A 121,896-nucleotide genomic window follows, 5' to 3' on the forward strand; every position below is an offset into this window, starting at 1 on the left:
GGACCCCTAGGGAAATTTTAGAGTCTTTCTTATGGGTTGAAGGGATTTACAGGGTGACCCATGACCCCCTTTGACCCATTAAATAATGAAATTTGTCCCTAGGTGTCCTAAGGCCCCTAGGGACATATTAGAATCGTTCTTATGGGTCGAAGGAGGTCATATATTAACCTATGACCCCCTTCGACACATTACATAATGACATATGTGCTTAGGGGTCCTAAGGCCCTTAGAGACATATAAAAATTATTCTTATGAATCAAAGGGGGTCATAGGTCGACCCATTACATGATGACATGTGTCCTTAGGAGTCTTAGGAACCCTAAGGACATATTAGAATTGTTCTTATGGGTCAGAGGGGGTCATATGTTGACCTATGACCCCCTTCGACCCATTACATGACGACATATGTTCCTAGGGGTTCTAGGACCCCTAGGGACATTAGAAGCATTTTTATGGGTTGAAAGCTATCATAAGTTGACCTTTGACCCCCTTCAATGCATTAAATGATGACATATGTCCCTAGGGGTCATTAGAATCATTCTTATGAGACGAATGGAGTCATAGGTTGACCTATGACCTCCTTCGACCCATTACATGATGAAATATCTCCCTATGGGTCCTAGGAACCCTACAGCCATATTATAATCATTCTTATTGGTTGAAGAGAGTCATAGGGTGACCTATGACCCCCTTCGACCCATTACATGATGACATTTTCCACTAGGGTTCCTAAGACCACTAGGGACATATTATAATCATTCTTATGGTTCGAAGGGGGTCATAGGTTGACCTATGATCCCCTTCGACCCATTAAATGATGACATATGTCATTACATGTCCTATGACGGCTAGCGACATATTAGAATCATTCTTTTGGGTCAAATGGGGTCATAGGTTGACTTATGACCCCCTTCGACACCATTACATGATGATATGTCCCTTGGGATTCTAGGACCCCTAGGGATATATTATAATCATTCTTATGAGTCGAAGGGGGTTATAGGTTGACCTATGACCCCCTTCGACCCATTATATGATGACATATATGCCTAGGGGTCGTAGGATCGCTAGGCACATATTAGAATTGTTCGTATGGGTCAAAGGGGGTCATAGGTTGACCTATGACCTCCTTCGACTCTTTACATGATGACATATGTCCCTAGGGGTCCTAAGACCCCTAGGGACATATTCTAATCATTCCTATGGGTCAAAGAGGGTCATAGGTTGACCGATGACCCCCTTCATCCCCTTACATGATGACATATGTCCCTAGGGGTCTGAGGACCCCTAGGGACATATTCAAATTATTTTTGTGGGTCGAAGGGGGTCATAGGTTGACCTATGACCCCCTTCAACCTATTACATGATGATATTTGTCCCTACGGGTCCTACGGCCCATAACAACATATTAGAATCATTCTTATGGGTCGAAGGGGGTCATTGGTTGACCTATGACCCCCTTCGAACCTTTTCATGATGACATATGTCGCTATGGGTCGTAGGGCTCTTAGAGACATATTAGAATCATTCTGATGGGTCAAAGGGTGTCATAGGTTGACCTATGACCCCCTTCGACCCATTACATGATGACATATGTCCCTAGGGGTCTTAGGACCTCTAGAGACATATTAGAATTATTTTTATGGGTCCCCCTTTAACCCATCAAATGATGACATATATCCTTAAGGGTCTTAGGACCCCTAGGGACATATTAGAATCTTTTTTATGAGTCAAAAGGGGTCATAGGTCGACCTATGACTCCCTTCAACCCATTGAATGATGACATGTTTCCCTGTTGGTCCTAGGACCCCTAAGGACATGTTAGAATCTTTCTTATGGGTTGAAGCGGGTCATAGGTTGACCTTTGACCTCCTTCGACCCATTACATGATGACATACTAGGACCCTTAACGACATATTAGAATCTTTCTTGTGTGTTGAAGGGGGTCATAGTTTGACTTATGACCGCCTTCCACCCATTACATGATGACATATGTCCCTAGGTTTTCTAGGAGCCCTAGGGACATATGAGAATCATTCTTCTAGGTCGAAGGGGGTCATAGGTTTACCTATGACCCCCATTGACCCATTGCATGATGACATATGTCCCCAACGTTGCTACGACTCCTAGGGACATTATAATTGTTCTTTTGGGTCCAAGGGGGTCATAGGTTGACCTATGACCTCCTTCGACCCATTACATGATGACATATGTCCCTAGGGGTCTTAGGGCCCCTAGAGACATATTAGAATTTTTCTTATGGGTCAAAGGGGCTCATAGGTTGACCTATGACCCCCTTTGACCCATTACATGATGACATATGTCCCTAGGGGTCCTCAACCTATGATATTCTTCAACCCATAAGAACGATTCTAATGTGTTCCGAGGGGTCCTAGGACCCCTAGGGACATATTAGAATTGTTCCTATGGGTTGAAGAATATCATAGGTTGACCTATGATGGCCTTTGACCCATTACATGATGACATATGTCCCTAGGGATCTTAGGACCCTTAAAAAAAATTTAGAATTGTTCTTATGGGTGGAAGGGGGTCATAGGGTTACCTATGACCCCCTTTGACCCATTACATGATGACATTTGTCCCTAGGGGTCCTAAGGTCCCTAGGGACATATTAGAATCATTCTTATGGGTCGAAGGGCATCATAGGTTAACCTATGATCCCCTTTGACCCATTACATAATGACATATGTGCCTAGGGGTGCTAAGGCCCTTAGAGACATATTAGAATTATTCTTATGGGTCAAATAAGGTCATAGGTTGACCCATTACATGATGACGTATGTCCCTAAGGGTCTTAGGACACCGAGGGACATATTAGAATTGTTCTTATGGGTCATAAGGGGTCATAGGTTGAGCTATGACCCCCTTCAACCGATTACATGATGACATATGTCCCTAGGGGTCCTCAGACCCCTAGGGACATTAGAAGCATACTTATGGGTTGAAGGTTGTCATAGGTTGACCTAAGACCCCCTTGGACACATTAAATGATGACATATGTCCCTAGGGGTCCTAAGACCCCTAGGGACATTAGAATCGTTCTTATGGGTCGAACCGGGTCATAGGTTCACCTATGATCCTTTTAGACCTATTACATGACGACATATGTCCCTATGGGTCCTAGGACCCCTACAGACATGTTAGAATCATTCCTATGGGTCGAAGGGAGTCATAGGGTGACCTATGACCCCCCTTAGACCTAGTACATGATGACATTTTCCACTAGGGTTCCTAGGACCCGTAGGGACATGTTATAATCATTCTTATGGGTCGAAGGGTGTTATAGGTTGACCTATGACCCCCTTCGACCCATTATACGATGACATATGTCCCTATGCATTGGAAGACCCCTAAGGACATATTATAATCATTCTTATAGGTCAAAGGGGGTCATAGGTTGACCTATGACCCCGTTTGACCCTTTACATGATAACATATGTCCCTAGTGATCCTAGGACCCCTAGGGACATAGTAGAATCATTCTTATGGGTTGAAGGGGGTCATAGGTTGACCTATGACCCCATTCAACCCATTACATGATGACATATTTGAATCAGTTTTATCGATCGAAGAGGGTCATAGGATGACCTATGACCCCCTTTGACCCATTACATGATAAAATTTATCCCTAGGGGTCCTATGGCCCATAATGACATATTAGAATCATTCTTATGTGTCAAAGGTGGTCATAGGTTGACCTATGACCCCCTTTAATCCATTAAATGATGATATATGTCCCTAGGGGTCCTAAGGCCCCTAGAAACATATTATAATCATTCATATGAGTCAAAGGGGGTCATAGGTTGACCTATGACTCCCTTCGACCCATTACATAATGACATATGTCCCTAGTGGTCCTAGGACCCCTAGGGACATATTAGAATCATTATTATGAGTTCAAGGGGGTGATAGGTTGACCTATGACCCCTTTCAACCCATTAAATGATAACATATGTAGAATCATTCTTATGGGTCAAAGGGGGTAATAGGTTGACCTATGACTCCCTTTGACCCATTAAATGATGAAATATTTTTTTAGGGGTCCTAGGACCCCTAAGGTCATGTTAGAATCTTTCTTATGGGTCGAAAGGGTTCATAGGGTGACCTATGACCCCCTTCAACCCATTACATGATGCCATTTGTCCCTAGGGGTACTAAGGCCCTTAGGGACATATTAAAATCATTATTATTGGTCAAAGGGGGTTATAGGTTTTCTTATGACTCCTTTTGACCTATTACATGATGACATATATCCCTTGGGGTCTTGGGGCCGTTAGTGACATCTTAGAATTATTTTTATGGGTCGAAGGGGGTCATAGGTTGACTTATGATCCCCTTCAACCCATTATATGAGGACATATGTCCCTAGGGGTCTTAGGACCCCTAGGGACATATTGGAAATTTTCTTATGGGTCAAAAGGGGTCATAGGTTGACCTATGACCCCCTTTGACCCATTACATTATGACATATGTCCCTTGGGGTCTTAGGACCCCTAGGGATATGAGAATCATTCTTATGGGTTGAAGGGGGCCGTAGTTTGACCTTTGACCCCCTTCATCCCATTACATAATGAAATATGTCCCTAGGGGTCCTAGGACTCCTATGAACATATTAGAATCATTCTTATGGGTCGAAGGGGGTCATAGGGTGACCTATGACCACCTTCAATGCATTACATGGCGACATTTATCCTTAGGGGTCCTAGGACCCCTAGGGACATATTAGAATTGTTCTTATGGTTCAAAGGGGGTCCTTCAACCCATTACATGATGACATATGTCCCTAGGGGTCGTAGGACCCCTAGGGATATATTAGAATTGTTCTTATGGTTCAAAGGGGGTCATAGGTTGACCTATGACTCCCTACGACCCATTACATGATGACATATGTCCTTAGGGGTCCTAGGACCCCTAAGGACATATTAGAATCATTCTTATGATTCAAAGGTGGTCATAGGGTGACCTATGACCCCCTTCGATGCATTACATGATGACATTTGTCCCTAGGCTTTCTAGGACCCCTAGGGACATATTAGAATTGTACTTATGGTTCAAAGGGGGTCATAGGTTGACCTATGACCTCCTTCAACCCATTACATGATGCCATATATCCGTAGGGGTCCTAGGACCCCTTGGGACATGTTAAAATCATTCTTATGAGTCCAAGGGGTCATAGGTTGACTTATGACCCCCTTCGACCCATTACATGATGACATATGTCCCTAGGGGTCCTAAGGCCACTAGGGACATATTAGAATCATTTGTATGGGTCTAAGAGGGTCATAGGTTTACCTATGACCCCCTTCAACCCATTACATAATGACATATGTCCCTAGGGGTCCTAGTTCCCCTAGGGACATATTAGAATTGTTCTTATGGGTCGAAGGGGGTCATAGTTTGACCTATGACCTCCTTTGACCCATTACATGATGACATATGTCTCTAGGGGTCCTATGACCCTTAGGGACATATTAGAATCATTCTTAGTGGTCTAAGGGGGTCATAGGTTGATGTATGACCCTCTTCGACCCATTACATGATGACATATGTCTGTAGCCATTCTAGGACCCCTAGGGACATATTAGAATCATTTTTATAGGTTGAAGGGGGTCATAGGGTGACCTATGACCCCCTTCAACCTATTACATGATGACATATGTGCTTAGGGGTCCTAGGACTCCTAGGGACATAGTAGAATCATTCTTACAAGTTGAAGGGGGTCATATGGTGATCTATGACCCCTTTCGACCCATTACATGATGACATATACATATTAGAATCTTTCTTACGGGTTGAAGGGGTTCAGAGGGTTATCTATGACCCCTTTCGACCCATTACGTAATGAAATTTGTCCGTAGGGGTCCTAAGGCCCCTAGGGACATATTAGAATTATTCTTATGGGTCGAAGGTCATCATAGGTTGACCTATGAACCTTTTCAACCCATTACATGATGAGATATGTCCCTAGGGGTCTTAGGGCCCCTAGAGACATATTAGAATAATTCTTATGTGTCAAAGGGTGTCATAGGTAGACCTATGACCCCCTTCAATCCATTACATGATGACATATGTCCCTAGGGGTTGTAGGACCCCTAGGGACATATTAGAATCGTTCTTATGTGTCAAAGGGGGTCATAGGTTGACTTATGACCTCCTTTGACCGATTACATGATGACATATGTCCCAAGGGGTCCTAGGACCCCTAGGGACATGTTAGAATCATTCTTATGGGTCGAAGGGGGTCACTAATACATTTGGCATCAATTTGCGATGGCTAAGTGTCACAATTGTGATGGCAATGTGTCGCCATTGCAACAGTGATAGACGTTGTTATTTTCTAGTCGCAAATTACAACGTCTATCCTCAGCCATTGCAATTTCGACGCCCCTCCATCACAGTTTCACCCTTCTAACCCGACACGACTCCCGTCGCAATGCATGTAGTCCCCATTGCAATTCTGACGTCCTCCCACGCATTGCAATGGGGTGGCGTCGGCATCTGCCTATGAGTTCGCCGTGGCGAGAGCCTTTCTAGTTCTTCCATGGGCATCGCAATTGCGACGTCTTTGGAAAATTGCAACGACGACATGGCAGTGCTAGCGGCACAGTAGTGCTGGCGTCGATGCCACCGGCTATCGTAATTGTGACATAAAGTCAAGAATTGTGATAGCGTCACTATGCATGCGATGCACATTTCTTCACAATGGGTGTGCGAACATCACAATTGCGACATTCGCAGCTAGCAATATGGCAGGGCCACTGTGGCGGCGACGCCAACTGTCGTCGCCACCACAGTGTGTTAGGATAAACCACGGACAGAAATAAAAAACTACATGCAAATATAACCAATAATAGAAAAATAATAGAACACACAGAAATGAACACAAGGCACCAAGATTTAACGTGGTTCACCCAATCCCTGGGCTACGTCCACCAAACAACAAGTCCGATCTTATTACAATCTAGTGATTACAACCTGATTACAATCCATAATCCCTTACAACTCAATATCGCCGCAAGAACCAATTTCATATCACAACATTATGAAAAATACCCAACCCTAAGCCCTTTTATACAAGTATTAAACCGCTTTAGGGTTATAACATGTCGGCCATAATATGTCGGCTACTATGTACAGTACTTTCCTGATCAATCACCACAATCTAACACAACAGCCTCGCCACAAGCATGATGCATCATGGGGCATATGAATTCATTTGCCCCCGAGGTGACAAAAAACATGCATTCTTTCCAAATGAAAACAATCTCTTTTAGTGTTGCAGGTGTAAACAAGACATCCCAATAGGTAGAAAATTTGTCAAATGTCAATTTCATTTTAGAAAGTCTAGAAAAGAACACAAGTTCTGGCCAGTCATGCAGTAAATCTAGATCATCAACAGATCATGATGCATCATGCTTGCGGCGAGGCTGCTGTGGTGGCGACGCGAATGATCTGGATTTACTGCATGAGTGGCGTTGCCACCATAGTGGCCCCACCGCAAGCATGATGCATCATGATCTGTTGATGATCTGGATTTACTGCATGACTGGCGTTGCCACCATAGCGGCCCTACCACAAGCATGATGCATCATGATCTGCTAATGATCTGGATTTACTGCATGACTGGCTAGAACTTGTGTTCTTTTCTAGACTTTCTAAAATGAAATTGACTTTTGACAAATTTTCTACTTGTTGGGATATCTTGTTTACACCTGCAACACTAAAAGAGATTGCTATCATTTGGAAAGAATGCATGTTTTCTATCACCTGGGTGGCATATGAATCTTGTAAGTGGTTTTCCTTTGGATGTGCAATGTTCAATGACACCCTCTTCTTTAGTTTAGAGCCATTATACTGAGATTCAGACCCACTTGTTGTTTGAATGCTAGTTTTCTTATCTCGTATATAGAATAGCATGTAAGCTTTCTGGGAAAGCACACTTTTCTCACTGACTGAATAGACATAGAGTACAAAATGTCATAAGAATAACTTCAATTAGTTTAAGCAACTTTAGTATAATTAGTGTTACCATATAAAGAAAAGGTTCTACATAAAATTGTAGTTCTTTTGTGTATCCTGTTATACACAAATTATAATGAGCTTGCTCCACAAAATTAAACATGTCTTCACAACTGTAGAAAATGTATACCCGATTATCATCTAAAGCATGCCAGATGCCTGTGGATGAACGAATAAATGAAAAATAATGACCAGAATGTGTGCTCTAGCCATCATGAACAAGAACACCATAAAGAGTGTTCTTAAAATTTCCCTGTTGTGATTGATCAATAGATAGAGAAACTAGAATATCATTCAAATGTGCAATATTTATTAAAAAACCAGTAGATATTACAAAAACTATATTATTAGATTCCACTAAAAATGTGATCCACTGGCAAATAATATTGTATGGGCTACTTACATGTGAACTACTAACAAATGGTTTGAGATCCAACGTACAACCAAAGTCTACTTTTTTGTCAATTTTTCCTCCAGATCCAACTACACTGAAGCACTTGAGATGAATTGCAAGAACATGTGGTGCTTTATCAGTTTTGAGTTGTTCTAGAGCCTTCACTTTTACTTTACATCATTCACATTGATCTCTTTTCACACCCCCATCTAACTACTCCAGTTCCATGTAATGGGATAATGTTTTCAACAAGGAATCTGCTCGAATGATATCTAGGCTCAAATCTAAGAAAGGATCAAATTTATTTGAGCAATAAGAACATTGTGTGCACTTCACTACAAGCTAGATTAAAGCAATTGTTAATGAATAAAATACTTTTCTAAGACTATAACCTAGAGTTACCAGCATAAAAATAATTTTGAAAGGTTTAAGTGACTCAAAAAAGAAGAAATAATGACCAGAATGTGTGCTCCCACCATCATGAACAAGAACACTATAATCAATCATTTTATAACATCTTTTTACCCATTGTGTACCCATTGCACATCAATGTAGTATTGCTAGTTTTTTATTCATGTTATGCATGGAAAAAGCATACAGTAAGGGTCACATATAAGTTTTCATTAGTAAGGAGAAACCCAAAAAATTACCCACATATTACATGGGCCTAAGGAAAGCTTTATGCTTGACCAAAGGCAAGGCACCTGCAGCTAAAAGTCAGGATGATCGAACTGGAGTGAACAATGACTTTATAGAAAACACTTTGAAAACTTGTTAAGAAAATCTATCAACCTGCAATAAGATTGTATTAAAACAAGAATTATACAAATCCATATTATTAAAACTTAAAATACTTGTCAGTATTAGGTGTTCAAAAAAGCACACACCAGACACCTCCTGGAATGTTCAGGGCCTCCATAACCTTTGCTACAATAAGAAAGAAATCCAAATAATATTAAATCTTTGCTAAAACTCCAATTCATAAGGATGTATAGTTATGTTCTAATAATCAAATACTAATAGTAAAAAACACAAAGCTGAAATGGATATGTTGCTAGTTTTTCTCCATTCATTCATAAAACAAGCTTGATACTAAAATGTAAGTGTTTTCTCTTTAAATTATATCATGCTGATCACAAATACTAATCACATATTAGTTATCCAAAAGGGTGCAATATTATATTAGACAGAGATCAAATTAATATCCAACGTCTTTACAAACCAAACAGAATCAATCATATCACATTTCAATAAGGCAGATATTAGATACAGTGAATAACTTCAGACCAGTATGGTACATATCACTTTTACATTATGATGTATCTGTAACAGTGATTACTTGGTCTTGCAAATTGCTCTACAGAAATTCTAATGATACTTAATGCAGATCAGTAATCAACATTAGATCATCAGGATCTATGACATTAGGTCATTTTTCTCAAGTTGAATCAATATCATCAACTTCAAGAGCACCCACACAGCCACTAAGAAGTTCTACTCATAGAAGAAATATGTAAAATATTAATTGTAATTGCAATTTTTTATCATATAACACCATGATTGTATTAAGCTTCTTTATTTTTTATGAATGAATGACAAACCATTTAGTTTTATAAAGTTACAAGTTTCTTAATTAGTAACTAAGGAATAAATAATGAATTCATTAGTGATGTCACAGTCACCTTACTGCTCATGAAATGTAACTCTTCTCCATTTTCACTCTTCCATGAGGTCACTTGTCCACCATACAACAATACCTACGCAAATATAACATTAATAATTTATACATATGACCTAAAAGAGAATTGATAAATTGAAAATGACATCAGAACCACAACTCAGATTAATCCATTAATTTTTGTTGACACAATGTTAAAATCAAGGGATAGAGAAAATAAAAAGGAAATAGGAAGTATATCTAATGAGCCATATTAAATATAAGATCAAGGTTACATTAAACCATCCTATGCTCTTAAACTAGTATCAACAACCAGCAACAAATGACACAAAACCAAGTATATGCACGTATGTAAGTATTAATTGTTTTTTCTCAATTTCGCTCTTCCATGACGCCAGTTGCCTATCATATAGAAAAAAGATACACAAATTCCACATATAACCATATAATCAATTAAATGATTAAAAATTTTAAATTTCAGAACCCTGTACCATGAGCAACTCATGAATAACCTGTTTGCGGGAATCACTGACATGAATGAAGCAAGAAGACTAAAAACAAATAAAGCTATCATAATATTGTTTTAGGTATGGCTCCAAAGAACCCTACAATATGCCCTATATGCCCTATGAATGATATCAGCAACAATTGACAATAAATCAGGAATATAAACATATAGAAATATTGATAAACTATATTATTCTTGCTAGGCCAAAAAAATTTGATGATCATGCTGATGGACTACCATCTTGCAGTAAAGATAAATTGGATCAAGCTATTAATGTCTTAAGCTTTGGTGGAAAGAATTTCAGTGGGTTGTGTTTCTTCACTGACAAAAATAATCTAAGCTTGTTAAATTTCTTCAAAGATCATAATAAAATATTTTTAAGTAGGAACAATCAGTATACTATGTAGTGTAGGTAACATTGATGTGCCTAGAAGCCTTTTGTTTTTAGCATAAATAGATTTAACATAAACTATTAGTCTATTAATGAGGAATGTAGACCTGCTTGGACTTGTTACAATCCTAAAAACTAGAACCAATTATTTTTTCCTTTACTCACAAGGTTATAAAAACTACCATAACCAAAGTCCAAAAAATCCAAAATCCTAAAAGGCATGAATCGGAGAGAAAACTCAAAAGCTTGATAGAAAGAACTTAAAACAATAGATCATTTCAAATCTCAGTACAACCTCAATGATGAACACAATTCAAGAACAAAACTTATTTATTGACCAAAAGAATACCTTAGAGCTTCTCTTAGATTGAGATTCCTGTGTAGATTTACTATTATTTGAACCGGACATTGATGTCCAGGCATGGTTCAGCATAACTTGAGTTTCTAAGCCTAACTTTCTAACCTCTGAAAATGGAAGTTCAAATGTCGATCCCAAAAAATTAGTTGAATAATTGACCTACAATAAAAGAAAGTGAGCAAAATTCATATACATATTCTATTAAACATTTGAAGACATGAGATTTCTACATTCCATCACGTGAAAATTGAAAGAGCTTCTAGCAGTAATTGTGTAGACATTTTTCAATCTAACTAAATCAAATTAAAACAAAAATTATGTTAAAACACCACACAATTAGAAGTTACAGACTGCACAACATTTTTGTAGTAATAGAATCTCGACAAAAATGTAAACCATATCTAATACAATGCAATTACATACCTGGGTCTTCCCAGAAAACTAAGTGGTTGGTCATGACTAAAAATCTGAAGTATAGGATCAAACATTGTTGGATAGAAAGGCTTCCCAACTTCAAGCCATCCAATATCATGTTCATTTTTTTCCAGGACTAAATCCGTAGGTTTCTGCTCCTGAAACTCATCCAAGAATTGAACAAATGCCTCAAGTGTTAGATAGCCAACCTATTGGGGGAAACTAAAGCTTTCAGGGTGAAACCAATCATGTTTGTTGAAAAACATTTTAGCACTTCACAAATAGTAAGGACACGATTTCTACTCAATATAAATATCATAGAAAATACTATCATATGTTTACTAGGTTTTATGAGCAATAGAAAATCCTCATTTCTACTAAGCATGCCCGAGTGACAAACCTGTATTAGACCAGTAATGATCTCTAGGATATCAGTAGATCACTACAAATTACTCACCTGAAGGTAGATGCTTGTCCCAAATTGTCTCTTTAGAGCATATGACATTATTCTCATGCTCAAATTACACACCTAGTGATAGCATAACATATATTAATTCAATGAAACTAATTATAAGAAGGGTTCAGTAATCTAGATGCATATTTCACATGTGAGTAATGGTACTCTGCAACAATCATGAGATAATGTAGTTCAGATTTTGGTGAGAATGTTGAAATGTGATAAATAAACTTAAAGTTTCATCTAGAGTTACTTGTTAGTGAATGTACATGTAAGTTCATAAGGATCATTGTGATGAAACTAAGTTACAATCATGATTCCAGGAACAAACTGTCAAATAATAAACAAGTCAGAATATGAATTTTATTAAATTTTAAAAGTTTAGAGATTAGAGATTGGATCTGTGAAATTTTAAAAGGTTATTGTTTCAAGTGGTTCATTTACAAATCTTGTTTCATTTGAGATGGTTAACAAATTGAATCTACCAAGAATAGCACATGTTAGGCCTTACAAAGCACAAGGATTGGATGTTGGATGTTGTGTTGATGTGAAGGAGCAAGCTTATGTTCCCTTCACCATTGGATCATATAATGATGTTGTACTGTGTGACATTGTACCTTTGAGTGGTTGTCATATAATTTTAGGAAGGGCTTGGCAGTTTGAGAAGAGATCCCTACATGATGGTAGAAAGAACACCTACACTTTCAAAAATAATGGAGAGAAGATGGTATTAACACCATTGGAGGAGCACAAGACAACTTGGAAGGTGTCAGCGAGCATTGGCATCTTTGAGAGGGAAAGGTTCCTAAGAAAAGAGGAACATGATGAAGCAATGGAAGATGTTTTGATAAAAAAGGATGATGCTTTGAAGCAAATAGCTAATGAGAATGAGGTTGAGGAAAAGAACCTAGAAAAGGTTGATATGAAGACAAGTTGTCCATTTGAAGGACAAATAACAAATGAGCAACAATCAAGTGTTGAAGAGCAAGGAGAACCTAACACCAAAAAGGTTCAAAAGGTTGTAGCAGAGGTAAAGATAAAGGATGCTGATGAAGACAAAAAAAATTAGGTCTTGAAGGGCTTGAGGGAAAGGAGATGATTGGAACAAAGATGAAAAGTACAAATGCTGATGTAAATAGCAAAGAAACAAGGCTTGGAGAAGCAGATATGATATTGATTGGTTCCATATGGTGTCCATTGAAAGTTGGACAAAGAAAAGTCACAAAGACAATGATGAATGAATCGGATAGAACAACCACCAACTAGGAGTTGGTATACCAAGGCAAATGGCAAGGGTGTGAAGACATGTTGCAGACAGCAGTAGAGGTCTCAAGGTGCAAAGAGACTAAGGATGAGAAGACAATGGATATGAAGAGCCAAGGGAAGGATAAGGTGATTATATTCCAAGCATGGAGAAGCATGAAAATATGAGTTATTTTGGTTTGTTATTCTAATTTTGTTGTAGGCATATGAGAATATGATGGAGATTCCTAGTGTGGGGAAGATAGAAATAATTGGTAAGAGTTATGTTCTAGAAGGAGCTTGTCATTGCTTCTTGTTTCTACCTATTGTTAGTATCTTATTGAGCTTCACTTTGTTTCAAAAATAGTTTAATATTCTCTACTAAATAGGGCCAACCACGTGAAGGTGGAAGCTCATTTGGCCCCACCGCCCTCCCCCTAACATCACTCTACATTCCTCGTTAACATCTAACATTCATTCATTATTTCAACCATTAATAAAATGTAACATTCAATCAAATATCACATGATAACATTCAATCAATATCACATGATAACATTCATTAACACATTAGATTTGTTAACAAGAAACATTCATCAATATTCTGCATTAACACATAATTCATGAACATTCATTAGCACATAATTAAATTCATTGAGACATAAAATTCAGTCATTATCAATTAAGGTATGTAGATGACAATCATTTCTTTTTTTTCTTTCTATTTCTTTTTTCTATGTAAGCTCTAAGAGGAGCATCAGTGTCATCATCAATTCCCCCCTCATCAGTTGTTCTGTTCTCTGTTCTTGATGATCTCAAATTCCTATGCTGTTGAAAAGGGGGGTCCTCTGCAATAACAAATAAAAGAGTTAAATTAAAAATAATTTATTATAATTGTTACAAGTATTTAATTATTTTAAATAACATAACTGTAGCACTCTTTACTTGATTTGACCACATCATTTTTTCTGGACTCAACGTCAACACGGTCATGAACATCAACCCCTCGATCCTCTATAGCTGCTATACAAAATATTACATTAATCCAAAGACCAATTGCAATTACATATAAAAAATTTAATAGAAAATGTATACCTCCACCACTGGGATGCACATCATGCAAACCTTCGGCATCCACAGATTGTGTAGAAGGATTGTTAGGCTACATTCCAACATCCTACGCATTGTTATCATTGCTTGCTTAAAACATATATACTCACTTTATATTGGAACTTAATATCAAATAGACTAATTGGTAAAGTATTAAATTTGAAATAAATTTCATTTAGCTTATTTACTTGTGGCTTAGATGCATCATTATTAGAACCTTCCACACTGATTTCAGTTCGTAGCCATTCAGCCATGGCTCTATAGCCTTGTTGGAAGCAAATTCTCTTATCCTCTTCTATGAGGCATCTCTTGAACTCTAAGCCCTGCATTTTTGTGTGGTATGGTGAATTTTACTTGCATTGTTTCATCAACCAATGGAGGGTAGTTAAAATATCAAAAGGAAATGGTAAATAGTTAGCAGGGTTTCCAACCCTTGTTACACCTTATTTTGGTCATGTTGGAGTTTTTCTAATTTGTCTTTGGTCTTTGGGAGTCCTAGAGGATCCAATTTCACTCCATCACGACCGCAATTATTTCTATTCTTAAAAAAATTAAAACTTTAAAGTCTAATGTAATGGGCAGTGCTGAAAACATTTAATACTCAACTTGTATTTTTCTTTTGTTAACAATGTGAAGTCTACCTGACAATCAACAACAAATCATATATATCCATCACAATATAATAGGAGAAAAATTGAGCAGTTTTGATGGAGCAATCTACTATATAAATGTTGAGTGTTTGTATGCTTTTCTTGTACCAACATATTTTCTCCAAATTCTTAAGTTGGGTAAGAGTTAGTTCAGCTCTTTGTAAATAAAAATGGCTGCAAGTGCTGCTGCATTCCCTCATTCTTTCAATCACTGCCTTTATTCTCAACTATTGGAGGAAAATTCAGTCTCAACCATGGCCTCCATTTGTGAGATTTCTTCATATGAGGATTTTGTGAATGAAGAGAAAAATAAAATATTAGTGATTGGAGCCACTAGTTATATTGGTCGCTTTGTTGCTCTTGCAGGTGTAAATGCAGGCCATTCTACCTATGCTCTCATTAGACCCATCACTGCCCATGATTCTGCCAAAGAAAAGTGCCTCCATGAATTGAAAGATTCTGGTGTTAACATTGTCTATGTATGTCACTAGCTCTGTTCATAACTAAGATTTTGTGGTAGATATGTATGGCACAATTGTAAAGTGTGTGTACTTGTTTAAAATATTGATTTTACAGACTGTAGATTGTTTTGATTGGTTATATAGGTTTAGAAAATATGATTAAGCTTTGCTTGTTTGTTCATGGTAACTACTATTGCAACTGTTTGCTAAATTGTTAGATAGCGGTCATCTCACAAATAATCATGTTTGACTGTCTTGTTGTGAAGTTGGGTATTTAGACATTATGTTAAGAAGGGGTGTTCGATCAGTGATCTCCTTATCAATGAGTCTAATTTGGTTGGGATCATGAGCTATATTATAGTTGTAAAAATTTGTGTTGTAATGGGTTTTATTAATGTCTACATGTTCTGTAATGGGTCTTATTAATGTGCATGTATATTATAATGGGTGTTCTACAGGGAGATTTAAGTGATCATAATTCAATGGTAAAGGCCATGCAAGGCATTGATATTGTTATTTCAATTGTGGGCGGTGGTCAACTTATAGATCAGCTTAATATTGTAGATGCCATTAAAGAAATTGGCACTATTAAGGTCAGAACATAGGACCCTAACATTATTACCATGAATGCTTGTTAACTGTAATAGACTTAAGAATTGTTGAACTTTGATGCAGAGGTTTCTTCCTTCAGAATTTGGGCATGATATAGACAGAGCCAATCCAATAGAACCAAAGCTAGGCTTTTACAAAGAAAAGAGAGTTGTTAGGAGGGCAATTGAGGCATCCAACATTCCATACACTTGCATCTGCTACAATTCTATTGCTGGGTGGCCTTACTTTTATCATACCCATCCCTCTAAGCTTGCTCCTCCCCAAGATCAGTTTGAAATCTATGGAGATGGAAACATCAAGGGTGAGATTTTAAATAATTTCATATTAGTAAATGAAGGAATCTTCACTAATCTAGATTGCAGAGTTTGACTTCAATTATTGAATTGTTTATATTGAATATGAAAATCCACTACTATTGTTATATTCTATTGACCTATTTATAATCGATGAGCTAAATAAGGGAGTCATAGCATTTCCCATCACATTATATAAAAAATTTGATACAATTTTTCATTTACTAATACTTACAACTCTTGCTTGAAGTTTCAAAAAACCACTAGAGCCGAGCTTGTGTGTCCTGTGCTTTTCTAGTCTTGCCTTTGTTGCCTTTGATGTGTCAGGCAATCTATGAAAAGTTTGAAATATGTTAGATAGTATAAATATAGAGGTTAATTAGTACATAATTAGATGCTCAATAGTATCACATACCTTGTTGTACTCTCCACTAGTGTAATATTATTTTTCTTGTCAGCTTTATACTTTCCATCCAAAATCAGAGCCTGCCACTCAGCCTCAGGAACATAGGGTGGACGCTCGTACCTGGGGTTATCCTGTAAATTTTTTCTGTTTTGGTCCCTAATATACTTCAAACATAAACCAACTTTTTCAAGGAGCTTGTTTCTCTCGAATGCACAAGGTCCAAAGAGTTGGGTCATGCTCTCTATAAGATCATCCTTCAATGGTTTGTGTTGGTTATTCCACCTTTTAAGTAAAAAAAAAACATGTTAGATTCATAAATGAAGTGAAGCTACCTTTAATATAGTTCAAGAAATGGATGAAAAGGAAAACTATTATAGCAATGATATGAAATCAAAATAGTGGTTTGGGGTTTTAGTTAGAATATGATGTTCCACTAGGTATGCATGGTGGGCCCGAATATTCGTAAACACTCATCACCAAGTTTTCTCCAAAAAAGATCATTCCTTACAAAACAATCATGGGATCATTAGTCAATGAAGAGTGATCAAAAATTAAATTACTATTATATCACTATAGAATAATAATAACTTAAAAAGTACCTGGAACTTTGGCTACTTTTAATGGAATGCCTTCATCGTCGCTAATGATCAATATGACATCCTTCACTGTTCCTGTACTAGGAACATCCAGGAAATGATGCTGCAGCTCCTATTGCAAAAAGTTTCATAAGTTGCATAAGTCTTTGTCACGAAGTATAAAAAAAAAAATGATAATTGATGTTAAAAAGTTGTAAAAAAAAAACTGTTTGTTGCTGTCATAAGAGAGAAAAAGAGGGATTTGTGTACCAGAAAATGGTGCAATAGTCGATGCCTGTAAGCTGTGTGTTGCTGACTCAGCAGTCAAAAAGAGATTTGTGGTTGTCCTGGATGGAGGTGGCATCATCATAGGATTCAATAGATGTGAAGCTGAAGAATAAAATTGTTAGAGCATGCATAAATATAGAATGCGTAGACTAGCATGGACAAGATTGTTAGAGCATTAAAAAAAAGGACTGTTCAAGCATGTATTGTCAATGATTATGATCATTCCTATATATATTCAGTGGAAAACAGAAGTGGGGAATGGAACATGCGATCTACTTGAACCACCTGCAACACCCTCATCATGGGAACGAGACTCGAAATCACACAAAAAAATCTATAAAGACAACGCATCCATATTTTAATTAATGCCATAAAGAGCATAACATAAAAACCATTATTGAACTCTTGTTATAATTAAAAATTTCATTAATACTTACTTTTAAGGTTTCAGAGGTGTGCACCAATTCAGCTCCCCTTTCTCTTATTTCCTGAGTAGTAGGCTTTATGGTTGCCAAACGTAAAATTTTTCTGCCAATTTTCTTTAGCAACTTTTTAGTCGAACCGATCAGGTCATCGGTGTCTGCTAAATCAATATAAAAAGGGTCCTCCTCAAGGGGGGGGCTGTTGATCAGGGACTGCAGGTTCCTTTCCCTCCCTCCGACCACTAGCCCTCTGTGACAACAATAGTATTAGTATTATCAAAATTACTCCAAAACAATGAAGAAAACAACATTAAAAAAATAACATTTTGCTTCTATCTAGTTTGCACAATTACAATCAGTTTTACTTGCTCGTGTGTAGATGAGTTGGGAACATTGCCAGCATCCCCTCTAGGTGGTTGCTCCATATTGTGCCCCTGTGTCAAAGATCAAGTATAAAAATGTTAGCCAAAAATTATTGACTAAATGGTATGTTGGAGTCATTGATTAGAAGTTGGTTTAATAGTATGTACCACCCCCATGATAGTAGCCTCGTTTGTATCTATGCGGTTCAAATTGTAATCAATAAGAAGCTCTTCCCCTGCATGTATTGATTTTATCACATAATGAATACACGATTTCCCTCGCGCGCCTCAAATATGCAATTGGGTTGCTTTATAGTTGACCCAGGTCATGTACTATTTATAAAACCCACAATATTCCTTGTTTCTTTTGGCCTTCCATCAATGTATATAGCCACACTTTTACTTTGATTATTGTCTTGTTGTTGTATATAATTTTTCGAGAGGGCATACCTGCACATACTTTTTTTATATTGAACAATATGCATCCAACTTTTGTAATCGTAACATGGTCCAACATACTCCATCAATTCAGAAACTTTTTTGTAAGACACCTTTATGCCGCCCATAGAAAATAGGCCCAAACCATGTAGTGATTATGGTGCTATGCAATATATCCTCTCGTTAACACAAAAATTAGTGTTTATTGGAGGAAGTTCCTTGGGTACCCAATGTTTCTGTAGATGTTGGTACCTCAAGGGCACCTTGATGTCACCTTTTGTGTCATCATCATAAGAACATGACCCCTCTTGAGCAAGGAAAAATTTCATGCATTTATTGAATTTCCTTCTAGTCCTTTGACCTCTAGTTAATCTCCTTGTTCTAGATAAACTGCATGTCTCACTTTCTTCTTCTATACCTATATTTCCCTCACTCGAGGAAGACACTTCTGACAAATACCTATTCGCTGGTACCTGCAAATGGGAGAGATCTTAGAAGACATCAATCTTACTATTGATAAGTGTATTAATTAGACTATCTATAAGGAGTATTGACTTATACCTGTCGATCCATGAGACTGTGCGGGATGCTCCTGAAAGGGGTTTAGTTTCCTGCAAATGTAATTCAATTATCGTGAGCATAATCACATCATAATCATAATCAAATCCATCATTAGCATCACATAAAAATTAAAAAGATTAAAAGGTACACAATAAAACACTTAAATCAGGCTCACATTATAAGCCTACTAGGGAAGTAGGCCTAGTGAAGGGCTAAAACTAAGTTTTTGTATCAACTGATGTGTTGAGGGCTTAGTCACCTTGGGGACATGCTATTTGAAGTTTTTTGATGTGTGTGGAGGTGGGGGAAACACCTAGTTAAGGTGAAGTCAAGTTTGGCGCCTATTGAGTCATTGTGAGCATTTGATAGTTTGTTGATTAGATTGCTTGGATGAATCTATTGGATGGATTGAGGGACATTCATAGGATTATTCCAAAGATGTAGAACCTAAGGTGGCAAAAGGATTTGGTGTGCACTCTGATAGGTTATGGAGTTGGAGGGATCTTATGAAGATGCTTGGCTGGTGTTGTGAGAACACTATGGAAGTCCCTCTTGTTATGAATGATTGCAAGTCCACCTAGGGTGTTTGCATCACCTACTGAGGTAGAATTATTAACCAAAAAATTGGGTAAGCACTTATATTATGTTTTTCCTATGAATTTTATTCTAGGTACAACTCCCTTTTATAGATATTTAATGAATTCCCTTTTCTAAACTAAACACTTACAAATGCTTTTGACCTAAAAGAAAATAAGGCTCAATACATTCATGCATCAATATGTGTTTTAAATAGTTTTATTTAATTAATTTAGATTAATAGCTAATTTAGATTAGTAGTATTCTATTTGTAGTTGAAACTAGTAGCTTTTAAATAGATAATGAATAAACTATGTAACCATATATATAAGACAAATATATTTCTATCAAGAAATGAATATTAAATAGATTAAGGATTGATGGCATACCTCTATATTCCATCATCATCATCCTCGTCATTATCATCATCATCATCATCATTGTCCTCATCATCATCATCATTGTCCTCATCATCATCATCATCGTCCTCATCATCATCATCCTCGCCATCATTGTCGTCATCGTTGTCGTCGTCGTCATCATCGTCATCATCAACATCATCATCAACATCAACATCATCTTCATCATCATCATCAGTAGCATCATCATCATCATCATCTTCTTCTTCTTCTTCATGAAAATTTGTGTCAGGAACATCATCAAATAACTGTCGATCGTGATCACCATCTACATCATCTTCTACTTCTTCGGCATCTTCTTCTTCCATCACATTATACTTTATTGGTCATCCTCTCAGTTCATGTCTAACAACAAATGACCAACCTGGTTTATGTGGAACCTCTGAGTAAAATACCTGCTCACATTGGCTTGGAAGAACATAAGGCTCATCCTCGACTGGCTCAAACGACCTTGTATTAACCATTGTAAATCCATTATCATGTTCAATAACAATTCTATTAAGATCATTTGGATTAAGTCGTAGCCTGTACCATTTGACAACAAAGAGTACTAATTTGAAGGAACTAAAGTGACACTCAAGTATCTCATCCAAAATGCCATAGTATCGATTTTTAGACTCTTGAGGATGTAAGTCATTTCTAGATGAAATATTAGTCACTTGAAAGACTGCAGTTATTCCTGAATCACAAGTTTTCTTTGTGTCATCCAACACTTTGATGCAAAATTTTTGACCATTACAGAACATAGCCTTGTGGTGTTTAACCTATAATAATATGTGAAACATATCAAAATTATTGCATCGTGAGTTGATAAACATACGGGTGATTAATAAATTTGTACGTACCTAGAAATCTCTTAAACCACGTGCTAAATCTATTTCCCTTTGCGTAACATTGGAATCTCCATTACGATGAGCTTCTTTAACCAATGAAGATACACCTTCCCATGTTAATGTGTGACCAGAATGTTGACATCGTTCAATCCATATCGTCATCCAATCAAGATTGTTTGCAATATAAAAATGTAGTGCATCCCACTCTCAAGCACCTGTACCAAAAAAAAAATAGACAACTTACAACCAATTTATTTTGAAGATTAAGAAATAATTTATTACAATAACATCTTATAATTGATTACCTCTCAATTTCCTCAATGTACCTTTCCCTATCAAGTACTCCCCTTCTAATTTTTTAAAAGGCTCGAGATCCCAAATGTGATCTATATGGATATTTGATGCAAACTTAGGAAGATATTCAGTAATGTACACCATAGTTTGGTATACCATATATCCCTCTACCATAGAACCCTCAGGATGTGCTCTTTGTTGAACCAAAGCCTTCAAAGATTTCAAATGCCTCTCAACCATCCACATTGAACTAGTGTGTACAGGTCCACACAATTCAATCTCCTCAACTAGGTGTATGAGGTAGTGTTCCTATGCATTGAAAAAAGTTGGAGGTAGACACTTTTGCATTTCACACAGTAAATGAGGAATTCTTGTCTTCCAATAGTTTATATCTTCTTTATGGATTTCTTTAGATGAAAACCACCTACATTAAGAGATTTAAGTCACAACAAATATATAGATATGAGACTTTACAAAATAATATACAATAGATTACATAGCAAGAAAAATAAATCGCGAATATAACAAATATATAGAACAAATTGAACAAATATTACTGCTTACCTCATATATTTTCCAAGATTGTATATCACTTGTTTGATGTTATTGTTGAAGTGCACTGGGAGAGATAGAGGAAGCACATGCTGCAGTAATTATAAACCAATCATTTCATTGTTTTCTAACATAACATAACAAACAGTACATGTAGTTTATGAATATGTTGTAAATACAGAAGAACATAACTTACCTTGACAAAAGTATGCCAATCATGCATTTTGAGCCCTGGCCCAAATTCACTTTTTTTTGATATGAGATTGTTTATGTTCGCAACAAATCCTGTGGGAAATCAAATTTTTTGTATGACTTCTTTTATGGCATCACTTTGCTGCTTTGTTAATAACCATGGAAGGGCACTTATATTAATCTAATCTCTGTTGCTATTTGAGTGAATGAAATTCTTCAATGCATGATTGGATTCATGTATCTCATTACAAATTTTGACAATTTTTTCTTTGTCACGCCTTCCATCCAATATTTTCCACAATGTTCCACAATGTCTCTGTTATATTCTTTCCAATATGCATAGTATCAAAAAAATGCACAATTTGTAAGTGCTCGTAGTAGGGCAACCTACTAAATTGTCTGGGATAGCTTTTTAGTCCCTTTGGAAGGTTGTCAGTATTGCCTTGGTGACCTTCATGATTATCAATTACACAATTAGTCAACAAAAATCACAATAGAAATATATAAATTACAAACATAAACCATTAGGTGGAACGGCATTACCTCGACGATTAATTCTATTATATTCCAACTTCCATAAGCGAGGTGTCATTCTTTGTGGCTTTGATGTAGTCTCTTCTTTCCCATTGAAAAGATGTTTTTCTGTGCTTCGATACTTATGATTCCTATGGAGGAAGTGTCTACACTCATCAAACACCTGCTTTCCTAAACTTTTTGAATGACAAGATTTCATCTTCGGACCATAAAATGGACATGCAAATTTTCCCTTTGTTTGAAGACCTACAAGATAATGATATAATTGGATTATTAAATATGTTGATTTTTATAATTAGAATTATTGTGCACAACTTGAATTCACTATAACATACCAAAAAAATGTGTTAGCCCTGGGGCATCATGTATTGTCCATGCAAGTATTGCATGGAATTGAAATTGTCTTTGTCCTATTGGTCTAGAGACGTCATACGTAGTGACACTGTTCCATAACTTCACCAAATCGTCGATAAGAGGCTCAATATATACATTCATATCTTTTACTTGATATTTACCTACTTGAATGAATGGTAACATTACATAATTATTGTGACCGTTTTACTGCAAGATTTGTAAGTACATGTAAATTAATAACTATCAAATGATAAGATACTTGGAAAAATAATTGCCAACATAATGTGCTCCCTCTTTATTGACATCCACGAAGGAATGTTATTGTTGATAACAAAAATAGGCCACACTGAGTAAACAGATCTCATCTCTCCAAATGGATTGACACCGTCCGCTGCCAATGAAAGCTTAAGATTACGAGGTTCTTCTTTGAAGTGTTGCCACTTTTCATCTATGTGCATAAATGTCGAACCATCTGCAGGGATTCGAATAATGTCATCTTGACTTCTATTGCATGCATGATAATCCATAAATTGAGCCAAGCTACTACACCTGAATAATTGTCACATTCGTGGAATAATGGGGATGTAACGAAGAACCTTTTGAGGCACCTTTTTTGTTAGTCGATCTGTTCAATATCTACTCATATGACATACAGGGCATTGTGTTGAAAATTCATGTTCTTTATAATATATAATATGATCATTGGGACAAGCATGTATTGCTTCATACTCCATTCCAATATCTTTCATAACAGCAATTAATTCTCGATATGAGTGAGGTAGAATATTTGATGATGGTAACAGCAACTCACCTATCAATCTACAACAAAAAATATAAGTTGTTAATATAAACAATATTAGTGGTACATTATTCACCCTTTGTTAACTATAAAGACATATATGACATACCTTAACATACGTGACATTGTTATGTTGGATAAACCATTCATAACCTTCAAGTTCAACAACAACAATACAACAGAGAGAAGAGTTGTTTGGGAGTCTTTGTATAGGGGCTCGTATGCCTTCTGAAGTAGAGGTACATCGAGGCTATCATCATCATCATGATCAGATACACTTGGACTAGATGTGTCATGGATCAATGTATTTATACCATCCTCTTCAATTGTGTTTTCTAGCGCATGATCGTCATCTTCCATGGGATCATTATCTTCACCTTGGATATTTGCACCTCCATGTTCCTCCACTTCAAAAACCATATTCTTCAGATTGTTGTGGTTCATATCATGTACTTCCCTGGGAAGATCAACCTATATAAAATTGATTAACATAAATAAACCATGATCATCAACTCATCATCAAGTGATTTCATATGTATATAAATTGTTAAAATGATATAATGAACGATTTACCAGTGGATGATAGTCATGCCCCCCTTCAATGTGACCATTCTCCCTACAATGTCTCTTAACTATTTTGATTAGTAGTCTTCTACGATTTAAGCCCTTACAAATATTGCAAGGACAATAACATTTTCCATCACCTTTTCTTTTCAAGTTAGACCACAATCTAGTGATTGTCTCCCTATTTTTTTCTTCACTTATATTATCTAACATGATCGTTCTTTGTAGGAAGCAAAAATTAGACTATGAAAACTTCGGTCTACAACTTTCACAAACTAAGAAAAACTGTCGAAAGTACACAAATCTTCTTAGACCTAGCTAAATACTTTAATATTTTAAAAATACTTTCTTTGACTTTATTCCTAAGATTATTTGTAAAAATTTGACCAACCGCTTGAAGGTCTTATTTCAAGAGACCTTACAACATTAAGCCACTAAAAGCAATTTCAAAACATATAAGCTAAAAGTCTAGTTAAAATATACATTAGAATTAAAAAAAAAAAAATTCATACCCGAGCGCACGGCTATAACTCGTGCAACAACCTTCTTGCTTAGTTGTAGAAGCTCTCCAACAATCAAATTATACAAACTACAAGGCCTAACAAAAATTTCAAAACATATAAGCTACAAGTCTAGTTAAAGTATACATTAGATTAGATTCAACAATAGCAAGCAATGTTATTCAGAATTAGATTCAACAAACCTTAGTAGTGTAAATAGCCATCTCCTCTAAACTGGACTCCAGACACGAGAGGGCATTCACATACTCTTCCCCTAAAGGTATCCTGAAGAACAAAAGCCACTATTCTTGAGTTTGTGAATTGCACCTCGAGATGAATGAAGCTTAAAAGGAATTAAGAAAAATTTCATACATTTAAATCAGGATGTAATATTTATTCATAAGTATATACCTTGTAAGCACTTAAAATTGTTGTTATATGTGTTGCAGGAAAAGAAGAAGTTTATACTTATGTGTATAGATGCACTTCTTGTATGCGATCCAAAGCTTGAATGTTATCAAGTGTGTCCAATGATGGGGAGAGACCTCCGTGCAAGCAGAAGATCTACAATGAAACAAAAGAAAAGAAAATTTTCTTATAGTAAGAACAAGTTTGTTGTGTTGCATAGGGTACCAACAAGATAGTGTATAATATCTTTTTCTTTACCTAGCTTTCAATTCAGCATGAGAGCCTTTAATAGAAAAGTCAAGTTGATAACATATTTAACAAGAGCTGCAGGGTAGCATAGTTCCTGCGTAAGTCCAAGAAAATGTGTTAGGATTGACATAGATTTGCGTAAGTCCAAGAAGATGTGTGAGCATTGACATAGATTTTGTGAACATTTTCTATGTAATGAAGATTTTAATACAAATGGAATGAACCTAGGGGTCGATTGGTAAACTGATTATTTGTATCAAATGGTGTAAAATTGAAACTAAAACCATGTCAATTGGCAACGCCACTCATGGATTGTTCCTCCATATGTTATAATACTTTCATCATATATCACAAATACGAAATAGAATATGTAGCACACTGAAATAAAGCATTAAAAGATAGAGTCTAAATGTAATTAAATATATGGAACTGGTTATAAGAATCTATACAAATCAATCAGAATGGGTTGAAATCAGTGCATCTTACTTCAGCATTTCATGTAACACAGCCAAATCCAAAAGAAATCTCGTAGACAAACTACCTGAGATTTATAACCTTTATCTTCCAATATCCAATGGCTCCTTATAGGTGTTAATACAAAGAAGCCAACTATCAAAAACTGTGGCAATGATAAACATTTTGAAAAATAAAATTGTATTAGGTATAAATAAAAAATAGTGAAGAATGGTGTAGACTTGTAGCTAGAAGATAACACAGTGAAAATTGATGAGCTCTTTGTTATCACCCACTTCAAAGAAACGTGCATATCAACTCCAAGTGTCAAATGTCAGCTGTAAGTGCAACAATGCAAGTTTTCATCTGTGTAACTTGTTTTTCTGCTACAGTCAATGCTGATACATCCTGCTATAACATAAATAGATTCAAAAGGAAGCATCGTCAACTTAAGAAAAATAGTAAATATAGATGGATAAATGATGCATTTTTTTGGTATATTGTTAACTAGTTGAGCAATAACAGAAGCTACATTGAGTACTTGAAACTTTTTGTATGGCTTTTCCCACCCCTATGAAGAAGATGAAAAAATGCCATAGATAGTAATCGAAAGGAATTAAGCCTACTAACAACAGCATGATTTGCATTGACAGAAAAAACCACAAATCCTTCCATTTAAAGAATGACTTGAGTGATCTTTCAAACAATTTGAAAATGAGCTCTGAAAAAATACTTTTAACCATATTTCCTTTTATTATGCTATGTCTCCCTGCAAGAAAAATAAATAGATCTACAAGAAAAATATTACACATGCTCATCTGCATGCCAAACTAAACATGCAATTAAACAAGTGTTACACCATTTGTAGAAATGGGAAGCTCAGGAGCACCCTCTGTGAGAATGATAGGCCCAACACTTTGGTACTTGCTCCCTCATGCCAAAATGTGCCAGCAAGCACAGCAACCTAAACACTAATTTTTTAATTTTTGCCTCTTCTCTTTCATGGCCAAATGCTACTCAACAAGTGTTATTGAAACTAAATCTATGCAGAACATCATAAAAATTTATAGATACTCTTTTGTTGCAGACATTAGAGAGGACGAAAATGAGGTGACTTGAAATCTCTCACCATCTTGGGCACAAAATTGCCAAGGCATATGGTATTGATTTCATAGCTGGCAGCCTTCCTCTCTTAAAGTGATACGTTTATTAACCTAGCTCTAATACCATGTTAAATAATGAAGGATCTTTGTAAATATAATGGATCTCTCTAGGTGATAATCAATATAGAATGGATATCAATTAATTCAATATTGAAAAATGTTTGCCAGGTCTGAATATATAATTAGATCACTTATTAGAATTCCCAATCTGAAGAGATAGAATCATTTATGAATCTCGATAATCCATCTCTTGTGATCAGTCATCTTATTTAGTGCAATCAAGAGGCATATGAGGGGCGGTTGTAACTGTTCAACTACATGTCTCCTTGAGGAGACACATAGGCATAAACTTAATTAGCCAACAAATTCAAAGGTTATCGATTATGATTAGTCACCAAACAAATTATCAAGAGACCCTATGGTCATCATCATGATTATTTGCTAAGCCAATTTCAACATCAAAGCCTCTAATATGAATATAGAGGATCATAACTAGATCCCATATGATTGTCATTCAATCCATCTTGATTAGGGATATACTACCCGATCCAAGAGATAGATATAATGTGATTGTTCATATTTTCATACTTAGTTTAATAATGACAATATCAACTCAATACAAGGATGCCAATCAACTCACTGCCATCACTGCTAATGCTTCTAAATTAGCACAAGTGCTCTATATTATGTTTTTGGTACTGAGTTAAATGAGAAAGAGAAAAGAGCATGATTAGTTGTCACATATTATTTGGCCAACTCAGTGCCAAAAATACAACCTTTAATGTGAAGTGAGGAGCTGCAATAGAGTGCAAGGATTAGAACCTCTCCCCAAGTTTTTAGTAGACTAGGGAAGATGAAGATTTAAAATGTTGTAATGTAGTTTATGAATCATGATGATGATTTTTAAAGATAATCACTATAAAGACAATCCTAATTTTGGTTGAGTCCTAAGTATGCCAACCATGCAAGGAACTTTGTATGATGCTGCAAGGAATGCATTGATGCATTTTTGGATTTAGTCTTCTCAATTAAATTCAAATGAGTCAACCTTGATAGAAAACACTTTTGTACTCATTGGATATATTTTATCACTTAATTTTGTAAAAAATATATTTTTCTATCCCTTCTGCTCTCTAACATCTAGATGATAGATCATAGAGTGAGATTTGAAACATTGTGATTCAAAAAACATATACAATCTCTTCTAGAAACAACATCAAGTAAAATCTTGGATAGCAAAAAAATTGTTATGTATAACAGAAATTTGTTTTTAAATAAACTTAAGCAATTTTTAATTTACCAAAGTTTTTGCTAAGCCCACATTTGCCAACTATGTAAGGAACTTCATATGATGCTGCGAGGAATGTGTTGATGAAGCCAAAAAATGTGATTTTTTGATTAATCACTAATTGCCAACATTCATGATTATGTAATTGTGAAGGACATGTCTGAATTGTATCTACTCTGATTTACAATCAATTTTCATCCTATCACTGTGAAAAATGGTAGTGTGATGTTGCTTGTATTACAAAAGGGATGTTGCTTGTCAATCTTGCTAAGGGTACTAACCCCAAATCCCTATAAGGGACATTGCCTCTTGACCCTTTTAGGTGCTCCATCCCTAAACCTGTGCAAATGATTGTCCCCAAATCAACCCTTGCTAACCACCATCCCCAAATCAAGATCCTAGGTCCCACCCTTCCCAAGACTCTAAAGGAACATAGAATTTTTTGCAACTTTGTACTTAGTTTTTAGGTTGACTTCATACAAAGGAAATTGTAATTGAAAACTATCAACAATTAGTTATCATTTATGCAATGTGTAGTATTTATTGTGCAATACAATTTAATCAAATACAATATGAACATAAATAAGAAAAAATGTATCTCATAGTTTATGGAATAAGCTTTCATTTTATTTTATTTTTGTATCTCTATTCTATAAAACCATGTTTTGTTAATATTTTCATCTTTATTTTACATGTGTTGAAAATATGATTTTTTCTTGATTGATTCATGATAGTTTGATAATTTTTTAATCTTTTGGTTTGCCTTTTTTTTACTAAGAAGATTTTTACTACTATGGTAGATACTATAGACCTTGGCAATGAGGGCCATACTTTCATAACTATTCCAGATATATAATACCACTGCATTTCTGTGTAAGATACATGCAACCAAATGTACTTTTTATTACTGGCCATTTTGTGGACTTAGGGCCTTTCATTTCCAATGAAAATAATGTTCTATTATTACTTTTATACTTAAATTAATGAATATTGAGCAAGGATTTTTGAATTTTATTCATTATATGAACGTTTAAACTTGAATCTTGATCTCATGTAATGGGATACTTGTAACAATTTTCCAACTTGTATCCCAAATTTTTAATATATAGTCATAAATCTGTTGCTACCATCCTACCATAATGGGCTTCGGAAGTGAGATCTTACCACCCAAGGCTATGCAAAATAAAATAAGCTTTGATGCATTGGATTATGAGGAACAACAAATTTTCATGGATTTCACATGTCTTTTTGTTGACAAATCCAAGCACACTGCCATGGAAGTACGGGAGGCATCAGCATGGAGCTCTCGGCATGCAATGGAAACACTTAAAAACAAGTGTCTTGTTCAAGAAATGAAAGGGCATTCATGAGAAACATTAACAGTTATAATGAGAATGCATGACCATTTGTGGGACATGGGAAGATAAATTGCAAATAGCTTGAGCCTAGTGAACTAGAATACAATTACCAAAATGAATTTATCTCATAAAGGTTGATATTTTGCAATTTTCTTTGGTCAAATGTAGATTGCCATATTGTTGTCAAGACCATAATGTCTTATGACATTTAAACTGGAACCTGATGTTACTATAATCTATATTCATAGATATATGCCATATCTTAATAGAACAATTGTTTACCCTAAATGTCTACTGAAAGGCCTCTTGTTTGCCTCTTTTGCTCTGCAGTCATTAAAAGACTTGAAGGAGCTCAAACATTTGGACACTGAAATGAATGGGCATGATTTTGATCTTGAAAAGCATGTCAATTAATTACTTCCAGTTAGAGTCAAAGAACAATGGATGAACAATTTGATGTAGTCCATTCTTGTGGTTGCTTGTGTTGGTGTCACATGTACATCAGACTACTACGATTGTGTTGTTCAATGCAAATGGTTTTCAAAAACACAAAATGCCCGGCGATGGTCAAATGTACATCTGGGTCTATGGTCATATATATAATAACAATAATGATTGGAGAACAAAGGAGTAATGGGTTTGTTTGTCTTACACCTTGCCGATGTGGGTCTCTGCCCAACCCTCTGAATGCCTCGAGTTTGCCTCAACGCCCCTCTCAATGCTGCTGAAGTGATCTCCCGCACGTGTGCCTTTCCTTTCAGAAGAACCTTGTGTCACGCTATTTCTTTCAAATGAGGGTTTTTGGCTTTTTTTTTTATCTGCTAAAATTGAAAAAAAAAAGCCAAAAACACATTACCTTTTCCTACCGTCGCAAATTAACGTCGCAAATTGACCCCTAATGTATTAGTGGGTCATAGGTTGACCTCTAACCTCCTTTGACCTATTACATAATGAGGTATGTCCCTAGGGGTCCTAGGACCCCTAATGACATTAGAATCATTTTTATGGGTTGAAGGGGGTCATAGGGTGACCTATGACCCCCTTCAACCCATTGCATGACGACATTTGTCCCTAAGGGTCCTAGGACCCCTAGGGACATATTAGAATCATTCTTATGGGTCGAAGGGGATCATAGGTTGACTTGTGAGCCATTCAACCCATTGCATGACAACATATGTCCCTAGGGGTTCTAGGGCCCCTACAGACATATTAGAATCATTCTTATGGGTCAAAGGGTGTCGTAGTTTGACTTATGACCACCTTCAACACATTACATGATGACATATGTCCCTAGGGGTCCTAGGGCCCCTACAGACATATTAGGATCATTCTTATGGGTCAAAGGGGGTCATAGGTTGACCTATGACTTGCTTCAACCCATTAGATGATGACATATGTCCCTAGGGGTCCTAGGACCCCTAGGGACATATTAAAATCATTCTTATGGGTCAAAAGGGGTCTTAGGTTTACCTATGACCCCCTTCAACCCATTACATGATGACATATGTCCCTAGGGGTCCTAGGACCCCTAGGGACATATTAGAATCATTCTTATGGGTCGAAGTGGGTCATAGGTTTACCTATGACCCCATTTGACCCATTACATGATGACATATGTCCCTAGGGGTCCTAGGACCCTTAGGGACATATTAGAATCGTTCTTATGGGTCGAAGGGGGTCATAGGGTGACCTATGACCCCTTTCAATCCATTACATGATGATATATGTCCCTAGGTGTCCTAGGACCCCTAGGGACATATTAGAATCATTCTTATGGATCGAAGGCCATCATAGGTTCAACCCATTACATGACAACATATGTCCGTAGGGGTCCTAGGACCCCTAGGGACATATTAGAAACGTTCTTATGGGTCGAAGGGGGTCACAGGGTGACCTATGATTGCCTTTGACCCATTACATGATGACACATATTAGAATCGTTCTTATGGGTCGAAGGGGGTCATAGGGTGACTTATGACCTCCTTCATCCCATTACATCTCAATATTATATTTAATAATTATATTATATTTTATATTTTAATATAATAATAATATATTATTAGATTATATAACAATAATAATAATATATTTTACTAGATTATAGATTTAATAATAATAATCATACATATTAGTATAATGTAATAATAATTATAATATTAATGTTCACACATTCACAAAATATATATTTTCTTCTAAAATTGTTTAAAGTTATTGTTTTATGTTTATTTCCCTTTAAATTTTTCTCCCTCCAAATTTAAAATTTAAAAAAGCTTGCATTTTGAAATTTCCCTCCAAAAATGAATGGGAGCTCACCTAGCCATATCGGATATCCAACTTCAAATTGGATATCCAATTTGAGATCGGATATCCGATTAGGCCTGGTATTTACCAAGCCTACCCGATTAACCCAAAAAATGTGTTTGAGGAGGGTTTTAGTGACACTCAGACTTCAAGTAGCCATCTGATAATGTTTTTTTTTATCAAAATTGAATGAAACAAGGTTTTTTAATATTAGTCTCGAGATTCCATCGATATAATTGCTATAAAATTTTGAGTGTAATAAGTATTTATTAGTTAATTATCAATGAAGATTATTGTAAAGTACTAATCGACATACTGATTGAAAAATAGCTATAACTTTCAAACGGTATAACATTTTTTAAATCTAAAAGTTGCATCACATTCTATGCTTTGCCTAGTATAAGATAAATTTTTAAAAAAAAAAATTGGTAAAATTTTCTATTAGTTTAGGTGGTTAGACATGGGATTTTTTTTTTGGAAAAAGTTTTGGTAGAAAATTCATATTTAATTATTTATTTGGAATAAAAATACCGAAAATAATGCATCACATTCGAGCATGAGTTTACTTTTTATATCTATAATTATATTAAAAAAATATTATCATTTTATTTTGATTAAGGTTGTCAGACATACACCTACTTTTTATTTTCGCCCTGAAATTTTCGTAGTACTGCATTAAAATCCAAACTTTTGACCAATCAATTATTTTTTTCTCCTGATAAGGCCTAGTAGTTTAGAAACTGCATTCAATTTCCTACAGATTATTTTCTTACAACTTTTTGATATAAGGTCCATAACCACTTTAAAATTATGTGTCAAGTTGAGATAACCCTGATTTGTTGATTTTTCATTGCCACTTAAGGCCATAGTTTGGTACACTATGATCTTGCACATACCCTTCTATGTTTACTTATCTTGACCAGATTATAAAAGTTCACATGACACAACCTTTTGTGCCATAACTAGCTTTACTCTACTTGAGCAATAAAACATGAACAATCACTGAGATCAAGATAAAATAGATTACCTTTTGTTTGCTTGCCATATCCAACCAAATTTCCTTTCCCATCCAGCAGTTTGACCTGACCATTCATGTAATCTACTTTGAATCTAATGTTATTTAGCTATTCCACACTTAGTAGATTATGCTTTAGTCCTTCAACCCAATAAGAATTGTCACATACAAGTTCTTTAGTCAATAAGATACATCCTTTGTCTTTTATGTTACAAGGTTCATTGTTTCCAAATCTTACACTACCTCCATCATAGTATTCCATATGCTCAAATTTTTTTTTGTCACCAGTCATATGAAATTTATTATTTTTACTAACATGAGAGATAAGTACCATTTTATCTCCTTCATCATCAGATTCATGTTTCACAACAATATATACCATTTCATCTTCACTATTATCATAATCTTTAACTATAAAACAATATTTCTTACCTTTGTCTTTGTAGTTTTTGTAGTTCTTGGAGTCCTTCTTGCCTTTATGCTTGTTTCTTTTCTTCTCATCCTTGTTTTCCTTGCTTGGACACCTAGCAACAATGTGACCAATTTCTTCACAAGAAAAGTGGATCAGAGGAACTTTACCTTTGTACTTTCCTCTACCTTTGGAATACTTCCTTGCAAGTAGTGCCTCAATAGCCTCAAGATCATTGTCTAAACTTTCTTTTGATGTTCCATCTTCTTCACTTCCTGATTGATTGGATTTTGACTTTTTGCCTTTTTCTTTGAGTGTGAGTTTGGCTTTAAATGTAGATTCAATATTCTTTGAAGCAGAAATATAGTTATCATAGTTATCTAATTCAAAAGCTATCAATCTTCCAACTAGAGCATCCAAGCATAATTTTTTTATTTGGATCAGATATTATTTCTCAAATAACAGATACTTTGATTGCATAAATATGAAGAAGAGTTCTGAGTACTTTACTTACAATAGTTTTCTCCTTAATATCTCCTTTAGATGCTTTGATTGCACTTACACTGGCCATGATCCTTTCTACATATTTTGCAATGTTTTCATCTTCTCTCATTCTCATTTGATCAAATTTTCCTCTAAGGCTTTCTTCTTTGGTTCTTTTTACATTGTCATCTCCTTTATAGATATGTTTTAGCTTGTTCCACATTTCAAAAGAAGTTGTGTAATCCTTTACCTCATCAAATTTAGCATAATTTAGAGTAGATGCAATATCAATCATCATGATATTATGATTTTTATTTTCAGCAATGTCTTAACTGATAAAGTTCCACTGGGAGTCTTGTATTTAGAATCAACATACTTGCAACCTGAATCAGTTACTACAAAAAAAAATCCCATATCCTTTAGATGTTAGTACAAAATGAAAATAGATAACTGAATACTACTGAAGCTTGGTAAATACATACCGAATACTATAACTCAATAATAAATGGATTAGCTCATTAAATGATTAACAAATAAGCCTTTAGATGTTATTTGTGATTACCATTACTTTAACTTAGTTGCAAAAAGATTAAAAAAAATAGCATGAACACATTTGACATAAGAATTTAACGTGAAACCCAATTTGAGAAAAACCACCAATTATAACTAGTTACTATTTTTCACTCTTCTGAAGTGAGGCTTGTTAGGAGCCAACCATATTAAAGGTTACAAAAACACACTATTAGGTGTGACCTTTTTAAAGGATTTAATCACCTTGTTAGGAGTGGCCTTGTTAGAGGTCTTGAGAACAATTCAATAGGATTGCCAACTTGTTAGAGGATTTGCAAATAGTTGTTAAGCCACCTCTGTTAGGAGATTTAGATCATTGCTACAATGGTTAAAGAGTAATAATGAGATGAACTGATTTGAATGCAACTGAATTGCTAATTACAAATATCTTTTGTGGCTTGTACTTGATCCTTTTTGATCGAATATATCTTTGTTGGCCCACAAGGATATTCTACTCATCCTTGAAATTTGCTTAGTCTTCTAATCATTAGATCTTCAATCACATCATCATCTCTTGCACTTTCACACTTTGAAATCATAACTTGACCTTATACTTATACCTTCCACTTTTTCAAGTTGGCTCAAATATAACTTAGAATAGTCAATATTCATTACCATAGTTGTCTAGAATCAATAGATAAATCAATTAAGCTTAGTACAACAAAATAAGAAAAACCTTTTTTAACCAAAAAAAGCTTATTTAACATTACAAACTTACGAAAATCCTTTGGCAAATGAGTGAGCTTGATTAGCACTGGTTCCATCCAACTTTCCTTTGTTACCTGAGTGAACTTGGTTAACACTCACTTTCTGCAATTTTTCTTTTGATGTCAAAGTGAACTCAGTAGACACTGCCTTCTAAACTAGGCAAACACAGGAACACTCGGTAGACATTGACAACTGTCTTCACTCCCCAAGTGAGCTTGGCATATACTAATTGATAATGATATGATATTTGTTTAACATCAAAGACTACACACAATTAATCAATTGTATCCAACAACAATATCATCTTTCAAAGATACACCAAGCAGGAATAAAGATTCAATCATCAATCCCCCATAAAGAGGAGGAAAAAGAATCTTTGGAATGAGGAAAACATCTCTAACACCAAAGCAAGGGTAAGAGTTTATAAAAAACATAATTTGCATCATAGAGAAGAGGTGATGAGCTAGGACAATAACCTCTTGTCTAAAAAGGTTATCCATAGTCAAAACATCTGTCAGTATGATAAAATAGTATTGCAATATAAATAAGTACCACTAAGCCAAGGAAAGTAGTTCCCTAGAAAAAGAGAATGAAGGAAGAACCTTGCCCCCCCAGGGATGAAGACAAGGGATACTTTTGCAAAAAAAATGTCTTAGAAAAGATATCTTGAGTAGATTCTATGAATTAGTATAAACATAATAGAAAATCATAGAGAAAAGAAAAAAATGAAGAAAGAATACCAATTAAGCCCAATAAAAGGCCTAATAGATCCTAGGGGACTGGATGAAAATACACCTCTTGCTCCCTAGTCTAGAAAAAAGAGGAGAAGAGATCTATATTATATCAAAATGAGAGGAATCCCTTATTTCAAAATTATGAAGAAATTGTAAAACTGTATGAGAGAAAGATATAATTCCTAAAGCAGCTCTTTCTTGAACATATAATTTGAAATGTTTACAATCAACAAGTAAATGTGTATTATTATAATGAAAATGATATTTGTTTTTGTTTAGAGCATCTATTAACATAGGTTTAAATATTTCTTTCTTGGAATTCATTAACTCAACACACGCCTTTTTAACCACCTCTTGACAAATATTAGGGTTATCTAAGGTAGTTGTAGGGAGAATATCATGAAGAGGATGATGATTAACATCAAGCCCCTTGGATTGATATTGCAAAAAACCTACACCATGCAAATCCTATTTAGGGGGTATATGAACTGAATATTTGATACCATGCTCATTAACTCTAAGCCCTAGACCTCTATAACCTTGTTGAGTTATCATATTATATCCTATAGTGTACATATCATGTAAATATTTTATAGGAGGTGATTGTTTGTCATTTTCATAAGTAAAGGTTGTATAAGGTGGTATAATAGATTTTGAAGAAGTTTCGTTGTCCTTTCCTTTAATATTATCATGGATCAAGGGAGAAGGTAAATTAAAGAAGTCTTGCACATCTGTATCTTGAACTATAACTTGAATGCCATCATAAGTATGGGAAGACTGAGGATTTAAAAATGTGGAATTAGACATTGGATTAGGAATAGTAGGATTAGGGTTAGGAAGATTAGGAGATGGTGTATCATCTACCAAATTCTTCACATATTGCAAAAGGATAATAAATCTACCACATTAATCTTTAATGAAAGTTTTCAATGTAGGAAGACTAGTATTGGTCAAATTCACAAAAGCATAAGCAAGAATAAGATGAAAGATCATCCACATAATAAAGTGAATGATACTCTCATAAACATCATAGGTATGGTAAAGAGATGCTAAAAGAAGCTTAATAAAGAACATGACCACACACCAAAGCATCTTAATAATCTTCATACTAAATGAAATTAAAGAAATGTTGTTGTATTTGATTGAATATATAGATTTTTTAATGTATTTTTGAATTTAAAATGCAAGAGCATAAAAGGAAACAAAATATCTAACACCAAAAAGAAAGAGTTGTCTATCGTGGGTTCACAAAATGAACAGTGAAGGAATACACAAGATAATATGAAGGAAATGTAACACCACAAAACATAATAGGGAATCTAATTCCACAAAAGAAAAGAGGGTAAGTGTGTTACGTTCACCAAAATGAATAAGATAACAAGAGAGGAGTGTTTACCAAGATGAATAGGAAGGAAAGATCCAAATGGATAACTCACAAAGAAGTGATCAATGCACCAGTGAATCAAGCAATGGAGAATATGACGAAAAGAGGAAACCATATAATCCATTATAGAAAGTATATAATTGAAATCTAGAAGGAATAGAAGATAAATAATAACCTCAAAGTAGAACAAAAATGGAAAATGATGATTTTTAATGTTTGTGTATAGTTTTGGGAGATTCTACAACCTACTTTGGATTGGAAATGTCGAGACAAAGAAAACCCAAAAAAATTTTGTCCTTTCGAGGGTAGTTTGACCTTGACCTGGATAGAGGGGCACAATCTTACCCCAAAAATTTGATCTTGACCTACACTTCTCCAATGAAAATTCTATTTGTGGATCTCAGAAGTTAACCAAAAGGGGTATCCAAATCTGAACTTCAATTTGCTATCCTGTAGCTGTACCTGCAAGAAAATGGTTTTATTGTTTGGATGAGGGGTTTGCCTTGGTCCAAACCTAGTTTGGAATCAAGCTTAAAAATGGAATTGAAATAAAGAATGCTAGCAAGTAATAGAAGTAAATATAACAATGAAGCTATGATAGTCAATAGATATGCAATTATATTTGAAATGTAAACAAGTATGTTGATATAAAAGCTTGAACATAACATTAGTAAATGTAAATAAAAAACTCCATGATTTTATGCTTAGAATCCACCTCAAGAGATAAATGAATGGATCTTGAAGGAAGACCACACCACCATAATGGTTAGGTCTAGGGTTTTGAATAATGAATCTTGAATGCTTGAACCAAATCCCTTCAAAGGCTTGAATTCTTAAATACTTGATCTTCAACTTGAATGGAGACAATGACTTGGATACTTCTTTGAAAATTCTTGATGGAATGCTCGCTTGGAAATAATGGATTGTCTGATATCTTCTTGTTTGTTAGGTTGTTCTTATGGTTGGAGAAAATTAGAGGAGGCTTCCTTATATAGTGATCTAGGGCACAAACTTCTAGAGAGGCTAAAATTGAGAATTAAATCCCAATTAACCTTAACCCCTAGAAATGGACTTATATTAAATGAAATTTAAGATTTTACCATTTGAAAAATTGAAATGGTCAACCCAAAAGTGGGAAAATGAAACTTTTTGAAGCCTAATATCCTAAGACCTCTGAACCTTGAAATTTGGACCTAGGATTAGGGTTGAGGTTGACTCTACCCTCAGTTAGGGTCAAGGTCATCTTTGACCTAGGTTACTGTTGAGGTTGACCTTGACCCTTCAAATCATAAATCACCCAGAAATTCAAAATCTTCAACTTCTCAAAGAAAATTATCAATTAAATACTGGAAATAGGAGGGAGACAAGCATAATAGAGGGGAAATAACCAAATCCATAAAAAGATCTATTTAAGGTGCTTGACATGACTAAACACCACTTACTTGGAGGGCTAAATGCTCTTATCATGGAAGTGCTTCCATTTTAAGATGATACATTTACAACATGGGGCCCATATACACAGTTTTTTGATAGCATCATACAAATACTACCAAAATAAAATGAGTTACCTAAGGGAATAATTATCCTTACTAGAAAATTGATTAATAGAGTTAAAGAATTAAATGGTTATTTCTCGAGTAAATTACAATTGGTGCAATAGGGACCCCAAATTTTGTACCAAGAATCATTGATGAAATTTTAAATGTAAAGGAATGACAAGAGTGGCCTTCCTATTTTGATGGCATTTTGAGACATGCAAGGTTTGTTGCATATTGCAATAATGAGACAATATCATGGTAGTGTATGAGATGATTGATCTGTTATACAAAATTGAAACTGAAATGGGAAAGATTATTGCAGAGGTAAAAGAAATAATAGATCCAAAATAGAGAAAGTTCATTGATGAGCTTAATACAATTAGAGGTGCCACTTGCTTGAATATTATTCTGACATTACCTTTTGGGAGGTCAATAGCTAGAATTAAAGCCTTACCATCTAGAGATAATGATTGAGCATGCATAAAAGTCACAGAACTTGAAAATGAAGGATAATTGTATGATAGAGACACCTTATCTTTGTGGTTCACTTGTTGTGGGTGTACTCCTATAAAAAATTATAGAGTTGATTCTAAACATTAGAACTAGCTATCTCCAATATTCTATTTGTAACTATTCTGTCTCATGTGCAAAAGTTTTTGTAACTAGATTTTGAACACATGTCCTCCCATCTGAAGCTTGTTGCAATCCTTATTTCTATAAAAGTCTTTTCAAGATGTGGAGTGAGGATCTAAATTTTGTTTTCATTTTGATGATAATGCCATTTTTGTAGTTGGTTTAATTTCTTGTGTTAATTTTATGTTGTTTCAAATTTTTATTTCAAGAACATGGTGAATGAATGAATAAGGAAATACTTGTCAAATTTATAGCTATATTTTGATTCTTGTATCGGATATAAGTATCATTCTCAAGAAGCTTAATACAAAAAGGAAGTTATGAATATTTGTGTCTTGAATTTTAGTCTCTGTTTTCATATACTTGTCATTTTGAGATTAAATGAACAATATTCATTTCATATGATGTAGCTTGGATAGGTTGTATACTAGTTCATTATTTGTTTTAATTTAAGTAATTAAGTAAACACTTATGTGAGTTGATAGGGTTTCTAAATATGTGGAAGGGATATCATAAGAATGAGATTTAGGGTTAACAATTGATATATTTGGTTGGAAGTAAATTAAATAGATCAAAGTTTAATGATATGAATATGTGTAACAATGGATAAGGCACTGGTTATCAATTACGGTATAAATTGAAGTGCAGTCACATAGTAACAAAAATCATTTAAAATCAAATCAATATCTAAAGTTTATGACATAAAATTATATGTTGGTCATTCACTTACTATAATAGCTTTTTAGTTTACAGCTAGTTGCTATAATTCAATAGCTGATTTTAATTCCAAGAAGAATAAGAGACCAAATCTACTTTAAGGGATGTGTAGTGTGAAGATATGCAAAAATGTCACCATCCCTAGGTAAACACACCTTGGTTAGCAGAGTTTAAAGTATAGGAAACATTTTTTCTTTGTTAGTTGGTCTAGATCCAATTAGGTGTTTCTACAAATGGGAAGGAGCTAATCCCTAGGTATACCCTTTTGTTATATTCTACTACGGTTTTAAATCTTTAGATTAAAACATCAAAAAAATGGTGACTTTGTTGGGGACTACGTAAAGAAATTCATTGTTTAAAATAGTGGAGTCTTTGGTATAAACTATACTTCCATAGTCATATTTTTAGTTGTGTCTTTCTTGTGCTTATATTGGTCTCTTTTAATTGACAAACCTTGAGAATCTAAAAAAATCAAATACAATAGGAAGTACATGGTGTGGGTTGTTATTGAACAGTTTCTTATCTATAAGATAGAGTTTACATTTTCCAAAGTGCATCATATTTGAAGTTATTCTGTATTGGGCCCTTGTGTCAGATATGTTTCCAAGTATTCTTTTCCCATGATATTTTCTTATCTTCTAGCCATATTAATTCTTTTACCTTCATTAGATGGCAGCTTGGTTAGAGATTTTGTAGCTAGTTCTATATATTTTAAGTTTTTTTTTAATGGTAGACAGAAGGAAAAATGCAAGAGCATATGCAAAGGCCAATCTAGAAGTGCCTCTTTACATAGAGTTACCTCAAGTGGGTAGGAAGAACTAGAAAAAGAGAAAGGGAGATCCTAACCACACATGGAAGCCTAGAGATAGTGTTTTTGGACATCCACTAGATCAACCAATAATATAAAGAGTATCTTCATCTCTAAACTCTAAGTCTAAGAACACTACGCTCTTACATGAAATGTTTAATACCCCATTACCTACAGAGAAAATATACCAGGACAAAACTGTCTCTTCTTTAGGAGACATCTCTTTCAAACCCAATGTTTCAAAAAAAGTGAACCAAAGGTGGGGATATAAAAATACTCTGAATACTAGACAAAATCCTTGAAAAATCCCATACATTGAGAGAAACCTTGTAGATTTAGATGATATAGTAGATTTAGAGACCACTTCTATAGATTGTGAAGAATTGTTGCCAGAAATTGAAACCCTTAGGAAGAAGGTTGTTGAGGAAGATGCCAAAGCATTCATTTAGAAAAAGAAGAAGAAGCAATTACCATGAATTATCTCATAGAGAAAGAGGCTTTTCTTAGAAGGATAGAAGCTCTAAAAGAGTAGAATAGAAAGTTGGAAGAAAAATCTTCCACTCTATATTTAGATGAATTTGGAGATGTTGGAGAGATAAGGTCAAAAATCCAAGAACAAGAACACTTTCTAAGATAGAAGGAAGGATCTGTTATTTCCCAAATCTAGCCCTACAAACATATTGAAGAAAATGGCATAGATTTGACCATTAAGAACACTAATAAAGGAAAGAAAAAGGTTGTATAGATATAGATTAGTGAGCCCAAATTTTCCTTTAACAACTCTCATGTAAAAAATTAACTTAGAGTTGGAAAGAGTAAAGAAAGAAAGGGAAGATTTGGCTTAAAGCTAGAGAAAGTTAAAAATGAGGCTGAAGCTATAGAGACAAGGAGGAAGATACATTTTTTCAAATCCACCTTTGGTTTAACATCTTGGCCAAACCATCCTTCACATTCCATGCTTTCTATTCCAATTTCTGCACCTGTAGTAAATAGCCAATTTTTTTCCCAATCAATACTAACTCCCACTTCCATAACTACTAGCCAAATAAAAGTAACTCAACAAGTTCAAATCCCTGCATAGACATAACAATTTAAATGTTTTAGGTTTCCAAAGGATACCTATTTACATGGAAAGATACAAGAAAATAACCTTTATAGGTATCTCAATTTTTCCCCTCCAATTTCTAATGACCTGAGAGATAAGGTCACTAAATTATAAGGAAATAATACTATAACTAGTGAGGAGAATCTTAGAAAATTCACTGATATGCTAAATGACTATGAAGTAGAGCATGATGAATTGGTCATGAAATTTTTTATGCACTCACTTACTGAGGATGCAAGGGATTGGTTTAGAAGATTCTTTGATGATAGTATTGGTTCTTGAGATTGTTGAATTTGATGAAAGCATAACCCCATGGCTCTGAAGAATCACTTGCATGCAAACACCTATCACAAAAAGAGAGAAGCAAAATCTATGTAGGATGGAATTCCCAGATCCATAGATGATACATTCTTGATGAGAAAAAAGAGAAAATTCTATTATCAAAAGTGAACTGGATAATAATTAAAAAGATAGATCATCTTTATAAATGAGTTTGAAACCCTAAAAAGGTCTAACCTACGTTGCATAAAAATAATAAATAAAATAATAAATTATTATATTCCTAAATTTTAGCTTAAGTAAACTAAAGTTGATTAGAAAATATAACACCCACCAAAGATAAACTTAGGGAGTAGCTAAAAACCTAGAAAGTACTACTGAAAGTAAATTGGGGTCCCAACAACAAGGCCCGATGAGGTGCCCAAGCACAACCAAATCTCTAAAAAGAGGAGAAATAGAGAAAACCACATGGGACAAACCCTACTCTAGAAAGAGATGGAAATAATGCTGAAAAGACTAGTGAAGGACTGAAGAAGCCTCTAAACTAGGGAATGTCCTAGAAGATAGGAATAGAAGATGATCATGAAGAACATCACTGAAGCATGTAGAAGTTTCAAAGATATTTCAAAAGAAACTACTAATCTGAAGAACCTCCACTAAAATAGAACTTGACCAGGTAGAGAATATTGTAATATGCATCAGATTTGGAGGTACACAAAGGAAAACAACTAAACTCAAAAATATAGATGGCATGAAACATCAAAGCATGAAGAATTGATTAATTGAACCAAGGAAGCATGATAAACAATAGAAGAACCCCCCTAATGCAGACAAGGGTGAGGTGACAGGTAATTGGAAAAGTGGGCCAAAAGAACTGCATGTCAAGGAACCACGATCAAGATGCACAAAAGAGTACATATGTGTGTAATGAGGTGATGAATCTTAGACATGTCAAGAGGCTAATGTCATAGGAGGGAAAATCATTGGACAAAGGAAAATGGAAAAAAAAACATCAACCCCTCATGGCACTTTAATCATGAGTAGTGCATGTACAATAAGGAAAAAGACATAATGAATCCAAAGAATACAATAATCTGAATGAGTGCTTAGATGACACTGCTTGAATCAGAAGACACAATAAGGTAAAACAACTTAAACAAAAATACAAATTCAATATGACACTTTATCTCAATGAATTTTCAAGAATGCATACAAACGACATATAAATAGACTAAAAGAGACATAAGACTAAAACAATAGATAATACAAGTCATGACGAATCATTTGAAGCAATGAAAATGATCCTTAGACTTGAAATAACCAAGATATCTACCAGAATGAAAAAATGAAAAAGATTGTATAGAATGCGTCTGGAGCATAATCTAGAAAACAACCAACATCACTGGAAAGATCTTAGAAAGACATTTCCAACGATATAAATAATTCCCAAATTGGACATTAGATGCTTAAGATATGCCTCCTAGAGTTCAAAATTGTAGCCTTGACTTTGATAGAAGAAAAATGCATAAAAATGTATCAAAACTAATAATTAACTATACCACTATGATAGGCTTGGAACTAGCTTTCTGGTAATATCTTGTTTTTAGAAAATGGAGTCTGTATGATCGAGATATGAGCAAAAATATGAAGGTAGATCAAAACAGAGCCTAAGGAAGTGATGATATATGCTAATGCAGTGCTGACATGGCACTGATGTTAGCAAGTGACAAGTCCAAATTTGATGGGAAAATGGTTGTTTAGGCAAAAAAATGCCAGAAAAAGAACACTGCTAGACAAAATGTCCAACTTCTAGAAATAAGATAGGATGATGAAAAGGTCACTATCATTGGTTAAAAGAGCTAGTATAGGAATACAAATTTGGTGGCCAAAATTAAACTTTCACATGTTTTAAAAAAATGCCAAAAATAAAGCAAAAAAACATGTCTTTTGATCATATCACGCAAGAAAGTGCTAAGCCACCAATGAAAATTTGGAAAAACACCCATAAAAGCTACCAAAAAGGAAACTTCTATAGGGAGTCAGAGAAGTACATGTGACCATACAATCAAGCCAAGGCAAGGTCTTCAAATGAGCATTGTCTACTAACTTTGGAGGCTTACAACAATCTTGTGCCCAATCAAAAGAAGAGTCTAAGAATGACAGTTACCCAAATACAGGCTACTCTAATTTGGATGACTGCAGTTGATGGATCCCAAGCCAAACAATAACCCATCTGGAAAAGCATTTGAAAAATGCCATGTGGCTGTTTACTACAAGAAACCTTGCAAAAGTCACACTTAAGAATATAGAGTAGTGGGAGTACATGTGAAGAGACTAAAATCCATGTCAAAATCCTTAAACTTCCCACCTTCACAAGGTAACACCAAATAGCACCAAAATTGAGATCATCTCTCAAACTACACAAATTATCCAATATCCTAATAATAGGCTAGCATAGCCTAAGGTGATTGATTGGTAGAAAAATGGGTCACAAAAATCATGCCAAAGAGGGAAAAAACTTGTAAATTTTTTTGTCCATGCAGTAAAATTGGAAAGAGTACTATCAATATCTCTCTAAACCTCTCCTCTGATCTCATGAGTGGTGGGCCTTCACCAACCCTTTTCAAGGAATAGTCAAACATTGAAAAAGGCATTGGTGGGAGAAGCTACAACACTTCTTAGAATGACAACAATCACAATGACAACATTCCTGAGGAACTTGGAAACTATTCTATGCTATGAAAGATGGATCTTTCACAAAATCAGCTCACTGAAACCCTTGCTATGATAATTGGAAAGATCTCATGCCTTGTGCACATCTCTTTGGATAAAATATATCTCACCAAATCCTTGCCACCTTGTCTCTTCAACCTTACAGCCCTGTGGAATAACACCAAAATAAAATTACTCCATCGAAGATGCAAAAGAAGTTTCATTTGGGAGAAGCACCAATCATACACTTGGAGGAGTGTTGATGAGAGGAGGGTGTTGGAGTTGGAACCAAATTTCCACACTCTTGGTACCAAGGAAATCCATAAATTCTCCAAAAAAACCTTGCCGAAGGTGTGCTTCAAACACAAATTCATGCCAAACACATAGATTCCCAAAAGATCTACAAAGTTACTCTCCAAAAAATAATGCCTCCACCATAGCACTAGATGATAATCTCCAAATTAAATACAATCTCCACTACAAAAGATGCTAATCAGAAGGAGCTGTAAAAACTGCTGAGAGTAGCATGAGGAGAGGCCCAAAATTCTTGGTGGGAGACCCAATGAAGGAAACAACTATAGGGGCCCAAGATAGAGGTGACATGTGGAGGCCAAAACAAGGCTACATCTAGTCCAAATTTACTCCAAATATAGGATGATGTAGGTGGTTAGCCTTTGTTACAAAAAAAGTTATGCAATTTCTGGAGAAGCATGATGCACAGGGATCCGAGGCTTGTATAGGTGCATTTATCATTCCAATGGCATGCATGTGGATACATGCATGGATCACTATATCTCAAGTGTCCCTTCCTTTAATCTGCCTCTCACATGATCTTTTTCAAACCAATAAAATATTTTGATAAAAAAAATCAAAATATCGATGCCTCAATTTGTGTGCCCAGGTCAATATGGCTTAGGTGCAAACATTTTTTGCCTCATATTTCAACAACATCCAAACTAGATGTATTTTATATGGAAATGGGGTATTTTTTGTACTTTGAGCCCATCAGTGATGTTTGTTTTTCCCAAAAAATATACCTTCCCTAGATCCAATACAAAACATTTCTGAAAACTAAAACTCTCTAAAAGAGAAAACTCAAATATGAAAATCAATGCCAAATCTCTCACGAATAAAATAGGGCATGAAGATCTAGAGCTTTGATACCATTTTAAATTTTATGAAATATTAACCCCACAACTCCTAAGAATTACATGCATGCAAACACCTATCACAGAAATAGAGAAGCAAAAGCTATGGAGGCTAGAATTTCTAGATCCATATATGAGACATTCTTGATGAGCAAAAAGATAAATTTCTATTATCAAAAGTGACTTAGATAATAAAAAAGACGGTTCATCCTTATAAAAGAGATTGAAACCCTAAAATGTTCTAACCTAGGTTGCATAATAATAATTAATTATTATTTGCCTAAAGTTTAGCTTAAATAGACTAGAGTTAACTAGAAAATATCTAATTACTCTAATAGGGATGGTTTAGAAAAAAAATTCAAGGAGAAATATGGTGATAACACTAATGCAAGTTTCATGTTGAATGAGTTCAGTAATATTAAGAAATTAGAATGAGTTAATGTTTGATTTTAATGTAAGATTCGAGAAGGGACTGTATAAATTATTTCAAGTTATGAGACTGTGAGAATGTGTGTCTCACTACTTATTTCAATGATAGTAAGATGGCTTACATTCTAAGAGAAAAAGATCCCAAAACATTAAGGGATTCTTTCAAGATAGTTGTTAACATTGAAAACAATAGAAAAGAAAATGGTAAGCTTGGAAGGAGAGATGATCCAAAATTGTTCAATCCTAGGGGAAACATGAAAGAAGGTGATGACCCTATTAAAACTAAGAAGCCTAATGATGACAAGATGGATCAAGTCCTAGATCTGATTAAGAATTTAAATCCCTCACCAAACCATACAAATAGGCCTAATCATAGTGAGAAGTTACAACTAAATAATAACTTTAATAAGAAGACCAAATTGCAGAACTACCCCTATAACACACAATGGAAGGATGGGAAGCCCATTCCTAACCTTTCCCAAAGCCCAAAGGATAAAGATACACAAAATCCACTACAAAGAAATTATATAAATTTGATGGAAGACATGCCTTGGTGCATTATTTTCCAATCCCTTCACTCTCCTGACTATTGTGTTGTTGCCCAATCATTTTCTGCAAATAGGCAAACACGACCTAAAGAAGGAGACAAAGAGAAGGACCATAAAGATATAGTATATAATATGATTAATTTTTGTGACAATGGTGAAGGATATGATCTAGAAGAATCTAATATTGATGTCATTAATCAGAGAAGAAACTATCAATTGCATCATCAACAAGTATTTTAGATGATGAAGATTAAAATGATGATACGATGTAAAACATGATATTAGATGTTGAACATATGAATTTGAGGAAACAATCCAAAGAAGAAATTGATAGAATAACTGAAGAGATTGTGGCCCAAGTTCATAGTACATATAACCTTAGAAATATGATAGTAAACAATAATGTTGGAAAAGCCTTTGGTATTTTTATCAAGGATATAACTCATAAGATGCATGATGAAAATAAACTAGAAGAGAACCCAGTAATAGTCAAGATCAAAGGCAATAAGGCATAAAAATGGGAACCTAAGAAGAAGGTACAATTTCAAGGTACAGAGATAGTCAAGATGAACATAGAAGAAAATAAATCAAGTCTTGATACTATTAGACAATTGGAGGAGCCTGCAGCTCAAACACAAGCAACAAAAGGTACTCCATGTAAAACTTTGTTTATGATCCTATCAACATGATTTCTATGTTATCACAAATTAGTGTTAAATTTCCTTTATCAAAAATATTATTTAGGATAGAGGCACACAAGAGTAAATACCTTTCATGGTTAGGAGGGATTGGAAATAGCAATATTACTGATAGAGAGTCATTAGTAGGGAAAGAGGTACCACTTGTACTAAAAGAGATGGAAGATAAAGGAGTCATATCTCAAATACCTCAGATGTATTTGGATAATTCTTCTACAACCTATATAGAAAACATAGATCCTTTCTTCCTTAGCCTAAGTATAAATGGAAAAACCTTGAAGAATTGCATGATTGATTCAGAAGCCTCAAATACTATTATGCCATTAAAAATAATGGAAGCTCTTGGTTTGAAAGTGGATACAAAGCAAGGTAGAAGTAGAGTTGTGGATGCTAGAGAAGTACCTATCATAGGTACAGTTAATGCCTTGCCATTGAGACTAGTTGTCTATCCTGATGTTGACCTAACTATGAATGTCTTAGTAATTGGTATTCCTCTACAATATGAAATGTTGCTCTCAATAAAATAGAGTGTTGTAATGGCAGGTGAAGGTTTCCATAATAGGTCAAGATAATCACACCACTATTCCTCTCTCAAAGATACTATATCCAATTTAAGAACTATCTATTCCATTATGAAAATACATTTGAATTGTCAACCTAGGGATGTAGGACTTGAAATGGATCGGCACAATATGTGCACTAAGTTCCTTTAAGAGTCTTAACACCTATGCTATAGGAAAGTAAAATGCTTGAAATGAATCTATACCACTAACATAGAATCGTAAACACACCTAGTCTATCAATAAGGAACTATAGAAAACTTCGGAAAAGGAATTCTAAGCTAGTTAACAATTTAAACATCCACTATGATCATTTTCCACAAGTGCTATAGGAACTTTCACAATAACTATGCTATAGGAATAGTACAATAAATCTATCTTAAAACAAGAAACTGCAAGAAATAAATCGACTTTATCGAAATCTATTCCACTTCCCAAGTGGCCCCCCTTGGTTGGCTTCAACTAACTAAGAACAAAATAGGTATTCCAAAATCACTTTCTCATTATAATCCTTCTTTTGTTGCATGACTAAATAATTCATAAAAAACAAAAAAGAGAAACTTCAAAATCCTTCTAACTAGTTCCAACCTTTTCCTTTTCTTCCATATATATAGAGGATTGGAATTTATTACATAAAAACCATGAGCAAACATTGTCAGAAGAAAAAAGGTGGGATGTCAACCATGACTTTTAAAACATTGATTGAGCAACTGAATAATGGTTTGCAGATAGTGTAACAAGTCGGGTCTCCTGAAATAATTCCTCTCACAAATGTAGCTTATCACTCAGAACTAATCTATACTTCTCATGCTATGACTGGTCTTCATTAGTTCTTCTTTAATACAGTGCTCACCACTCTTTGTGCCACTTTTCCATTTCCCAAAAATTAGAAACATTCAAACATATATGCACAAAAACATTCCTAATCTAATTCAAATATTAGAACATAGCTTAAAATGTTTATATGAAATACTACACTTTATATATAATATTAAGCAAGGTATGTCATATCAACTATCCATAGATTTGATAGGTTCTAGTTGCATTCAATCATAAGTTCACAAGATATTTAAAATAGATATATTGGAACTATTTTTCACAAGGCTCAAAGAGTAAGTTTAGACTATATAAAAACTATATCAAATTTGAGACATTAATATGCCTCATCATCTATCCCCGACTATGAAAATGCTTGTCCTCAAGGATTGTACTTCTTTTCCATTGCTCTAAAATCTCCCATTGTTTTCTTCCTCTATTTCCCACTTCTAAAGGTGTAGAAATATCTTTTGGATCATCTCCAATGCTCACCTAAGTGTTCTTCAACTAATGGATCTAACTTGGTAGCATTGATTTCATATAGGGGCCATAGAAGGGTAGGAGGTTGAAAAGTTAGTGGAATCCATAACTCTTTCCTGATTTTCCTTCTCAATTGCATATATTTAGCCACTCTATTAACTGTTGCCTCAAAATTAATAGGGCTATGTAGTTCAGCCTTCTTGAAAGATTCTGGTAGTTGACTCCATCTATTTCTTAGCCCTATAATTGCTCTTTGTTGTGTGAAATTATGAAGTGTATGATATTCTCTATAAACTTTTTCCCTTTCTTCAAATACTTTCTTTCTAATTTCTAGTTTTAGCCTTCCACAAGTTAATTTGAACCAATCTCTCAAGTGGTCATAAGGCTTATGGGATTCAGCCTGAAGTGGCAGTGGTTCAGACTTTTCAAGGACTTTATAGGTATCCAACTATCTATCATAATTTTTTTCATTGTGTATCCATGACATTAGAAATCTTAAGTGAACATACCCTATGTAAATCAGGGGATTCCACTCTGTTTCTTGTGGAATTATGAAATTATGAAAATAGAGCTCACACAACAAGTTCTTTTTCTATGAAGGAAAAGTTTGATACATATTCTAAAAATCTCATGCATTCTTAAATTCACAATCAATATTACTCATTTTCATCATCAACTGGAATAATAGAAACTGTTCTTTCAAACACATAGTATACACCCTTGGGGGTGGTCTATAGGCCATAGCTTCATCAGCTAGCTTCAAAGCCTTATTCATTTGTTGCTTCTATTTTTCTAGTTGATCCTTTAATGATTCAATTTCCTCATCTCTGTCAAATATTACTTTTTACACTTGGTCTCTCTCTTGCTTCCACAAGGATTTCTAAAAAATAAATTGATTGTATAGACCAAACAATATTGACTGAATTGTTGATGACAAAAATTCTTGAGTTTCAGATTTCATCTTTTGTTGTTTGGAAACTTGTTGGAAATGTTGGATGTACCAGGAAGATTTATAAGGTATAAGAGAAACATTGGAATATTCAAGGACTAATAGCATAGTAGGTTGATCATTGCTAGGTGTTTTTTCTAGAACAACAATAGAATTTTATTTGCACATTTCCTAATTCTCTTGCAATGTCTCCTTGACAGGCTCATTTTCATGTGTTTGTACATTTTGGAGCTCCAATTGCACAGGAAAATCTTCTGGGAAATTTTCAACTACTCACTCTATATGAGACTTTGAAACTAAGGTATTTGGTTTTTTAACAAAAGTCAGGGATGACTAGCCTTGCATAGGAGGGCTTCTACATATAGGAATCCCTTTAGCTTTGACCATTTTACAGGTTTTTTTTGGTTTAGGCATGGTTGGAGTAGATGCTACAAGATTAGTTGTTGTAGGAACAAACCTCTTTCTTTTTGTTACCTTAATAGAGGGGTTTTGCACTTCCTTTTCAAGGTTAGGGCTAACCTTATGCTTGCCTTTATCCCTAGAAGAGCTTGGTATATGTTCCTCTAAATTAGGCTTAGCAAGCTTATCAAGAGAGGGTTCTTTTTCCATCTCAACAAGATTTTGAATTGGCTCTGTGGTTTCTTCCTTATTTCCTAAGTTTTGAGGAACATGGTTGTATTGAGGCTGTAAGGTCTTGGATTCAACAAATTTTGCGCATGAAATAGGGGAGGAATCCCTAAGAGATCTTTCAACAAGAATTTTAATGAGGGCATGATGGGAAAAAAAAAATTCTTTCCTTTTTTGATTTTCCTCAGTACTTATACACAACATGTTATAGAGAAAGTTAGGGGCATTAATTTGCATGTTATGCCTTATGCAACTAAGCAATTTAAAATGATGAGAATACAAGTTCAAAAACCTACCTTCACAAGTTAAATACCTAATAATGCGGGTTGCTAACTCTAGATATGGAGGTGGAAGAGAAAGTCTATTACATCCTTGTTTTTTAATGTCCAATAGAGGGTCACCTTGCTGATTGAACTGTGCCCTTGAAGACCTGACATCATGTTCATTTGGGTAATGTTTCCCAATTTCTGGTAATCCTATTACCTCTGCTATCGTTTCCTCAGTAGAAACCACTCTTTATCTCCAAATTGAAGCTTCCCCTTCATCAAATATCATCATGAACTCCATTGCCACTTCTTCATTGAATTCTATTAGTTGTAAGAAGTAACCTAGCCATCCACGAGCATGAAATTGCCAAACTTCTTCAATGCCCATGAGTAAAAGATTATGAACAACTAGATCATACCTCTTTAGCTGTCCCCCCATCTTCAAAATGTCTATCTTCCACTCTCACCACTGCAATAAATTTTTGCCCCTTTTATCTTTGCAAATTCCTTCTTTCTTTGAATTTCAAAACCAATCTTTATGAAAAATGTTGTATGTTACCACTCTCTTAAAAAGACCCCTTTGTTTCCAACATGTAAAATAATGATACATTAATAATTAAGGACATTAAGATTTTAACTAAAGGTGTTCTTGTAATAGCTCTTAGTCCTTTCAATCATGCCAAGTATAGGAGGTCTTTTCCCAAAAAATGCAATAAAAAGGTACAACAAATACAAAAAGATTTTTAAAAATTAATGAAAGAAAACTATTAGACTATCACCAAATTATATCCTTTAATGTAGACATGACTAGGATAACAAGGAGATGACATTTGGAAATTACTACACTTTCCTGACCTCCCACTAAAATTTGACAAGTACCATCACTTAAAATTTTTTGGCATGGGAAGAAGAAATTGGTGTAAGTCATATATGATATATATAATGTAGTATTAGATATAGATATTGAAACCTATATTCTTAAAATGAATAAAGAGTAAAAGAAATTTTTATACCTAAAAATTTGATAGTATACACCCATATGCAAGTTGATGAGGTGGTGAAGTCTGATGACCATAAAAAAGGTGCTGATGGATTTGTTTATTGAACGTAGGAAAAATAGAATGTATGGGTGACGTGGATTGTGGGTGGATGGTAGATAGAGAAATAAGATGGGTTGATATGAAGAAAGAGAAAAGTGAATGGAATAATAGACCTCATATTAAATGAGATTTTATTATGAAGGCTCCTAAAATTCTATCATGGTATGGCTACAGGAAGAAGGTTTTCGCCTTTTGCTGCAGGAGCTGTGTTCATAAGAGCCGGTTAACTAGTTAGTTGGAATTGCTATAGGAACTATGCTTTAGTTTGTAGCTTATGATAGAGATGCAACCTATGGCCATTCACAAGTAACTTAAACTAGACAGGATCAATTGTTTTCAGTTGCATTACGCCATGGTCAAATACATGCTAAATTTCATAAGGCACTAACCGTCGAGTTTGCAATTTCTTTAGATTCTCTTTGAAGCAAGAATCATAGAGGAGAGTCCAGTCTCCTGGTTGGAATTGTCTATTCCTGATGTGTGCATCATGCCACTACTTTCGTTGCTATTGAATAATTTATTTCCTTTCCAAATCTCTCTTTCATATTTCATTTAGAGAATTCAAGTGGAGTCTCTCTTATTGTGCTATAGGAAGATTGATGTTCAACTCTACGATAGTGCACAGTGTTTTATGTTCAAATTCAATGGGCAACATTACTTCTTTACCATAGACAAGCTCAAATGGAGTGAATCTAGTTTTTTCTTTCCATGTGGTCCTGTATGCCCAAACAACTTCAGTTAATCTACTGGTCCAATCCTTCTTATGTATGTGCACTATCTTAGTCAGAATGGCTTCATGTTCTCTATTGGTAACCTCTACTTGCCCATTTTCTTAAGGGTGATAAAGACTAGATTTATGATGCCTTATCTTGTACTCTTTCATAACCTTAGTGATCAAGTTTGATGTAAACTGAGCTCCTTGATCTATGAATGGTTCTCTAGGCACTCCATAATGGAAGAATATTTCTTCATATAGGAACTTAGCTACTTTCTCATCTTTGGCATTTTTCATTGCTCTAACTTCCACCCATCTAGTTACATAATCCATACATACTAAGATGTAGGATTTTCCACTCGATGGTGGATCAATTGAACCTATGAAGTCCATACCCCACTTATCAAAAGGCGTGACTACAATCTGCGGAGTGAGTGGCATCTCATTAGTTTTGGTTGGTCGGCCCATCCTCTAGCATTTTTCACAATTAGTTGTATAAGTCATTGTATCCTTCTATAGGGTAGGCCAATAATATCTAGTTGTAATTATCTTCAATGCTATTCTTTTACCTACAAAATGGCCTCCACATGGTTCATCATGACAAGTAGGTAGTATATATCAGAGCCCATGTTTCAACGCTAGGAACCTAAAACCATTATGCTTCTGAACTTATACTAAAATGTTAAATTGTGTAGGATGCCTCCTGTTACTCAAAGAAACCAACAAGGTAGAGGTCATAGGGTGAGAGGTGGTAGAGTAGGATAGGAGGATAAACCACCACCACCGAACCCAAACCAGGACATTTTAGATGCCCTTTAGACATTGATTGGTGTAGTTCAACAAAGGGTACTACCTGTAGTTCAGCCAAGACAATAGATTCTCATAGTGGAAGTAGAGGGACCCAGAGGAGGCAGGCCTGGAGGCAGAGACAAGACTAGGAGTCCCCCATTGAAGCAAATAGAGGGACAAGGTGAGCATGAGGGTGAGTCAATAAACTAGAGAGGACCCCCACTTGATAGACCTCCTAGGCATATAGGAGATGATATCAGGGAGTTGATACGACTTAGACCACCATTATTTATCGGTTTCACTAAGGGGACAGTAGTAGGGGCCTGGTTACAGAGCCTACAACAGTGCTTCGGATTACATCCTTATGCGAGTAATCTAAAGGCATGTCTAGTAGTCCATCAACTAAGAGAAGATGCCTCCAATTGGTGCATCAGGAGGAGACTATAGGAGAAGTGAGGATGGATACCCTCACTTGGGAATCATTCTTGGAGAGATTTCGAGAGAGGTACCTATTAGAGTACTTCAGGTAGAAGCAGATAGAGGAATTTCATTCTCTATATTAGAGGGGTCTTATAGTAGCACAGTATGAGAGTAGGTTTCTTGAGCTCCTTCCTTATGTTGAATACATGAAGGATGAGAAACTACAAGTACATCACTTTATCATGGGTCTGAATTTCTCACTTTAGGGTTCAGTCTGTATGGCTTTCCCCACCACCTTTAGAAAAGTAGTGGAGATAACATTAGTTGCTGAGGATACTCGAGGTGGACAGGAGTCACAGGATTGGTCTCAGAACCAAAACTCTACCCAGTAGAAACCCCCTTTGAAAGGGAATCAGAACTATACAACAGGGTAGGGTCCTCTAAGGGCCAACAAACTTAGTAGCAAAAACCACAATAGTAGAAAACATTCACTAAGGGTCTTGACTTTTAAACACCCCACCCTCTGTCTTGGTGCACCCACCTTAGACTGTCATGTGCAGTGATTGAAGGGAGCCACATCTGCCACAAGGTATGCCCAGTCAGCACTTGGACTGTGTGCTGCACACTTGGGTAGTATTTGATGTGACTTTAGGGTAGTTGGTGGTAATGTTAGGCTAGTTAGTATTTTTAGTTTAGTTTGTTATTTTTTTAAAAGTTATTTTTTGTTAGTTGTAATTTATGATTAGTTTAAATTTATGATAGTTAGTTTTATTAATTGGTTTAGGTTAGTGTAAAGTTTTAGTTAGTTCAGTTTATTGTATAGTTTTAGTAATTGTTTAAGTATGTTTTTTTTTAGTTAGTATTTTCTTGTGTAAAGATTAATTAATAAGAATTAGTTAATTTAAATTAGTTTTAATGTTAAGTTATTTAGTTAGTATGTTTTTAAAAAAAAATATGTTAGCTAGTTTAATGTTTAATTATTAAGTTTTATTTAATTTAGGCTTTAGGTAATTGTAATTTTATTGTTATTACAATTATGACTTTTATTTTTATAGATCATTAATTCTATCAAAATTAGTATTAGAATAAAGATTAAATAAAGTTTACTCAATTATGTAAGAGACATTGTTTTAGTTAAGTGAGTCCTTTTAATTAAATGTTTCAAATAATTTAGTCTATATTATTTAATGGGACTTTCAAATCAATCGGTTATATTGTCAATTGATGTTCGTCTAAGAGGTTAATAATTGATCAAAGTTAAATAAAGTATATTTATGTGTATGATTAGATGTGATATTTCATTTAATTAGTTCTTGATTAAATATTTCAAATTAATTAGACTCGTATTCATTTAAATTGTTATTCAAATAATTTTCATACATTGTTGTAAAATTAATGTAATAACGTAACTAATGTCGATATCAATTTAATAACGAGAGTATAATTTTAATGATTTATTCCTTCTCATGATTATAAACTTAAGATGAATGTAGTGAACCTATACTTTAACTGTGAAACAAACCTATCAAACTTAGTGAATTTAATTATTACACCTTAAAAAGAGAAAAAAAAAATTGGTGTGTTTTTGCCCCTTGTATTTTTGGGCATGACATTTTAAACTAAGAATGTAATTAGAATAAAGTGTAATTATGAATGAAATGTTAAAATTAATTAGTTCTTTTATTTCCAATTGTTTCGTAGTAAGTAGATCTATAATCATTTAAATTATTAATCAGATAATTTGAATATATTGTTCCTTAATATCTTAAAATGAAATAAAACAAATGTTGAAATCATTTTAATAACGAATGTTCAAATTTAATGATTTCTTTTCGACCCATTGATTGTCAACCTTAATGAAGAGTCAAGTCTTTGATAGGATTACCTGTCGTTGCCATGCAAGATATATCTATGCATCAACTAGGTTAACTTATCAACTTAGTGGGTTTAAGTACTAATAATTTTTAAAAATAAAATAAAATTTATGTGTGTTTTTGCCCCTGTATTTTGGGCATGATAGTAAATCATATATCTCATCTTCCTTGACACATCTCCTCGTGACTTGATCTGGTCCTACATAGAAGAGATTGTTATCTATCTAGGAATATTGAAAACTTTTCTCTGCTAGCTTTCTCCTTTCTTTATAATAGAAGTGTGGGGGCATTTTATTTGTAGCTAGATAATTTGTGATGTTTGCATACCATGGTGTGTGAGTTGCTATATGGAACAAGTGTTTATCTGGAAAGGTGTCTTCAATTGGAGTTGGATCTTCATCAGCAATGGTCAATCTAGACAAATAATCTACAAGTATGTTGTATTTTCCTGGCTTATCAATAATAGTAATATCAAACTCTTGTAACAAAAAGAGCCATCTTGCCAGTCTACTACTGACAGCTAGTTTGTTTATTAGGTATCTTATAGCTGAGTGATCAATATGAACAAAAATAGGATATCTAGTCACATAATGTCTAAATTTGTTCAATGCATAGACTATAGCTAAAAGTTCTTTTTTAGTTACACTATAATTCAGCTCGGGTCCATGAAGGCTTTTACTAATATAGTAGATGACATTCTCAAGATTAGCATGTGTATAATCAATTATAGTAGCTTCAGAGATTGGACTTGTATCTAATTCACATGGTAAGAGTTGATGAATAATGTCAGGCTCCTTGAGCAGAATACAACTCTCATTACATTCCTCATATGTGGTTAATTCTAAAATAGAACTATCAGATACATCTTTTTCTACCACACAAGTGTTATTAAGAATACTTTGAATTACTAAATCCTCTTCTTGTAGCTTTAGAAAAGATTGTCTACGTAACATCATAAGCTATGCTATTGAGTTTAATTCTTCTTCTCCATCTCCTAAATCTGGCCATACATATGTGCTCAAATTTAGTTGTGGTTGTGTTGGAGGATATAAATCAATTTTTTTGTTTCTTGACCATTAGATATGGTCATATTCCCTGACGTAAAACTTATATTTGCATCAACTATAGCTAACCATGGTCATCCTAGAATAATAGGGTAACTAGATAAATTGACTTTGGGAGACAGAATCATGAAATTGGTAGGGTATTCTAAAGAGTCTAGGGTTACAACTATGTCTTCTATCATCCCATTAGGAGTAACAGTATAACTATCTACAAGTTCCAAAATTGTTGGGGTAGCCCTCAATCCTTCTATTTTCAATTTCTTCATAGTATCCTTAGTCATGATATTTATAGCAACACCAAAATCAATTAAAGCATTTTTAACAGATTGACCATTTATAATCACATTCACAACTGGGCTCCCTAGATTAGAATATTTAGGAATGATCAATTTTCCTAACATAATGTCAGCCAATTGTCCTACAACATGGACTGTAGTTGGGTCCTTTTTCTTCCTACTAGGCTTTTTCAAGTAGGCTTCTCTGATGACTTTTCCATAGATAGGAACATCTTTAATAGCTTGGAATAGGGGTATTTGGACATGCATGTTCTTTAACTTAACAATAATATCAAAAGACTATTCTTCTATTTGCACAGGTTTATTTTATATGAGCTTCTCTAGAAAAGGAGGTCCAACTACTGGTTGGGCTTGAGATGAGCTAGTAACATTAGTTGGGTCAACCTCTTTAGAAATTGTGGGTTTTGATGCTACAGGAGTATCTAATATTTCAGTTATAAGAGGCAGTTTAGGCATTGGTAGTGCTATACCATATCTCAAATCTATATTTGCAACATTCAGAGCATAAGTAGGATATTATTGAGCATCAGCAGAGTATATGGGTTGTTTGACTACTGGTTATTTGGATTTGGCTGAGGTTGTGTAAGTAACTAGGTCTATTTTTGAGGTCCAGGACTTGTAGGTGGTGGCATTAGTGCAGGTTGTTGGACTGGAGGTGGTGATTGTGGATTACTAGTATTTTGGTTGGGTCATTGTTGAGGTCCTTTCCATTGATTTGTAGACTACCAATTCCCCTGAGGTGGTTTCCATTGGTTCTACTGATTCTACCATTGATTATTCTATTGGTTTAGCTGGGAAGGTTGGGAATTTTGAGGCCACTGAGGCTATTGTGGATTATTTTTCCAAGCATTATTCCACTTAGGTTGACTATATTGTGGAGGACCTTGAGTATGAAAATTTTACCATTGATTACAATATAGATTTGAATTTTGTAAAGGGTCCTAAGGCATACCTTGACATTAGCCCCATGGCTGGCATTGAGAAAAAAAGAATACTTGTTCATCATCTCCATCTATCTTGATGTACTCAGCTGAAAGATGCTAGTTTTCCATGCTAGCGACCAATTTGCATTGGCAATCTTTCTTTTTCTTCCAACAATGTGGGCAGTACTCAACTAATTGTACCTCAACTTTTGCATGCTTCTTCTTTGTAGTCATTGTGTCAAGATGTGTAGTGACATCATTTATAATGTCCTACTTAAAATATGAGAGTAGATTAGATATCTTGAGCTTTGAAATACCCTGATTGATTCCTTTAATAGATGTAGTCTGGTATCCTTTTCCTTTCTTCATTGTAAGATATATTTTCTTGATGTCATCCCAAGAAGATTGATATACATCTCCTCCAGCCATCAAGTCTAATTCTTCTAGACAACTATCATTCATGCCTCTAAAAAAGAATAGTTTTTGTGAATCCTCTGACAACACATGTTGAGGGTTCTTCTGCAATGTATACAAGAAACATGAAACATAGTCTTCCAATGTTTCTTCCTCCTTTTGTGATATTCTAAAGATATCATCTCCTCTTGAATCATTTACTTTGCAACACTCTTTATATTTGTTTAGAAATAGAGTTTGCATTTCATCCCAAGTACCTATTGCATTGGCTTGTAAGTCCATGAACCATCATAAAGCTGACTCTTTTAATGTTGCTGGAAAGAACTTAAGCTTATGGTCATCAATGTTGTAGTCAAATCTATGATAGAGTATGTCAAACTCAAAAAAGAAAGTATTAGGATCTTCAGTTGCAAGGCCATAAAACTTTGGAAGAGTGTTTGGAGGTATATTTTTGAGATTAGCATTGGTTACAAGGCTTGGGAGAGGAAATGGAAAAGTAGGTTGTCCCATTACTATAAGTATTTGATTATAAGGTTGCTACTGAAAATGAACATTGGGTACCGGTGGATATGGAGCAGTAGTATCAAGGAAACTGGCCAAAATTTTGGCAAAAGGTTGAAGACCACTTGTATCTAGAGGTTCTGCTCTGGAGGATGATTCTGTATGAAAGATAGGGCTTGCATCCTCAAAAGGAAACTCTTCTTCTTCTTCAATTTCTTCATTCAGATTAACAGGCTCCCATGGAAGAAATATTCCATTTTCATCTCATTTTCTTCCTCTTCGATGCATGCAATTGAATTGGTGACTTGTGAATCAAGCACTCAATCTTGTGGTTTCTAACTAATAGACTAATCTAAAAAATATAGAACTCATGAAGGTTCCTAGTTTGACACCATCCTTGACAATGGTGCCAAAAATGAAGATTTCCATAACAGGTCAAGATAATCACACCACAATTCCTCTCTTAAAGATACTATATCCAATTTAAGAACTATCTATTCCATTATGAAAATAGATTTGAATTGTCAACCTAGGGACATAGGACTCAAAATGGGTTAGTACAATATTTACACTAAGTTCCTTTAAGAGTCCTAACACCTATGCTATAGGAAAGTAAAATTCATGAAAGGAATCTATACTACTAACACAAAATAATAAACACACCTATACTATCAATAGGGAACTGTAGAAAACTTCAGAAAAGGAATTCTAAGCTATTTAACAATTCAAAAATTCACTATGTATCATTTTCCACAAGTGCTTACGAACTTTCATAGTAACTATGCTAGAAGAATAGTACATTAAATCTATCTTAAAATAGGAAACTACAAGAAACAAATAGGAAACTGTAGAAAACTTCATAAAAGGAATTCTAAGCTAGTTAACAATTCAAAAATTCACTATGATCATTTTCCACAAGTTCTTAGGAACTTTCACAGTAACTCTGCTGCAAGACTAGTACAATAAATCTATCTTAAAATAGGAAACTGTAGAAAACTTCAAAAAAGGAATTCTAAGCTAGTTAACAATTCAAAAATTCACTATGATCATTTTCCACAAGTTCTTAGGAACTTTCATAGTAACTATGTTGCAAGACTAGTACAATAAATCTATCTTAAAATAGGAAACTGCAAGAAATAAATCTACTCTACCTAAATCTATGTCACCTCCCAAGTGGCCCCCTTGGTTGGCTTCAACTAACTAAGAACACAATAGGTATTTCAAAATCAGTTTCTCATTACAATTCTTCTTTTGTTACATGAATGAATAATTCATAGAGAATAGAAAAGAGAAACTTTAGAATCATTCTAACTAATTACAACTTTTTCCTTTTCTTCCATATATATAGAGGATCAAAATTTTTTACATAAAAATTGTGAGCAAACATTGTCAGAAGAAAAAGGCAGAATGTCAACCATGAATTTTAAAACATTGATTGAGCAACAGAATAATGGTCCACAGATAATGTAACAAGTTGGGTCTCCTTAAATAACTCCTCTTGTAGACATGGCTTATCACTTGGAACTAACGTGTGCTTCTCATGCTATGACTAGTCTTCACTACTCCTTCTTTAATACAGTGCTCACCACTCTTTGTGCCACTTTTCCATTTCCTAAATATTAGAAAGATTGGAACACATATGCACAACAACATTCCTACTCTCATTCAAATATTAGAACATAGCCTAAAATATTTATATGAAATACTACACTTTATATATAATATTAAGCAAGGTATGTCATATCAAGTATCAGTAGATTTAATAGGTTCTAGCTGCATTCAATCATAAGTTCACAAGACATTTAAAATATATATATTGGAAATGTTTTTCACAAGGCTCAAATAGTAAGTTTAGACTATATAAAAACTATATCAAATTTGAGACATTAATATGCCTCATCAGGAGGTAGCCTATAATGTGATTTGTCTTTTTCCACATTTCACATAGGAGATAAAGCTACCAAGGTTGATAGAGAGCCAAGGGTTATCCATATGCTTGAGGATAACATTGATACAAATTTCACTTATTTTGTAGACACATAAGTTAATGCTTTTAGAGCTGAAATCACCATTTAGGAAGTTGAAGAGATAGTCCCATTAATTTCATAGGAACTTGTAAAATGCCTATGTTCTCAAAAAAATTGGACTATATATTTTGATGGGGCTAGTTCTAAAGATGGGTTACACGTTGGAGTATTTTTCATATCTCTAGAGAAGAATACATTTAGATACTAATTTACCTTGAACTTTACTTTTACTAATAACATAATAGAGTATGAAGCACTTTTACTTGGATACATGGTATAAAGAAATTGCATGTTATTGTTGATTCATAAATAGTTGTATCTCAAATTAAGGCATAAGCATCCAAGAATAAGAGGCTAAAACATTACAAGAATGTTGTTTGGGATCAGATTGAAGCATTTGATACTTTTGGAATCTCTTGAATGGATAGGAATACAGACAAAATGATCGATCTATTGGCTAATGTAACCACTAAGCCTAATGATATATCATTTCCCAATTTTTCTAATATTGAAATACAAAACATACCATCCATTCCTGAAAACATAGAGAACTGACAAGTATTTCAAGATGATAAAGACATTTTGAACTTTCTCTTACATGAAGATAAATACCATGGCTAGGAAATGGATTGCAGCACTTTGATTGAGAATGTAGATGGGAAGGATACCATCTTTGGTCAAGAAATTCTACAACTAAAAACAAAGAAAGTGCCCAAAGGACTAGTGGTTTTAGAGATTGTTTTTGACAATCAGGACATAGTTCACTTAGATTTCATGGACAAAAAACCACAAGAACTGGAAGAAATCAATCTAGGGACTAGTAAGTCTCCCAATAAGTTGTATATAGCTAAGACCCTCTCCTTCAATAAGAAAGTCCCTAGTTGACCTATTAAGGAAATTTAGGCATGCCTTTGCATGGTCATATGAGGACTTGAAGACCTCTTCTCATATGTACTTATTTAAATATGAATTTCTCTATTAAATCCTTTATAGGAGATTTGAATAGATATATGAGCACAACAAGGCAATGGTATGGGAAAATGGTGTTGTTCTTGCTAGAAACCATATAGAGGACATCATGATAAATTATGGCTATCTTATGTATAATAATTATGATGAAGGATATGAATTAACATTTTATGGTTTAGGTGTCCTAATGTGAATGGAGATCAGTTGATATGTTCATGTTTTGATACTCTTTGATTCGAGACTTACTACATTGTTCGATTGTTGTTGGTGAACAAATTGTCTTTTCCTACTATAAAAAAATTCCAATCTATCCCCAAGGCTGGAAAATTTAATAAATTTCACAATAGTTGGGTAAACATTGTATTATTTATTTCCCTCTACTTACAAGTATAACTCCCTTTATAAATAATTTATCAATGAATTTAAAAAGATCAAAATAACTGAATGCACACTTTTGCCAAAAAGTGCTTAAGGGACACTCATGTACTCATGGGTACTGAGGTGATAGATCACATATTCAAAAAATCAATAAATGAAAAGCTCACAGTCTTTCCACAAGTAAGCAAGATTTAACTATGAACTTAGACTTTACAAAAACTCAAACCAAACTTGGGGAATGATAAACATAAATAAACAACAAAATAAATAGTAGTAGATATCATACAAAGTTAACCATCATTGCCCACAAAGTAACCATGACTGATTTTGCTTCAAACACTAAGTTTTAAAGCATGAAAAAATATGAGACATAGACACATACACACATTCAAAAAGACTTCTCTAACACAAAGTCATTAAGAGAGGATCTTCATATATATATATATATATATATATATATATATATATATATATATATATATATATATATATATATATATATATATATATATATATATATATATATATATATATATATATATATATATATATATATATATATGTGTGTGTATATATATATGTATATATATATATATATATGTATATATATATGTATATATATATGTATATATATATATATGTATATATATATGTATATACATATGTATATATATATATATGTATATACATATGTATATATATACATATCTATATAAATACATATCTATATATATATATATACATATATATGTATATATATATGTATATGTATATATGTATATACATATGTATATATATATATATATGTGTGTATATACATATGTATATATATACATATACATATGTATATACATATATATGTATATACACATATATATATATAGATATATATACATATACATATATATATACATATATATGTATATACATATGTATATGTATATATATATATATACACATATGTATATACATACATACATATATATATATATATATACACATATGTATATACATACATACATACATACATACATATATATATATATATACATATATATATATATATATATATACATATATATATATATATATATATATATATATATATATATTACTATCTACCTATTTCTGTTTCTACGTAATCAACTTAAAATAGTACTAACTTTATCAAAGTATTCTTAGGCTACTAAAAATCTAACCACGTTCTAAGTAAATTCTCTAACATTTATAGTTTTTTACAAATCCAAGAATGTCTCCATTAAAGCTCGACCTTTCGGTTGGAAATAGTTATGAGAAAAAGAAAAAGTTTTAAAATAGTTTGAAAATCAAAATAGAAGTAATTGTCCTCAACTAAACACATTCGCTAGCCTTCTCTCCATCCTCCATGGTCTACTTGACTAGTTTCTAGCTTCTAAAGGTGTTTGTAAATTGTTGCATCACATGCAAGAGGATTTTTTAAGCTGAGTAGCTTTGACCTACAAGCATCCTTTCGCCAATTAAGCTCATTAATCCTAGAATTTTGTCTCGGCATGAGATTCTTATTTAAATAAAACATTGACTCAATGTTGGCTAGGGTAGTGAAGTCTCTGGAAGTAGGTGTATCATTGTCCCTAATTCCTATTGTGACATCATTAAAATTTTTGGTTAAAACCTCAGAGTCCATGTTGTCATCTTCAAACTAAAAGATTCCTATAGGGTTAACAATATGTATATCTTTTAGGAGTTCTTTATGCATCCCAAAAATTTCAACTTCCACTGATCATATTTCTTCAATGGCTCCTTTATAAATCGACTCCTTCCAACCCATATTACTTTTGAGGATGAAAAACATGCACGAGTCTATAGTTTTCATGGGATTCTCATTCAAAAACTTCAACACTATATTTTTCAACTTCATAGAATTTGAACACAATAGCTTGGCATCAATTCTAATTAGCCTCTGACATAGGCACAAGGATTTGAATTTCACCTAACAACACCTCCCCTTCTACATACGTGGTCGTAAAATATAGAATAAATTTATGACCTTCTTTTAATATGGATCCCAACCATTCTTGTACTGCATCTGAGAGGAATTTACCCCTTTGAATTTTCTTTACCAATTGTTGGATGTCTGATGAACTAGGATCAAAATATTGCAGAGTCTAAACCAATGGAAAGGCACCCAAATTCATCAGGGAGTCTTATAATCAGCCATAGTGATTACCAACCCCTTTAGTTCTTTCTTTTCTTTGATATCCATTTCAAACTAAGTTAGCATGTGATCTATAGAAAATTTAAAGAAGTGATTACCAATGTCTTTGGTGATGACCCCCAATTCTACAGTGGTGACTTAAAAACCTTATGCATCAATTTCCCCAGACTCATCTTTCTACTTGTAGGTAGCCACCTTTGTCACTACTTTTCTTGTCACTAAGTCCTTAATCAAACATGCATCACTCTTCATCTTTTTGCTTTTATAACCATAGGCTACATATTTGGTGACAATATTTTTAACTAGTGTAGACACCGGTAGAAGGCTTCATTTCTTGCTAACTAAATTAGAAAATCATGATGCAATGGTAGGAGTAGCTATCATCCCTTGATTTCCTCTAGGAGGAGTCATGAAATTAGGCTAGCTTGATTTAGGAGCCTCTATTAACTACACATCACCATATTGAGTATCTGAGAAGGTGAGCTTTTCTCCTTGACCTTGTCCTTAAGTCATCATTTTCTCCTTTTGAATCTCCTATTGCATGAGTTCCTCAAATTTAGTCTTAGACCTGGTTCTAGGGGTCGTGATTTGTTTAGGAGATGTTGTTCTTTTCTACTTATCGAGAGTCAGAGTGTTACCTACAACATGAGATGAAATTGGGATGTTAAAGGTTAATTTTTTAGAGAAAGAAACCACTTTTAGAGACTTTGCAGTTTTCTTTTCATTTACAACTTTCATATTTCTTCTTCTTAACTAGTTATCTATATGGGTGAGAATAGATCTGGCTCTCAAGTTTATATCAGATTCTTTACCCTAACTCCAGTCCACCTCTAATTTCTTTAGTTTAGTTGCCTCTTCCCATATTGGTTTACCAACATCCAAACCATCCTCAACTACACCTTCCAATTGAAATTTTAATTTGAGAGAATTAATTTTTGAAAATTTTAACCTTGAATGGTACCTCTTTATCACTTCTTTCTCATCATTACAATCTTGCCATAGATCTTCTAAATGAGGAACCATTGGTGATTGACCCTTCAAGACAAGTACTTTAGATGTGAACCCTTTCCTGTCAAAAATCCTCCTTCCCTAGTAGGATTTGAAATTGAAGCTAAGGAAAATGCTTCCAACCACTAAGGCAATTATCATATTGCTACAATTTAAATAACCAAGATTAACAGAGAAAATAGACTCCCACTCCTTTGAAGGTAGATTGTCTTTAATCATCAAAAATAACTATTTAAAAACCTTAGCTAGGATAAAATAATCTAAAGCATATCGAGAAAATTTCACTGATTCTTCTTCAAAACACCCTATTCATAAGTATGTAAACTTAGGAAATTGAATGAAATAGCTCCCATAAGTTTGAATTAGCTTTTGGACCTCTAGGGATATCCTTAGCATTGGTGCTTTTCTGAGGTTCAAATGTACACTTTCTATTAGAACATCATGTGTTTTCCTAAAATCTTCCAACACTCTATCCCTTTGGAGTAGGGGATAGCACTGGTAGACAGTTACATCTTCATTCCAAGTTTCATGAGGAAGAGAAGTAATATTGCTGACACATGCAATGCAATAGTTCAGTTAGGAAGACATATAGAAATCTTCTCTAGATATCTTAGAGTGTTTAAGTTGACTTCTCAATAAATTGGCTATCAATTCCACCCAATCTAACAACTATTCTCCTTTTAGGATGATCTCTATGTAACTATACATCCAATCTTCAAAGAGAAAAACATTTGCAAAACCTTTAACCTGGTGTAACAAAACCATGAGGTCATGAACATGAGGCTTCATATGATCCTTGGTAATTATTTTGGGTAGTCTTAAGCCATCTTTATAATTAGTCTCTGTCCATTTCCTATCCAACATGTTATGATATTTGTTCAGATTTTTTTGATATTCAACTAAAGTTTGGATAGGGAAAAAAGTAGCAAAGGTACACTCAAGCAGATGCAATACTGATGAGATAGTCTCCATAGAGATGGACAACACTAGCTCCCCATCTTTATTCAAAATATTCTTGGTTCTCACATTATAATGATCAATGTACAACTAAAGTATCTTAGGACTCAAAAGGGTAGGGGGAAAAGCTGCAACTTCAATTAAGCCACTTGTTAGAATCTCTAAACAACCATAAACTTCATCATCTTTCTTAAAAAAAAATTCTTGTAGCTTTTCAACCTTGACACTCTCCAAATTAGTATTAGAAATGATAGGCCCCTTACACTCTAAACTAGAAATATTTCCAAAGAAATGTAGAACATACCTCATTCTAAGAAAAGGAAGTAAAAGCCCAATACTGCTTTTGTTCTTGAAAACATGCATAGAAGAAAGAACAATGGATTTCTTGTATTCTCACCTATAATCCGCTAAGAGAAAATTAGACCTCTTTTCTTCAGTTATTGTCGTTCCTCCTTTTGATTCACCTCTTTACATGATAAAACAATTAAGTGGGAAACTTATGATTTAAAAGGGAAGGAGACATATTGGTGGAAGTACCACCTCATGATGAGGTATTCATGGAAATTTTTTTGTGGCCTAACTTGCATGCTTGAAACTGTAACAAGACACCTTCATTAAATGGTCATCTTTTACGAATGTCCATGTAATAATTACAATTTTTTGACAAATAATCTGACTCCCAAATGAAAGATTTTCCTTCTTTGATCATGATGACAACTAATCTTTGATCTCAAACAAAAATAAATTAGACAAGGTCTTCAATAATTATTTTTGACATCTCAATTAATTTCTTAGGAACCGATTGTCCTTTGGGAATCATTAACACCCATGTGCAAAAGCCTTCAGTAATAGAACTACTTTGAACTACTTCTAACCAATGTTCAAAGAGGTTCAAAGAAGTTTGAACAAAAATCTCTAGCATGCTTAGTGGGTGCCACCTGCAGAAAAAGGTTAGTGTCAAAATACTTTTGTTGAACTGCTTTGAACTACTTTAAATCGAAGTTCAAAGAGGTTCAAAGTGGTTCAAGAAATGAGAACTACAAAAAACATCATAGGATGAACCTTTATATGCAAATCATGGTGATACTTATAAGACATGAGACTGAGAAGGGCTTGTTTGATGTATGATTTCAAGTTTCTAAGGAACCAAACAAATTTTAAAATATGGTGACTCAAAACTAAGGCTAATAAGGGCTCTAACTTGGGACTATGTACGCATAGTATATAGAGAACTCAGAATGTTGGGAATATAACTAACTCAAGTAAAAATCAAAACACAAAATAATAGAAGGACAGACAAAGAAAAACCAAAAAGCCAAAAAGGGGAATATACATGAGAAGGACCTTTTTGCGGAATCACATTTTCAACAATTTTAGGTCTTGTCCATTATAGGTAAAGGGTGAACCAATACCATCTGGATAACTCAGGTGAAAAGAATTTAGACCAATATCTTCTATGATAACAAATGGACCTTTCCACAATGAATCAAATTTTCCATGTGCTTCTTTGGGCTCTCTCCTTTTATCCCATAAGAGGACTTCATCTCCTTTCAAGAAGTTGTGAGGCATGGATTTCATGTCAAAAAATTTCTTTACTTTCATCTGGTGTTCAGTAATGTGATCCACAAGTTTATCTCTTTCTTCTTATAGTTTACTCAAATACATCATCCTTTTCTCTAAGGAATCTTAGAAAAATGGACTTCAATTATGGATTGCAACTTCACAGTAGATAATTCCAAGGGTAGGGATACTTGATCACCTATTATGTACACCAATTCAAAAGGGTTCATGTCAATAGCTCTTTTAGGACTGATTTGGTCAGCCCATAATGCTTCATACAAATTTTTATGCAAATTTTGAGCATTATCATTGATCAGTTTCTTCATTATAGCAACCAAGTTCTTGTTACTAGATTCTACCCGCCTATTGCCTTGAGGGAAATAATCTAAAGAATGAGCTAAAGATATGGCATGCTCATAAAAAAATATAGAAATTTCTTTAGATGAGAAGTAGGTTACATTATCAGCCACTATCTTTTGTGGGACCCCAAAACTGACAAATATGTATTCCAACAAAAACTCACACACCACCTGTGAATTAGCTTTCTTAGTTGGGATGGCTTCTACCCATTTGTTGAAGTAATCTATGGCTATGAATATGTACATGTGAGTACCACTAGATGGAGGGTTCAATGACCCTATGAAATCCATACCCCACTAATGGAAAGGTTCTTCAATTGCTACTAGTCTTAGTGGCAATACTGCTAGTTGAGGGTGACCCATAAAAAGTTTGCACTTCTTGCATTTTTTTACAAAAGAATATGCATCTTTAAACATACCTGGCTAGTAGAAGCAATTTCTAAAGATCTTGAAAGTAGTCACAGTAGAGTAAAAGTGCCCACCACAAACATCTAAATGATATAGCTTCAATAATTTTTCTGTTGTTCACTATCTACACATCTTAGAAAGGTTCCATCTATACCTCTTTTATATAGTATGCCTTGAGAGATTACATATATTGTTGCTTTCAATTTGAGATTTCATTTTTCCTAATAACTCAAATTAATGGGGCATTTACCATAAGTCAAGAAGTACACTACATTAGAGAACCAACGATTAGTTGAACTTACCAACAAAATAGAAGGCGTAACTTTAGTGCTTTCTAACGTTGATTCTTTACTTTCAGCTATAAATTTGCATAAACCCTAACCCCTTACCAAAGTAGTAGGTTTAATAGTTAGGTCATATTCTTAAATTCTAGCTACCCACACCACTCTCTTATTTATTCCAATCTATTGTTGAGTTAATATGATCTTTACTATTGTTTTAGGTACATAGATAGTATAATGAGAATGTAAGATATAATACTTGAACTATTTCATTACCTTCACCACTAAAAACACATGTTTCTCCATTTGAGTGTAATTCAACTCATGCATTTTTAGAGGAATGCTCATGAAAGCAATTGGGGCCTCATTATCCTAACCATCTTTCTAGGTTAAGATACTGGATAGAGTGTGTTTTGAAGCATAGAAGTAAATGATAAAATCCCTTTTGAAATCTAGACCTACCAACATAGGAGCATTTGAAATAGTTTCCTTGATATCATCAAAAGCCTTTTTACCTTCCTCTTTCTATCTAAAAGGGTGTTTCTCAATCATCATGCTCAGCATATGCCTTACCTTTTTTGAGAACTCAGGAACAAAACTCCTTACAAAATTGATCTGACCAAAGAAGGATTTTAGATCACTCCTATTAGTAGGTAAGGACAATTGTTATATTACCCTTATTCTATCTGGGTCAATCCTTATACCTTTCTTTGAAACAATATGCCCTAGTAATTTTCCTTCCTCCATAAATAAAATAGACTTTTTAGGATTAAGAGATATCCCATGCTATCTACATCTGCCTAAAACTAATTCAAGATCCCTAATATGATGTTTCCTCCTCTTAGAGTAAACCATCAAATCATCTAAGTAGATCATAATTATTTTGTCTCACAGGTCTTTGAAAGAAGAATTCATTGCTCTTAAAAATGTTACCCCTGTGTTGATCAAACCAAAAGGCATTCAATTATAGGTGTAAGTACCCTAGGGAGTTATAAAAGTTATTTTATGCCAATGTTTTGATGCAACACTGATTTGGTTATATCCTGAGTAGCCATCAAGCATTGACATAACTTCAGACCCAACAACTATTTGAAAAACATGATCCATAGTTGGGAGTGCATAATTATCTTTGAGACTAGCCTAATTTAAATTCTTAAAGTCCACACAGATTCTAGTTTTTTCATTCTTTTTTCTCATTGGGACAATGTTTGCTATCTAAGTTGAATGATGAATTGGAAAAATTATACGAGCTTTGAGCATTTTCTCCACTGCTTTAAAAATCACCTCAGACACCTATGGGTTGTAATTTTGAAGCTTCTATCATAAAGTGGTTGCCTCAATTTTTAGTTGTATGTGATGTTTGAACTCACCATTCCTGAAATTTTTTAATTTTTCATATCCCCAAGTGAAGACATCTTTGTATTTGGTGAGAATTTTCAACAAGTCATTCTTCTCTCTTTCTGAGCATGTGTGGTCGATAGAAATCCATTTATGATATCCTTCGTGTCTGACATTTATCCTATCATGTTCTTTCAAACTTCCATTGTGATCACTTTCATTTCAAGTGGTACTATCATCTTTCTGCCCAAATGAATGCTCCAAAGAAACTAATCCCTTGGGAATTTTATTTCCTTTTGATTGAATCACCTCTCCAGATTCAACTAATTCTTCACTGATTGATTTGCCATCCTTTTTCAACCCTTCAAGGAAAATTTCAGCAAAATTTCTAATACATTCAATAAAATATTTTAATTGTGAATTATTGTCAAAAACTTGCCAATGATTTACATTATCTGGGACATTCGGTCTACAGATCATTTTGATCCTATAGGTATCACTTTTAAAATTTGGGTGTGCCAATAATAAGGAAGTGGAGATAGCTAAGGAGTCAACTTTAGAATTCTCAGAGTGATGTATAAACTCTATGGAGAAAACATCAAAGGATTCAATCTCATCACAAACTAGGTTTCTATAGTGCTTCAATCTACCATTTTCTATAGAGAATTGATTTCTTACCTATTTTACAATGAGTTCAACATCACCCTTTGGTCTCAATTACTTTATCTTTTTCACTTTAGCTTCCTACAACCCTACAAGTAGGGCTTTGTACTCTGTGGTGTTGTTTGTGTTGTGAAAGTCCAATTTAAAAGAGAAAGGGAACAAGTATCTTGAGGGTGAAATTAAAACTACCCCAACCCCTGATCCTAAATTAGATTAGCTTCCATCAAATTCTACAACCCACTAGGCATCGGTGTAAACCTTCCTGTCATCTTCCTTGAGCTTATTGTTAGGAAAAATGACATAGTTCTCAAATTGGTATTCTTTGTACAATATCTAGGCTTTCAGATTGTCCAAAGGTACTACTATGTATTTATTTTTTAGCTCTGGCTCTAGTTTGATCTTCTTCTTACTCACTGGAATAGAAGCCTTAGACCAATCCATTTTAATCTCCCCTACCATGTCCTTACAAGACATTCTACTAAGAAACATTCCATAATTGGTGGGGATGTCAACCACCAGGATAGTTAGTTTCAACCTTTTCTCTGGACAAGCATAACAAATTAGTTGTACATCTTTAACTAAACTAGGGAGGGGAACCTACTTTCCATCCATGGAATAGAAGTGTCTTAAAGTTTTAGTGAGATCTAAACCAAAGGCTTTAGCAACAAAGACACTTAAAAGGGGTTGGATTTCTTTTCTTTAACTTCTCCTTCAACAACATTGACAGTAGGCTCTGCATTAGGACATTATCCTACATTATTTGATACAAAGACTAGTTTTTCATGGGATATTTAATTCTCAACATTATCAGTGAATTGGGCATTAGCTGAAGGTTCCCCTTTCACATACTAGACTAGTTTATCCAACTTCTTAGGGTTCATTCTCAAGTATTCCACCAAGGAGATAGAAATTGGAGAGGATTTACAAAATTCTACAATGTCAAAGATAGAAATACCAGCCATTAACTCTTTTTAGGATAATATCTTCAAATTTGCATTCCTTGCTTAGTCACTATGTGTATGCTCTTTTTCTTTAGGACCCAACATAGCTACATTAGGTGTTGTATAGGACTTCTGATTTCTTTGATTCTTGGTTAAGATCATGCAGGTAGGATATTAGAGTGTCACAAAGGCATCACCTCCTCTCTTAGTGTCAGACCCATATTCAAAAAAATAGTTAACTAAATTTTTAGTTTCTCCTTTCTCACACTCAATTGAATATTCAGTGCCAAGGGAATTTTTTTCCATCTGAACACATCTTAACATAATGTCTAGATAGTCGAAGTCAAATCAGAAACTATGTCCTCCTTGGTATCTTCAAGTCTTAAATTAGGCTATAAAATAGGGAAGATATCATGGTACGGTAGGACCATTGTAATTCATTATCACTTCAAAGGATTTAATCCTATTCGTCTAGGGACTCTCCCCAATAGAGTCACCGAAAATTTTTTGGTGAATAGATTGTCTTTTCCTACTAAAAAAAAATCCAATCTATGCCCAAGGCTAAAAAATTCAATCAAGTTCACAATAGTTGGGTAAATGTTGTATTATTCATTTCCCTCTAAATTTTTATAGGTACAACTCCCTTTACAAATAATTTATCAATGAATTTAAAAAGATCAAAATTAATTGAATGCACACTTTTACTAGAAAGTTCTTAAGGGACACTCATGTGCTCATGGGTGCTAAGGTAATAGATCACATATTCAGGAAATCAATAAATGAAAAACTCACAGTCATTCCACAAGTAAGCAAGATTTAACTATAAACTTAAACTGTACAACAACTCAAACCAAAGTTGGGGAATGATAAATATAAATAAACAAAAAAAAAAGCATTAGATATCATACATAATTAACCATCATAGCCCACAAAGTAACCATGACTAATTTTGCTTCAAACGCTAAGTTTTAATGTACAACAAAATATGATAGATATATGCATATATTCAAAAGACTTCTCCAACACAAAGTCATGAAGAGAGGATCTTCACATATATTACTATCTATCTATTTCTATTTCCACATAATCAACTTAAAATAGTACTAACTTTATCAAAGTATTCTTAGGCTACTAAAAATCTAACCCTATTCTAGCCAAATGCTCCAACATTTATAGTTTTTTACTAACCTTAAAAGGCCTCCATTAAAGCCCAACCTTTTAGTTTGAAATAGTTATAAGAAAAAGAAACAATTTTTAAAAAGTTTGAAAATCAAAATAGAGGGTAATTGTCTTCAACTAAATACCTTCACTAGAATTATCTCCATCTGTCATGGTCTGCTTGACTAGTTTCCATCTTTTGAAGGCATTTATATAAATTCCTACATTGTATGAGAGTGAGGATTTTTCAAGTTGAGTAGCTTTGACCTGCAAGTATCCTTTTTCCACTTAAGCTCCTTAGTCCTATAGCTTTGTCTCGGTATGAAGTTCTTGTTCAAATATAACATTGACTCGATGTTGGCTAGGGTGGTGAAGTCTCTGAAAGTAGGTGTGTCATTGTCCCTGATTTCTATCATGACATTATTGAAATTTTTGGTTAAAACCTTAGATTCCATGTTACCATCTTCATCTGTAGGATTCCTGTAAGGTTGACAGTCTACATATCTTTTAGGAGTTCTGTATGCATCCCAACAACTTTAGGCTTCCACTGATCACATTTATTTAATGGCTCCTTTTTGAATTGACTCCTTCCAACCCATATTACTTTTGAGGATGAACAACATGCATGAGTATATAGTTTTCATGGGATTCTTGTTCAAATACTTCAACACTCTATATTTTCAACTTCATGGAATTGGAACACAATAGCTTGGCATCAATTCTAATTAGCCTCCAACACAAGCAGAAGGGTTTGAATTTCACCTAACAACACCTCCCCTTCCACATACATAGTTGTAAAATCTAGATTAAATTTACTACCTTCTTTTACTATGGATCCCACCCATTCTTGTACTACGTCTAAGAGTAATTTACCCCTTTGAATTTTCTTAACCAATTGTTGGTTGTTTAAAGAATTGGGATCAAAAAATTGTGGAGTCTGAACCAATGGAAGGGTGCCCAAATTCATCAGGGAGTCTATATAAGTAGCATAGTAATTACCAACCCCTTTAGTTCTTTTCTTTGTTATTCCTTTCAAACGGAGTTAGCATGTGATCTACAGAAAATTTAAAGAAGTGATTACCAGTGTCTCTGGTGATGGCCTCCAATTCTACAATGGTGACTTTAAAACCTTCTACATCAATTTCCCTAGAATCATCTTTCTGTTTGTAGGTAGCCACCTTTTCCATTACCTTTCTAGTCACTAGATCCTTGATCAAATGTGCATTACTCTTCATCTTTGTGCTTTTAGAACCATGAGCTACATATTTAGTGACAATGTCTTTAAGTGGTGGATACCAGTTGAAGGATTCCTTGCTTGCTGATTGAATTATACAACCATGATGGAATGGTAGGAGTAGCTACCATCCATTTATTTCCTCTAGGAGGAGTCATGCAATTAGTCTAGTCTTACTTAGGAGCCTCTATTAACTACACATCACCATCTTGAGTATCTGAGAATGTGAGCTCTTCTCCTTGAGTCATCATTTTCTCCTTCTAAATTTCCTACTATACGAGTGCCTCAAATTTAGTCTTAGACCTAGTTTGAGGGGATATGAATTATTTAGGAGACACTATTCTTTTTTTCTTATTGGGAGTCAAAGTGTTACCTACAACGTGAAACAAAATTGGGATGCCAAAGGTTAATGTTTCAAAGAAAGAAACCACTTTTGGGAAATTTGTACTTGCTTTTCATTGACAACTTTCATATTTCTTCTTATTAACTAGTTATCTATATGGGTGAGAATAGATATGGTTCTCAAGTTTATAACATCTTCTTCACCCTGACTCGAGTCCACCTCTAATTTCTTTAGTTCACTTGCCTCTTCCCATCCTGGTTCAACAATATCTAAACTATCCTCAACTACCCCTTCCAATTGAAATTTCAATTTGAGAGAATTAATTCTCAAAAGTGTTAATCTTGAATAGTCACTCTTTATCACTTCTTTCTCATCATGAAAATATTTCCATAGATCTTCTAAATGAGGAACTGTTGGTGATTAACCCTTGAAACCAAGTACTTTAGCTATGAACCCTTTACTATTAAAATTCCTCCTTCCCCGGTAGGATCCAAAATTGAAGCTGAGCAAGTTACTTCCAACCATTGAGGCATTGATCATATTGCTATAGGTTAAATAACCAAGCTTAATTGGGAAAATAAACTCCCACTCCTCCTGAGGTAGATTATCCTTAATCACTGAAAACAACTATCTACAAATGTCAACTATGATAAAACAATCTAAAGCATACCGAGGAAATTTCACCAGTTCTTCTTCAAATCCCCCTATTTGTACATATGTAAACTTAGGAAATTGAATGATATAGCTCTCATAAATTTGAATTGACTTTTGGGCCTTTGGGGATATCCTCAGCATCAGTGCTTTTCTAAAGTTCAAATGCACACTTTCTATCAGAACATTATATGTTTTCCTAAAATATTCCAACTCTCTCTCCCTTTGGAGTAGTGGAGAATATTGGTAGACAATTACATCTTCATTCCAAGTTTCTCAAGGAAAAGAAGTAATATTGTTGACACATGCAATGCAATAGGACAAATAGGAAGACATATAGAAATATTCTCTAGATACCTTAGTGTGTTTGAGTTGACTTCTCAATGAACTCAATATCAATTCTACCAAATCTCACAAATGTTCTCCTTTTAGGACAATCTCTATGTAATAGGAATCCAATGTTCAAAGAGAAAAACATTTGTAGAACCTTTAACCCAGTGCAAAAAAACCATGATGTCATGAACATGAGACTTTATATGATCCTTGGTAATTATTTTGGGTAGTCTTGAGCCACTTTTATAATTAGTCTCTATCCATTTCCTAGCCAATATGTTATGGTATTTGTCTACATTTTCTTGATATTCAACTAAAGATTGGGTAGCGCTAAACACTGCAAAGGTACATTGAAGGAGACACAATATTGATGAGATAGACTCCATAGAGATGGACACCACTGGTTCCCCATCTTTATTCAAAATACTCTTGGTTCACACATTATACTGATCAATGCACAATTGAAGTAGCTCAAGGCTCAAAAAGGTAGGGGAAAAGCCATAGCTTCAATTAAACCACTTGTTAGAATATCTAAACAACCATTAACTTCATCAACTTGCTCAAGAAAATTTCCTTGTAACTTTTCAACCTTAACACCTTACAAATTAGTGTAAGAAATTATAGGCCTCTTACACTCTAAACTAGAAATATTTTCGAAGAAATAGAGAACATACCTCATTCTAAGCAAAGGAAATAAAATCCCAACACTACTTTTGTTCTTCAAAATACACACAAAAGAAAGAACCAGGGATTTCTTGTATTCTCACTTGTAATCCACTAAGAGAAAACTAGACCACTTTTCTTTTCTTATTCGTGTTCCTCCTTTAATTCACCTCTTCACATGATAAAGAATTAAGTGGGAGACTTTTGCTTTAAAAGGGAAGGAGACATACTGGAAAAATTACCACCTCATAATTAGGTATTCATGACAATTTTGTTGCAGCCTAGTTTGCACACTTGAAATTGTAACAAGATGCCTTCATTAAATTGTCATCTTTTGTGGATGTCCTTGCAATAATTACAAATTTTTGACAAATAATCGGACTCCTAGATGAAATATTTTCCTTCTTTAATCATGATGACAACCAATCTTTCATCTCAAATGAAATTAAACTAGACAAGATCTTTAATCATTAATTTTTACATCTCAATTAATTTCTAAAGAACTAGTTGCCCTTTGGGAATCATTAACACCCCCACGCAAAAGCCTTCAATAATAGAACTAATTTAAACTATTTCAAACCAAGGTTCAAAGAGGTTCAAAAAAAATCTCTAGTATGCTTAGTAGGTCACACCTGCAAAAAAAGTTTAGTGTCAAAATCCTTTGGTTGAACTAGGTTGAGCTGCTTTGAACCAAAGTTCAAAGAGGTTCAAAGCAGTTCAAGAAATGAGAACTGTGACAGACATCATAGGATTAACCTCTATATGAAAAGCCTGGGGATACTTATAAGGCATGAGACTAAGAAGGGCTTGTTTAATGTATGATTTTGGGTTTCAAAGGGACTAGAGAAAGTTTAAATTATGGTGACTTAAAACTAAGGCTAACAATTGTTTAAACATTGATTTCTACTAATGATGATATGAGGTGTTTCACCTTATGATGATGATGTTAATTATGATACCTTGATGATTAGGTTATATGCATTCAAATATTTTTGTATTCTCTATCGATGACGTTTATGATGTTCTAGGTATACATATGCATTATGATGATTATTTCAATATTTTAATTTGAACTGATGAATATATTATGATGATTCAATGATGAGATTAGTGATGTTAACCTATGTGCATAAATGATAAAAGTTTATTCAAATGAAAGTTTTAATGTATTTCTTAATCATGATTATGAAAATATGATTTAAATATATGAATGTGAAGCTATTTAACTACTAATATTTGAACTGGGTGTGCATGATAATTAACCATTGAATTACTTAGAGAATTAGTAATTGACCCTATGTGAAAACTATAAGACTAAGGTTGAATCCAATAAAGTGATTTGAACCTCATTGTCAAGTGTTTAATTTGTGTCAAAATCTAAATGAATGTATATCATTATGTACTTTGTGACATGTCAAGTGTTATGTAAAAGTAAATCTTATAGTGTCACTTGACACTTGTTATATGCATATGTTTACTAACAAGCCAATTTAGGGTTAGCGGAGTAACCCATTAATCTAGGTATGATTAGTTAGTGACCTAAATTAGTTCTCCTTAATTAGGGTTAGTGAAAAGGTTACATCCTTGGGGTTTTTGAAGATTAAATATCTCAATCCACTTATATAGGTCATATATTGATACTAGAAACCAAAATTAATGTAATTCAAGTGCCCAAGTGGTATGTGTATGGGTTGGTAACATTTTCTACCCTTCTAGAACTTCCTAGCAACATTTATGACCCCTAAAAATATCCCAATTTCCTTTTTTTTGTGAAAATAGGACATCTCCATAAGGTTACCCAAGTTTCACTCTTTCTAAAAGGTTGCCTTTATGATAGGGGCAAGTGGGAAGACCAGAGGGGGCTTAAAGTCAAGATTAGAGTTATTACTATTTTGGGTAGGTAAGTTTAGAGGCTATTTAGAGTCCCCTTGAAGAGTTGGAAGGTGTTCACCCATTCTCTACATTTATAGAAGTCAAGTTTGGAATTGGAAGAATTAAAGGATTTAGCTCATCTAAAATTTCATTTCCATCACCTTTATGAAGGTAGGATTTCCATTGCCATGGTTATGTTCTTGTTCTTTGCTGGTATGTGTTAGATTCTTACATATTTTAGTATTTTTGTGTTTGTATCATGTGAGGGATGGGTATTGCAGGTTTTATTTTCTTTCTTTTTATGTTTCTTTTCCTTGTTTTGTTCAAGAAAATGTGAAGGGTGTGTTGGCATTACTCACCCTCAGATAGGGTAGAAGTGGCCATGTATGGGAAAAGGGATTTAGTTGGACTTCAAGTCAGTGCAGAGCCTCTTCTCATGTTGAGAAGAGGGAGAAATTAAGGCTTTATGTGTCCTTACTTGTCAATGCAAAATTGAGGTCATCTTGGGGAAATAAGAAGAGAAATAAATAGAAGTTTATGTGATTCGATAGCCTTGGAAGAGGATTATGATTTGTGTTCTTTATTGACATATCCTACCTAGAATAATCCACCTTCTCCCTAGCCATAGCTTTATTATGAAACCTTTTGTGCATACCTTGGATGATAATTATATGTTGATATGTGTCATTGTGAAATTTTTTTGAATGTCACCCAGTCGATTACTGGTTCTCCTTGCTTTGGGTGTGGCATCCTTGAGGCCTAGGTTGGGAGGTGAGCTCTCCATGGCTACTCTTTGTGTTTTGTAGATTCTTTGGATAGGTTCTCATGATGGAGAAATCCCAATTTGCTTGGAGTCCTAGTAGTGTTCCTTGAGTCATTTGTTGGAAAAATGTATATTATTTAATATTTAATTTGGGTATTAGGACTTAGTATGCTATTATAATTCCATGAGCAATATAATACAAGTGATTGTAGTTGGAGAATTAAGTTATTATGTTAGTAGCAGTAGTTAGCTAGTAGACATGATTGATTTATTTTAATTTTAATGAATTTTTTATGATAGGGATAAGTGTATTATGTATTTAAAAGTAAAAATGGATTATAAATTGTTTTAATATAAAGTCTTTTTAATAGGTAGTGACTTTGGCTAAGGGGGCCAGGTATAGGAATTAGGAGTATATAGTAAGTATGTGGGGTAGTTTTAAGTTAATGATAGTATATAATGTTGAATTAAATTATTTTACTTAGGAAGTAATTTAAATAGTGTATTATAATAAATTTATGTATTTAATTATGGATTTATTTAATTTGAATTGTTAATGTATAGGTTTGAGGGGGTTATTGATAAGGTCTTGTATAGACAACCTGATAGTGGTACATGCTTATGTTTAAAAGAGAAATGACATGACATAAATGAACTAATGATGAATATTTAATGTTTTAATTAGTTTTAATAGGTATTGTTAATTATTAGGGACCAAGAATTGAGGTAATGATAGGTTAACCTTCAAGTGCAAATTGATACACCTAGGGGATTAAGCTAGTATAACGAGATGAATATGAGGTATCATATCAACCTATTGAAAATTATGTAATTGATCTAATACCATGTTGAAATGTGATATAATTGAGTAGGGTTATCTTACCCATTAATTGTGGTTAAAACCTAAATATACCAATCTTGTAGTATTCTCTCATCTTTATGTCATGAATGAAAACTTGTAAATCAGCCTCACCTAAACTAAACCTATCTAACTTGAATTCAACTCAGAAACTGATGGGGACACAACCCAAACACAAAATGGACACAATAGAAAAAGGGAAATTGTATTAACTTGAAAATAAGCTAGTATGTTCAATACAAAGAAAATAAATTTCAAAACATGCCCTATGGGCTTACAATAGCATAAATCTAGAGATAATTTCTCCTTTAGTACCTCCTCTCAAACTCCACACTGAATTGCCTTTTACAATGCTCAAAATCTCCTTAAATAGACCCCAGAGGGTTAAGGACTAGGAATACATTCTAGAAAGTGCTAGTAGGCATCCACCAACCAAATAGAAGGCTCCAAAAGCTGCGTTAGAAGTCGACACAAATCTAGAAGAATCCAGAAATGGTAACCAAACTTTTGGGAGGCATAACTTTTGAACCGTAGCTCTGATTGATGAACTATTTACATTTCCAGAAAGCTCTCGAAGCACTCTATAGCCCTATGGACAAGCATCACTCATTCCCCATTTTTTGGCCCTTTTTGAGGTCATTTAATGCCCCTAACCTGACTTTGAAGCATTCTTAGGAGGTCTCCAAAACCCAAAAAATGGTAATAACTTTCAAACCGTGGGGCCTTTTGACCTGATTCTTTTTCTGGAATGCTCTAAATTACAATTACATTCATCTGGCCAATTTACACCTTCTAGTTTACCAAAATGATGACCCAATTACATACTCCTATTTTTTTGGCCTTTACACGTATCCCAAGGTGTTCAAATACTCTATCCTAGAACATTGATAGTGGAACTGTGAGAGTTGGAACCTTTATTTGACCCAAATGGGTATCCAGAAATGAAAACACATGAAACAAAAACTAAGTCTAGGTACATTTTTTGAGTGACACAGGATTGCCCTTATACCTATGGATGCTCCTGCATCAGAAACTTAAAAAATCCTTAATGCTTCTTGAACATGATGTCATACTTTAATTATGATTCAATTGACTAACCTTAATCTACTCAAATCGAGTGTTCCTGTAGGACTTAACTCATAGGTTTTGAACTACTACAGTTTGTTAGGTATTGACTCTACATCCCTTTCAAATGTTATTGTAACTCAAATTTTTACCTAAAACTTGTAACTCAAAAAGGTATCTTTATCTTTTCCATATTTCCTCAACATATTATATCCTAGTTTGTGTCAGTATAGTTGTTATTACCTTTAAAAAAATTTAAAAAAACTTGTTGTTTTGTTTTTGCCTCAATTTTTGGGCATGACACAACCTTAAAGCTTATAGGGAAGACTTATTTCAGCATGGTATACCCCTAAAAGAGAATTTCAAGCCTTTCAGACAAAAGAAAAGACCTATTAAGCCCACATTAGCCCCCAAGATGCAAGAAAATATTATGAAGTTGAGAGATGGGGGGAATTATTAAGCCCATTAGACATTCTTCATGGATGTCTAATCTAGTGCTAGTTAGAAATAAAAATGGTTACAAATTAGGTTGTGTGTAAACTTTAGGAATTTGAATATTTCTTCCCTAAAAGATAATTATGGCTTACTAAACATGAAAGCCATGCTACATAGTAGTTAACTAGTTCCAAACTAATGTCCATGATGGATGGTTTTCCTAGATACAACCAAGTGTTGGCTAATGAGAAGGACTAATTCAAGACAACCTTTACAACTCCTTGGGGAACATGTGTGTGTGTGTGTGTGTGTGTGTGTGTGTGTGTGTGTGTGTGTGTGTGTGTGTGTGTGTGTGTGTGTGTGTGTGTGTGTGTGGATTCATTTTGGCCTGATTAATGTAGGAGCTACATTCCAGAGAGCCATGTATGTTGTCTTTAAAGACTACATAGATAAATTCATGGTCTTCCACCAAAAAGATCTGATAGTTTATTCCTAGAAGGCCAAAGATCACTGCAGGCATCTAGAGAATTATTTTGTAAAAGCTTTAGAATATGGGGTTTCATTGAATCCAAAGAAGTGTACCTTTGGAGTAATAGATAGTAAATTACTTGGCCATATAGTATCCAAAGATGGAGTGAAGATTGATCTAGAAAGGGTGGCAGCAATAGATAAGGTCCTAAAACCAAAAATGTAAAAGCGATACAATATCTCTTCAATCAAGTCAATTTCTTAAAAAGGTTTGTAAGAACTTTTGTTAAGATTAGTAGGCCTATTTATAGAATGCTTAAGAAAGGTAAAGTAATAAATTGGGAAGGTGAACCATCAACTTCCTTCCAAGAAATCAAGGATGCAATAAAAAATGGTCCAATGCCGAGAACACCAAATTATGCAAAATCCAAACATATATTTTCTTTTTCTTCATTTCATACTATTGCAATAGTCCTCCTTCAAAAGAATGAAGAAAGCTATGAAAAACCTATTGCATTTTTTAGTAAGTCACTTAAACTTGTAGAGTTGAAATATGAAATTAATGAGAAACTAGCATATGCCCTTATCAAAGTTATAAAATCTTTTAGATGTTATCTGGTAGGAGCGACTATGATTGCTTTTGTACCTAATGCAATAGTAAAGGATATCTTGTCATAACAAGAAGTCTCAAGAAGAAGATGTCGGTGGATCAATAGGATCCAAGACTTTAACATAGATATCCAAATTACCAAGTTGGCAAGAGGGAAGAGACTTGCTAAGTTGATGACAGAGGCTAATCTTGAAGAAAACCAAATAAACTAGCTTTATGATGATTGAAAAATTGAATTGTGAGACATGTATGTCTATGATTGGTACAAGAAAATAATATTTTACTTACAATATATGAAAGCTCCACTAGGTCTGAGTGATATTCAAAATAGATCGCTAAGATTACAAGCTATTAGATATATTTTATTGTAAGTGGGAAGTTATGGTGGAGAAATATGGAGGGTGTGCTACTTAAGTATGTTGATGAAGAACATTCAGTAACAATCTTGAATGAGATGCATGGTGGAGTATGTGGAGGCCCCTACATGGCTAAGACAACAACTCATAAGGTGATTAAAGTAGGATTTTTGTGGCCTAAGGATGCATATGAGCTTATAAGAAAATGTGATGCTTGTTAGAGGTTCACTGGTAAACTAAAATTCGTAGGTAATTTACCATTAAGACCAGTGGAGGTGCAAGCACCATTTCAGCAATGGGTATTTGACTTTATAGGTGAAATTGCAAATAAATCAAGTGAAGGAAATTCTTGGATTTTGGTGGAAACTGATTACTTCACAAAATGGGTAGAAGCAATCCCTACCAAAAATTCTACCAGTAAAGTAGTGATGGATTCTATCTTGAACAATGGTTGCCCTGAGAAAATAGGTACAGATAATGCAATGCAAAGTATTTTTTAGTGGCTAATATTTGCCAATTGCCTAATTTTAGAATTTTTTGGCTAGTAATTTGGCTAATAATTTAAGATTTGATACAACCTAAATCACCACATTTTAAATAAAATTTAGTTCTAAAATATTTAAAATCACTCAATAATTTATTTTATTAAAAATTTAAAATCAAAGATTCACCATAGTATTTGATAGATGATTAGATTTGATTCACCTAAATATTATATAGTATTGGAGAAATTAAAATTAATTCACCAATGATTATCATAATTATTAGTTTCTTTAGGGATATATCACCAATATTTAGTTTTCACTATTGATTTAAAAAATAATGTAATGATTCTCATAATATTCCATGAGGTAAAAAATATTAAGTTTTGATTTGTAATAATCCATGGCAATTAATGAACTTCCTATTATTATTGATATTCATCAATTTCTCAGTTCACTAACTTTGATCTTTTGGCCAACTTGATCATCATTCAATCAAAATGCAGATCATCGTAGAATCAATTCAAAACCATTTCAATGTCATCTTACCATCATTGATCCTTTAGGAATTGTTACATCCTTCAATTTCTTATCAACATTCATTAATATATGTCATGTATTCTTGGCATATCGTCAATTTGATCCCTGACATTGTTGATTCATTCACTGTCTAATCATGTTGTTCTTCAATCAATTTAATAACATTGACTATGTTTGTTGATGTTATTATGATCAATCTTTTCAATCAATTTCAATCAATCTTGTAACATTTACAATGTTCATTAAATGTCATATGTCATCAAACCTTGTCATGTGTCCTTGACAAGTCATCATTTTATGCCATTCATCTAGCATCATTTATTTGATTTGATCATTGCTTTGGTCCAATCCAATATCATCACATTTAATTTGCATTTTCATCGTGATTCTTCCATAGGGTAATCTTCCATTTATTTCATCATCTTGGCAAATCAATTTGTTAAATTCTCCCATAGATTAGATAAACCAAAGTCTATTCTTATGTCTTAATCATTTAATTCCATCCCTGAAGGTCATCAAGGCATCAATGACCAACTTCCAAAAGGACTAAAAATTTATCCTACACAATTTACTTGGTTGTTGAACTATGAACAACTCCCAATTGTGTATTTGTTTGATCCTATGCATATTGGAAAGAATGTAGCAGAGACATTATGGAAAGTCTTGGATGGAAGGCGTGACAAAGACCAAATTGTCAAAACTTGTAGTGACATTGAAGAATCCAACCATGCAATGAAAAATGGAATTTGATCAAATAAAAATGGAGACTATATTGATACAAGTGGCCTTAATTGGTTATTGTCAAAGCAGCAGAGAAATTCTATAAAAGAAGTTATAAAAAAATACGATTTCCCATAGGATTTGTTGTGAACATAAAAAATCTCATATCAAAGAAAAGTGAATTTGGGCCAGGGTTGAAAACACATGATTGGCATACATTTATTAAGGTAATTCATGTTATTTTGTATTCACTATATATTTGTATACTATATGCAGTTTTAATTGCATTCTTTTATAAAATATTGACAAGATCATTTTACAAATATTGCGTACATTCTACCTCTATCTCTCCCACACCACTTCACCAACAATGTCAAACAGATTATATATGATCTTGGAAAATACATGAGGTGGTTGTCATCTAAAGAAATCAATAAAGAAGATATAAAATATTGGAAGAGAAAAAATCCTCTTCTTATGTGTGAAATGCAAAAGTTTCTACCTCCAAGTTTTTTCAATGCACAAGAACACTACTTCATACATCAAGTTGAGGAGATTGAATTGTGTGGACCTATACCAACTAGGTCAATGTGGATGGTTGAGAGGCACTTGAAATTTTTTGAAAGACTTGATTCGATAGAGAGCACATCCTGAGGGTTCTATGGTGGAGGGATATATAGTATACTTGACCATGGTGTACATTAGTGAATATCTTCCTAAGTTTGTAGCAAAGATCCATGTAGATCATATTTGGGATCCCAACTCAATTAACAAATTCGAAGGGGAGTATTTGATGGGAAAAGGTAGATTGAGGAAAGTGAGAGGTAAATCTAAGATGTTATTGTAGTTAATTAATTCTTATAAATATTCAATATAAGTTATTTATAATTGGTGTATTTTTTTGATACTGGTGGTCGAGAGTGGGATGCAATACATTTGTATATTGAAAACAATCTTGATTGGATGACAGTATAGATTGAATGATGTCAAAAAAATGATTTCTCATTAACATGGGAAGGTGTTGCTTCATTGGTTATAGAAGCTCATCGTAATGAACATTCCAATGTTATACCGATGGTAGTTGATCTAGTAAATGGTTTAAGAGGTGGAGAGGTATATAGAAATTTATTAATGATCATAACTCGATTAATGTTTTGTATCAACTCACGATGCACATAATTTACACATGCTTCAAAAATTGTAGGTCAAGTACCATAAAGCTATGTACTATCATGGCCACAAATTTTGCATAAAAAATTTGGATGACACAAAGAAAATTTGTGATTCTGGGATAACTACAATTTTTGAGGTCACTAATATATCATCTAGAAATGACATACATCCTCAACAATATCAAAATCAACACTATGGCATCTTGGATGATATAATTGAGTGTGAGTTTAACTCCTTAAAAGTAGTTCTATTCATCATCAAATAGTATAGGTTATGACTAAATCAAAATGATCCTGATAGAATAGTTATTCAACATAATAATGGATTTATAATGATTAATACAAGGTTGTTTAAGCCAGTTGGAGACGAGCCCTATGTTCTTCCAAGTCAAAGTGAGCAAGTGTTTTACTTAGAGGTTCCACATAAACAAGTTGGACATTTATTGTTAGACATGATCCAAGAGGAAGGCTGATAAAGTATAATGTTATGGAAGAAGAAGATATTGAAGATGATGAAGAAGCAGATGATGAAGATCAAGATGATGGTGATGAAAATGATGGTGATGATGATGATGATGATGATGGTGATGATGATGATGATGATGGTGATGGTGATGGTGATGATGGCAATGATGATGGTGATGATGGCAATGATGATGGTGATGATGATAGTGATGATGGCGATGATGATGATGATGATGATGATGATGATGATGACGATGATGATAAGGATGGTGAAGAAGAAGATAATCAATGACTACAGACATCGTCACCCCTTCTGTTGATGGTCTTGCATTCCATATATAAGGTAAATTTATTCATGTTTATGATGTTGCATATTGTTCATGTTGTCTTCTAAGTTATTTGTAGCATACGTGTATCATGTAATTTTTAGCTAACTTAAGATAAATGATTAACATATGCAGGAAATATAATTACATATTTATTGTGTTCAATTCTAATGATTACAACATATGTTATTTATAATTACCATTGTTTATATTGTGTCTGATTATCACCCTTTTTGCAAATAGTCAATTGACTATAGACATCGTCACCCCTTCTATTGACGATCTTGCATTCCATATATAAGATAAATTTGTTGATGTTTACAATGTTGCATATTGTTCATGTTGTCTTCTAAGTTATTTGTAGCATACGTGTATCATGTAATTTTTAGCTAACTTAAGATAAATGATTAACATATGCAGGAAGTATGATTACATATTTATTGTGTTCAATTCTAATGATTACAACATATGTTATTTATAAGTACCATTGTTTATATTGTATCTGATTATCACCCTTTTTGCAAATAGTCAATTGACTACAAACATTGTCACCCCTTCTATTGACGATCTTGCATTCCATATATAAGGTAAATTTGTTCATGTTTATGATGTTGCATATTGTTCATGTTGTCTTCTAAGTTATTTGTAGCATACATGTACCATGTAATTTTTAGCTAACTTAAGATAAATGATTAACATATGCAGGAAATATGATTACATATTTATTGTGTTCGATTCTAATGATTACAACATGTGTTATTTGTAATTTCCATTGTTTATATTGTGTCTGATTATCACCCTTTTTGCAAATAGTCAATTGACTACAAACATCATCACCCCTTCTATTGAAAATCTTACATTCCATATATAAGGTAGATTTGTTCATGTTTACGATGTTGCATATTTTTCATGTTGTCTTCTAAGTTATTTGTAGCATATGCGTATCATGTAATGTTTAGCTAATTTAAGATAAATGATTAACATATGCTGGAAATTTGATCCCTTTGGCCTAGATCGTGCATAGTGACATGGATTAGCAAGTATAAGTGAATAAATAGACATAATTTTCTTATATTCTTCTTGTTTATCATTGACCACATATGTTATAAATAGACATATTATATAATCATATAATGTATATATAGACAAAGAAGGTCTGTATAGAAATATAATTGTATAATCACTTTCAACTTACTACATTTTATATCTCTCACGTATAGACAAGGAAGAGCTACACGTATGAGTCACGACTTGATTATTCTATATATATTATTTAAATATTATCAAATTTTCATTTGATGGATTGCAGGTGCCACCAAATTGGTACTTGTCAAATCTATCTACATCAAATGAGGAAAATGAGGAAATGGTAGATGAAAGCTCTACATGTAGTACGGCTAAAATAGGGAGATCAACTAGAGGTCAAAAGATTTTTAAAAAAATTGATAAACACATGCAATTTTTTCTTGCTAATGGGGGGTCGTGTTCTTATGATGATGACGAAAAGGGTGACATCAAGGTGCCCTTTTGGTACACATACATTGAGAAAGAATGGGTACCCAATGAGCTACCTCCAATTAACACATATTTTTGTGTTAATGAGAGGATATATCGCATTGCTCCATCCTCATTACATGGTTTGGGCCTATTTTCCATGGATGGGATAAAGGTATGTTACAAAAAAGTTGTTGAATTGTTCAAGTATGTCGGTCCATGTTACAATTATAGTGATTGGATGTGGATTGTTCAATATTAAAAAAGTATGTGTAGGTATGCACTATCAGCTAATTATATACAATAGAAAGAAAATAATCAAATTAAAAGATTTTCTATGTACATTGATGGGAGACCAAAAGCAACAGGTAATATTGCAGGTTTTATAAATAGTATGTGACCTTCCTCAACTAGGAAGCAACCCAATTGCATATTTGAGGCACATGAGGGGAATGAAGTTTTTGTTTGTGCAATAAAATCAATAAGTGCAGGGGAAGAACTATTAATAGATTATCGTTTAAATCGCATAGATACAAACAAAGTTACTATCATGAGGGTTGTAAGTACTATATACCATTTTGTTGATAAGTTTTTTTTTGTTGTCTATTGCTTTCAGTTAGCTGAAGTTTTTATGTTTAATCTTTGTGACAGGACGATATGGATCTGACAAATGATAGAGGCCATGAGGATGCTGCTCCCACCCATTCTTTAGCAAGGGTAAACCTTATTGAAATTATACAAATTAGATAGTCAAAAAAAATTATATTATTACGTTATTTTATTTATGGTTTTTGATTTTTTATGATAGTTTTACTAATATTCCTCTCACAATCTAATGTTCAGGATAAGGGAAAAGCACCTGCAGTAGGTACAGAGCTACTAGCTACCCCTTCTGATGATGATATTGTAGAAACTCCCAATGTACCAATAATGTTGAAGAAAAATATTAAAAAATAAATTTAGAAACAATGAGAATTTTGGATGAAGCAAATATTCCATCCGAGGAGATGATGAAGAGGCTATCTAATTTGAGAGCGCAAGCTCATCATTATGAAGTAAGCGGTAATGAATCTTTAGTTATAAAAAAGTTCAATAAAGATTTATATTTTATAATATTTTATGTTGTGAAGAAAAATATGTAATATGTGTTCTTGTTACAAGATTTTTTGGCAACTGATCCAAAACTCGGTCAAGGACAACGTAGTGAAGCTGGTAGTAGCAGAGCTTCGATTACCACTGGTAAAATAATATTTTAGTTGACAAGTTACAAGGAATTTTTTATTTCAAACAGTCAAAAAATTCTTAAGTTAACTCTTACTTTTATTATTTTAGAATGTCTTTGCTAACAATGTCTTGTTTAGGTCATCAAGTGCAGGAGACTCCAGGAGTTTGATGGATGTCCATACAAGATTTCCAACTACAATGTTGGCAATGAGGGGCCATCCGACTAATAAATCCTTGTTTTTCTATATTTGGTTTTGTGTTAATTATGAGTTGATAATTTGTACTTTTATCTTGGGTGCATCACATAGTGGATTATTATTTTTTGTGGTAGGAGATGCACTTTTTGCTATGCCAGAGATAGATCATAGTACAAGTATTGGTGATAATTCACCATCATTTCTTGGAGCTACCCATGTTTCTAGCATGAGAGCTATGCAAACGTCGTTGTTGATTGACAATGATGAATCGATGCCTTTAAAATGTCCTAAGATTCTAGGTACTTTAAATAATTATTTTTTATATTGTAATATGCATTTACCTATTCATAAGAAGCTTTAGATTGATTATCCCATGACATTTGTTGTAGGAAACGATACATTTTATAGGAAGCTTTATGACCTCACACTACAAATATTTAGGCCCATGATACGTACAAGATGGAACATCATAAGTGAACTAATTTTATCCCACTATTTTTTTGTTGATATCATTAATTGGTACAACATTTTTCCTTTCATTCTGATCTTTTCTTTTACTAGTACATCTGACAATTTTGTGTTTTTTCAAGATAAAAAATTAAAAGATCAGCTCATCAAAGATTTAAAGCATGAGTTTGGTAATAATATTTTTGATCATAAGAAAATATTACAAAAAGCTTGCAAACATCTTAAGGTTGTGAAGGACTCATATAGAAAGAGTCTTGTCCTAAACCCAAAGTACGAGTGTCCTCCCTTTATTATAGTGAGGGAATGGAATGAGTTCATTTTGGATGCAAAGGAGAAAGGGGCAGATGATCGAAGAGAAACTACACCAACAAGTGCGAGAAGGTATGCAATAGTATTAACTAGTAATACATTAATGTAGTAATGCACTAATTAGTATTGATCCTTATATCTATATCATCTAACATATTTCAAACTTTTCATAGGTTGTAGGACACATCAAAGGCAACAAAGGCCAGGCTGGAAAAGGTTGGGCAACACAAACTTGGCTCTAGGGGATATTCTAAAATCAAAGCATGAGTTGTAAGTAGTAGTAAATGAATTGCAAAGAAAAAGTATTTATAAAATGCAAATAATTTTTTTAATTAATAAAAAAATGCAAGGTGTTGATTTTAATCTGGAGGCCACAGAAGAGCACAAAAGAATTGTCTTCAAGCAAGGCTATACAACCGTGGTTGAATGCCTGCAACAAGCTTCTATTGCCCCAACCGAACAGTCTCCTGCATCATGTGCACAGGTAAATATGCCAAAAATATATACTAGAAATAGAATACTTGAGAAAAAATCTATTTGATAATAATGTGCATGACATTGCAATGTAGCCTGTTAATCATGACATAGATCATATGTTCCATCATGAAGCCCATGATGTGCCTCATACTGTCCATGGAAATGCTCATTTTCTATTTAAAAATAATTATGTAATTATTAATACAATTTAGCATCTTTAATTAAACTTGGTGTAGCATTTTTGTGCATATTTTAGAGGATATAAAATCATTTTGTGCCAATGAACGAGTGCCAGAGGATGTTCAGACTGATCAGCAAGTAGCTCATGCCACACATTCAGGTAAAGAAAATCTATGTTTTGTTTTTTTTAATTAATTTTTTCATTTATAGTTCTTTTACTTAAATAAAAATTCGTAATTCACTAATATAAAATGGGATGAATTTAACTCATGAAGTACTTGTTATTGTAGCAGACCCCCCTTTGGTGCAGTGGCCTCATGATGTTCCTGAACAGATGAGGAGGAGACATGCATTAGAACCAATAGAGGAGGGGGATGATGAGGACATTAATATTCCTCTTAGAAATTTCATGAAAAAAAAAAGCAAGAAAGCCAAAAAGAAATGATTGTTGTGTGTTAATGAATCTTATGTGTTAATGACTTATTCATGAATGTTGGGTGTTAATGAATATTGTGTTAATGAATTATTCATGAATGATTTACTCTTGAATGTTGTGTGTTAATGAATTATTCATAAATGTTGTGTGTTAATGAATCTTATGTCTTAATGAATGTTATTATGTGATTATAATGATTGAATGTTATATTTCAAAAATGGATGAATGAACAAATGTTATTAAATGTTAACAGGGAATTTAGAGTGATTTTTAGTAAAGAATATTAAACTATTCTCGAAATCAAGTGAAGCTTAAACTTTAAAGATAAGCTTATAGTTAATAGTGACAACCAATTAGCAAGTCCAAATGAAGTTCTTTGTTACAAGTACCTTTTTAGTTTTTAAAGCACAATGTCATGTTTTAATATTGTGTAGTTTTTTTCTTAAGTCAAAGTATTCTTTTACTATAAGAACATAATTTTTGACTTTTTTTCTAAACTAAAAGTATTAAATAGTCAAATTTGTCTTATTTTCCATGCTCAATTTTCATATTAATGTGAGATGTTTTAAAATGACCATCTAACAACTATACAATATCTGATTTAAAAAACCCTACATTTTCAAAATGTGGTGCTCTTTCTAATACATTTGATGTCAATGCATTCTAGGCAAAGGTTGGTTGTGATAAAGATTTTAATGAAGCATTACAACCTCTTAGGGGAAGCCAATGTGATGTGTCAAATGAAGCAACTAAAATCCTGGTGTATATGTTTGTTTGTTCTAGAAATCTTTTTTTTTCATTCACCGGTATCAACTAGGTCAGCTTCTAATTTCAATTTAAGCTAAAATTTGAGTAAAACTTTGGAGCTAATCAGTTCCAATGAAGACGTTAAAAAAAATAGTTGATTGTTGCTCATATTAGGTTATCAATCTATTGAATATATTATACAAGAATATATAGAGGAGTTGGAAAATCTGCCCAAGACCAAAATACTTGATTTGTTTCATAGAAACTATGCTCTTGCTATCATTGTAAGCAATATACTCAATAATTTGTTGGTTCTCCATAATTTATCTACTCATCCACAGTTCCTTCCAATAATCAATTCATCATTTACAACTTCATAATATGTACTGTACTTGATGAAATTTTGTTTGTTGAATCTTAATTATTTATCCAGTCATCCTTTACAACTTAACAATTTTATTTTCTATATCAGGTTGGTGTTGGCCTAGCAGTATGCCAACAAATTGGTAGAATCAATGGTGTTATATTTTATGCTAGTGCAATCTTTGAGGCTATTAGTGAGAAGCTATGTTAGGATATTAGATGTTTCTCTTTCATTTCTTCTGATATAAATGTGTTCTTTTCTATTTTAGATGTAATATAATTGTTCTGATTAGATAAAGTGGGATAGGGTTCAAACCTGTACAATAAAGAAACAACAAGATCATAAAAAGTAATATCAAGTCAAAACTACAGGCAGAAGGAATTCATAAGAGGTCAAATGACTTTTGGACTTTAATGCAATATAATAAATTTGGACTTCATGTTAGGCTATTCTTCGGATCAGACAACATTAGTTGCAATTTCTATAGTTCATGGCCAACAATGGTCAATTCTTGATAAGAATATCTTATTTAGTTCCTCTCAATGATCAAACACCTTTGTCTTACTTATTAATTAGAAAGTGGTGCTTGGCAGTTGCCAAAGACAGTATTAGGTGCATTGTTGGTGGACAAATCTAATAGGAGACCACTTCTAATGGTATGAGTTAGGTCCTAAATATAGACTATTATGAGGACATTTACTGTGTATTAATTTGAACAATAATAAAGAAAACTTTCTTCAGATTGCTGCAGGAGGAATGAGTATCAGTTGCCTTATTGTTGGATTCTCATTCTACATACTGGTAATCACACTTTCCTATCATTGTAACACTTTATATCCACTAACTCAATTTAATAGGATTTAATTTCATTTACCTAATGCTCATGCAAAAGAAAGTAGTCATTTCTCTTGTTGTATCAATGTTAATGTGTTTTAAAATGGAACTAATATTGACCTTGCATATATTTTCTATTTGATAATTGAGTTCTAATGTTACTTTAGTCTACAAGTTGGTAGTCAATTTTTCAACATAATTACAAAGTACATAAATTATAGAAAATGACAATTAGATAAAACATAAAAATTATGATGTTTATTTTGAATTATTTCGGTCTACCTTGTTTTATAGTAACACTCTACACAATTTGTTTTACAGTTGATTAGGAGTAGGCTAGCTCTAATTGGTCTATTGGTGAGTATTACATCATTAATCAGGTAATATTTTATTCAGATCTCAATAATTCAGTACCATTTCTGATAAAAATATTATTTATAATATCTTCTTGTATTTATGTTGTACAAGCCTATATTGCAACATTTTCATTAGGGGTTGGTAGAATTCCATGGGTTATAATGTCTGAGGTTAGTTCTCATTAGAAAAGTGAATTGACTAGGTTAAGAAGAAAATGTAGAGATGAAGTCAATCTATCAGTAAACACTAATGAATCAAAACTTCATACCTTATCATTGCTTCTGAGTTTAGTACCCAACTCTTTTGATTACCAGAGGCTACACATTATTCTTGAGAAGAATGGACCTCATGATCATTATAAAGAGACTTTTCTTTAATGAGAAGACCCAATTTCTTATGGATTAGTTCCTCTGTACACCCTCATCCTCACCCACCTTGAAAATATCTAGAGAGTTTTTCTTCTAAATCATTCTTTCATTCAAACTCTTCATTCTCTAAGGCATGTAATGTTTATATCCCACTTCAATTGTTCTCAACACCCTGGTGTAATCCTTGGATCATAAGGAATGTCTGCCCCTAGCTACAGATGCATATACCCTACCACTATAGAATCTCTCTATCAATATCTGAGCTTTGAAACATTTGTTATAACTTAATCCCTAGGCCACATTAATTTAAAACAAATCCTTAACTACAAAATAGATAAAGCAATTTAGTAAACCAATTAGTTTTGGAGCTTGCAAGTGTTCTCCAAAAGTTTTACACAACTAATATAGATTAAAAAGACAATTCTGCAATGAAATTCTAGTAATTGAACTTTAGTCTTTAGGTCATGTTAGTCAAAATTGAACCCAGCCTTCCAAATATTAAAAGCAATTATATCAATAATCAATGGTTTATTTATATTGATAATCAATTTATATGAATTTCAGAATCTGTAGATTTATCTGTGTTTGGTTTAATGCAGATATTTCCTATAAATATGAAGGGCAATGCTGGCAGCTTGGTGTCTTTTGTTGCTTGGTTTGGTGGTTGGCTTGTTACAGTTACTTTTAATTCTCTCTTGTCTTGGAGTCCAATAGGTTAGATCAATGAAATAATTCACTCAACTTTTCCTATTTTGATACCATCTCTCATTACTTGTAAGAGTTCTTGAATGGAGAAATTTTAGATGTGTTTTCAACACCAGATGCTTCCTGTACTCCATGTAATTCCTGCTATGAAGATGGATTTCTTATTCTGGACATGGATCTTAACATCTGCAGACAAGTGAAGGATGAATGGGGATTTCGAACGATAGCCCGTTATGAAATGTATGTAGAAATACTCACAAATTACCTTATGCCAAAATTTAGACCATAAGTTGTTACAGATCCCTCACTGCAGAAGGAGAGATCTCAATAGTGACTTGGAATAAAAAATTTCTTTTATCCAGTAAAAATGTACTTTTTCAAAATTATATTGAAGATATTCATTTAGAGAATGGCTCTAAACTGTAGAAAACAATGCAATCTATAAGTTTGTATCAAAAACCAGCCAAGATTGTTTCAAAGAAAACTAGGTCATTTCATTCACTACACCTTCTTTCATGAGAAGATATGGATATACACATGTTAACTATGTTTCTCAATATTTATAAATGTTAGAGTTAGAAAGACGTTGATGGGTACTTCATCTCGTAAAAGGAACAACGGATTCAACATTGACCATGGAATGTTAAAGCCAAACTAATAATGTGAATGATTCAATATGGCACTTAGGTACCTCATCTATTTTCAGTGGCATTTTGGGCTTCATCTTTTGAGCATAGAGATACTAGGGATAGGGAATGTTTCTGTCATGTAGTATTTTTCATAACCTGGCTATGGCTTCTAAGTGTGAGCTATTCTTGGTAGCTGAAATAAAGTAGAAGTCCATAGATGTTGTTACCAACTTTAACCTAGGATTCTGTGCAATAAATCACCATTTTTTTATAGTTCTTCAAAGAGCTACCCTTAAATCTCAATTAGTGACCAATATGTGATGATACATTTTTAAAATTATCTAGGAAAGTCACAAGGTTAAGACACATTTTTCTCAACAAATCTTAGGTCACTTTGATTAAAGAAATGATTATGTTTTCTATTATAGACTTCCAAGATACCATAAAATCAAGCACGATTTCCTTATTAGTCCCTAACATGGAATAAGTGTATTTCTCTCATTGGTTACTAGTAGCATGCTTGTTAGTTGTAGATGAAAGGTCATTGTTATGGGTGCTTACAACAAAGATTGTAATTTTATTAGTTAACCGGTTGATTAGTTTTGTCACACTTGCTTAAATTTTTATTAGCAATAGAAGTCATAGGAAAAGCCATATTCCTGGATGGTATACAAGAACCTAATGATCCTTAGAGAGCTAAGAAGGAAAAATGGAAAGGAATGTGTGTTCCAAGGTCCAAGGGACCTAAAATGGCCTAAAGATGTAATTAGTTTTATAATTAAGTTAGAGGACCTAATGTCCTAAAATATGTAATAATGGTCAATTTTGACCAAATGATAAAAATGTGCATTTGTTTGGGTCTATGAGTCCTTGATAGGGAACCTTTGGTCAAATTGGTAAATAACAAGGCTTTTTGTTGCTTTTGAAGTCATTAAATTTTGTGTTTGGAGAGAAATTATCAAGTTTGAATTTGAATATCAATGTCTAGTTGGCCTAATTGAAGTTTTAATCATTTGTTAATGTGATGGGTAGTTATAGTCAATTTTCTAAACTCTACAAGGTCTCATAAACTACAAAAAATGAATAGTATAGGATTGGGAGGAAGCAACCATTTAATGACTTCAAGATTGCCCTTAACAGATTATATCCCGATTTTGAATAAAATGAATGTTTTTACTGATTATTCATAGTGTATTGTTTAACTATTTCTAAATTATTAAGGATTCTACTGTTTGCAATTAAACATTGTTATTACATACCTTTGCATTGATTTAAGTTCATTTTTCAATCCTTTTCAATGTAATGTGTTGATTGATTTAAGGAACCATAGGAAGGGAAACCTCATTTTTAAGTTTTGAATGGAATAATGGTCATCCCACTATATGTCACCACTATCCATTGCGGAATAGACCTACAATCAATGTAATATAACCATACTCACATGGTGTAGAACGAATAGGGGTTGAATGATGATCACCAAGGGAGAAGAGAAAATATTCAAGAAAGGTAAATGGAATGTGTGAGCAACTATTGGATTGGTCAAGTAGTCCACACAGAGGTATTTTTTTATGATAGATTTTTTTATTTTTATGTTAACGACATGGTGAGGGGTCCTTTAGGTGGGTTTGAAGGTAAGTGGAGACTTAGTTTGATGATGCCCTAGTTTGAGGCTTAATAGAGAGGGTTTGGGAGTTAATGCATAAAATGAGTATGGCTAAGTAAACCAGTGCAAGAATATGTGGTTTGGCAATAAATTGAGACATTTCACAAAATTTAGGAACTTGGTTGCAAGATGAAAGGACACTTTCTTTGTAAAAGTAGCCTAATTGAAACTCTTGAAAGGGGTACCAGGGTTTGGTTTGAGGTATTGGTTCAAAATAAATGTTGTTAAATTTGATATATATTGTATAAATTTTTAAAGGGTATCTAAAACCCTAATGTGTTTGGAGAGTTGTTTGGAAGAACTTGAAAATAAGTTGAAAAAACTAGTTTTGCAAAGCTAGTAGAATAGTTTCTCTATTTCACAACTAGTCAATTTGCACCTTTGCAAAATAGTGATTTGATTCAAATTTTGGATGAATGAAGTTGTAAATTATTGATTTCTTTTTGGGAGGTTTCAAGATTTTGTTCTTGCAATCTATCAGTATAGCTTTATTCCTTTGTGATTTATTATTTTGCTGCATCACATAGTATGCTATCAAAATTCTATGATCTATGTATCAAACTTTTCTTATCTAGCTTAGTATCTTCAATATAGATAATAATTAAAATATTTAAGGTCTTTAATGTAGATCTATAGAGTATGACTACCGAATTTATTTTGAATTTGAATGCTCTTAAAATTGTTTGCATATATTTTATTTGTGTCAATGTTTTCTATGATCCATTATCACCTTGTCTTTTCTAGATCATTGTTTCAATAATGCATTATAGAGAATATTCCATGTTCTTACAATCCATCATCAGGATTTTTTTTTTTTTAATTCATTATATTGATGGGTGTTTGAACTCTTTGAAAATATTTATTATAGACCAAGAAAGTAAGATTGCCTAATTTTTTTCAGATTCAGTTATTTTTTTCATTTTTTCCTATCAATATTTTAGATCATGTTCTATGATCTACCATCACAACTTTCATGTTCTCTAACTTCCTATCTCTTTCATGATAGATAATGGAGTGTGCGCCATTGCCATAATGTCTTGTTAATAACTCATAAATATTGATGGAAAAGAGATTTATGAAGTCATATCAAAATCTTTGAAATTCATTAAATTCCGAGAAAAATAGTGTACATTAAGTAAACTACTTATAAACATAATCTATATTCGCTCTAAATTTTCATATTTTGAGTTGATTGTGTATTTTTGTAAACTTAGAATTAGAAATCATAGCTTTATCTATCATCATAACTTTTCTCTTTTCTAGCTCATTATCTTGTCTGATCCATTATAAACCTGACCACACTCATATGAAAAAGTCTTAATTTGTATCTTAAATTGGAAAGCTTGTAGACTTGATTGCAGGTATCTCTAAAATTATATTTATGATCTAGCATGACTTTTTGTTTCTTTTCAAGCTCACTATACTAAATGATACATCATGGAAGTTCTCTTTTACACTAATTCACTATCTAGATTATAGATTATAAAATATGAATTGCAAAGTCGATGCAAAAATGTTATACACAGTCAAAGTGAACTATCCTCATTTTATTTGTTTTTTTTTTGGTGTTTATTTTATAGGAAGAGTAGTTGGGGTCGTTCAATATGATGAAATTGTTCAATATGATGACATTCTAACTTGTATCTTTTCAAAACTTATTTAAACTAACCAAGTAAAAATGAAGCTTAAAAGTCACCAAAAGAAAATTATAGGCTTGGCATTTTCACACACTTTGAATATATTGCTATCTTTTGGGACCAATTCCCAAGTTTGTCTTCATTTTGTATATCCATTTCCATCTCATTCTCTACATTCACATGTTTATAGATTCAAATTACTAAATGTTTGGCCAATGTTCTAGCAGCTCTATTTCTGGAGCATTGATAGATGGGAGAAGTGAAAGTCAAAAATTTTACAAGTGCAGATAGGAAGATCATCACCACCGGTTGGGGATACAAGAGTACAGTTCCATAATGATCAAGTTCACTCATTGGTTGTTCACAAGAGCAAGCTTTTTATTTATGATGCTTCTATGTTTGACCATTTTCATTATGTAAGTCTTTGTCAGCAATTTAGAATTCAAATTTTGTAAGTGATAATGATATAAGCCACCTCTTCTATATGACTGTAAACCGATATTACATTTTTTTGTACTGTAGTGGACACCTCATGATTCTCTATCTGCTCCCATTTCAAGTGTGGTATATTCATGCGACAACCTTCTCATATTTTATGATTTAACTCAAAATGTATCCTTTGATTATTCATGCAGTGTCTATCCTCTAGTAATTGCATCACATCCATCTGACTCAAATCAGTTTGCTCTTGGAATAATTGACAGAGGAGTTTATGTCATTGAGCCTTAAGAATCACTAGGAAAGTGGGGTGTGGGACCTCCTCCAGATAATGGTACCATTGGATCAAATCCAACATTAAGCAATCAAGGTTTAGAACCAACTCCAAGGTAGTTCATCATATTAGAACATGGAAAATGGTGCCTTGTACTACCTTTTTATGTTTATCACTTACCTATCTACAACTCCACAATCAATATTGATGATAGTCTCTTGCCCTCACCATGCTCCTTTCGATATATCAATCTTGTAACCTGTATATATATCTTCAAGAGTATGGTGCTTCTTTGTGCATAACTTTGAGCTTTTAGAGGAAATCATTCACTTATCAACATTCCATCAAAGATGATGTATTCTAAGGAATTATGGCTTTTTTAGCTACTAAGTGGAAGTTTCACATTTTTTGAACATTCAAATAACTTTACTTTTATTGATGTAGCTGAACTACGAGTGCCTTTTGTGTTCTTGATAAATGGTAAGCTTTCAACTTTTTTGAAGCCATTATGGATGCAAATAAACTAGAACTAGTGAGGTGTCAATTTTAAGGCAATTTTTATTTCTATAGTATAGTTCAATTGCTAGAAATAGGCTCAATGATTGATTGCATTTTAATATTATGTCCTGGATGCTCTTGCCAAGGAATTGATCAACAAGAAGCCAAATAAGGGGTTATAGTTATATATGTGCTCTTATGATGATGTGATTGGGACCGTAAGTTCTTTTGTCACGTTTATCTGTTTGAAAAATAGACATTAGTTAGTGTTATTGACTTTCATTCCTGATAAATAATTCTTTCCTAATATTATTTTTCCCTGCTGTCTTCACAAGAAATGGTGTCTCAAGAACCAAAATTTAGATGGGTTGTGCCAATTATTGCAAAGGCTTTGCTCTCATAGGAGCCTTTTAAACTGCACAAAATTTGATTCTAAAGCACAATTGCTCAGTGGAGACTCAAGATATCGTGCACATTTCTTCCTCCTTCCCATTGTTTTGTATGAAATAAATCATGTGCTATGAACGAAACAATGGTGTGGAGGTAGAAATGTGCAAGATAACCTGAGTCTCACACTAAACAATTATGCTTTAGAATCCAATTTTGTGTAGTTTAAAAGGCTCCTATGCCCAATAATTGGCACAACTAATCTAAATTTCTACCAAGAGTTGGTCTCAATTTTTGACCAACATGTCTTCCCTTTGTCATTGCATGTATGGTACCACCATAGAAAATTAAGGGTCTTGGTCGCAATTTCAATGAAATTTGAAAGGGATCTTGGTCGCAATTTTGACGATGGTTGGTCTTTTTTTCCATCGAGCATTTGGCATTACGGTCCAAAAATTCAAGGGGTGTACATCAAAATTTTGACTAGTGATGGATGCAAATGAGGAAATAAGAGTTCAAGTTGGGCTAAGTAAATCGACAAAACTCACGTCAGTAAGTTGACCATTTTTGAGCAAAATTTTCAACGCATAATTATTGTGACAAAAACCTGACTAAAAAAAATCAACGATAGGTTTAGTCATCTATCGACCAACTATGGTCACAATTTTGACCTTTTCTCATCAAAATTTAGGGCTAAATTTACTAGTGAATACTTGATACAACCACTCAACTTACATTACACAGGAGGTGGTTAAGCCCTTGTCACAAATCCCAAGGGGAGCAATAAATAAATTTCTAACAAGAAGTACCAAGGCATGGAGGAAAAGCTAACCCACCTAATTCTCTGAATGGATGGGGTATTGATCAAGGGAGAAAGGTGTCAAATGCCCCTTAATATAAACTTCCTAAGTTTAATGGTGATGGGTCAAAGACCTGACACAAAATTGCAAGACATGTCTAATTATTTGGGAGGAAACGAAGTAGGATATAGATTATTCATTGAAAGGGATTTTGGCCACCTTGCAAGGTATGAAAATTGATTGGTAAACTAACCTTCCATCCACCTAGAGGAATCCCTTGAATAATTTGAAAAAAAATTTGAGGTAGAGTATTGGTTGTTGTAGGATGACAAAGAGGTGGTAGCCAAAATATTTAATATACACTAAGGAAAGAATAGAACTATTCAAGCATACCATCTAGGCTAAAGAAGCACATAGGAAAGTTAAAAAATCAACCAACCAATGGATTAAAAAAGATTATTCATAGAAAGCCTAACTCCTTTCATTTGGAAAAAAATTAAAGTGATGTTCACCCTCCACATCCAAAGAGGCATATGGTTGGGTAATGGACATAGAAATGAGAACACTATGTCAAGAAATAAAAAGAACGTGAGTGATGACAACAGTTATGAAGGCAGTGAAGGAGAATCTAAAAGAATCCAGGCACTATACAAATACATGATGAGGATAATGAAGGAAATGGGGGTGGGGAGAATTCAAAGAAATAAAATAACAATGGTGTGCAAAATGCAAAAAGAGGGGCATATAAGAGCCAATTATCCTAAGAAATAATTTTGTGACATATTCCAGGTGATGGGACACCCTAAAGTAGTGTCTTCACAATTTAAAAGTAATAAGCACACAAAAATGCCTAACCATAAATTAGGAAACCCCACTAACCACACCACTAAGGCACAAAACTACAAATGTCTCCCTAGGAGGCTATCAGAACAATAAGTGTGAAAGAAATAATAAGAGAAATAATATCACACCATGAAGTCACATCCAATATGATGTAAAGGGATGCCCAATGATATAATGTAGAAGAAGTAACAAATCAGACCACTTGTGTCAAAGAGAGCAAAGTGGAGGAAATATGGTGTGCAGGTGATGTCAATCAAGGAACCATGAATATGTTGATTGTCCAAAGGGAATCATTGTAAACATGCTAGAAGTCATGAGATCAAAGAAGGAAATGATATAAATTATAAGATTCCAAGAAAAGAAAGCCACATACCCTAACCCTTAGACTAAAAAAGGGAGAGTAGAGGAAGAAAGAAGAGAAACACGCCTAGAAATGGAAGATGATTGCAAGAAAAATCATGAAGCTACAAACATTTTGATACAATCAACATTTGAGGCCAATATCATAAAATATTTTGTTGGCCACTATACCAATGGGTAGAAAACTTAATGAGTTAACCCAATTGAGAGTAGTGATCTCTAACATGGAGGATAATAGTAATATCCAAAAGGACAAGGTAGAAGGGGAATCACTCAACAAAGGTACCCCCACCTCAAAACCCAATGTTGTTAACAACTGAAATAGGACATACTTTTGCAATAGAAAAAATGGGGATTATGGTTCATAAGCTCACCAATACCATCATTGATGGAGGCTCTGGAGTAAACATACTTCCCGAGGAGACATGGAAGGCTCTTTGGAAATTGACATTATGGCTGCCAAATTTCCATTTGGTAGCTATAGACCAACATGACATAAAGCTACTTGGGAAACTAATGGCTCAAAAAGTAACTATAGGGAAGTAGTAATACCTTCTAGATTTTGTAGTCAACACCCTAGAAAAAAAGGGGCATTATGCTCTACTTGGAAAATAATGGTTGATCACAATGAAAGCCAACCATAATAGGAACAAGAACACATTATCCATCGAAGTTGAGAAAAATATGTCATTGATCTATGAAGTTGGACAATAAGCCAAGAATTAGCATCTGACTTGGAGTCAAAAAAAAGGAGAGTATGGAGAAGAAGGAAGGGTGGAATTGAATGAAGAAGGTGTATTAAGACTAGGTAGATTCTCAAAAGATGAAACCAATTCCCTTAATGGGTTATTACATTGGTAGATGGAGGATTATGAGATATTCCAACACAACTTCCACATGTTGTAAATAATAGAAATAAAGGAGGACATGGATATGTACCCACTAGAATACAAGAAGTATCCAACATAGAGGACACTCAGTTCCATTGATTTGAGAAAGATGAGGAAGTGAAGTATGAAAAACCAAGTATAGAAGGGATAAATTTGGGAAAAGAGGAAGACCCAAAGGTGATCCTAGTAGGGGTGATTTGGACCCTGTACGAAATGTAATGACATTTAAAATATTTTTGGAATACAAAGATGTATTCACTTGGACATATAAAGACTTCAAGGGAGTGCCACCAAAATCAAATATACATAGAATATCCCTAGTTCCAAGAGAAAGTTCGTACAAAAAAGGTTGTTTCATATGAATAAAAACTACACTGCTAAGCTATAAGAGGAAATTACAAAGATGCTCGACAAGAGAATCATTTTTAAAGTATAGATAAGTGAGTCAATGTCACCAGTTATCATCTCACTAAGAAAGGAAGCCAATCAAATCAGGATTGGGAAGACTTTTTATGTCTCAATTCCATCACAATCAAAGATCCATTCTCGATCCCATTCATGGGTAGTATACTAGAGGAGGTGGTTGGAAATGAAATATACTCTATCATGGATAGATTTTCTAGCTACAACCAAACAATATCGTTGAGAAATCTAAATTAAAGATGACTTTTGTGGTATAAGGTGGAGTGTATGTATTTAATAGAATGTCTTTAGTAGAATGTCATTCGTCTTATGCAATGCCCCTGCCACGTTCCAAAGGAGTATAATCCACATCTTTAACAAAATGTCCCTATGAAATTTTAAGGTATTCTTGGATGATTGGTCAATATGTAGTGGAAGGAAATACACCTCATAGCATTGTGAGAATGCATGGAGTAGTGTTGAACCTTGCACTCAAATTAAAGTAGTTTTGTTTCATGGTCCTACAAGGAAAGCTATTCAGTCACATTGTTTGCATGGACTGGTTAAAGAATGACCTAGATAAAATAAAAGTAATTCTGGAAATGGAGGACCCACGAGATGTAACATGGTTCAAGTCCTTTCTAGGCCATGTGAGATACTATTGGTAATTTATCAAGGGGGTTTGTAGAGATCTACTTAGCACTAGAGAAACTCACAAAGAAGGGTGAACCATTTATATGGGAGATGAAATAAGTAGCCCCATTCAAAGAACTAAAGTCAAGGCTAGTAAGTGCACCAATCCTAGTCTACCTAGATTGGGAAAAAGAATTTCATGTATACATGGATGCTTCCAACTATCCCATTGGGGCTATCTCATCCCTAAAAGGTGCAAGGAATTTAGGCCATCCAATATACTTTGCTAGTTGACTATTTTCAAAAGTCAATAGGAACTACAACACTACAAAAAGGGAAGCACTAGGTATGGTCTATGCAGTTAAAAATTTATGACATTATCTTCTATCCACACACTTCACCTTCTATGTAAATGATCAAGCCTTGATGTACTTAGTGAATAAGCCAATTATAAAAGGGAGGGTCAGTAGATGGATACTTATACTCCAAGAGTTTACCTTTACTATCATTGTCCAACCAGGCAAGATCCATGTTATGAAAAATCAATTATCTAGAATAAAATTACGCAAGAAACATAAGGGGTGAATGTAGACTTTCCAAACACTCACCTATTTCAAATAGAGATTCTACTCACATGGTACACACATATTGGAATGTACCTCTCTACGGCCTCATTCCCACCTAAGATAACACCAAGTGAGCAAAGTAATTTAGCCTTAAAAAGTAAGATATTCGAGCTCATCCAAGGATTACTTTACAAGTTGGGACCTAACCATGTACTTTATAGGTGTGCTATGAAGAAGAAATCCCCAACATACTATGGGAGTCATTGTTGTCACTAATGACAAATACAATATAATTCCAACAATCTCCCCCTTCGGCATTAGTGACAAAACACTTATAAGCCAAAACGTATGTACATAACCTGACTCAATGAATTTTGGTTTTTCAAAATTGATCTTTGTAGAACTGTTGCATATACATTTCTATATACCTTCTTGATGACTTATAATGTATATACAAAGATACTTGTGTACACATGCTAACTCTAATGAGTGCTAACTCCCCCTTTCACTTATAGTGATAACTCTCCTCATTTATTATTCTAAATCTCTCCCCCTTTTTGACAATAATGTCAAAGGACTACATATATACAGTTTATATGACTACATCAAAGTGAGATAGAAATTCTTGATGTACCTTAAGGATGGTGGAAAAAGTATTATCCCAAGTCTGCTGCAAAATTTGACAAGTGGATAGAGCAATTTGAACTTCTGCTGATAATTGGATCATGTGATAAGCCACTGAGAAGTTCTAATCTTGGACCAATGTTTTGCAATGAGCAATACGTTTCTGCATTGTGTCCATGATAGGAAGGATCATGTTCTGGATGTCTATGAGTGTAGACTGGATCCTTGCTTCCTCTCTCAATAGTTTTGCCTATACATCTGCCAAATATCTAATTTTGCAGTGATGGGAGGTTGTGGAGGAGAAGTCCACCTTTAACTTGGATGCACTTGATCGCATATCAATGTCAATCTTATTTATCTTATCCTTTATTTCTTTAGTAAAACCAGAAACATTACAAATTTTGGCAAAAAGTGATGCTACATTATTAAAAGAATTTTCAAAATTACCCAAAAATGTTGACAATTCAACTTGCTTGATCGCTATCTTTTGAGCAATATGCTCTAGCATCTTATTATCAAATTTCCTTTCAGCTTTTTCAATTAGTTTCTCTTGTCCGGAAGAATCTTCATTAAATTTCTATACTGCCTCTTCTAACTGAATCAAAATGTGTTGAGTAGAATCTACTTCAACACCTATAGCATCTGTAATTATATCCTTGGCATTCTCAATTATTTTGTATTCCTTATCCCTTTCTGATCTTAACTATTTCTGCGTAGCTTTCATCTCTATGAGTTGACTAGCTAACCTCATCTCTTCAATGGTAGCATTGTCATAGTTAATCTTTGGAATTACTATTTCTGTGTCTAAGTCAATGTCTTCTCCAATTTCCTTTCCATTGATTAGAAGTTTTAATGGATGCTTTTGTTTGATTTCTGTGATTACTGGTTTGACCTTAGGAATAGACACAATAGTGGAGATAGAAGGGCTAGGAGTGAAAATTGCTATAGGACTCAAGGATTGAATGCCAATAGAAGTGCTAACTAGATAAAAAACTAAAACACTTCCCAAAAATGGTATCACACTCGGTAGAGTACCCATAGCAATATCTAAGCTGATTGGATTTGTTGAGGATACAGATATTGCTAGCGAAAAAAAAATTGTAGAACTTACTGGAATTGATGAAAACAAAATTGTAGAACTTACTGGTACACTCATTGTTGATGAAGGAGCTAAGGAGGCTAACTCGGTGGCTGAAGAGGTGACAAACAACTCAGTAGATGAAGTGCTTGGCACTTCTATTTCAGATACTTGGAGCTGGGAGGTGGCCGATGAAGATTGGGCTATGGTAGTGACTGTTGTGCTCAAAATTTCACTTATAGAAGTTGTCTCCATAGTAGATTTAACTGTCTTTGGTAGAGAGTGAGGAAGGGATGCAATATTTTTTGCTGCAATTTATACTAGATCTTCTTCATCTTTTTCTTCCTCATGTGCTTCTTCCTCCTTGTCTTCTTCCTCTTTTTCTTCCATTAGTGCATGCAACTCTCTTGGAGTAACTATGATGGATGGAGTGCTATCAAAATCATCACTGTCACTGCTGTCATCATCCTTGATTTCAATAGGATCATCACTAGGCTTTTACAGATGATAGATGTTCTTCCACATGTTTGTTGCATCTCTTACAACATGTTCAATGTCCTTAATTAAAATCAAACATGTGTGAAATCTAATCATCATTTTACCTTCATTGTTCTTTATTGTTTCCTTTATTTCTGCTTCAGTGATTCTTCAAGGATTTCTCATATATGTCCTTGATTGTTTGGGTGGCTGACTCCCATCTTGGTTTCAATCTCTCCAACAACTCTTTGGAGATTTGAGGGGCAAGCTGGTCTAGGGAATATTTTTATTTTCCCATCTTATTGAGTACCAGCTCCTCAATCTGCATTTTCTCTACATCAGTCCTTGTTTCAAATTTTAATGCTTTGAAATTTGTGATGCCAACTCCCTCTTCCAATATTTTTAGCCTTTCCTCAAATGTGAGTAGATGCCTGACAAGTACAATTTCATACTTGCCTTGTCTGGTTCTTCTAGAGAATACTACAGTAGGCTTCTTCTTAGGTTTGGTGATAATCACCTTCCCTTTCTTCTTTGGCAGTTCCTCTTCTTTTTCAGATTCAAGTTCTTCACCTTCTTCTTCTTCTTCTTCTTCATCCTCACCTTTTCCTTCAGTAAGCATAAGAGGGTCGGTTGCAATTTTCAACTTTGCTATCTTTCTCTTGCCTTTGCTTATAGCCTAGGGTAGCTTGATTTCAAGCTCAATTCTAGACTTGGCTTCATCATAAGTGCCAAAGGCAGGAAGCTTAGGATCTATAGGTTCATTTACCAGTGCTTTAATAATGTCCTTGGCTTCATCAATATTAACATCATAAGAAAGAGGTTTCACCCATGCAACTCGGGGTCTGTATGCATGAATGTATACCTTATCACAATCAACCATGAAGCATACATCATCTTTGTAATCTTCAACTAGTTTGGGTGGAATTCAGAACCTGTTGTTAATTCTTTCCTTGAAATCTTCAAAATAATTATCCATAACTTTTTCAAAGTTTTCACCCATGTTAGCAATAAACTCATTAATCTGATATAAAATTGGAATATCTTTTCTCCATACAACTGAGCCCTTTGATGGAAATAATTTTTGAATTCTGATAGGTCAAATTCAAGATTTTTCTTCACAATTTTGAATGCCAAATCAACAGCCTCATAGGGCGCACTGTTCAAATGATTGGAGCTATAAATTTTGTGGGCAATGAGGTGAATGCCAAACTTTAATTCAACATCAGATACAGTGTTGACCTTCAAACCTCTACCATCCCATTCAGCTAGGATTTTCTTTTGTAACTCCTCTCGACCTAGGGTTTTCATAGATTTGGCTTTACTTAGCATGGGGAGACCGGTAATCTTATGAATCATCTTCTTAGTGATTAACACTGGTTGCTCTAACCATAGTTTCCCATTGTGAACACAACTAAGTATGTACTTGATCCACTTAATTTGGAAACTTCTTGGCATATGTGAGATATGGGTTAACCCTTTGGTCCTCTAGATGCTTATGCTCGAGTTTCAAAGAGCCATCAGCACTCATTTCTCCTAGGGCATTGTCCATCACTAGGTTTCCAATCTCTTGAACAAAACATTTTAAATGTGCACGAATGTTGTTTATGAGAAGTACCTTTGGTGGAGTTTTTGATTGAGCTCGATTGGGGTCGAGTGATTCTGCAATCGCTGGAACTAACTTGAAATTAGGCGCTTTCGATTCCACGCCTTTAACTAGCATTTCTGAACCTCTTTTTGCCTTGGTGCTACTACTACTCCCGGATGCCATCACTGCTCGATAGGTGTAAGAAAATTTTGAACAAATTCTCCGCTTGAAAATTGCTTGGAATTTTCTTTGGAATTGCTGAAAATTTCTTAGCTTTGTAATCATGGTGAAGAATGAAATCAAATTCTGCCCTTTTGACAAAAATTTTGCCATAAATGCTTGGTACGAAGGTAGCTGAGATGACATAGTGCTTGATAGGTTATCATTGACTTGCTCAATAGAAGCTTACAACTTGGTGATCGAATAAAACTTTTGGTGCTCCTGACCTAGCTCGGAAAGGTCTTCAACTAACTTTCCTCGGTAGATGCAACTCAGCGAAAGATACACTTTATTTGATCCTTGTGTATCTGGAATACTGATTTGATCATTTTGCTTTCTTTTGTTTTGGAACTGCTTGAGATATCACTAGAGGATGTAGTTCCATATCCTTGTTTATGGATCTAATTGGAGATGGTGGAGTCACCCACTTCTTGAGTGACATTGCCATCATTTGAACTATCTTGCTTGGTAGATTTAGGAATCCACTATTGCCTCATCTATTTTCAATTTTTTTCAACTTTAGCTTTCTTTTCATCTTCAACTCTTCCTATGTTCATGCAGTTTTTAGCTATATGATCGAGTTCTATACATGTATAGCACCTTACAGTAGTGTCCTTCTTCCTTAGGTGATGTCTTGCACAGTTTATACCAATATGTCCATATTCTCCACAATAATGACATCTGCACTAGGTATTGTAGTCCCATCCAAATATTGCTTTAACAAGTTGTTCAGCTAGATTGAATGATTTGGATCTGCATTGGAATGCCTTGTGACCATGTTTCTTGCATTTGTGACAATTTCCTTCAAATTTTGGTTTCTTCTTGCATTCATTAGCTTTATGACCATGCTGACTGCAATTGTAGCATTTACCATTGAATTTACCTTTTCCATTGCTCTAACACTTGTTTGATGTGTGACCTAACTTACCACAATGATTGCGAATAGGTGTTTGATTCCTTTGGGCACCTTGTTTCGAGGTTTCACCTTCTTCCTTATAACCAAGACTAGCTTTACCTTTTTGTCTATGAAGATTCTGCTCACTTTGTTGATTTAATTGAGTCATGTCTGCTTGAGATTTCATCATTATCTCATTGATTTGTTTTTCAGCATTTAGGTCATTTTCCAAACTTTCATTGATTTGTCTTTTAGATCTTAAGTCACTTTGTAAGCTTTCATTGATTTGTCTTTCAGTGATTAAATCATTCCTCAGGCTTCCATTTCTAGATCTCAGATTCATAATTTCTTTATTTGCATTAGATAGTTGATCTATAAGATCTTCATACTGAAGAGATTGATTATTTCTTGTCTCTAAGTCTTCATTTTCCTTGTTTCTCTATTCCAAAACTTGACATAGCCTGATTGATTGAATTTCTTGTTCTCTTTTAAGTGTTCTTACTTCTTCCTGCAGAGAGCCATTCTTTGCTAGGAGTTCCTTGATTGCCTCATTAGCTTCATCTGAACTGCTTGATGGTAAAAGGTCTTCAATCTTTTCTTCAACATACTGATGGTCATTCATTTGTCTTGCAAGTTCTTTCCTTCTCTTCAGGGATTAGGAAAGATGCTCCTTTGCTTCTTTGAGTTGAGCCATGGCCATTTCCAGATCTAGCTTTTCATTTTCAATAGCTTTGTCAAGTCTGAATATCTCCATTGTCCTTGATCTTTGCTCAAGCTATCAAAATTTATCCTGAGAACCACAATGCTCTGATACCAATTTTTGGAAATATTCAAGATATGATAGGTTACTGAGAGGGGAGTGGTGAATTAGTAACTTCAAAACTTTAAACAATTCAGCACTTTAACCATATATACTATTCACCATTCATTCATCTAATCTACTGCATATATGAGAGATCAATCATTCATAGCACATGTACATAGTGATTTGGTAACCCAGAAACCTTCCAAATAGAAAGTAAAACTGGGGTGGGGATGATACCCACAAAACTTCGTTACTACAGTATGAAGTTGGCCTGTTAAGGCTTACATTGACCACTTTTGGTGATCTACCCTATTAGGAGCACAAAGGACTACTAGGTCCACCTTGTTAGAGGATTTACAAACATACAATGAAGTATGCACTCTGTTAGGAGATTTATACAAAGACGGTTAAGTCTACCCTGTTAAAGGATTTACAAAACTGATTCACCTGTTAGGATGAAATAGTGGATCTACTTACAACTTGATTGCTAATTAGATCCTTGAAGTATAGATCACCTCTTGTGACTGATGGATCTTTACTGCTCCTTGTAGACCTTGTTGAATACTTTGCTCTGCTGCTAATTCGCTTTCATTCTTCTCAAAGAATTACATGTCCTTTTTTGATACATCACATTCATTGTAAATGATATAATATATTACATATATACCATTCCAATAATTATAATTTCAAGGTCGACCAAAACACAAGTGAACAAAATATTACTGAGTCGGCCAAACAGTAGAAAACTCGAGTTCTTCAAGCTGACTTGGTAACCTTCTGATACTCAGCATCCACTGCATTACTCGACATTGTCATGCACTCAGTAGAAGTGAAGGCTCGGTCCATACTAATCACACAATGTAGCTTGGAACTCGGTAACCATTGGAGACTCAGTAGATATAGTATCACTAGGTAAAAATTGAATCCTTTGTTTACCTTGCTTTCACTCGGTAAACACTACACTTTCATTACTCGGTAAACACTATGAAACTCAGTGAACATTGTATGCTTGGTAGATACTGCTAGGCTGCACACCCACTCGATAGCTTCATGAATGCTTGGTATGAACTACTTGACTACACACTCACTCGGTAGCTTTAGGAATGCTCAGTATGAACTACTTAAGTGATGAACCGACAAGGTAACCATTGAATGCTCGGTATACACTATAGACTGAGTGATGAACTTGGTAATCATTCAGAATCGAGTAAGTGTTGTCACTAATGAAAAATACAATATAACACCAACAGTCACATGAAGGCCTCATAGGAGGATACATGGGTCCTATTGCCGTAGCACAAAAGGTGTTTCTTGTTGGATTGTGATGGCCAATACTGCATATGGATGTAAGGGAATGAGAGTTGGGATGCAACACTTGCCAAGGAATGGGGAAACCTCTCAAAATAGAATATTTCCTTCACAACCTTAGGAATTGTTTGAAAGATAGCAAATAGATTTTGTGGGGCCTCTCAAAATGAGCACAACTTGATGTTGTAGGTACATTGTGGTGGCCACACAATATTTGACTAAGTGGGTGAAAGTTAGGTAACTTCTAGACAATGTGACAATAAGTACAACTTGATTGTTGCACAAATAGATTGTCACTATATTTGAGATCCCAATATCATTTACCAATAATAGAAGAGTACACTTTGTAAACCACATGATCTTTAACATGACCTCATATTTTCGCATATATTCCCCAACTTGTTGAGCCCATACTATCTATGAACCAATGGACAAGATGAAGCCACTAATAAAAGATTTGTATCAATTTTGTACAAGACATGTGGGGTAGAAGGAGATCAAGAAGAGAGGCTACCTATAATACTTTGGTCCTATCGAACAACCTATAAGACAACACTAGAGCACACAACGTTATGGTCAATGTACGACCAAGACATAGTATTACCAAAAGAGTACACAGTACCCAACTTTAGAGTGGAAATGGAAAATTTATGGGTGGACGATGACAAATTGAATGATTAATTAACTTAGGAAAACTAGACAAAAGATGGATGAAAGTGCAATGAGAAATTGAGGTACCCCAACACTGCAAAATTTTTTGGCACAATAAACACCTCTATGTAATGAACTTTTGGTCATAGAACTTAGTTATTAAGTATAACAGTTCTAGTCAAATCAAAGTTGATAAATTTAGAGTTCATTAGTCAGGATCCTAGAAGGTAAGAGAAATGGGAGATGATGGGGTTGTGAAACTATCAACACTAGAAGAGAAACTTATCAAGGTACCTATAAACATGTCCAAATTGAAAGCCTGTTAGGAAAGCAATATTTACATTGTTGGGATTAACGAGTTGGGGTATGTCACCAAGTGACTGGATAATTGGCCACCAAGGAATGATAAAGGAGAATCTAGTAATAATCGAAGAACCTTACAATTGAAATATGGACTAGAAGAAACCAATAGAGGATCCCAAACAACAATAAGGAATTATGTTGAAGGAGTAAGGACTCTATGAGTGTACAAACATCTTACAAACACTCAATTTTTCCCCACTACACTCTTGGTAAGAATTAGTTGTTAGTAACAATTAACAAAACCTCATGAGGGAGGAAGAGAAGGATTCATTGCATATGATATCAACAAGGAAGGACAGGAAGAAGAAACAAACAAGTAGGCAATTAAGGAGGATAGGTCTAAGGATGACAGAGAGGAAGAGATTGACTTGGAGGAATATGGTGCAACTTTGGGACCACACTTGAAGGTAGTGGTAAAAGTGAATGATTTATTCATCTATGAATGGTGAGTGATCCTTAACCAAGCAAAACATCCAATAGTAAATGGGGAAGAAGCAGTTTTATACTAGAAATATGAAAAAAGATAAATAGATGGGAGTTTCAGAGTATGATTGGCTCCTCTAGTAGACAATATCTTTGATCTAGAACATTTGGAAACATGTTGTGAAAATAAGTGTTACTAGTCATATTTAGGCACTTATATGTGACAGTACGTGTTATAGGTAAAGGTCTAAAGTCATGAAGTAAAAGGAGAAAAATAAAAGAAAGAGGAAATAGCAAAGAGGCCCATAACGAAATTGCACACGGTACAAAACGAAAAAAAAAAGGAAGGCACAAAAAGCTCTCTAATGTATGCAAAGGAAAGTGCTTACAAACCAAAAAAACACTAGGAATTGCAAAGGAAAAAGGGAATAAAAGGTGCACTCCATGAGAAAAAGAATATTATTAAAGTTAGAAGAAGTGAAAGAAAGGAAATTAAAAGGATTGGAGTGAAAAAAAATATTTAAGAAATGGAAAAGGATTTTGTAGAGATAAAAAGGAAGAAATTTAGGCACGACCCATACACAAAGAACAAGATCTCTCATAGAGGAAAGGAAGATCTCATATGTGAAAAAGGGAGCATATGTATGGAGAAGAAAAGGATCTTGTACATGTATAGGAGGGTGAGTGTACATAGGCAAAGAAGAGAGGAAGTACATACACGAAGGAGGGAGGGCATACATAGGTGGAGAAGATAAGGAGACCTTGCGTAGATGAGGAAGGGTGTATGCACATGAAGAAGATACGAAACATGTATGCAAAGTAGGCAGGACATATGAAAAAGAAAACCCAAGGAAGAAGCCAATGACATATAGAAGAATCCAACCTCTACTACGTAGGAGAGGAGTCATTGACATCTCGTACATAGTTCATATGAGGTTAAAACTAATTCTAGATGGCATAAGTAGGGGCATGCGAGGTGCACTATCTTGGAGGTGTATGTGGGGGTGCACAAGGTTTACAATATCATTCACTTTTACCAATTAGGAGATACTTGCACGGGGTGGAAATAAGGAGATACTTACAAAGTGTGTGTAATAGGAGATCAATACGCATAAGGAGGAGGCAACTAGTGTACAATGTTCACCAGATGGTGAAGGGTAGCTTCGAGACCCTAGCAAAGACAATTTTCTTGTTGGTTACGAAAGGTCAGTTATGAGAAAGACAACAATAAATGATATAATGGGAACTTCAAGCAAGAAAAAGAGTGATAAAGGCAAGATGGATAGCGCTAAAACAACTAGTATCACATTCAAAAAATTTGGAATTGAATGCAGATACTAGTGGGAAATGCACAAAGGATGACAATCATCAACTAAAAGTTGCATAGTCTGAGGATGAAAAAATATTTTTCATGGCTAATTTTTATTTAAAATAATTTAAGCTGATTTTAGGAACTATGGTGCATGAATATGATTAAAGGATGCACAAATCTACTATTCAACATTTGCAATAGAATGTCATAGTAGCTAATTCCCCAAAGGACTTCAATAAATTGTTAGGGGTACCAAATAGAGAGCACTAACCAAAAAATGTTTTTTTCCAAGACGAGTACAAGGGACAAGAAATAGTTATTGGCGCTTATTTGTGGGAAAACCTAACAAATAAACAATGAAAAGTATATGTAGTAAGAGTAATAGTAGTATTATGAAGAAAACTTTTATCGTCAACTCAAAATGGAGATGTATAGTGGACCTAGTGAAAAGTAAACTCATGAGGGGCAACTGAACTTCAAACATTTTCATCTCTATGCTATTACAGGTAAATAGTTTAAAAATACAATTCGATACAATTCTTATCTCATAGAATAAAGAATTCCTAAAATTTAAGCATACGATATTTTACATGCCCCACCATGAATAAGGAAACATCTTGAAGGAGTAGTGACTCTATTGAGTTCACAAACATCTTACCAACACTTAGTTTTGCCCTACTACATTGTGGGTAAGAATTAGTTGTTAGTAGAAATTAACAAAATCTCATGAGGGAAGAAGAGAAGGTTTCATTGTATATGATGTCAACTAGAAACCATAGGAAGAAGAAACAAACAAGTAGGCAACTAAGGAGGATAGAGAGGAAGAGATCGACTTGGAGGAATATGGTGCAACTTTGCGACCACACCTGAAGGCAATGGGTAAAAACGAATGATTTGTTCATCTATGAATGGCGAGTGATCCTTAACCAAGCAGAAAATCCAATAGTAAATGGGGAAGAAGTTGTAGGTCGTAGAAATATGCAAGATGATATTTAGACGAGAGTTTTAGAGGAGTAGGATTGGCTCCTCTGGTGGACAATATCTTTGATCTAGAACATTTGGGAACATGTTGTGAAAATAAGTGCTACTAGTCATATTTGGGTACTTATATGTGGCAATACGCATTAGAGGTAAAGGTCTAAAGTCATGAAGAAATAGGAGGAAAACAAAAGAAAGAAGAGATAGAAAGCAAAGGGGCCCACAACAAAATTGCACATGGTACAAAAGGAAAATAAAGGAAGTCACAAAAAGCTCTCTAACATATGCAAAGGAAAGTGCTTACAAACCAAAAAATACCAAGAATTTGAAAAGAAAAGGGGAATACAAGGTACACTCTAAGAGAAAAAGAATATTATTAAAGTTAGAAGAAGTGAAGAAAGGAAATTAAAAGGATTGGAGTGAACAAATTTATAAAGAAATGGAAAAGTAAAATAGGTAAGGGGAACCTAACCCTATCATTGGAGTGTTATAAAGACTTAAAGTCTAAAGGACGCAAAGACCATAACTTGGTGAAGGAAGAAATTTAGGCACAACCCATACACAAGGAATGAGAGCTCTCATAAAAGAAACAAGGATCTCATACATGAAAGAGGGAGGTAGCATACATGTAGAGAAAATAAGGAGCTCATACATGTATAGGAGGATGAGTGTACAAAGGTAGAGAAGATAGGAAGCTCATACACAAAGGAGGGAGGGACCCTAACTTGGATCTATGCCCAAGATAGAGGTAGGAGAAGGTGATATGACAATGCAAAAGGAACAAAGACATAGCAGACTGGGCACAACACAGACAATGAATCTTGCACAACACATGGTAATGCAATTGACGATGAATTTGGTAGTGGATTTGGCACTAGCAGTGAAGTAGGCATGAGAGCTCTCTAGGGAAAAGTTGGGTTCGGGTTGACATCTACGAGTATGACTAGTGTGGGAATAGGGAACATGCCACCCTTTTACAACTCGGGAGCCAAGAGGATATTGTTCACCTCACCCCAACTATCCTCAGTAGCACATCTAGTTCCAATATAACAGATTATGCATGCTAAGGTAGTGGATCCGAAGGGAAAATGAGAAGGCTTCCCATACCATCAACATCACTACTTCATAGTAAATGGAAATAGTGCAGCCAATTGCACTTGTAGTGACGACTACAAGAACACCACCAACCCGCATTATCATGTCATCTACTATTATCACCACTACCCATACTAGAATAGATGGCAGAGAGGCACTTGGCAAGAATGTTGAAGCTGACAATTTATTGGACAAGTTTTAGATGGGAGTGGACATACCCCCACCCTCACCAAACTTGATGATGGGACAACTTGACGAGATGGCCCACGAGCCTGAAGTGGAAGGCACAAAAGTATGGAGCCAATAGTGGGAGAGCAAGAGGGTGGAGTGATGGAGTGTGGTAGTATAGATAGCCAGATTCCATGGTTTGGGGATTCTACACAACGAATCCTAGCAAAGTTAAAGGCCATGACAAGCACCACTCAAGAAATGATTGATCAAGCCAAGGAGTTAGATATAGGATCCATTATTATAACAACAAAGGCATTACTCCAATTCATGGGGGAGGGATGCCATAGTGACTTTTAGGAGCTTTTGATAGGGCACAAATGATCAAATAATGAAGATAGTGTAGAAGAATGAAAGGCTCCTCACATGTTCTAGACCCACACTGGTCACTTGAGATGATCTATACCCTTTCACACACGGAGGAAACATTTAGAGCTACATTTTTTGTTCTCAAGATCGCCACTTAGCATGGTGCCAAAACATAAACAGAATGGGCTCTCTTGGAGGAAGGACACATGAGCTAGAAGGGGAATTGACACAAGAAGTTTGTACAATAAGAGATTGAAGACCAAGTTGCCATAGTACAAAAAGATAGGATGGATGTAGGTGACACAAACAAAGAAACTACCTATAGAGAGGGATTTGAAACTGCTCTAACAACCACCTATACAGGCTACCACATCTACTGCTCCAAGGATGTCTTCTCACTTGTCCAGTAGGAAGACTTTTTGCTAGACTAGCTCATTCTAATTTTGATCATTTAGAAGACAACTTTTATTTTTTTGTAACTTTTTTTTGGCGTGGGGATGGAGAATTAGTCCTCTATACAAAGGTTTTTTGAAACCATTGGGGGTGTGTTGGTATTGATGATAATGTAAGACTTTGCTATTATTAAAAAAAAGGTAGCATTCTAACATTGAATGTGTCGTGTTTACTATGGTATTGTTCTTCTATTATTAATGGATCTTACTACATGTCATCAACAAATGGTTATCATGGTAATATCAATTCCATATTTGGTATATTACATGCAACACCTAGCCCATGAAAGTTTCTAGAACTCTCCAAAATGGCATTTAAGGAGACCTAAAATTCCCATTTCAAGCTCCTTAAAAAGTGTATTTTTTGATCACTCTTAGCATGACCAACCTTTCTAATGGGGATGCCAAGATGGGCAATTTATGGGTGTTGCATTATGAATAATGGGAAAATATATCCACTCATGACAATTGTAATATACATAAGTTTTGAATATTAAAATCTTTTTGTTGGATATTCATATTACTCGTACAATTTTTTGTTGTTGAAATCTTAGCATATTTGTGTAGTTTGTTTGTAAGTTGTTATACCACAAGTGCCACATAAAGCTCATGGTTGTAGTCACACTATTATAAATATCGCTTATAATGCAATATGAGGGCAATCTTTTAGGCTTCAGTTTTCTCATTTTTTCAACCTCCTAATGTCCTCTTAGACAATTTCCTAGGTGCATAGAGACTTATAAATGCTTGTGTTTATTTTTATTCACCTTGTCTTAACAAAAAATAAAGTATCAATATTTTACATGATTCGGGATTGTCCTACACCCTATATGTTCCTATTTCAAACAGTCTTCCTTTTATAATTCTTTTGAGTAGTCAACTACAACAAAGTTATTAAATAAATTTGCATAGTGCTCCAAAGAATTGCACAAGGGAGTGTGTTTAGCAATTAGCTTGTCAAGAGAAGAAAGATAGAAGAGAGGAGAATTTGCAATTTGCGGCGTTGAGGTGTGAAGACATGAAGATTTAAAGACATGCAACTAAGATGTGCCTAAAAAGTTTGCCAAAATTTATGCACTTTATTTCTTTTTCAAATCTTGAATGTATATAATTTTTCATGAGGCATTTTTTTGTATAGTTGTACAAATAAATGTTTCAATCAAGATATACTTTAGTTTTCTTCTCACATAATGGGTCAGAAGCGACGTATTTGCAAACAAAATCATCAAACTTGATTTGACACACAAATAATCATTGAAAGCTATTTTTTTAAATATATAATTATAAAAGGAAATTTAAAAACATACAAGTTACAAACACTATAAATTTCTTACTCCATAGCAAACTAGTCACCTTCAAATTATTTTACCTCACACTCTTTCCTTAAGCTATGTTGGCCTCTACTTGCCTACGTAACTCAAAATTAGCCATCATAATTTGTAGACTTCTCCACCTCAAACATCTTTTCTAGTTAGATAAGAAATTGACATGTCTAGCCTTCACAGGTTTGAGGAGTGATTTCCTTAATAAAACTATAAAATAGAATAATTAAAATATGGTTATGAATGAACATTTTAATGTCCAGTTTTCGATACAATTGCTTTCATCAAAACTAGATCTAATGCCTTTGGATGTAACGTTCAAATATGAACTAATGAGATCCTAAAATGTGTTCTTGTAGACAATGAGCACACAAACATGTGATGAGCCAATCCCAAATTGTACATCATTTGTGATCACAACCTCAACCTCCTCTGCAACCCACTTTCAAGTTTAAAATTTGGAGTGTTTGCACCATGGCACTTCACTAAGTACTAAATAGTTTTAAGAAAAATTTGTCAACCATGCACGTAACTATGAAGTTGATTAGTGATCAATGCTTGACATCATTTGACTTATCCATGAGAATTAAGCAACAAGTTTTGAGCCAAAGTTTATTATCCTCAATCAATAAACTATGTTTTGAATATTGTCTATCAAGAAGTATGGTGCATAGGTTATGGTATCTCAGTAAGTTTCCAAAATACCAAGAATAGACCACATAAAAATGAGATGACAATGGCAAAAAAAAAGAAAAGAAGAAGAAGAAGAAAAAAGGTTAGCACTGCATCATCTTTCTCTTCTTATGTTTGTGAGTTCACCATCCTTATAATTGTGTTTGGCTTATTATTAGTAGACTTTAGTTCCTTTGGCAGAATCATCTCCCCATTGAGCATCAACATCCACAAGTATTAGAGATTGTATAGATTCTAACAATAGATCCTTAGCTCTTGTCTCGGCAACTTCGATAGATAATTTTTAGAAATCCTAACTTGCATAGGTCACTTTCAAATCCTTGTTGTGCACGACCTATGTCAACTCCCCAACAATTTGGTAGCTTGTGTTTGAAGTTGTTATATATTGCAAAAAGGTTTTGGTGGCACTAAATGGGCCATTTGAATAAGCTTTTAGAAAAATATAAGGGTTCCCATTTCACCTATAAGACACCCACACCCTTAAGAACCCTTGACGCTTGTTTGGTCTATTTGTGCAATATCAAGGTCTGGACTAAAACCCACTCTACGGTTCGTCTTCTTTTTGTGGGAGAAATGGCAAAGAAAAGGAAAAATAGTTTGTCAAAAAGAAAAAATTTATAAAGAAATTGAAGAAAGACATTGGATGCCATATTTACCTCATCTATCAAGCTATTGACACTTTTTTGGTTTTGTTATGTTTCCCTCTCCCTTCTTCTCTTCTTGCTATTGTTATCTTCCCTCTCCGTCTCATCTCTTCTTCTCCTCTCCTGTCTTCTCTTCTTGTCACAAAATGGAAAAATTAATGTCTTGTATCAGCTATAAATGGTTTCTATAGGATTTTGAAAAGGAGGGATGTGCAGCCTTAATGGGCCTGGGACTCCTTTACTTTTTTGTTTTGTTTTCTGTTCATAAGGAGCATTTGGGAACAACTAAATATATTCAGTCATCCCCCACGATCTCCACCTCTGGAAGTATATTTTGAAGATAAAATATGGGGACAAATCCCCATGCAATATTCTCTACAATTAACGCCAGGGCAAATTAATTCATTATACTGCCATGCCACAGTTGATTAAATCTTCTAGCATTTAG

At 34.1% G+C, this 121,896-nt stretch overlaps 1 protein-coding gene across 1 annotated transcript; it reads left to right on the plus strand.

Moving 5' to 3' along the window:
• Positions 1-15,496: 15,496 nt before the first annotated feature.
• On the plus strand, positions 15,497-100,625 carry LOC149568449 (phenylcoumaran benzylic ether reductase IRL1-like). The gene is made up of 8 exons (XM_089816728.1): positions 15,497-15,721; positions 16,162-16,296; positions 16,379-16,642; positions 89,953-90,018; positions 90,145-90,222; positions 95,862-95,976; positions 96,084-96,207; positions 100,532-100,625. Exons 1-8 carry the CDS (start codon positions 15,497-15,499, stop codon positions 100,623-100,625), a joined length of 1,101 nt encoding a protein of 366 aa, XP_089672854.1.
• Positions 100,626-121,896: the final 21,271 nt, after the last annotated feature.

Source organism: Cupressus sempervirens, chromosome 3 (assembly GCF_028749045.1).
Source record: "Cupressus sempervirens isolate cs-2001-9-10 chromosome 3, ASM2874904v1, whole genome shotgun sequence".
NCBI classification, from domain to species: domain Eukaryota; kingdom Viridiplantae; phylum Streptophyta; class Pinopsida; order Cupressales; family Cupressaceae; genus Cupressus; species Cupressus sempervirens.

Excerpts from the sequence above, each read along its gene's own strand:
- LOC149568449 (XM_089816728.1), top strand. The coding sequence starts at position 15,497 with ATGGCCTCCATTTGTGAGATTTCTTCATATGAGGATTTTGTGAATGAA. Across the intron at positions 16,297-16,378 it reads AAGAAATTGGCACTATTAAG|AGGTTTCTTCCTTCAGAATT; the intron begins GTCAGAACATAG and ends ACTTTGATGCAG. Across the intron at positions 16,643-89,952 it reads TTTTAAATAATTTCATATTA|GACGATATGGATCTGACAAA; the intron begins GTAAATGAAGGA and ends TCTTTGTGACAG.